At 46.8% G+C, this 117,877-nt stretch overlaps 2 protein-coding genes, 1 long non-coding RNA gene and 14 other non-coding genes across 17 annotated transcripts; 2 read left to right on the top strand and 15 right to left on the bottom strand.

Moving 5' to 3' along the window:
• Positions 1-28,030: 28,030 nt before the first annotated feature.
• Positions 28,031-28,112, bottom strand: Trnaf-aaa (transfer RNA phenylalanine (anticodon AAA)). The gene has a single exon. It is a non-coding gene; the product is annotated as a tRNA-Phe (tRNA).
• Positions 28,113-29,344: 1,232 nt separating this feature from the next.
• Positions 29,345-29,426, bottom strand: Trnal-aag (transfer RNA leucine (anticodon AAG)). Its single transcript has one exon. It is a non-coding gene; the product is annotated as a tRNA-Leu (tRNA).
• An 8,740-nt stretch (positions 29,427-38,166) lies between these two features.
• Positions 38,167-39,378, bottom strand: LOC119381855 (uncharacterized). Its single transcript, XM_037649609.2, has one exon. The coding sequence runs from the start codon at positions 39,376-39,378 to the stop codon at positions 38,167-38,169; it is 1,212 nt and encodes a 403-aa protein (XP_037505537.2).
• A 148-nt stretch (positions 39,379-39,526) lies between these two features.
• On the bottom strand, positions 39,527-39,608 carry Trnal-aag (transfer RNA leucine (anticodon AAG)). The gene has a single exon. It is a non-coding gene; the product is annotated as a tRNA-Leu (tRNA).
• An 87-nt stretch (positions 39,609-39,695) lies between these two features.
• Positions 39,696-39,777, bottom strand: Trnal-aag (transfer RNA leucine (anticodon AAG)). Its single transcript has one exon. It is a non-coding gene; the product is annotated as a tRNA-Leu (tRNA).
• An 87-nt stretch (positions 39,778-39,864) lies between these two features.
• Positions 39,865-39,946, bottom strand: Trnal-aag (transfer RNA leucine (anticodon AAG)). Its single transcript has one exon. It is a non-coding gene; the product is annotated as a tRNA-Leu (tRNA).
• Positions 39,947-40,199: 253 nt separating this feature from the next.
• On the bottom strand, positions 40,200-40,281 carry Trnal-aag (transfer RNA leucine (anticodon AAG)). Its single transcript has one exon. It is a non-coding gene; the product is annotated as a tRNA-Leu (tRNA).
• Positions 40,282-40,367: 86 nt separating this feature from the next.
• On the bottom strand, positions 40,368-40,449 carry Trnal-aag (transfer RNA leucine (anticodon AAG)). The gene has a single exon. It is a non-coding gene; the product is annotated as a tRNA-Leu (tRNA).
• An 88-nt stretch (positions 40,450-40,537) lies between these two features.
• On the bottom strand, positions 40,538-40,619 carry Trnal-aag (transfer RNA leucine (anticodon AAG)). The gene has a single exon. It is a non-coding gene; the product is annotated as a tRNA-Leu (tRNA).
• Positions 40,620-50,613: 9,994 nt separating this feature from the next.
• Positions 50,614-50,695, bottom strand: Trnal-uag (transfer RNA leucine (anticodon UAG)). The gene has a single exon. It is a non-coding gene; the product is annotated as a tRNA-Leu (tRNA).
• Positions 50,696-59,180: 8,485 nt separating this feature from the next.
• On the top strand, positions 59,181-83,980 carry LOC125757497 (uncharacterized). The gene is made up of 3 exons (XR_007415269.1): positions 59,181-59,285; positions 82,518-82,608; positions 83,821-83,980. It is a non-coding gene; the product is annotated as an uncharacterized LOC125757497 (long non-coding RNA).
• A 1,402-nt stretch (positions 83,981-85,382) lies between these two features.
• LOC125757369 (uncharacterized) lies at positions 85,383-95,061 on the top strand. The gene is made up of 4 exons (XM_049412914.1): positions 85,383-85,528; positions 87,798-88,015; positions 92,035-92,318; positions 94,644-95,061. The coding sequence occupies exons 1-4, from the start codon at positions 85,483-85,485 to the stop codon at positions 95,059-95,061; spliced, it is 966 nt and encodes a 321-aa protein (XP_049268871.1). The 5' UTR covers positions 85,383-85,482.
• A 7,660-nt stretch (positions 95,062-102,721) lies between these two features.
• Trnal-aag (transfer RNA leucine (anticodon AAG)) lies at positions 102,722-102,803 on the bottom strand. Its single transcript has one exon. It is a non-coding gene; the product is annotated as a tRNA-Leu (tRNA).
• Positions 102,804-104,833: 2,030 nt separating this feature from the next.
• Trnal-aag (transfer RNA leucine (anticodon AAG)) lies at positions 104,834-104,915 on the bottom strand. Its single transcript has one exon. It is a non-coding gene; the product is annotated as a tRNA-Leu (tRNA).
• An 807-nt stretch (positions 104,916-105,722) lies between these two features.
• Trnal-aag (transfer RNA leucine (anticodon AAG)) lies at positions 105,723-105,804 on the bottom strand. Its single transcript has one exon. It is a non-coding gene; the product is annotated as a tRNA-Leu (tRNA).
• A 6,282-nt stretch (positions 105,805-112,086) lies between these two features.
• Trnal-uag (transfer RNA leucine (anticodon UAG)) lies at positions 112,087-112,168 on the bottom strand. The gene has a single exon. It is a non-coding gene; the product is annotated as a tRNA-Leu (tRNA).
• Positions 112,169-116,447: 4,279 nt separating this feature from the next.
• Trnal-uag (transfer RNA leucine (anticodon UAG)) lies at positions 116,448-116,529 on the bottom strand. The gene has a single exon. It is a non-coding gene; the product is annotated as a tRNA-Leu (tRNA).
• Positions 116,530-117,877: the final 1,348 nt, after the last annotated feature.

Below are 117,877 nucleotides of genomic sequence, written 5' to 3'. Positions count from 1 at the left end.
CGCGTTACATTTTGACGCCACACTTAGCGATCTCCGTTGACTGACACTACTTGCAATCCTGATTCAGCGTTCAGTGAGGGAAATCGTAACACACACATTCAAATGTGCCGTTTTTAAAGGGACACTAAAGAGCAAAACGACTTTTCTGGCATTAGTAAAGTAGTCTTCCACGATACCAAAAACACCACGCTTTCTGCGCAAAGACTCTTAATAAGCGAGAAAACGTGCAAAAAGTAAATACAGGTGGCGACGCCACCTTGGAATTCCCGCACCATTTGCCGTGACGTCACATATTTTTGACGGCGCCTGCTTGGGCCTATGTAGTTCCTAATCGGTTAAATCGAAGTACATTGTCCTCTGAGGGGGCCAGAGACTTGACATAACGAGTTTATGAAAATTTCGTCGAGCGAGTGGCGCCAAAATACGTTAAATGCTCTTTGAAGTCTTTTACGTCACGAATCACAAAGTTCGGCGCGAAATTTAAAAAATGAAACTTTGAACTTGGTTTTCTCCTCTAATAATAAACCTATGGTGGTGCAATAAACTACACAAGAGTTCTCCGAGCACACTTTATCAATCTAAACCAGTTCATTGTTTCTATTTAGTGTCTCTTTAACACTCCTCTTTTTTTTTTCACTCGGTAAGCCAAAAAGCTTTCCTTTACTTAAGCAAACTTTCAGCTGCTTCAGTGAGCACGAAAAACTTGTAGGACGCTTGAGCTTCGCCTTCAAGGGTAGAACGTGATAGCGCAATCGGGCCCCGTTGGCATCGCCTTTTCAATCACTAGCGGGGCTTTGCTTCTTGGCGGACACCGAAACCATACCGCAAGGAAAGGAACGTTTGTTCGCGTAACATTGGCCGTTTCAAAGTATCCAAGAATGGCTACTGCAAGGAATGTTGCCACGTACCCATGCAACAAAATTTGTTCCTTTTGCGAATTGGCGAAGTACCCACTACGCACCCGTAAGGCGAACAAAATATCAGTTCTAAAAGGAGAGAGAGTTCGAAGAAAATGTCACCTAACGATGTCATTTGAAAGAACGCCTTTTTCATATCCCATATATGGGTCATTTGTGAAGGGAATTTAACGTCAGGTTTCGAAATATATCGATGCTCATTTCCACAGGACGAAAATCTGGACGATGATTCTGAAAAATATAGTCTTCTTTCCAGGGAGAACAACCCATAGCGACCACACGGGGTGCCTCATGAAAAAAATAATGCTTAAGATCAGTCCCATCGCCGTAGCTTACTCGACCAAAGCCATATTAATTGCAATAGGCGAGGAAATAATGCAAGTACTATTTAGCAAAGCCATAAACAGAACAGAACAGAAAAACTTTTAATTGAACACAAGTTATATGAAAGGGAGGAGCCCTAGTTGAGGTCTCCACTGGCCTTAGCCCGCCCTTTCTACCTGGTCGATCGGCGCTTCCTGGTCGGCCAGATCAGAGCTGGGCAGCCGCGCCTCCCACTGCTCCAAAGTGTGTGTTACTGTGATTTCTGTGCGCCTGTCAGGCGTGGCGGATGCTTTAAGCAGCCCCAGGTAATGTGATATAGTGTAGGACTCCCTCCGCACCAGAAGCAGGAACCTCGATAGCACGTCGGGAACATGGCGTGTGATGTTTTTAAGTGGGGATAAACTCCACAGACACCTAACAGGAGAGGAGGCCATCGATTGGAGAAGTAACAAAACTTCATTCCATTTGAAGCCGCGGGCCTTTCGCGTGTTTGAGACCCGTGACTTAAACTACACGGGCTGCGTGTTTGAGACCCATGTCTTAGACTATGATTGTAGTCGAAAGACTAAATCGCTTTTTTTCTCGGGCACGCCCGGTTATCTCGGCTCTCAACGCTTACATTCGTTGTATATAATCTAAGATGTAGCCGCAAATAGCCATTCGCGGTAAGATCCATGAAGCTGTGGTTGGACATAGCAGCGCAAACCTGGACGGACCACAAAAAAAAAAAAAATCCAGCGCCAGTGATTCTCTCATCTCTCCATTGTGGTCCGTTCTGGATTGTACGCAGCAGGCCAGAAAATTGGTTTCGGGACGACATCTTAGCTTTTCTGCCGCAGTAAACCTTTCTCACTCTCTCTGTACTGAAGTTTGCCCCTTGAAATCGGTGAGATCGATGCAGTTCTTAGCGAAGTACTCAAAGCCGCAGTGGAGACACTCACACAAGGAGTGGAACTGGACCCCAGATTGTGACATGTAGTTACTAGCATGGAAAGCGTAAGGCGCACTGCAACACTTTCTTTAGCATGGTCAGAAAACACTGCCGGGCGTAGTCGAGGCTCCTGAGAACATATGAGCCAAACATAACAGCGCAGCACGCGGCCTGGAATATTCAAATAATTCTCAAAGTCAGCCAAAGGCGCTCGCTCTTCCCTCGACAAATGATGCCATAAACACAAATTACCACGCCATAAACCCAAAAGTCCAAGACCATTAACTGATTTGAGCATCCTGAGCTGCATAGTACCGCGCCTGCCGTTAGATGCTGCCACGTGCCCGCGCGCGCGCTCGCGATCACACTGAAAGTAAGCCGCGCGTCCCAAGGAAAAAAAAAAGAAGAGAAAAGGAAGTGATCAAGGAGACGACGCACGCTGACGAATGGGCGTAGCTTATTTCCCTCTTGTTCCCCACCCTTCTACGTAACTTTCAGCGCTCTCGCTGGTAGGAAAGGAGAGAGAAAGCGGCTGACAGCGTGGGACAAATCCCTGTACCTCTGCTCGTACTTGACGGATTCTACAACTTTTTGCAGCAGCCGATTTGTGAAGAAATGAAGTCCTTTAAAGAAGCCATTCGATAATTACTTAGAAAAGTGTTGCAGGGCCCCTTTAAATGAAAAAGTTTTGCTTTGCTTTAAGTTTTTCACGCTAGTAACTATGTGTCACCGAAAGTGCATCAGAACCAACTAGCCCAACTTTCCTCGTTAATTAGACCCAAACTGTGCTCCATCCCGCCTACTTGATGGGTTCCCATAATGCACAGATCGGTCCCCTGTTAAAGAGAAGACGGTGTTTCCTTTGAGACATACATTACCAGTAAGATTTGTTGTACGAAGTCGAAGGCAAATTCTTTGTGAGTGAAGGCGTACTCTCAAGGGATTGTACTTAAATGCGTAAACGGATAGTCTGATTATACTCATTTTATTATTGGCTGACTGTTTCTTTCGACAGCGGACCAGACTGTATAACACGAGAGACAGCAACGTCCCCGTTGCCTCTAGAGCAGAATTGATGCAGCATACGGATACGTCAAGCTTTCCTAGTGGCTTGGAAAGCATCTTACGATGTGCTAGTCAACTAATAATTTGGAGCACCATAGAGTGCAATGGAACAAAGCAGAAATACGGGAGCTTTGACGTTGCACTGCAGGCTCCGCCATGGGTGCAACCTGGCTACAGGGACGGGAAACTCTACGTGGATGGCATATATGGTCACATGCTGCAAGCACTGGCCGCCTTCGTTCCCTTCAGGTGAGCCAGCACCATAGGCGACGAGTGAAACACTCATTAAGTAGAATGCGAAGTGCTACTCGTGAAAGAGACGGTGATCGAGGATGGTGATGCAGGTGTTATAAAGACTGTTATTATTATCGTTACAATGGTGACCATGAAACACACTTCTTTTGCTACCCACACTACGGGGGGTACACGTTAAAGGTAATGATTGCTCATCAGGAATATTCAATGTTCCCATTTTTTTTTAAATTTCTACTATGAGTGCGAGGCTACGCCTTGGGGAATTGGTGGCTCGATATTTGCTTTTATAACAGTGGTGATGTCCTTAAATGACAGACTCAAGCGAAAGGGGATGAGATAAGCCCTGCGTAAGCACTTCGCGATATTTCTTTATTCATTTCTCTCCTCTGTCTTACTCTAAATGCTAGTTACGACATTGTCAACGATACAAGACTATCATATGGCATTCGTCTACCGAACGGGTCATTCAGCGGCATCGTCGGACTTTTGCAGAGTGGGGTAAGTGAGCCCGTGATGATTTGGTTGTCTACTATACTTAATTTGTGAAAATTGAATGGACAGTTTTCTTTCGACGTAACGGTTGCATAAACTTAAAGATTGAGACCACGACGACGTCAGCGCACTGTGTCGCCACCCGTACATAACTTTTGCTTTCTGCGGGGTAAACGTCTTTTTTTTTTTTTTTGCCAGATTCTCCCGCTTAAGGCGTGTACACCTGTCGCGACAGGACGGCAAGTTTTGAGTGAACTTGAAGCATGAGAGCATGCGTGTGGCCATGTTTCCAGTTTACTCAACATGTCGGCATGCCAGTACTTCAAATTGGCGTTCACGATCACGCGGATAAAATTGTGAGTAATGCGGTGCATTGAATAGATTATGACGCATAAATTATAAACTACGAAGGCAGTGGGGACGGAACACTTCAGCATGAAAAGCAACAAAAAGAAAACACGTTCCTGTGCCTACAGCACAAACGCGCACAAATTGCGAACATGCGTATTAATTCTATAGGTTACAAATAAAATGGTATATAATACCATGGCCCTCACAGGTGGGTGAATGTTTCTGTTAATGCGATACGGCACTATCGCTTTCTTTCCCGTAAATGTTTTTGCAGATGATCCTGATAAAAAAAAAAACTAAGAAAACATAGTAAAGTCCATCTTTTTCTACTGCTTCACCAAATGAAGCTTTTCTTTTCGCCTGCCATAGAGAATCACTGCCTTATGGTGCTAATCTAAGAACCACGTGGTGGGTATGATTTCCGACCATAGGAACCACAACGGGGGTGGGGGGAGAGGTGAGATTCACGACAACCCTCGAAGACCCTAGTGCACGTTATAAATCCTATATGCGTAAAAAATTACAAGGACATGTATGCGCACGCATAAAGTATGCTTATATTGGTACCTATAATACATACGTTATAAATCAGGAGAGGCGCGCAGCGTTTCAGTATCCCAAAAGCTGTTTATATTAATAACATTTGCTGGCAGGCTAGTTGGTGATGCATAGTTCATGGGCAAAATACAGCACAAACCAGACGATTAACACAAGGAAGACACGGGGACAGAGTGCTGGCTTCAACTAGCAGTTTATTGTTAGGCGAGCTGGCCTATTTATGAAATACGATCAAAATCAGACAAGATATCTCCCCAAAATAACAGATCAAGAAAACATAAAAGCCCTTATCACAAACACGTGTGCCACTGCGTCATCTTCTCCAGAACATAACATTCATCTCCAACGTGATGACAAAAATTCAAGTTCTTGTTTTTTTTTGTTAATAAGACCGAAGGAGCGCTTACGCACAACGAACCTGCCTTGTCAATTTCCCGAGGCTCAATTATTTCGCGTGCTGTCTTATCCCGGCATCTGCGCACAACAGAAGTCTGCTGAAAGATAGGTTTACAGCCACAATCCCGGCAGTGTATAGCCAAATGCCCTGACAGCAGTCTCGTCACGTTATTAGTGATGCTCCTTAAGCCTCCCATTCAGGCACCTGCCCGTCTGGCCGATATATCTTTTTCCATAGATCAGCGGAACGGAGTAAACCACTTCATCCACGCATTCCACGAATCGCGAACGGTGTTTTGAGGTAAGGGCTTTTATGTTTTCTTGATCTGTTGTTTTTGGGAGATATCTTGTCTGATTTTGATCGTATTTCATAAATAGGCAAGCTCGCCCAAGAATAAACCGTTAGTTGAAGTCAGCACTCTGTCCCGTGTCTTCCTTGTGTTAATCGTCTAGTTTGTGCTGTATTTTACCCATGAACTGTTCATATTACCCCGGCGTTTTTAATGACGTGATACCGCACCAAATTCAGTGAACTTTACAACGCTTGTTATGATAATGTTAACGAACCGGTTCAACGAGTAAAAAAAGCATATACCTCACCATGGTTTAGGTAAAAGAGCTTTATCTGTGATCTATTATTTCATTAAACGACAACTTTAGTGAATCTTTCATCAAGATTGTGTAAATTTACATGATTTTGGCCTTTAGTTACCATCATATATCCTTTGGCCGAGTTTCAGGACATCGACCATAGCTTGTATGAAATTACTACGCTGACGGGGATGCGAAGGAGGCACACGACCACACCACGCGAGTGTCCATCTTCTTTTATCAACCTATGCACACTGCCTTTCTACACTTTTCTCTCTTGTGTCTTTCGCTAAACGAAGATGCATAGCTCATCACTTACGTGTAGAAAATCCTTCCCCGTTGTACACGGGCTGAACAAGTGAAGCTCGTACTTAGGGCATGCATGAAGCAGTCAAAGGATAGCTACGCAGAAAAAAAAAACGAGCGAGAAATGTAACGTCTCACGACACTTTCGCACAAAATGCAGGGAGCAGACCTGGCCGCCTCTCCGGTGATATTGTCCTACGATCGCGCCCAAGTGGTCACATACACGCCTCCAATGTACACTGGCCAGTGTGCGCTCATCGCCGTTGCTGGGGAGCCTTTCGTCAACGCATTCAGCTACCTGTTCGCTTTCGACTGGCAGGCAAGTCAACGAGCAACATGGACAAGGAACCATCTAAGCACAATGTTTAAAGGTGCACGCTCTGCGGTTTCAGTGGTTTAAGCAATCCACGGGTAACAGCCACTATTTCGTCTTCCTGAGGAAGGACGGCAGAGGCGGAGAATGCGCATTACCGAGTAGAATGAATATCATGGCATAGTGCCAAAGCCGGGAAATTATTTCACTGTAATGGCGGCAACAGATATAGATGCTTCTCTGGTGACGGTTTCATTACGTGAAAGTGGAAGAACGGAGGTACAGGCGATAGTGCTGCGGAATGGTGGGAAATATGGTGGTGTCTCGAGTCGACTTTAGGTTTACGTTAAAGGGGTCATGAAGCACCCCTTGGGCTTGTTGAAAAAACACATCCTGCGGAAAGCTGACACGGCTATGAAATGTTCTGCCAAATATTCCAGTCGTGCGCGCCGCGTAAATGCCACAAGCGGAGCGCGAAGTTGCCGTTTCCTAAGGCGTCCTCTTTTCAAACAGAGGCCGGTTCTCACACTCGTCGATGGTCGGGGCGTCTGCACGTTGACGTCGCGGATCTGCCAGTTTACGTCGCACGAGACATAGCATACTTATTGGCCGATAGCCGACGTAAATCGAGAGCGGCGTTCGGATCAGATACGCTTCTTGCCGCGGGGTGCCGCCACTTGCCGGCGCCGCACTCCTCAGTACACGGTAGCCGCACTCTCGCAAGCGAATAACAGCGGGAGAGCGATCGCGTTCCATGACGCGCGCTGACGTAACTTCTTTCCCCCGTGCCATCCCTCCCTGTCTAGCTTCCAGTGCGCTCGTCGGCACGAGAAAAGAGAGAAAGCGCTGGCAGCGTGCGCCAAACCCCCGTACTCCGCTGATTCTTGTCGGATTCGAGAAATTTTTGCGGCAATGGATTCGGGAGGCAGTAAACTCCGATACTGAGGTCGTTAGATCATTACTTGGAAAAGTGGTTCATGACCCCTTTAAGTTTACCGTCCTCGTTTTGGTGAGGCGATTGGGCGATATAAATTCAGGCGGAAACGTGCGTTCGCTGGTCTAAGCGAAAAGGCTCGTGAGCGGGTAGCCTTACGATGCAGGGTTCGATTATGGTAGTTCGCCAAAGCACCAGCAGCACAAGGGTTCAGCGATGATCTTTGGCGTTAGTCGTCGGGATAGAGATGTGCCACTAGGCGTCAACGTGGGTGCATCCACGTCAAATAGTGCTATAGCTGCCAAACACCAATACACATTGTGCAAGCTCTCATAAATCAATGTACCATGAACGATCAACGATGCTCCTGTGAAGACACGGTTTGCTTTCGTGTTATACCGATGACAGAGGGATCAACCATGCTTTTTTTTAAAACATCACGTGCTTTAAAAACCTCTACTGGACAAATTACCCTTCAGTAATGTGTTTGAAGTTCTTTGCCAGCGCCAAAGTTTGTTTCTTTTTAAATGGGTAAGTGTTCTTCATTCATTCTAACTTGACCTTAATGTAATGGCGACGCAGGTGTGGACGGTACTTGCAACTTGCATTCCATTGGTGTCCGCTGCGGTTGCCTTCGTCGAACACCGGAGGGCTCGCACCAGGGGCAGTTTCATCTGGGAGACCTACGAGAATACCTGGGACATCCTGCGTTCTTTTTCTTACGAAGGTGCATACGGCAAAATGTGCTAAGGCTGTATGGCGCAGTGGTGACATGACAGCACGTACACTTATTGAGACATTTGTTTTATCAAAAGAGTCAGTTTCGCCGCAAGGCCGAAGCAATGAATGCGATAGCAAGAAACTAATGCTATATGAAGTGAGGCTCGCCAATGGATACTCTCAGTTTGAACAGCGCTCCTGTTGCAAAGGCGGCCGAAGCAGCGAAGGAAACTAGCGTGCTTCGAGTGTCGAGCTGTGACACTTGATAGTTCGCGCTCATCTTCTATTTGTTCGTTTAGCGGCGTCCCTTGAGCTCGAGTGGCTTTCGTACGCTCCGTAACATGAGCGCGGACATCACGGTGAAAGCGTGAAACATCCCTCTTCCCCTCAGCACAAGAAAACCGCGCGAGCAGACAGCTGAAGGGCAAGGTTATCCCTGCGCAAGTATAAGAAGCGAGCGAGTTTTAAATGCGCCTGTCGCGCTCCTAACGCCATCTCGCTGGTAATGAAGAAACGCTTATAAGCGCAGCCGTCTGTGAGTCCGTCCAGCGGTAAAGGGTGTGTATATAACGCTCGCCGTTACCTACGTGGAGGATCTGCGTTTCGTGGCGTAGTGGCTAGCGCCCCTCGCTGCGGAGGAAGAGGTCCCTGGTTCGATTCCGCGCTTCGGAAGCGTTTTTCTCAATTAATTTTCTTTGGGGCTTTTATGTATATATACATACTTATACATATACGGTGCATGACGGCGGTGACGGCGACGGCAAAATCCAGCCGAGACTGTCCATATAATTGCTATCGCAATAAAAATAAAGGTCACAGTTTCGCCGCAAGGCCGAAGCAATGAATGCGATAGCAAGAAACTAATGCTATATGAAGTGAGGCTCGCCAATTGGTACTCTCAGTTTGAACAGCGCTCCTGTTGCAAAGGCGGCCGAAGCAGCGAAGGAAACTAGCGTGCTTCAAGTGTCGAGCTGTGACACTTGATAGTTCGCGCTCATCTTCTGTTTGTTCGTTTAGCGGCGTCCCTTGAGCTCGAGTGGCTTTCGTACGCTCCGTAACATGAGCGCGGACATCACGGTGAAAGCGTGAAACATCCCTCTTCTCCTGAGCACAAGAAAACCGCGCGAGCAGACAGCGGAAGGGCAAGGTTCTCCCTGCGTAAGTATAAGAAGAAGCGAGCGAGCTCGCCGACGACTTTTAAATGCGCCTGTCGCGCTCCTAACGCCATCTCGCTGGTAATGAAGAAACGCTTATAATAAGCGCAGCCGTCTCTGAGTCCGTCCAGCGGTAAAGGGTGTGTATATAACGCTCGCCGTTACCTACGTGGAGGATCTGCGTTTCGTGGCGTAGTGGCTAGCGCCACTCGCTGCGGAGGCAGAGGTCCCTGGTTCGATTCCGCGCTTCGGGAGCATTTTTCTGATTTATTTTTTTTTGGGGCTTTTATATATATATACATACTTATACATATACGGTGCATGACGGCGGCGACGGCGACGGCAAAATCCAGCCGAGACTGTCCGTATAATTCCTATCGCAATAAAAGAAATATACAGTACGTGTCAGCAATACCTCGATTTCTTTATATTCACCAGAGACTAACTGGAACAGCCGAAATGAAGAGCTTCGATGTCCGGTGACGTCACAACGTGCACGTCTTGTGTTGCGCGTGCGCAAAAGTGTCGTCTATCTTCTACCTCTGGAAAATTAATTCCCTTATAGTTGGATACAACAGAAGAAGTCCAAAGAGCTTAAGAAGTCCGAAGATCGGCTACCGCGCTTCGGCCCGGACGGCCGCAGCAGATCACCTCCGCGTCTAAAGAAATAATCCCGCTCATGCACTCAGCAATGTTCTCCGAAGGTGGGCTCACCGCCATTCTAGCTCGTGACGTCAGGCCTGAGTGCGCGCCCATCGGTGCAGGCTCGCGTGCGTCCACCTTTGAGAAGGAAATGCTGCGGACTTCTAAAGCTGTATCCGACTATAGCAACTGGTACTTCGTGTGTGTCATCCTTCTTTCGTAGATCGTACAACCTATGTTTAACACTAATTCTCTTTAGCAAGAATTTTCTAAAATGGCGCGCTCTCTTTCGAGTATACAGTTAAGTTGCGATGTTCTCATTCACGGCTGAAATGTAAACACCAGCGCTGCTTTTGGTTGGGGATGTAATGAGGGGACATTTATAGCTACAAATGTGGACCCCATGTAACCAAAAATATGCATAAAGGAAAACAGATTACGTTTCCAAAGTTTTTATGGATCTCCACACGGTAAGCGATAAGAAAATAACAATCAATCATCGATGACACCACGCCGCGATTGTTATGTCAATTTTTGTGCGAAACATGCTGCGTGATCAAGTGAACCCTTTACAGAGTCTTCAGGGAATAAAGGGTTAATTTGACTCCGCTGTTTCTTTCGGCAGGTCACACTACGGAGACTAAGAGCCACGCTGGCCGATTACTCTTCTCTGTCTGGTGGCTCACAGTGTTGGTGCTTACCAACGGCTTTGCTGGACAGCTCAAGGCCAGCATGGCCATTATGACAGAGCCTCCGAGATTTCAGTCTGCAATTGAGATCGCGTACCAGACCGCCGTACGACCACTGATGTGGAAGGACACTATGTTCGAGCTACACGTGATCGTGAGTGCAAATTTAATAAATACGGGTGGTCCAAACGACTAGCTAAGCGGAAGCATTTCATGGTCAAGAGATGGTAGTCGTCCTCCTTTGAAATACGAATGCCATCGCTAATCCGTCCCCTTGGTGTCACATGCCATTTCATAAAAGATGACGTTTTCCTTGCAAACACCGGCCGTGTATTGTTCTACATGCTTAAGATATCTAATGCGCAAAACATCCGAAAGAATAAGGTTTAGGTGACATAACATATGTGGGCAGCAAGGACCCTGATAATGTGCACATTTCTGGTTGGCCTGTGCTTATGAAAGGAGGAGTGAAATTGCATAATATATTTCCATACAGTTGAAGTTTCTTTCAGATGCGTTGGCTCTGCGTATGACTTACAGGTAATTATATAAATACTAGATTCATTGATGTCAAATATTTTTAACCGCAGGATCACCGTCAAATCTCTCTTTGCACTGTCACAATTATGAATGCGCACCGAAATTCATTGAACGCGTACTCTTATAATTATACGAGAACGAAGAAACACGTCTTACGGCTGGGGATTGGCATATTAATATTAATGAAAGTGCATACGTGAGTGAACCTTCGGTTATACTTTGCTTGAATAAAGAAATGAAATGCTTGAAGAGTTATCGCCCATGCAGCTCCGCACTTCTGTTCATTTGATAAGCGGCGCTGCCATCCCTGAGCATGAGCCTTGCTACCTTCTTTTGCGTTACAGTCGGTGCTTTCGTGTTGCCCGATTCTCTTCTTCTGCACTCCCGTTTTAGCGCCTTACTTTCTTCCACAATAACTCCCTACCAGCCGTCTCAACTTTCTGTCGTCCTACAGCGAATGTGACATATAACATATAAGATGTGCCCCACGGAATTCAAGGGAAGATATGGGGTTTTGTGTTAGGTACCCGTATATTCAAACAAAAGAGGGGCATAACAGCAAAAAAAAAAAAAAAACACCCACAGGGCCCCCTTATGCATTCGCCTGAGACGACTCGAAGGCGAAAGCCATCTTCTTCTTCTTCTCAGTCGATGTATTGTTCTCTTCGCGCCCTCCTCCGAAAGCTTTCTACACCTAACGTGGTTTCGCACTTGGGATCGAAGGCATTGCAACCTTTCTGCACCTCATCCTATTTTAGATGCGAAGTATCTCTTGCTCGGAGGTATGTCACGCGGAGTGGTAATCCGCACGAGGCGTAGTAGTCCGCACTCACACTACGCATGCGCAACTCTCCTCCTTCCCTCTCTCCAACAGCTGCGCGTTACTCTCTCCACTTCTCTACCAGTACCTGCTTGCGCTTCTCCTGCGTTCTCGCTTCTGCTCTCACGGCGTATGCGCTGCACTCCTATAGTCTCCTCTCCTTCAAGTGGTAGAGCGCTGCGCGCGTTCAGTCCAGCGCTTGCCTCGGTTGCCTCCTCTGAAATGCGGGCTCGACATCCCGAAATTCTCTCCTGCGCAGCGCCGCGATGAGGGCCAGCGCATGCGCGTCCCCTCCCCCTCTCTCTCCTCTCCTACGCCACCTCTCTCTGGCACGCCTGTCGACCGCGTTCCCCGCACGCCCTGTGAGAATTAACGGCCAGGCTACAGGGAAGACGCAACGCGCGTAGTGTTCCTCTTCGCGTTCCACGACGCGAGGTCGGTAGGATGCCCAGCGAACGTCAACTCTCTCGCCTCATGGTCCCCTTTGCGGGAGATGGTGTAATTCTTTTTTTCTTCTTAGCCGATGTGCTTAGAGTTACTGTATAGACCTTTTCACAAACGGCTCCCTGGGCCGCCATAATCCTCACTGGGAGGCGCTAAACAGGCGTGATCCCCCAAAAATGCACTACCGAGGCTGTGACGTCAGCTTTTGTACTCCCGCGCGCAGCCCAGCATGGCGACGTTTTTTTCACTCCGGTGAAAAGGTCTATACGTGCTCCTTAGGTAGCATATACAGTAACTCTAGATCTACTGATCTTCCCACGCCCGCCTACGAAAGTTTTCTGCGCCTGACCATCGTTTGCGCTGCCTCCGCGATCGGCCCATGGTTGACCAACCGATGTCATGTGATTATGTTATGATGACGCCATAGCGATGACATAGTGACGTCACAAATTGTGGCGATTTGTGACGTCATGACGACGTCACATGGTGACTTCACCACGTGATGATTTTTTGCATCACTCGCGTTGGCACTGCCGATGGTCAATTTTCGTGTTTGATGAGGAATCTAAGGCTTTCGCCTTAGTAATAGAAATGATGGTGCAGACAGCTTTACTTAATACTTTTGCTGACACCTTTTTTGACGCAGACATCCCCTCGGCCAGATCTGCGAGCCCTAACGCGCCTAGTTCATAGTCACGGTGGATTCGTGTCCATCACCAACATGTACTCCGACGATGCCATGAAGGAGCTGTATAGCGGCCGCGCTGTCATCATCAGCGACCGTGACGTGAGCATGCACATGCTCGCCAAACAGTGCCGGCTCACCGGTGGACGTCTCTACGTGGCGCCCGAGGAACTCTTCACGACCTTCATGACAGTCATACTATCGAAGCGGCTACCGAAAGTCTTAGAACGCAGGATTCAGGAAAAGTATGTACACGTCCTCGTCGTCAATAGCACAGGAAGTCTTTTTTATTTCGATGAGGGCGAATTCGAAAAAAGAAAAAGAATATTCTGGAGGCGACCCTAATCCCTGACTTAGGTGTCTGGTAGTGGAACTCGCACGTCGGTGTTCGAGTGCCCTGGTGTGTTCCTTGGGTTAACTTTGTGTTTCGCGCGCTGCCGTAGCGGATCATAGAGGCCACGTGGAGAGAAACACGTGGTTCAGACCTGCTCCACCAGGTGCCAAAACGATCCTAGTTGCTCAAAACCTTTCAGTGAACCCAACCAATTAAATTTCATTGCTTTCCCCGACAGTTCGCGTTTACCTTAAGCGAAGTTAGGCTCCGCTACCATATGTATCCAATGTATCTCTTCACTTCAACAAGAGCCATAAATTTCTATTTTAGAAGACTTTTTATGAATATCCATAAAATCGGAAGCAAGTGGTTGACCGGATATACTTGGGAGGGAGGAAACAAGGGTGTCACTCGGCGCTCCTTCCAGTAAAAAAAAACAAGAACAAAAAAAAAAACACGAAAACGAGAGTGGGACGGGACAGGGGTTAATCCCCTCTTCCCCTCGCCTCGCCCGGACTTTTATTAAGTTTATTCACTCAACAGCACCGTGTGACACTTCAGCACTGTAGAGCACTACATCCTTTTCTCACTTCATTTTTTTTCTCTCACCATTCTCGTGCCATCCCCACCTTTCTTTTTTCGACAGAATGAGAGCCATCATGGAGTCTGGGCTTCACGTCAAGTGGTACAACGATGGCGTGCAAGAGTGGCACCGTTGTCAAGGCACGCAAAAAGGCAGCGGCTCCCAAGGCGGCGAGTTCTCTTTCAAGGTGCTGCGCTACGACGATATGGCGGCCGTATTCGCCCTGTGGGCCATCACAGCGGCGCTGGCCATTGTCATGTTCCTCCTGGAACTGTGCTTTCACAGGATGGTGACGCGACCTAAACTCCGGCTGGCTCGCATGCACGCTAGGCGGAACGCCCGCTTCCTCACTGTTTCACAGGCACGAGGATAACGAGCTTACGAAATCGAGGGCAAGAAATATTGGCGGCGAAATTTCCTATGGAAAACTGACGTAGTGTGCGAAGAACGTAATGGGGTTATGTAGAGGCCCTTTAGTATACAAGTGTTATTTATTCGCATCGTTTCAAGAGTGAATGACTAACAGTAGTCAGCATTAGCCAACGTCACGCAATACTAACCAATACAGCGAATAGTTAGTAAAGATTAGACAGCTCGGGTATAATGCGAGTAAGTACGGCCGGTCTTGCGCAAACTATACAGATCTAATTTCAAATTAGTTATTGTCCTGCATTGCATATTTTGTATTGATTGTACACTTATATGAAAGTTTGCGTATTCTACTTTAGATGAACACAGTTTTGTCACCAGAGCTGGCGGTCACGTGATAACATTTTAAAAATTTGCAAAGGCGTACGTACTTACAGTGACACGTACCGATGGTTGGTTTTTTAACCCGAGTGCTTCAATACAACAGTTCAAACACAGTAGACCCGTTAGACGGAAAGACGCACCAAAACTGGCTCAAAATCCGCGGGCTAATCGCATTAAAGCAAGTTAGACGTTATAATGCGACACAGCGGCAACAATACACTCAAGTTACACTGCAAGCAATCGAAGAATAAGGCGAACCAAATGCACCAGTTCGAATCTGTATCAAATAAAAGTTTAGCGATTGATTGATTGATTGATTGATTGATTGATTGATTGATTGATTGATTGATTGATTGATTGATTGATTGATTGATTGATTGATTGATTGATTGATTGATTTATCGTAGCTTTATTAAGCCCAGAAGAGGGGAACCGATCGAGCAGATAATGAGAAGCAACTGCCATCGATGTGTGGAATGGCGTTTGATTTTTACCCTACGCAATCCGTAACATCCTGCAGTGTTTACGTTTGCCTGCTACGGATGACGCAGTCCTAATCTCATGCAAGTTTTATATTCATGCACTACATCACTCCCAAGCTATCGCGAAATATAAACACCAACTAAGGCGGGTGGCCAGCGCGACCCATGCAGCTGTGTCACAACGACGAAGACTATGCGATACCCGTTTCTTGCAGTAATCGCCACTCGTGTTATTTACTGAGATAACAACAAACATCAATAGTGTAGGTGTCAGGTAAATTTAAAAAAAGTCTGACGCGTACCAAGCGACGTTTAAACGCTTCAGGCCGCTTGAGTCAGAGTCGGACTAAAAAATTCTGGAAGAATCGCTCGGAACACAGACACGCCCAGTGGAGAAAAAAAAGGAGAGCGTAATTTTTTCGTGTTGTTATGGTATCGCATAGCTTCGACGAAGCAACACACGGCATGGCCAATGATTGTACTGGAAAATATCCAACCCTTTATTATCGGATTACTAAATACAGCAGTTATGCAGAAAATGATGATGGCTAGAAAATATCGCCGCTTTTACACCCTGTGGGGATGGTTGACCATAGGAAGCTGAAAGGGGTGGGCCTCGCGGTTATCACTGTATCAATCACGGAGCCATTCCGCTCTGTCAAGGCGGATGACCAGCGAAACTAAGTTGCGCACGGCACAGAGGCGATACTGAATTTTGATGAAAGGTACAGAAATTCCCTTTTGGAGTTTTGCGTATTCTCTTTTAAAGTTTTCCATTTGAACAGCATGCGTGTTTTTGCCACGGCATGCGTCGTAATGTCTGGCTTGCCGCATGCGCTTGGCGTTTGGCGCAAGATCTTGAGGAGCCATTTCGGCAGCATGCGAAATTTTGAAGCCTTCTCCGTTTCTCAACACATTAGCGGACCAGTGTTGATTAGTGGGATTTGCCCAATTCCTGTGGCACATACATTTTTGCCCGCGGACACTTCATTTCTAGTGGATAAGTGGTAGGTAGTGAGTGGGGCTTGTCAAATTTCTCTGGCACGTACCGGAGCTAGGAGCAATCTGCCTACAGACGGTTGTTTAGCCTCGGCATATGCAGCTTCGCTGCCGCACACGCTTCCAGAATACCAGCACCGGACGAACCAGTCACCATGGTCACTGATACACAATCCGGCTGCAGGAACATAGCAAAAGGAATGGTCACACTATACACACACCGTATCCTGACATCATATTACACCCCACATCGTTAAACAGGGTGCGCATCGTCTGGACACCTGGACACGCCTCTCTTTTATGGCCATGAACGCGCTAATGCGGTAGCCCGAGAGCCCAGCAACCGGGCGCGTGTTTGTAATATGCAGAGCGCTCAACGCATGGCAACGGCAGCGGCGCGCTATTGGCTGCGTGCACACAGGGACGCCGCTGCGGACTTCCGCCTAGCAACGGCTGCCACGACGAGACGACGCGTTCTCCTTCTCGGGGTGCCTTTCGCGGGAATTCTAAACGGTGAAACGCGGCCGCCAGGCGCCCGTGGGCTTTGTGCATTTTGTTTTGTTATAACGGGGAACACGTTCGCCCATGAACATTTGCGTTGTCGCCACTGTCTCTTGTGCCTTGGCGCTGCCGCAAGACGCGATCGGCCGTTGTGTTCTATTGTGCACGCCTTTTTTAGGGGCGAAGCTCCTTAAGGCGGCACCCGTTCGTCCCTCGTCGTGCTCGTAGTAGTGAGTAACAAGTCTTACCCTTTGACCTCCAAGGTGGTGCCGGTGGGAGATTTCTCCTGTGCGTTGTTGAACAATAAAAAATTCTCAGCGTGCGCGTTAACTAAAAGCCGAATTCTTCTGTCTCTGTAGAAGTGTAAGTGTTAGCTAAAAGCCGACTTCTTCTGTCTCTCATTCCCATTAGCAGCCATTGTTTACCTCCAAGGTAGTGCCTGGTGAGATTTCTCCTGTGCGTGATTAAACAATAAAATTTTTGTTCAAAACGCCGTTGATTGATGAAATAAACCAACGAAAGACGCCAGATGTTTTGTAAAAGCAAAACGAAAGAACGCCAGATGTTTCTAAAGCAAAACGAAAAAGACGCCAGCTGCTTAACGAAAGACGCAAGGTGTTTTCTAAAGCAATGGTTTTCTAAACAATGAAAATTCACAGCGTACATGTAAAATTAAAGTGAGCTGCAAGTCGTCATAACTCATCGAACCTTTAGTATAAACGCGCCCGATCTCACGTCGGTGATGATGTACTGGGCAGAATTCACGGAAGATTCACGGTTTACCGATGAACCTCCGCAGCTTCGCCCACTCTTCATCATTCACTCCGTGGATATGCTGTGATTTTTTTTAAAGACGATAGTCTTTCTTGGGATACTTAAACGGAGAAATTTTGGCCTGTCTTTCTGTTTGTCGGCACGTCCCTCGATTCAGCCACTCGGCCAAAGTTGAACCACTTGCCCAAGGGCCAGCCTTCTTGAACTGGTACGGCTGTTCATACTTGTGAACGTTGTCGATCAAAAAGTAAATATCATGCATATCTGAGGTGCAAGATCATTAGGTAAGTATTAGATGGCGTGTTCCTTTAATAGAAAATGCATACATACTTAATTTTAAGGACCCTTGTTTCTTAAGCTGCGCTGAAATTTGCCTTCCTCCGTGCCCTCCACACGAGCTTGTTGTGTTTCGGTTTCGGTTCTGTATTACACTGTACGAATGCCATGGGTTGGTGTTGAAAAACTTGAGATTTGAGAAGGCCAAGAAGGTGAAAAAAAATATTTAAAAAATGAAAAAGCAGCGGTGTGGGCGACCTTCAGGCTGCCGGTTGTGGGCGCCGCTCTGGCATTCCTGTTTTACCCAGGCGACGTGTAAATAAAAGAGTGTGTGGAGAGTACTCGTTGAGTGCGGACGTTTCTCTGCTTCAGCGCTTCGCGACAAACCGCGTTTTCGGGCTGGCTGGCGTCCCCGCCGGTCGCGTTGGTCACCGCCGGTCTTCGCCTGCTGCTGCGCCGGGACTACCAGCACGCAACACAGCACTCATGTTTCCCGACGTATTGCCAGATGGCGTCCATATCTCACACAGCGCCTCTTCTATCGTCTTTACACGACATTTGCAGCAAAGCACGCAGATACGCGGCCAATTTTTTTAACAGTGAACACGCTCGCCCTTGAATATCTGTGCTGTCTCCTGTGTCTTTTGACCCCTCGCGTTGTCGCAAGACATAATCGTTGTAGTGTTGGACTGATTGCTTTTCTTTTTTTTAACGCTGAACACGCTTTCACGCGAATATATGTGTTGTCGCCAGTGTTTTTTGTGATCTCGCGCTGTCGCAAGACGTGATCGCCGTGGGTTCGAGTGGGCGTTGTGTTTTTTTTTATTATTTTTCTTTCGAGCCTGTTCTTGCCAACGCATTTCGCATCCCTGCAACGCCGGTTTTGTACGGCTATCACCACGAAAAACAGCGCATCTGAGACGTCGGCACGCCGCGCGATCGAATGCGTTGAAGACAATGACAGTTCATCGCCTGACGTTGACGTGGTTCGGGCGAACATCACTGATGAACAGGACGCCTGCAGCTGGGTAGAAGATTATGGCTTGAAGACAAACGCATCGTGGGTAGTAGACTTCGTGAAGTCAATTATAATAGCAAGGTGTGAAAGGTAATACAAAAATGGTGTTTCATAACTTCAAAAATAACTTGCAGCATCTTCTGCGGTAATTTAACTTCATGCTTTGGTGATAATGTCCAATGATGAGCCATCTCAATTAGGTCGTATTATGTGTGCACTTGGCCCCCCTTACGTGGCGTAAGTGGTTGGCGAAACAAACTCGAAAAAGTGCCGTAGCCACATGAGTAATTGTGTTCTAGTTATATTCCTATCTTAGTGCGTAGGTATAGGATGGGAAAATAATCAGAGCAATCAGAGCGCAATGTGAACCAGAGCTACATTATGGTTGGATCTCACGAAAGCATTCCACAAACCTGCACATTTGGCCATACTCACTTAGGTCACCAACATAAACCTAGGAGAAAGATCATACAATTACATCCGATACTTCCTAACGAATAGGAAGGTTACCTTCAACATGGGAAAACTCGAGTCTGAGGTGAGGAGCATGGACAGTTTAGTTACACCTCAGGGCTCCATGATATCGCTCATGCTCTTAATCTCATTATGACAGGATTGTCCCAAAAACGTGAAGACATCACTCCGTATACACGGATGATGTTGCCATATGGGTCTCGCAAGGCAGTGATGGGTAAATAGAACAGAAGTTACAGGAAGTGGTAGATAAAGTGGAAGTCTACCTCACAGGCACTAGGCTTGAATTTTCACCAGAGAAATCAGAACTCCTTGACAGACCCATACTTAACAGAAGGTGGCCCAAGAGATACATCAAGGAGAGAGAGTGCGAGGAGATACAGAGTTGCACGAAAAACGTGGGGGGCATCCCCATCATTGAACAAGTTGGGATCCTTGTACTCAACATTGAGTCGAAGCGAACAGCAATACTCTTATAAAAATAGTGACTAAGGTCACTAAGGCAACTGGCTGATCAGGAGAATCACAAACACAAGTAGCACGGAATGAAGGAGGCCAGCACTGTTAGGCTTAAATGGAACAAGACAGAAAAGGACAAAATCAATATGTTCGTAAGGAAAGCTTAAGCAGGCCCTAGGCTTGCCCGAAAGCACCAGCATAGAGAGATTAACGCACCTTGGCATGCATAACACCTTAGAAGGATTGAATGAAGCTCAGTTCGAAAGAATTGCCAGCACCTGGACTGACAAAATATAGATAAATTACAGCAAGGACCTAAGGTTGTATCGGCCAGAGATTGGGAGCCAGATTGACATTGCAAATTGACTAAAAAAATACACACAAAATTCCATTAGGGCAGTAGAACGAGCACAGCTAATACGACCTAATTGAGACGGCTCATCGTTGGACATTATCCCCAAAGCATGAAGTTAAATCACCACAGAAGATGCCGCAAGTTATTTTTGAAGTTATGAAACATCGTTTTTGCATTACATTTCACACCTTGCTATTATAATTGACTTCACGAAGTCTACAACCCACGATGTGTTTGTCTTCAAGCCGTAATCTTCTACTCAGCTGCAGGCGTCTTGTTCATCAGTGATGTTCGCCCGAACCACGTCAACGTCAGGCGATGAACTGCCATTGTCTTCAACGCATTCGATCGCGCGGCACGCCGACGTTTCACATGCGCTGTTTTCCATGGTCATAGCCGTACAGCACCGGCGTTGCATGATGCGAAATGCATTGGCAAGAACAGCCGCGAAAAAAAGATATTAAACAGCATATCCACGGAGTGAATGATGATGAGTGGGCGAAGCTGCGGAGGTTCATCGGTAAACCGTGAATCTTCCGTGAATTCTGCCCAGTACATCATCACCGACGTGAGATCGGGCGCGTTCCTACTAAAGGTTCGATGAGTTATGACGACTTGCAGCTCACTTTAATTTTACATGTACGCTGTGAATTTTCATTGTTTAGAAAACCATTGCTTTAGAAAACATCTGGCGTCTTTCGTTAAGCAGCTGGCGTCTTTTCGTTTTGCTTTAGAAACATCTGGCGTTCTTTCGTTTTGCTTTTACAAAACAACTGGCGTCTTTCGTTGGTTTATTTCATCAATCAACGGCGTTTTGAACAAAATTTTTATTGTTTAATCACGCACAGGAGAAATCTCACCAAGCACTACCTTGGAGGTAAAGAATGGCTGCTAATGGGAATGAGAGACAGAAGAAGTCGGCTTTTAGCTAACGCTGCGAATTTTTTTTTGTTCATCAACGCACAGGAAAAATCTCCCACCGGCACCACCTTGGAGGTCAAAGCGTAAGACTGGTTACGCACTACGACTACGACTACGAGGGACGAACAGGTGCCGCCTTAAGGAGCTTCGCCCCTAAAAACACAACGAACACTCGAACCCACGGCAATCACGTGAAAGCGTGTTCGGCGTTAAAGAAATAAACAAAAGCAATCATTCCAACACAACAACTATTTTGTATTGCGACAACGCGAGGGCTCAAAAGACACAGCACAGATATCCAAGGAGGGCGAGCGCGTTCACTGTTAAAAAAAGAAACGCACAGGTAGAACACAACGGCCGATCGCGTCTTGCGGCAGCGCCAAGGCACAAAAGACAGTGGCGATAACGCAAATGTTCATGGGCGAACATGTTCACCGTTATAACAAAACAAAATGCACAAAGCACAGTCGAACCCTACGGCGACGACGGCGTCTTCGGTCAACGCGAGAGCAGTAGCAGTTCACAAGCACAGGCGGCGACGACCGCGTTCACCGTTTAAAATTCCCGCGAAAGAAACCCCCGAGAAGGAGAGCGCGTCGTCTCGTCGTGGCGGCCGTTGCTAGGCGGAAGTCCGCAGCGGCGTCCCTGTGCGCGCGCAGCCAATAGCGCGCCGCTGCCATTGCCATGCGTTGAGCGCTCTGCATATTACAAACACGCCAACCGGGCGCCATCGGAAGAGCTGTCCAACAAACCCAGACGACGCACCAACAGAAGCACTCAACTACGCTGAAACGCTACAACATTACAGACAAATCCTTATGTACTTCCCACCGCCACACAAATCACTCAACCGAGAGGGAACTGTTGCGTGGCGGCAGCTTCAGACTAGTTCATTCCCCTACCTTTTCATACTTCATCTCTTCCACTCCCACAACATCCCCCCATACTGCCCCTACTGTGGAGCGAAGCCCACATTGTATCACTGCACCTGGGAACGTCCACACCCGCAGGGCTACGCCCCATATTCCTTCACCGTCACATTCCTCCTGGGAGACTACGTTGACCAGTAAAGTCCCTAGATTTTTCCCTCTTCTTTCTTAAAAGGACACTAAAGAGCAAAACGATTTTTCTCGCATTGGTAAAGTAGTTTTCCACGATACCAAAAACACCACGCCTGCTGCGAGAAGACGCTTAATAAGCGAGAAAACGCGCAAAAAGAAAATACAGGTGGCGACGCTACCTTGGAATTCCCGCACCATTTGCCGTGACGTCACATATATTTGACGGCGCCTGCTTGGGCCTACGTAGTTCCTAATCGGTTAAATCGAAGTACATTGTCCTCTGAGGGGGCCAGAGACTTGACATGACGAGTCTGTGGAAATTTCGTCGAGCCAGCGGCGCCAAAATACGTTAAATTCTCTTTGAAACCTTTTACGTCACGAATTACAAAGTTCGGCGCGAAATTTAAAAATGAAACTTTGAACTTGGTTTTCTCCTCTAATAATAAACCTATGGTGGTGAAATAAACTACACAAGAGTTCTCCGAGCACACTTTATCGATCTAAGCCAATTCATTGTTTCTCTTTAGTGTCCCTTTAAGTACCGACAACCATTGAAGTGCCGCCGACGAATCTCGTTGACTAACGCTCGTTTTCGGCAGCCATGTTCTTCCTAACGCTTTTCCAGCACCTGGTGAAACGCGTCCCCCGCTCATTAATGACGAGGGGTTGGCGGGAGGAGAAAGGCGCGTCGCATTAGCATATTGTCCGCTGAAAGATGCGTGATTAATGTACCTAGACGTACGTGGCTTTGTAAATCTTCAAAGTTAGGCATGTGACGGGATGGAGTCACCTTTGAAGATCAATTTTACGCAACGGGTGTTTCCAAGGCGAAACACATTAGCGATGACCACTCCTTCGTTAGCAGGTTTTATTCAATGTGGAATACGTCCGGTTTTCCGCATACCAGCCTTCACCGCCTGGATCCGTCACTTCAACTTCAAATTCCGTCAGGACTATCCCGATCCGAAACAACAGTCCTCTGCCGCCTGTGGCTTGGAGTGTCTTTCATGAACAGCTTTGCTTGCCGAATCGAAATGGCAGACAGTGTGCCTGTGCTCACTGTGGCAGCGAGGAAACCATTGCGCAAGTCCTGTGTCATTGTCCTCACTATTGCTCCAAAAGACAACAGCTCTCAGCAACGCTAGCACGCCTCGACGACCAGCCGCTTTCTGAACAATCAATTTTGGAGTGCCGGAATGTTCTAGCTTCCAACCAGAAAGCGACGAAAGCGCTGCTGAAGTTTCTCCGCTCAACCGACCTCGCTAAACGACTACGATGCTCCCGTGCTTGAGTGTGTGTGCGTTTTTCTTTTTTGTTACTCTTTTTTTCCTTCCTTACCTTTCTATCCCCCCTTGCTCCTTCCCCAGTGCAGGGAAGCAAACCGAAAAACTTCTGGTTAACCTCCCTGCCTCTCACTTAACCTTTCTCTCTCTCTTCAAAGTTAGGAAGAAAATGGCGCCAGACGCCGGCTGCGCGTGAGAGAGGGCCGGGAGAGAAGGCAGTTGTTGGTACTTAGGTAAAAGGGAAAAAAAATCTAGGGACTTTACTGACAAGCTCAGAGTCGCGGGAGCAGCATCGGGTGATCCAGCGGGCACGTAGAGTGGCGCGAGCCAATGGGGCCCTGAACTAAGGGCTCCACCCTACGAGGAACACCTCTTATTCTTGCACAAATAACAGTTTTTCTCTCTTTCTCTCTCTGTCGCTCTAAGAAAAAGCGAGATGCACCTGTAGGCAGATTCGGCTTGATCATGTGAACCGGCCGTCAGTAAAGAGCACTCTGCCATAGATCGTCGTCGAAGACGTTCATTCAACGCGAACAGAAACTCAGGCTTGCTGACAATTTTCCATAATAAATGCCAAGAAACTACAACGACACTTGATCATGGAAACCCACAAGGTAGCTCAAAATATATTCGTATGAAAACACATCGGACAGAACAGTAACGATTTTGGCAGCAAACAAGGAATCTTGAAGCGAACGCTGTAAATAAGATATTCGAAAGTGGGTGAGAGGATAAAATATAAGCTAAAACATGTCCAATACCATGCAGCATGTTCAGTCTTTCCAGCTTTAGATTTATTACCTTCCTGAATTACCAACGCTTCGACACGAGCTTCTTTTAATTATTATAGATAAAAGTAAATTAAGCGTTAATGGAGCACACACAAGAAAAGTTAACTATGAAATAACGTCGATATTCTTCACTGTGTTGTGTTTGCTGTTGGCCCGCAAATGTCCACCTGCTTTCTATTGTCCGCTGCTCATTTCACGAGTCTTAGCACGTGGAACGTCGCACCTCTGCCGCAACAAAAATGTAGTGTCTTTGGTTCAGAAATAAGAAATCATGTATCTCACCGTACACGCTCTTCACGATCACGTGAAAGCCATGTCGCTGTAGTCTTCCCGACATTAAGCTTAGAATAACAGAGAGCTGAGCTAGTTGGCAGGTATTCATGTAAAAAAAATTACACCATCTCCTGCTAAACGGGACCATGAGGCGATGCGAAGCCAGAGCACTTGCACGATCGCGTTCTGTTGGCGTTCGTTGGGCATGCTACCGACCTCGGGCATGCTACCAACCTCGCGTCGTGGAGCGCGAAGAGGACCACTACGCGCGTCGTGTCTTCCCTCTAGCCTGGCCGTTAATTCTGATAGGGTGAGCGGGGAACGCGGTCGACAGGCGCGCGAGATGGGAGCAGCGTGGCAGAGGAGGGAGAGGGGACGCATTGCGCTGGCGCTCATCGCGGCGCTGCGCAGGAGATTATTTCGGCATGTCGAGCCCGCATTTCAGAGGAGTCAACCGAAGGAAGCGCTGGACTGAACGCACGCAGCGCTCTACCACTTGAAGGAGAGGGGACTAGAGGAGGAGAGTAGCGCATGCGCCGCGAGAGCAGGAGCGAGAACGCAGGAGAAGCCCAAGCAGGTGCTGGAAGAGAAGTGCAGAGAGTAACGCGCAGCTGTTGGAGAGAGGGAAGGAGGAAAGTTGCGCATGCGTAGTGTGAGTGCGGACTACCATGCCGCGGGACATACCCCCGAGCAAGAGATGCTTCGCATCTAAAAGACTGGGCGTGCAAACACGGACACCAGAGGCATTTGTGGTGCCTTGACTTATCTCTTGTGTCCGTGTTCGCACACCCGGTCTTTCTGACATCTTCCCGATGGCCGCTACCTGCACAGTTCCACGGTCTGCCAGTGTAAACAATACGTCATTGAACCTACGGAATAAAAAAAAAACATACCGGTATTCACGCGAAATCCAGAAGCCGTACGTGAACCTTACGTGCGGTCATAGGCATGCGCAGGGGGGGGGGGAGCAAGGGGGCGAGAAGGGGGGCGCAAAGTCAGCCCTATACATTGTAGGGGGGTCGAGAAGAGGGGCGCAAAGGCAGCCGCATACATTGACATAATAGGGAGGGGGCGCTGCGACGAACCTTCGCCCCCCCCTGAAGGGGAACCCTGCGCACGCTTATGCGTGCGGTTCCGTGATTTCGCACCAATACTGATATGCTTTTGTTAATACGTAAATTATATAACGTGTTGTTTACACTGGCGCGTGCTGTTCCGTGAACCTGCTCGATGTAACCATAACAGTATGTATTGCGGAAGCCGACTCTGCCCCGCTCGGCATTTAGGAGATATTCACATTAAAGGTAAGAATGCAGCTTCCTTCAGTGATCGAAATAACGTGAGTTCATCTCACGAATACATTAGAACTCACAGATTAGAGGTCCCAATTGTAAGCATCATCCCATTTATGTAACAACGCCCATAGCATTGTCAAGGGCTCTAAATTGACCTCATTTCAGGCACGGCTTATGGCGATTTTCACAACTCAAAGCGCAGGTTTCCTTGGCAGCCCACCCAACCAATGCGCCCAAATGAACATCCTCTACGGTTCTGCTTAAAGAATTCGTGACAAAAACATAGCTCATGTCTTCCCGCATAATTAAACCCCGCAAACGCGCATTGTAGTTAACGTAATCTTGAATATGAATAGCAACACACGGAAAAAAATTGCTCCACTTGTGACGACTATGTTGCATACGAGGTAAGAAGCGGAGCTCACTAGCGAAGTAAACTGGTAAGCATCATAACCGCTGGAACCAAGTATTTCAGGTACTATATGTAGTGTTTAAGATAAACAGGAACAGTGTGAAAGAAAAAAAGATTACTCAATTCGCAACGGCTAACTTGAATTCAAATTACGAAGCAGAGCTCACAAATGAAGCCATTTGTTAACTAAACGCGAAGAGACTGATGCCTTAAACTAGCGCCTTAGCCCACTCAGCCACGCTACTTTTTTTAACACGAAAGTGTTTTATGCTGGGGTCCACCAAGATTTCAGTGACGTATTTCCGTCACGGAAATGATGTAGAAAAAATTTACACGATCAGATGTCAAAGAAAAAAAGTTCCGCCAACGGGCATCGAACCCACGACCTCCCTGTCCGCATCAACAGATGCCGGGCACGCTATCCACTGCGCCACGGCCATCGAACTCTAGAGGCCTTACAAACGCGCCTTTTATATCTACCACTCTCCCGATCGGCGGGGTGGTGTTGCCCTCTGGGAGCCGTAAAGTAAAGTAATTCTTCATTACTGTGGCTTCCGCGATTAGCACCTGCAAGGCATTACACGTCCGTCCCATTCGGCGCGTTTTCAATAGAAGTTCAATTTTGTCAATGCCTTAACACACCGCGAGGTGGCAATCTTAGACGGAGCGTCGTAAAAGCGTCGGCATCTCTGCGACGCGCGCCTGCCTCACGTGGCTGCAAGCGTGGCTGTAACACCGCGTTCACCGCTGACGCGTTCGCCCGGAGAAAAATAGCGGCTGGGCTACTGGGGCGGCACGACGTGCTTTGCATTTCCCTCTAGTCGGGCCGTGGTGTTCAGTCACATATTAACATGCCGCGGGATGGCGACTAAGTTTAGCATCCAATATGCCATGCTCTTCTGGCTATCACGCCTCGTTCCTGATTACGCTTTCACCGTTAACTACTACAGCTACCACAAGGGTTTGTTTAATCATTTAACATGGACGTTAGTCGTCGGGATGGAGATGTACCACCAATCATCGAAGTGGGGGCATCCACGTTAAATGGTGCTATAATAATAATAATAATAATAATATAATAATAATAATAATAATATAATAATAATAATAATAATAATAATAATAATAATAATAACTGGGGTTTAACTTCCCAAATCCACGATGTGATTATGAGGGACGCCGTAGTGGAGGGCTCCGGAAATTTCGACCACCTGGAGTTCATTAACGTGTACCTAAAGCTACGTACACGGTAAACGGTGCTATAGCTGCCAGACATCAATATAAATTGTGCAAACTCTCTTATGTCAATTCAGTTACTTCTGTAAACATTCAGTTACTTCTGTAAGGGCACGCTTTACTTTCGTGTTATTCCGATTCCTACGAAGGAGGGATCAACCGCCTTCTTTCTTTATTGCCACATCTTCAAGTATAGATAACATTCACCACATTATGGAGCCAACAGAACCATTAAAACCGTTTTAAGGTTACTAAAATATCTAATATAGGTAGCCAATCTGGTGGATGGGACTGCGACTTATACACATATCTTATTTGGACAATACTTTCAATGAAGTATTCTCGGGAGGCCTTGGCGTTTACATCGAAATTTCGTACAGCCATACACGTTTTCCATAAGGTGTGTAAGGTCAGAGTCATGATCATGTCATAAGGTACTCCGTTTTCATTTTCTACTGGAAGAAAACGGGTGCCGTAGGGCGTTACAGGGAGTTCTTTTTTAGTGTTCCCTGCAAGACACTCAGCCACGCTACCGACAGCTCCCTTCGTGATGCGGGTTAACAACTTCTTTTGCCAATTTGAAAAGGAGAATGGTTAAATAAACGCGACATTTTAAAAACGTTTGGCAGCGGCGGGATTCGAACCCACGCCCCCGAAGAGACTGGTGCTTTAAACTAGCGCCTTAGACCACTCGGCCACGCTACCGACGGCTTCGTCCGTGCTCCGGGTTCCTGGCGAGCTCTCCGTCGCTTTCCCCGTCGTGTCGCTCGACCCAGCCACATTACCCGCCGCTCCATGGTGCGTCGGTTCAGGAACCTGGCGAGTGTCAGCTCCAAAGGACGCTGGCAGGACCTGTGTTATCGGCGGGGTGCCTTTTGAGCCAGACGAGTCACCTGACGCTTGTTGTTCCACCGGGCCATCCCCTTTCGGGGCTTCGCCGCCGGAAGGCGCCGACGTGTCCGGTGGACCCGCCTGCTTTTTAGCCTCGTCGGTCCCCCTCGCTGCCTCCTCAGCCTCGGCGTCGTCCATGAGCTCGTCGTGTTCGTCTGCCCTTGGCAGTCCGGTCGCCGACGCGTAGGTGCGGACGCAGTCCACGTCTGCATGTCCATAGCGCCTGCACTTTGAACAGCGAGGCACCTTGCAGTCTCGGCGAACATGACCCGTGCCGTGGCAACGCAGGCATTGCATTGCCCTCCCGGGCACCACCACGAGGGCCAATTCGCCGGCGACTCTAAACAGGTGGGGCAGATTGTCCACCTTGAGACCGGGCTTCAACTTGAGGAGCACGCTCCTGGTAGTTGAGCCCTTTTCATGCATGCCCTGGACGCGCCAACGCTCACGCGTCACCTCGGTGACGTTTCCGAATGCTGCGAAAGCTGTCCGGATGTCTTCATCCTGCACGCCGTAGAGCAGCCAATGCAGGCAAAGTTTCACCTGCTGGTCTTCAGGGTCGAATATAGCACACCGGCGCCCTTTCACCTTCAGCTCCTTCAACGCAGCCAGTTTCTTCGTTGCTTCTCCGGTGTTGAGAGTCACCGCCCAGACATGGTTAATCTGGTACGCCCCCAACGCCACCACGTCAGGGAGCACACCAGCAGCGACCAGGGCGTCTCGAAAGTCTTCGACCCTGTAGGGCCTCTCACGCACGTCACCGTGCAAGAACAACGTGTTCTGAACAATTCGACCGGTAGGCAATGTAGGCAGTACAATCTCGTAGTTCTTATCGTCTTCGACGGTGATCCTGTTTCCGCGGCCGGCATGGGCCGCTATCGCCGCTCCATCGGAGCCGTTCATTCTGCGTCCGTTCGCTGGCGCGCCCGGAAGTAGAATGCCCGCTCGGCCACGATACCGGCGGTTTCGTCTGTGCTCCGGGTTAATAACATCATTTTTCATTACAAGGAAACAAGTTCTTAAATAAGCGCAATTAAAAAAAATTGTGGCAGCGGTGGGATTCGAACCCACGCCCCCGTAGAGACTGGTGCCTTAAACCAGCGCCTTAGACCGCTCGGCCACGCTACCTTTTTTTTTTTTCTTTATTGCCTGCTTAGCAAACAAAGTACAACTCAACATATAAAAATACATTGCAGTGTCACATATAAAAGTGCTGCTCCAGCTTGCAGCACATGGGAGTTAAAAAGGCAGACGCTTCATGCCAACCAATTCAACCAAACAGGGGAACCACTCTGGCTTATCATTTTGTGCCTCGTATGCAGTCATCAAATATGGTACACTTTCAATGAAATACTCTCGAGCAGGCCGGGGATTCACGTCTACGTTTCGCACTGCCATCCGTGTTCTCCACACACTGTGAAGAACCAGTGCCATGAACATATCGTAGGGCACACCCCCTACGCTTATGACAGGCAGAAAACGGATGCCATACGGTGTAACGGGCAGTTCTTTCTTCAAGGTCCTTTGAAGGATGTCCCAGAGAAAGACTGCATCAGTACAGTCAAGAAAAATGTGGTCAACTGTCTCAGGTTTTCTGCAGATAATACAGTCTACTGACCAAGGGACAAATATTCGTTTTTCACGGAGCCAAGGTAATGTAGGGAGTGTGCCACTATGAAGTTTGAAAAAGAATGTCTTAACTGAGGGCCGAACTGGCATCTTTTTCACTCTTTTTAAGACGTCATCCCCTGGCCCATTGGGGTACAATGTTCTATACAGAGGCTCTGGCAACATAATTTCTACGAGGTCCTTGTACAGTCTCTTTCGCGACACCTTAGAGAGATACTCCATCGAAAATCGCACTCTCAAAATTTCCAAAGCCGCAATCACTTCTTGCATGTAACCCCTAGGTCGCCTTGTCGCCCCGTTGACTGTGGTTACAATAAAATCAGGCAAAAAATTGGACAACCGCACATGTATCACCGTTCTCAAAAAACAATCACCTTGATCTCGTAAAAAAATAAACCTGGCCACTATCTGCCTCAGGAACAAGTGTACAAGACCTAGCCCCCCACTTTGCACAGAACGGAACAGATTTGTGCGACTTGTCCTCTCCCACGTCGAAGCCCAGATAAACACTGCCAACACTCTGTGGAGCTTTTGTACAGCAACGCGTGACATAAATAGCACTTGTAAAACATACCACACTCGTGAAATAAGAAATATATTGCTGACTGTTGACCTCGTAAAAATGGAAAAGTCTCGCCCTCCCCACTTTTTCGTCTTGATTTTTAGCTGTTCCGTTTCTTCTCTCCAATATTCTGTTGTGTCCCTGTAGTGTTGGAGAGGTACACCTAAGTACTTGTCAGGTGTTACCTTCCACGTAATGTTTTCATATAACGATGGTGTGCTGTGCCAGTTTCCATGCCATATTCCAAGGCACTTACTCCAATTTACTTTACTATCCGTGCACTCACAGAAGGACTTCACATCGTTTAGTGCTGCTCTGACACCCTCCCGGTCTTGGCAGAACACAGCAATATCGTCCGCGTAACTAAGCATTTTGACCTCCGCGGACATCAAGCGAAACCCTCGCACCTGGTCATTCTGTAGCACTTTCTGACATAGGGGTTCTAAATAGATAGCAAAAAGCAGTGCAGACGCAGGACATCCTTGTTTTACGCTCGATAAGACTTCTATATTCTCGCTAAGCTTTTTGTTTATCACAATCCTCGTAGTGCACCCCGTGTACGCCATTCGTACCCCTTCTAACACCACAGTTCCTATGTTGACGTAGTCAAGAATGTTCAAGAGTACATCATGGTTCACGCGATCAAACGCCTTCTCGAGATCAATTTGTAACATAGCTACTCGAGACTCAAACTCATCACAGCATTCTAAAATATTTCTTGCAATGTGAATATTCGTCGTAATCGTTCTGCATTTTATGCCACAAGTTTGATGTGGTCCGACTATTTCTTTAATCACAGTTTGAATTCGCCTGGCTAACACTCCCATGAATATTTTGTAGTCAACATTCGCTAGGGTTATTGGTCTGTACGACTTGACAGACAGCTGTTTCGTAGGGTCGTCACTTTTTGGGATTAACACTATGTGCGTTCTTCTGAAGGATGTTGGTAATTCTTTCTTTTCGTATGCCTCACCTAGCATATTCCGCAGAGCTTCTGCCACAAGACTTTTAAATTTCTTATAGAATGCAACACCTAGTCCATCTGGGCCCGGCGTCTTTCCGCTGTTCATTTTTTCAATGGTCATTTCAATTTCTCTGACAGAGATGGGTGCTTCTAATCTAGCTTTCGCGTCGTCATCAATCTTCGGCATAAGTGACAAGAAATGCCGAACGTACGTGCTGCTGTCCTGTTTTACGCCCCCCAACAACTGTTGGAAATATTCCACAAACGCGCGCTCAATCTGTGTTTTATCTTTTGTAACTTCATTTTTGTATTCTATCGCCTGGATTTCGTTTCTTGTCGCGTAGCTCTTTTCATCTGCTACTGCACGTTTCGTAGGAACCTCGCCACACCAAAGCCTTTCTGCGCGTGCGCGTACTACCGCTCCTCTGTATCTTTCCACCTCTGCGGCCTCTAATTTTTGTTTCACTTCTTTGATTTCTTTGCTGCGCATGCCAGGTTGCGTGCACTCTTGACAGAGCAAAAAATCGAGTTCGCACTGTAGTTGCCTTTCTTCTTTCAATTTGGTGTGCTTTATTGAAGCTGACCTTCCAATCGCATCTATTTTTACTTTTTCCTTGAAACACTCCCATGCGTGAATTAGACTGGTTGTGTTGCCCTCAACCACTTCTTTTAATTCCTTCTCTATGTTTTCCACAAACTTTTCATCCTCGAGTAACTTATTGTTCAACTTCCAGAGGTCCCAATTAAATTTGGGCTTTTCTTTTTTATTAATGGTGAACATGACTAGACTGTGGTCACTAAATGAGACATTCTTCACAGCGTAGTCTTGGCACAGGGGAAGCAACGACGTAGACACATAGGCTCTGTCGAGCCTGGCCTGACTATTGAACTGGTAATGTGTGTAGAGGGTAGCCTGCGATAGTACATATCCCACGTCTTCCAAATCTCGCTCACGAACCATCGAATCCAAAAACAAGGCACTAGAGTCACGTATAGGCGTTTTACATGCCCTGTCTTCGGCATTACAGACACAATTGAAATCGCCTAGAATTATTGTTGTCTTATCACTCGATAGATACACTTCAAGGTTTTCAAAGAACATTTTCCTATCATGCTGTCTATTTGGCGCATATACGCAAACAACGCGCCAACTCACACCCGAAAAAAGAAAATCACATGCTATTAATCGTCCTTCATTATCAGTTTGTACGCATTCTTCAACAAGACCAATTGTGTTCTTCATAAAAAGAAGACATCCACCTGACGTACCTAAAGAATGACTTACACATATATTGTAGCTAGAGCGGAAAGTCGAAAATATAGTATCCATCTGCTCTTCAGATTCAATTTTTGTTTCCTGCACGGCGGCAATATCAACGTCATTTTCAAGCAACAGACGACGTAACTGGTACTGCCGCCTCCTAGAACGTAAGCCTCTAACGTTAAATGTAGCGACACGTAAGGCTGCTTCTATTTTGTAAGCCATGCTTTTATCTTTGTGAGCGTGCGAAAAACAGTGTCTACTTCAGGTGAACGCTTGTCAAAAAAAAAGCGGTTGCAAAATTCTTTACACCACGCCCATAACATTTTACAGGCATATTGCTGGGCAAACAATGCTCACTTACGGGTTACTTTCTGTCCGGAAAAAGCACAAGAGTCTCAAGTCCCAGGTGGCGTATGCTGCGGAAGCTGCTTGGCCTCCGCCCGTGAGTTGGCTTGGAAGTTCGGCCGTGGCCTCAAAGTCGGACGCCGAATTCCTGAGGTTTTAGTTGGTGGTTCTCCACCACCACAATCCCCGGAGGAACTCTCGCCTTCGCCCCCATTTTCTCTCGGCCGCTTTCCAGCTAGTCCACTGCCTGTGTTTTCGCTGACCTCCATGTCGTCTTTCAGTGTCTCGGCGTCACTGGGATCATTTACAGTAGGCAGGTGCTGCTCCGCGTTGACTGATGCTTCTGGCTTCAGTGGCTCTGGCTCAGACGGCTTCTCCACGACCTTTCCGTCCGCTATCCCGCAGGGCTTACTTGATTTCGCCAGTTGGGGCGTAACCTGTTCTTTTGTCCCGGTCGTACTTGCTGCTTCTTCCGCTTCATGCTCATCCATGAACAGCTCAGTTTGGTCGTTGCCAGTAGCTGGACCTAGAACGCTGGCATAAGACAGCGTGCAGTCATTATCCTCATGGCCAAACCTTCGGCAGATACCACATCGTGGTACACGGCAATCGCGCCGTATGTGCCCCTTTGCTCGGCAACGTAGGCAAACTGGCGCTCTGCCTGCTACAACCACCAAAGCCTGCTCACCGCTTACGTTCACTTGATGAGGCAGGTCATCAATTTTAACGCCCACCTTCAACCGAAGTGTCACAATGCGGGTCGTGGAGCCTTTTTCGGTGATGCCGTTTACACGCCACCGCTCCCTGCTAATGTCAGTCACTTGACCGTACGGCTCGAACGCACGTCGCACATCTTCATCAAGAACGTTGTGCAGCAGCCAGTGCACCTTCATACGCACATCTTGGTTTGCCGGATCTATGACGAGACAACGGCAGTTTTTAACCTTGATGTCTCCGTGCGCCAGGATCGTCTTGACTGCGTCCATGTTCTTGAAAGTCACCGCCCACACATGGCTCATCCTATACGCCCCCAACGCAGCCACCTCGGGGAGCAATCGCAGGCTTGCCAGAGTGTCACGGAAATCTTCCACCCGATACGGCCGGGCTCGTACGTCAGCATGCAAAAACACCGTATTTAAAACAATACGCCCTGTAGGAAGGTTTGGCAATACAACTTCATAGTCCTTATCTTCAAAAGACCTGTTTCCGCGGCTTAAATGGGCCGCTGTCACCGCTCCGCTGGAGCCAGCCATCGCACGTCCGTTCGCTTCAGCGGCCGGAAGTGGAATCGGCCACGCTACCGACGGTTTCGTCTGTGCTCCGGGTTAATAACTTCATTTTTCATTACGAGGAAACAAGTTCTTAAATAAGCGCAATTAAAAAAAATTGTGGCAGCGGTGGGATTCGAACTCACGCCCCCGTAGAGACTGGTGCCTTAAACCAGCGCCTTAGACCGCTCGGCCACGATTTTTTTTTCTTTATTGCCTGCTTTGACATACACATCAGAACACAAACACAATCAGAGGTCAAACGTAAGAATACATATTACATAAGTGCGTAAAGTGGGCATGGATAAAACGATCAGCCAAACTATGGCTGACATGTGGTGACTAAAATCGTTTCATATACATGAGTGGTTCGATCCTCTATACCCATTCAGGTACCGGCTCCGAAGATTTGTGTGCTTCCAGGAACCTGCCCACTGATTCACGGAAATACTCCTGTGCCGACCTTGCATCTACATCGACGTGACGTGCGGCCATGCAGGCCTTCCATATGCAGTGCAATCCCATGAGCATAACTGCGTCAAATGGGACGCCGTCTTCATTTTCCACAGATAGGAAACGGATTCCTCGCGGGTCTAGGGGAAAGTCTTTTTTCAGCGTTCTTTGCAGTATGTCCCAAAAGAACACGCCTTCCCGGCATTCTAAAAAGACATGCTCAATGGTCTCAGGCTTTCTACATATAAAGCAGTGCACACCCCAATGTACATGCATTCCCTTTTCCTTTATCCATGTTTTAACCTCTAGTGTCCCGGTGTGCAACCTGAAGAAAAAGGACTTGGCTCCTGGAGCAACATACATTCGTTTTACACGCTTCAGAACATCGCTTCCTGGATTGGCATTATACATGGCGCGATACAGAGGCACAGGAAGAAGTACATCGACGAGGTCCTTGTACAACTTCCTTCGTTTCACTTCCGACAAATATTCACAAGAAAATCGAGCACGCAAGAATTTATAAGCCGCCACAACTTCCTTCAGGAAACCGAAAACCCCTCCTGCTATAAATACGGTGGATACAACAAAATCAGGCACAAGTTTACTTAGTCTAAGCTGTAGTACAGTACGTAAAAAGGGGTCCTTCACATCACGTAGGAAACAGAACCGGTTGACTACTTGCCTCAGGAATAAATGCGACAGGCTGAGGCCTCCATCCCGTACACGTCGGAACAGGTTGGTACGGCTTGTCCTCTCCCAAACCGACCCCCAAACAAAAACAGCCAGAATTCTGTGCAACTTCTGTACGTTAGTGCGAGAGCAGTGCAAAACGCTTAGCACATACCACAATTTCGTAACAAAAAAGACGTTGCACACAGTGCTGCGGGCAAACATAGACAATTCTGACCCTTTTGTCTTCTCCGCCCTTGCGCGCATTTCCAAAACTTGGTTCTGCCAGTAGGGTTCACTGTCGCGATAAAACTCTAAAGGGACGCCAAGGTATCTCGTGGGTGTGGAAACCCATTGCATGTTGGCAAACGTGTTGGGTGTCACTGGCCAAGCTCCATGCCAGATTCCGAGGCTCTTGCCCCAGTTAACAGCGCTGCCGCTAGTAGCACAAAAACGCTTCACAATTTCCACGGTATTCGTGACACTGGCGTGGTCCCCGCAAAACACTGCTATGTCATCCGCGTATGCGAGTAGTTTTACCTCAACTTGCTGTACTTTAAAGCCATTTATACAGCTAGCTCTTATTACACTGAGGCACAAGGGCTCGATATATAAAGCGAAAAGTAGCGGTGAGAGGGGGCAACCCTGTCGCACCGACCGCTGCACTTCGATAAGCTCTCCCACGGACTTGTTGAATATTAGCCTCGTCGTGCAGCCCCTGTACGCCATTGCGACTCCCTCCGTGATAACGGATCCCACGTTTATATATTCCAGAATCGCAAACAGTATTTCGTGCGGTACGCGATCGAACGCTTTCTCTAAATCGAGCTGGAGCATTGCGACTTGTTTGCCTAATACGTCACAGCACTCAAGTATGCTTCTCGCCGTGTGAATGTTAGTGAAATTGGACCGATCCTTTATACCGCACGTCTGGTGCGGCCCAACTATATCCTTAATAACCGCTTGTAGTCTTTTCGCCAAAACTTTCATGTATACCTTGTAGTCGACATTCGCTAAGCTGATAGGGCGATATGCCGTTACCTGCCTTAACGTGTCACGATCGTCTGTTTTTGGGATCAGAACTGTGTGCGTGGACAGGAATGAAGGCGGTAATCGCTTACGTTCATATGCATCTTCTAAAACATTAGCTAGTATAGGGGCTACTTCGTACTTGAACGCCTTGTAAAAATCAGCTCCTAGCCCATCGGGCCCAGGAGATTTCCCCGGTTTTAAGTCATCAATAGCCACCGCTATTTCCTCGGCCGTAATCGGGCGCTCTAAAGTCTCTTTTGAACTGTTATCAATCTTTGGCATTGAAGGCATGAATTCTGTCTTGAAACTTTCCGCGTCAACCGGGCTACAGGCAAACAACTGTTCGTAGTACATCGTGAACACGTGTTCAATGTCTGTCTGTTCATTCAAGATAACACCGTCTTGTTCAACTTCGTAAATTACGTTCCTGCGGGCCCACTTCCTTTCCTTTGCGAGGGCTCTTTTAGTTGGTGCCTCACCTGTTATCATTGCATCTACTCTAGCTCGGATCAACGCCCCGCGATAGCGTTCGATATCCGTCTGCTCAAGCTTCTGCTTGAGCGCACAGATATCGTCCCTGAACGTCCCAGGAGCTAGGCTTTCTTGATATGTAAGCATTTGCAAGCTTTTCCGCAGGTCTGCCTCGTATTTATTCTTCTCGTGCTTTATAGCGCTGGATCGTTCCAGTGCCTTCATTTTCGTTTTTTGTTTGAAAGTTTCCCATTGTTCGCCTACTGTTGTGTCTGCTCGGTTCTTAATCTCTTCAAGCGAGGCTAACACTTTTTCGCAGAAAACCTCATCGTCTAAAATCTTCGCATTGAGCTTCCACAATTCGCATGCGAACTTATTTCTACTTTCCGCTTTGCTTTTAATATCAAACGAGACTAGGCAGTGGTCGCTAAATGAAACAGACTGCACTCGGTACTCTTGCGCAAGCGTTATCAATTCGCCCGGAACGTACACTCTGTCAAGCCGGGCGTGGCTGGATGCTTGAAAATGCGTGAAGCGCACATTTCGGCCGCTATCCAAGCATTCCGCCACGTCCTCGAGCCCATATTCATCAATTATTTTGCGAAGCTCAGCCGTGCTGGCGTCTCTATATGCTGTACCACTCGATTTATCGCGTGCTGCCAGTACACAATTAAAGTCTCCCATAAGCACCAGATTCCCTTCAATATTGCAATAGTTTCTAATACTCTCGAAGAACTGTCTTCTTTCATCGAGTGCGTTAGGAGCATAAAGGCACATCACTCGCCAGTCTGCTGAACCAAAAACAATGTCACAGACGACCATGCGTCCTGCCGAGTCTGACCTCACAGCCTTCACTTCAAGGCCTGGGTGTTGGCGCACAAAAGGACACACCCCGCGGATCTCCCAACGGCGTGACTAACAGCCGCGTAGTACCTTGACGTGAAAGGAAGCACCATACTCTTGGTCTCGACGTCACCTTCAATTTTCGTTTCTTGTACGGCAATGATATCTAAATCTTGTTCCATCGTCAGTCTATACAACTGCAATTGCCTTCTCCTAGCTGCAAGCCCTCTAACATTGATTGTGGCGAAGCGCAAGGGTTTGTCAGGCAGTGCCATTGCAATAATATAGTATAATAGAGACCCAGAGCATGGGGCTTACCCTTGACGACAGATTACCGTGGGGCCCGATACCTAGAACGGGGCTTACTGCTATGTAACCGGTGGCGGTGGTGGCGGCGTCGATGGTGTCGACGCCGTCAGCCTCCGGTCTATTGGGATGGTCGGCCTTGGCCGCAACGTTGCCCGACGCTGGGGGGCTGCTTTTGGTGGTGGCTCTCCGGCGCTGATCAGGTCCGTAGAAGAACCCTCTCCCTCGACGCCTTCGTGTGGTCGCTTATTAGTCGCGGCGCCTTCCTTAGAAATGTCCATTGCCTCCTCCGCTTCCTTCTTGCCACCCGCCACTGGCGCTTTGCTCTTCTCATCCCTGGCCAGTGCTGCTTCTGAGGCTTCATCTGTAACCGGTAGTGCGCCTTCGCCTTTGAAGTTCGCCGGCCCCGCTCGAACTTTCTCGCCCGAGATTTGTTCAGCCGGTGCACTGTCCGTCGTAGCGCTTTCTGTCTCAGCACTCGCTGCTGCTTCCGAATCGGCTTCATCCATTAGCAGCTCCGAGTTGTCGTCACTCCCCACGGGCCCCGCGACACTGGCGTAGGTACGCACGCATTCTGTCTCGGTGTGGCCAAAGCGACGACACAGCGTGCAGCGCGGCACGTTACAGTCCCGGCGAATGTGCCCGGTGCACTGACAGCGAAGGCATAGTGGTGCCCTTCCCGGCACTACCACAAGGGCAAGCTCACCAGCAATCCTTATCTGATGGGGTATATCCTCTGGCTTGACTCCTGCCTTCAGGTTCATTGTCACGGTACGTGTCGTTGAGGCATTGTCAGACACGCCGCTAACCTTCCAGCGTTCCTTGACTATATCCGTCACTCTTCCGTAGTTCAGCAAGGCCGCCCGTACGTCGTCGTCGGGAACGGTAGGCAGGAGCCAGTGCAACTTCAACCGCAGTTCCTTCTTCGACGGGTCAATGAGGACGCAACGCTGGCCCTTCACTTTCACGTCGGCTTTTTCGAGCAGCCTCTTCGCGCCTTCCGCACACTTGAACGTGACTGCCCATACGTGATTCATTTGATACGCCCCCAAGGACGAAACCTCGGGGAGCAATTTCAAATCACTCAGCGTATCCCTGAAGTCTTCTACACGATAGGGCCGGGCCCTCACATCCCCATGCATGAAAACCGTATTCAAAACTAAACTTCCTGATGGCAGACTAGGCAAAACAACGCGATACTCGTTATCCGAGGCAGCAGACACCCTGTTTCCGCGGCCAGAAACGGCCGCTGATACCGCTCCGACAGAGCCCATTCCAAATGCGTCCGCTCGCTGTCGCGGCCGGAAGTGGAATCCACCGCTCGGCCACGCTACCGACGGCTTCATCCGTGCTCCGGGTTAATAATTTCATTTGCCATTACGACGAAACAAGTTCTTAAATAAGTGCAATTAAAAAAACCTGTGGCAGCGGTGGGATTCGAACCCACGCCCCCGAAGAGACTGGTGCCTTAAACCAGCGCCTTAGACCGCCCGGCCACGCTACCGACGGCTTCGTCCGTGCTCCGGGTTAATAACTTCATTTGCCATTACGACGAAACAAGTCCTTAAATAAGTGCAATTAAAAAAAACTGTGGCAGCGGTGGGATTCGAACCCACGCCCCCGAAGAGACTGGTGCCTTAAACCAGCGCCTTAGACCGCTCGGCCACGCTACCGACGGCTTCGTCCGTGCTCCGGGTTAATAACTTCATTTGCCATTACGACGAAACAAGTCCTTAAATAAGTGCAATTAAAAAAAACTGTGGCAGCGGTGGGATTCGAACCCACGCCCCCGAAGAGACTGGTGCCTTAAACCAGCGCCATAGACCGCTCGGCCACGCTACCGACGGCTTCGTCCGTGCTCCGGGTTAATAACTTCATTTGCCATTACGACGAAACAAGTTCTTAAATAAGTGCAATTAAAAAAAAACTGGCAGCGGTGGGATTCGAACCCACGCCCCCGAAGAGACTGGTGCCTTAAACCAGCGCCTTAGACCGCTCGCACGCTACCGACGGCTTCGTCCGTGCTCCGGGTTAATAACTTCATTTGTCATTACGACGAAACAAGTCCTTAAATAAGTGCAATAAAAAAAAACTGTGGCAGCGGTGGGATTCGAACCCACGCCCCCGAAGAGACTGGTGCCTTAAACCAGCGCCTTAGACCGCTCGGCCACGCTACCGACGGCTTCGTCCGTGCTCCGGGTTAATAACTTCATTTGCCATTACGACGAAACAAGTCCTTAAATAAGTGCAATTAAAAAAACTGTGGCAGCGGTGGGATTCGAACCCACGCCCCCGAAGAGACTGGTGCCTTAAACCAGCGCCTTAGACCGCTCGGCCACGCTACCGACGGCTTCGTCCGTGCTCCGGGTTAATAACTTCATTTGCCATTACGACGAAACAAGTCCTTAAATAAGTGCAATTAAAAAAAAACTGTGGCAGCGGTGGGATTCGAACCCACGCCCCCGAAGAGACTGGTGCCTTAAACCAGCGCCTTGGACCGCTCGGCCACGCTACCGACGGTTCTGTTCGTGCTCCGGGTTAATAACTTCCTTTATCTCTGCGCGCTCGCTACGTTCTCCATTTCCTGCACCGCTTGAAATCACGCCGTTTGCGGCGAGCAGCTGCAAACGCCGAGAAAAAAACAAACTAACTAAAGAAACAACCCGGTATAATCGCAGCTCGTGTAGCTGAACAGAACCGCGTTGCTGATGTGTTCCATTTCAAGCATTGGATGTTAACGCATTGTGTTGAGCGAAGAAATGTATATGCCTGTTTGAAATAGACAAACATTCTTTTAGCTAAGCATAGGAACGACTGCCGAAGAACCGCAGTGTCTACGGCAATTTCCAATCGCAACTGCTAATGCGAAGATATCGTCAAACTTGGACATATTGTTGAATTCTGAAATGATTTAATTTTGAACCGATTAAAGTGGCGTTTTTGACGAATAAAAGATGACAAGATAGCGAATTCGACGATACGGTGGAATTACCCAAAGAATAGAATTGAAGAGCGTTTTGCAGACGATCGAGCATCTTTTTTAAGCATTTGATTGATTTATTATAATCTGTAGGGCGGAGTTGGCCTCATGATGTTAAAGAGGTGGGGCAACAGCGAGTCCGTAAAAGAGACCAATAAAAATGCTAAACCAAACGCATACTTATGCAAAACCGCTGCGGTCAAACGTTTTCAATGCACATAATACTTATCGCGTCACCAAATCCTTTCATTGTTGCTTTCGTTATCATTATTTCTGTGCTCTCTTCCAAGTGAAGAAGTGGACGACCAACCACATCATGGATCCTCATGTTTCGCGGATGATCGATTTAGTTTTAAGCAGGTTATATATGGGCATAATGTGCATAAGTATGTCGTCGTATCGATCACGTTACATTCATGACGTTTTATTGGTGAGGCTATCGAAGGCCTGCTTTTAAAGTGTCATTTTATAACTAATTTTATTATTTATTATCGTTACATCGACAACATTCGGTGCGATCTATAACCACTAACAAACTCCTAGTAGAATATATATTTACGGCAGCCATTCGGGCTTCTCGCCGTCAAGCTTCGTCTTTCGAACCTGCTATTAGGAATCTTAACATAAAGATCGCCAAAGACTCCGCACTTTCCAACCTTGTTACGCAAATTTTTGTTTATAATTTATAACACAACCGCGCTATAAATTTAATGCCATCTGCTTCCTGGCTCATTCTATTCTCGTTTTCCCCCCTCTGTTATTCAACATAGGCGCAAGTTTGCGATTACTGACATATTTGAAACCATGACAATTTTAGGCCTGGATGCACTGTTGCGTGACAGCAGCTTCGCGGACTCTCTGTTCAAGATATATCGGTGTTGAAGCCCGAGATGCCTTCACGCCGTTTCCGCGCACCCCGCGAGCCTGAGACCGCCGCGTCGGTCGTAAAACTGATAGTGAACAGACCACGGCTCTTCCCTGGAACGGTTACGGGGGGACGAGAGGTGTTTGCCTGTCATCGCGCCCCTTGCTTTGGAACCAAGCGTCGATGTGTTCGACCTTCGACCCCAGGAGCTGGCGCCTGGAAGCCGCGGCCGGGTCACGTGATCGTCGTGGAAGGGAGAGAGCAAGGTCTATCCAAATAGGTCGCGAAGCTTCGGGCGAAAAGCGGTTCAGATCCTATTGTCAGCGACATCAGCATGGGGAGTTATGGGAGTAGCGATTGAAGCGCGACTAGGTGTGGTGGGAACAAACACTAATAACAAAAAACCTAATTTCATTCAACAACAAAATAATATTTATATTTTATGACCGAGATTTATTCAGAATAACATTTATTTAGATCCAGTGTACAAAGAATTCATGAAAATGTATATGCATTATCAAAAATCTTCTTATTAGCGCCCTCTAAAGAATGACACATGCCATTGCTCTGCGACGCAGTCCTTGTAGTGTTCGGAAAGGCGCGCGTAAAGTTCGTCCTGCGGCGACACACCCCCTCAGGTGTGCTGGTGTTTCGCACTTGCATGCGTGCTGTGAATTATTGTGGTGAGAATTTGATTTTTGTGTGCGCGAAGTTGCGATGTGCGTTTCATCATTGGTGAACGTGTTGGCTACGGTGTTCAACGGACAACGGCACGAGGCGGCTAACATTTCACGCCGAACGCTTTCCTCGGTACTAGCGGAAACGATGTGGTGTTCCAAGGATGCAATAGCAACACGCGTACGCCTGGCGAGCCCTCTCTTCTAGATAAGACACCGGGGCAACGGTTTCGGAGTAGTGTGCTTGCTGGATTTTCATGGATCAGTATTCCTGCTGCCCGGTTTCCTTCGTGAACATGCGGGTGCCTACTATATTTCCGGTTATCGGTGAGCAGATCGCTAAGTTATCTGTCGCGCTACGATCGCTACAATTCGCATGTCTTGATACGTTACACGTAAGGTTAATTTATCGGAACAAAAGGCAAAACATAGTGCACGTAGTGTACGCACCTTTTGTACTTATGACATTTGTTGCTCATTGTGTAGGGTGTGTTAAATTGCTTTATTGTGACCATTGAATAAAACTGAAATATCATTATTTTGGCGTGACCAGGCGTCATTTCTTCTCGTTAGAACTGAAGCACGCATGCAATGCGCTCTTTAAGTCCCCTGCGCATGTGCGAAGCAAAAAGCAACGCTGCAAATATGAGATGTACGCTGCTGCCTACGTTATTCACGCTGTGGAAGATCACACGAACGCAGAATAAAAGCTCAGAGAATAAAGTTTCCTGGTAAAACCAAGGCGAATTCCACGACGGTACACTTAAACACGGCTGTTTATTCACGGGTCGATACTAGTTTAGCTAGCGTTGGCTTCAAGCGCATTCGCCAAGGGCTTGCCGGCTCGCTGTAGCGCGAGTCCTTAGTGATCAGGGGCCTAGGAAAAATATTTTGAGGTCAAATTTCGCGCTAGTGCCAACAAAATGACGTCACTTTTTTACCGGATATTGCGTCACATCCGCTTTATTTTTTGTTCCGCCGGAAGTGTTCCCTCCTCACACAGGTGGCGCCAAGCCCCATGAGCAGCTGATGAGCAGCCATTTTCTGAACGTATGGGCTTCTATGGAAGCTTCGCTACCATTTACATTTACCTTGGAGAGAGCGTCGACGAGGCGACGGGGAGTCCACCTCCGGCAGCCAAGGAGACAAGCTGCTCGGAAAACCGCTTGTATACCCAATCGGGCCTGGGGCCCTTTGTTTTCGGGTCGCGTAATTTAATAAAGACCCTTCAATAACCATCGCCGAGTCCGGAGTCTCCTGCATCCCCAACAGCACATACAAACAATCGTTATTGTGTTCTTAACCTGAACTTATTTGTTAATTCACAAGTGCGTGGAAAATCAAGGGGCGTATATTGATCAACGTAGGTACTTTACTTGAGGTCGGGAGGCACCAGAGTAGGGATGTAGGCTAGTGCTGAAACTGAAGCTGAAAAACGATGCACATCACATCGTCCTCCCCAGCTTGAGGTGCTTTTATCTTTCTTTTGCGGAATTTCTTTGTTTGTTTCGAAACTTTGCGGACAAGCGAAGCTGTATGAGCGTGAAAAACTTGACATGGAAGCTTCTTAACTTTTGTGTTTCTTTTGTCTTTTGTCCACTTCAATTTCTTCACATCTATGTCACGATTATTACAATACACTTTAAAGAGTACAGTTAACGTCCCCTACAGCTTCCTTGGCTTAATTTTCTGGTGTTTTTCATTAAGGTTTTGTCAAAGAAAGAAGCGAGCCCTCAAAATTCCCGAAATTCCCTTTTTTCATTCACTTTTGTGTGTACGATTCCCAAACCACGATGGTACATTCCGCAGACAGTTCGAAATGTTCTACCAAACAAACGAAAACGAAAATAACTCTGGGTACATAAGCAGGTAGGGGAGAAATATGAGAGATTACCACTCGGCGAATAAGCAGGCATATACGAAATATATATATATATATATATATATATATATATATATATATATATATATATATATATATATATATATATATATATATATATATATATATATATATATGACTAGTATAGGCCCTATTATCATGCATATATATTTTATTAATGAAGCCAACTCGATGAGAAAGCGTATAAACTTCAAGCGTACAAACTTCAATAAACTTATTTATTTCGATCTACCACATTAACGTAATTGGTATTCGTTGCGAAAGTTAACAGCGTCGTCGAATATAGTTATTTGTTGTTGCTAAAGCAAAAAACGTCTTACACGCGTGCGTGTAAGGTAATATGTAAAAGAGTGGGAAAGCATTGTTACATCAAGATGTATAGATATTACACTTTACAGTGCATGCGTGCGCTATTGTAATAAGTTAAACACTAAAAAAAGAGCGATCTTCCCAGTGTTTACACCCCGCACTGTCTTTATAGAGACGTAACGGAAGCCTATTACACATCGCAGCTGTGGAGACAGCTGCACGCTGGGGTCATGGATCGCGTGGGGTGCGGATGGGAGCGCGGATCTCCTGCGTGTGCTCGGTGCATCAACAAATGGAGTGTATTACAGGCTTGTTAAAAGCATTTAGATATCTTGCTGCATTTCGAATCGTTATCCCATTGCTATCTGCGAGCAGGCAAAACATACTGTATAAAGACACTTAAAGGGGTCATGAAGCACCCCCTTGGGCTGACTGAAAAAAACATCCTGCGGAAAGCTGACACGGCTATGAACTGCTCTGCCAAATATTACAGTCGTGCGCGCCGCGTAATGGCCACAAGCGGAGCGCGAAGTTGCCGTTTCCCCAGGCACCTTCTTTTCAAACAGAGGCCATTTCTCACTCTCGTCGGTGGGCGGGGCGTCTGTCCGCTGTACGTCGCAAGAGACATAGCATGCTTATTGGCCGATAGCCGACGTAAATCGAGAGCGGCGTTCGGATCAGATGCGCTTCTTGCCGCGGTGTGCCGGCACTTGCCGGCGCCGCACTCCTCAGTACACGGTAGCCGCACTCGCGCAAGCGAATCACAGCGGGAGAGCGATCGCGTTTCATGACGCGCGCTGGCGTAACTTCTTTCCCCCATGCCATCCCTCCCTGTCTAGCTTCCAGTGCGCTCGTCGGCACGAGAAAAGAGAGAAAGCGCTGGGAGCGTGCGCCAAACCCCCGTAACTCCGCTGATTCTTGACGGATTCGAGAAATTTTTGCGGCAATCGATTCGGGAGGCAGTACACTCTGATACTGAGGCCATTAGATCATTACTTGGAAAAGTGGTTCATGACCCCTTTAAGTGAAAGAGTGAATCGGTTTGTATTGATAAACTGTACTCTGGGAACCATAATGTCGCTAATTTCACCATTGCATGTTTATTGCTATAGGAGAAAAATATGGTCAAAGTTTAATTGAAATGGCTGCAGGTGACGTCACGGATTTCAAAGTGCATTTTTTCGTATTTTGGCGGCATTGGCTCTACGAAATTTCCTGCAAGTTGGTGTGTTAAGTCTATGGCGCTCTTAGAGCACAATTTACTTCATTTTTACTGATTATGAACAACGTGGGTCCTAGTAGACGCCGTCAAAGTGTATGACGTCACGACATTTGGTGCAGGAATTTCACCTGCATTTTGCGTTTTGCGTGTTTTTTCGCTCACCAAGCGTCTTCTCGCGGCATGCGTGGTGATTTCGGAATTGTGAAAGACTAATTTGCTAATATGAGAAAAATTGTTTTTCTTTTTAGAGTCCCTTTAAGTAGGCCGTGCTCAGCACAAACGAGTTATGCTTTTCCTGCGCTTTCACAAAACATAGAATGAAAAGGAAACTCTAAACCTCTTCATTTTACTAATTACTTAGGTCCTACATACTGTTCGGTAGTTCATATGTTACTACATTCTACATAAGAAGATGTCTATGTCATGCAAGTGTCAGCAGACTCACGTGTGTTTTAGCTACCGTTAGTAAAGCTATTGTGTCGTTTACTTCTAGCATAATTTTTTTTTTTAATTGTTCAAGTCACCGATAGACAAGTATAGTACTGTTGGTCAACTCGGAACAGTAGCGCAAAAAATCACACAGGCGACGACAGAGCAAGACGGGACACAGCGCTAAACTAACATCTCAGTGTTTATTCCAGTTGAGGTATTGGTCAACGTTGAAGAATGTTCCGGTGAGCGTATGTCCAGTAACTATACACCTTTTCAACGTAGGCTCCCTGGGTGCCGCCATAATCTCCTCTGGGCTGCTGAAAATATGTTACCCCCCCCCCCCTCCCATACATACACACACAAAAATGCAAAGCCGAGGCAGTGACGCTAGCGTGCGTCAGCCTTTGTACTCCCGTGTCACAGTCCATAAAGGAGGTGCTCTCCATCTCTGTCGAAAAAAAAAATGTGTATATTGTACGGCTTATGATCTGTCTATTCCCATAGCCTTGCTGCACTTACACCTCGCCTCTACCAAAATGTGCAAAGATAATTCAATAAGAAGCACAGTCTTCGATTCCAGCAATGAGCAACCACTGCAGAGCGTCTGACTTACCGCAAGTCGCAACCTTTAAAGACGGCACGTAAGAGGGGTGGGCACTAAGGGAACAACGGCAGAATCCGGAGCTCTCGACACCTCTTCCGCAAATAGCGTAGGGGTGCCGCCCCCTGAGCCGTGCGTATAAATACCTTTTCACCGCTTCACAGTTGCATCGCCATTAACAGAAGCCGATATAAGCCCGTCGCTACAAGACAAAAGGCCACGCCCAAAGATTTCAAATTATCCCTGTACTGTTTCAGCCGAAGCAATGCCACAACTCTGCAAGTTTACTAATGTCATTCCTGGCGTAATACTATTTCGTGAAGGAGTGGTTATGCGTGTGGCAATATATATGCGTCATACGTGCGCCGGGGTAATGCCGGAAGAAAGAGGTCCGTGCTGTAGAGACCTTACGACAATCCCACTCGTTTGTCATGGCTCATTAAGGCCACACCAATGTCCCCAAGCCCGGTAAGATTGCCACCCTCCGGATTCTCGACGAAGTGTATAGTTTTAGCATCATGAATGTGTTCTATGCTAGAAACATGTACCGCGAGCTGTGCTTACGTCCGTATCGCTTCATAAATGACAAAGTATACTTGTGCGCACCACGTACATAATTTATATTCTGTGACATAGCGCGCGATTCTTGGGTGCTATTTCCTCGCGTTCCCACGCTCCCGTGCCTACTTGTATTTCGTTAGAATCGTGCATTCCGTGGCTAATCACATGAGCGAGGGAAAGCGAGCACTAGCTTTGCTTTTGCAACCGTTAATAAATGGCTCTTTCCGCATGGACGAGGCTGGGGGGGGGGGGGGGGGGGTGGACAGAAGCGGGAGCGAGCAAGCCCTACACAACAGTTATCAGATCAGAGTTGATCTTACGCGAATATGGCACATCTCATGGTGTCTATGTCTCGCCAGTTTTGCTATGCCATACTGATACCTCGGTTAATAATACGACCGCAACGGCAGCCTGCCATTTATGCCACTCGTATCATGTCATCACATGCACGACATGCACGTCATGCGATATATCATGACACGCCATTCTGGAATATACCAAGCTAATGAAGCAAACAAATACTTCGGAGAACTATACAAACGTCACATACCTATGCACCCGAGACTAATTCTTGGAGATTGTCCACTTATTCCCCTGTCTAATGTTATCAGTTTCTTAAAGAAAAGCGATTTTTACATAAGCTTTGGAGTTACACATTTACTGGTCATTACAAAACGCCCTGTCTGTGGCGCAGCTTAGCCTCAGTTGCTTTTGCACCGTAAAACTCAATTTAAGTAATGCAATATGCCAATTGTGCCATTCTTGTCATGATACAGATGACACGAGTACCGCGTAAGTCATTTCGTGATATGTCATGCGTGTTTGTCATGCACACACTGCATTATGGCCCATTAACGAATAAGGTAATGAAATACAGCATCACGAAGTATTATAGATAGATAGATAGATAGATAGATAGATAGATAGATAGATAGATAGATAGATAGATAGATAGATAGATAGATAGATAGATAGATAGATAGATAGATAGATAGATAGATAGATAGATAGATAGATAGATAGATAGATAGATAGATAGATAGATAGATAGATAGATAGATAGATAGATAGATAGATAGATAGATAGATAGATAGATAGATAGATAGATAGATAGATAGATAGATAGATAGATAGATAGATAGATAGATAGATAGATAGATAGAAACTTGGATCGGCAGCGAGGTCCGTGGCTTCGAGTTAAAAAGAATTGCGAGTCAAATTTGCCGCCTCTCCGCTCTTATTGGCCAAGGGTATTGTCACGATCTCATTGATTGAGTCATTACGGTAAAATATGTCAGTGTGAAAAAGAAAACACAAATATTCCACCAAGAACATGTTAGACGACATCTGCACCAACACTATTCATCGTTGAAGGAGAAAGATCACGCTAAGAACAAAAGTGACAAATTTACCAATCAATCAATCAATCAATCAATCAATCAATCAATCAATCAATCAATCAATCAAGCAATTTTATTGTGACATAATAAGTATCATAACAAAGCCAAAAGTAATACAGACCAGGATGTCCAAAGTACAAAACTGCAACTGGACCCTCGGCGAAGGTTACAAATAAATAATACAAGAATTAGCAGCAGTTTTCAACAGTAAAATATAAAGGAAGCAATGCGCATGCCATAATAAAAAAATGCATGAAATCCAATAACACATAATCTGATAAATATATACAGTATATAGAAACAGAAATCTAGTACAACATTATAGGACTCTTGTACAACGAAGGAAAAAGGCAGATAAAAAATTTAACAACTACTACTTTCATGAATTTTTCAATTATATTAAGGAAACTTTAGCATTTTATTGATGTAGGTAAATTATTCCATAATTACATTGCAGAGAAGTTTGGAGATGATTTACATCTCCAACAAGGTAACGTAAAAAGGTTTGTTACATTTCAGCAGATGCGTGAGTTATTAGCTTAATATATAAGAACTAAAACAATCGCGAGGCAGGAAAAAGTGGGTTCAGTATATTTATCTGCAGTTTTCATTATTACACCGCCTCAACTAGTAAGTATACGTTCGTGAAAGCGGTCAGTGCACATAACTGCTCACGTGCCTACCTCGAGAAAGGATGGAACATTATTGAGAAGAGACGCTCTAACTGAGAAGGCACGTCTTCCAGCGTTTTAAAGAACAAAAAAAGACGACCGCGATAAAAAATTGAACAACGCTGCCGCATGTTCCTTGTCAAGCATTGCCAATTCTAAGTAAACGTTTTGTTCCGGTGTAATAAAAGTGCTAAACCTAATTGCTGCCCTTCCCGTAGCCTTTTAAGTCAGCGTGAGATAAAGGTGTGTAAAGCCAGTGTTAAGTTCGAACACGCGGACACTACTCTAGCTTTGAGCTTAGTAAAAAAGAAATGGAAAGGCAAAGAAAAAAAAACCATTTCATATTGCGCGATTGTAATATAAAAACAAGAGAGGCCTTACTCGTGGCTTCAAAACATTTTACGCAATCGGAAATCGCGTCAAAATCTGCGGTTACCTAACGCAATTGTCTCGGCAAATTTCTAAAATTAAAATAAGAAAACTTATAAATATAACAGTAATAAAACACAGAAAGAAGAACATAGGTTCAGCACTCAAAATATTTACTGAATCAATTTGTTAAATATCTTCGCGTAATTGATGCTAATATAAAACAAGTGTGGCAACGTACGTTTATTCTCGGGTCAGATACAAGGCTTAACGTAGCTGGCATAAAAAGGTATGCGGCAGGCAAAGTATGTAGCGAGTATTGGCAGCGAGTTCAAGAAACGCATGAGCAAATGACGTAGAAGACCTGTTTTTCGCCCGCGCTCGCCCGAAAGATAAATGGAGCCGGGGAGGAACAGGAAAGAACAAATAAAAAAGGCATCCGCCGCGCGACTCGGGCACAGCGAGATGACCTTGAAGCCTCCGAGCAAAAGAAAAAATGTTATTAAAAAAATAAATTTTGGCAGCGGTGGGATTCGAACCCACGCCCCCGGAGAGACTGGTGCCTAAAACCAGCGCCTTAGACCACTCGGCCACGCTACCGACGAGAAGCGAGAGCTTTCCGCGCCCGGCAGTTCGCTGCAATGCAGCTGCGTATGTGACGACGCTTGCACACGTGTCGGAAACCGGTGTGCGACAACATATGTTGTATTCCGAGGACGACGCCTTGCGAACGGTAACGCCACGTCGTATATGCCGGGAAACTTTGTATATGCTGTGAAACTGCCGCCAGTGGTCGCGTTAGAAAAAAATTAACGCTATTATCTCGTTATGAAAGTGATTGGGGAACATAAAGATAAATATACCCCCTTCATTTCGTTTATGTCTTTAAATAAACTGAAATCCTCAAAGAAAGAAAGTAGCTAAAAAGAAACAGCTTGACAAGATCTTTATATTCTGAGCACAGTCCGCCAGGGAACATTTGCCATTTTGCGGTAAAAAAGCCAGTCCACAATACAAATTATCTTTTCAGCAGTAAAGAGAGGGTGGAGAAAGAGTGTTGGCTATTAATTGCACTATAAAGGTAACGTATGCGCAGAGAAAGATATAGGCCGGAAAAAAATGAACTAGGATTGAAATTATATTCGGGTTTACAGCTGTCACCAAGCGCTAAATTTAGTATGCAGATTTACGTAGACCACATTTTCTTTTTTTATTCCCAAGGTTCAATTTTCATTACCATATGAGAGAGAATGTCAGTATTATAAGTTGATTATATTGGTAAACATCTCCGCGCATTCTCTTTTCTCAAAATTCTTTCTCTTGTCCTCTATACTGCACCAAATTTGACCAGGTTTCTTGCACTCAAAAAGATAATTGAAGATACGTAGACTGCGGAGAGCGTATTTCTGAATGAGCCCGTCGAAATGGCACACGAAAGTACTTCGAAATTGCAGATTTAATAGCATCTCAGTTTGTCAAACAACACTTATCGAGCATAAATAAAGTATCATATGCTTGTTTAAAAGCAATAATAACTTTTGAAGGAGTATATGGCAGCTTTTTAATAAAGTAGGCTCTTGCAGAGTCTTTGTAAGGCTAATGATAAGTTTCTCTGAGATTTCGCACTTCACACCAGCCCGTTTCAGACAGTTTATTCTATATTTTTACGGAACTGTGACATCTGATCTTGCTGCAGAAATATGTGTTTGGAAACTTCCTGCCTCGGTTCACTTTGCGGTAAGCTTCGTCTTAAGGGAGGGGGGGGGGTCGAATTCATTACGTTTATTTCTTCAATAAATTCGCTTTTTTACTGGCCGGCCACCTTCCAATCAGAGTGGCTGAACTTTTTTTATGTAAACAATCTAGCGAAAGATCATCTTGCGAACGTAGACCATATTCTTTGCTGCTTCCAGTGTCACTTATTGTAATCATGTAACTGATTTGTCAAAGCTTAAAGTTAATATGCACATATATGGCATTGCGTGCGTGCACGTGGGTTGGGTCAGTGACCTATCTCGTCTGAATATCTTATACGTGGTCGTCATCTCATAACACGAACGCTGAAAATTTTAAAGAACCTGTCACTTTCTTTTACCCGTTACTTGCTGGTTTCCATTAGCGCCGCATTTTAACAGACCTTATTCTTATTATTATTATTACTAAATCCTTGTTAGAGACGTTGACATCTCCTAAAGGTGCCGGCCACCTTGCTTCATAGAAGTGCGGTACAAAAAAATATATATGCACAGTCACTTCAGCACGATTAAAAAGAAGACCACAGCCATGAGTTGTTTACTGCAGCTCTTCTATTTGTGAAAGACATTCGTTGTAATTAACTCGACGACGAGGCTAAGGTTAGCCCGTGGCGTGCGGATGCGCCGGAACTTTCAGCGACGCCCTCCTTGGCATCACTCCAGGTACGAACGACCGCGTTCTCGATTAGCGGCTTCTGGCGAGTTGCCGTGACACCACCGCCTTCTTTCTTTCTTGACCTTATATTCGCGGGGCGCTTATCATACTACGCAGCTTCTTTTCCTTATTTTTATTACACAAGCGCTCCTCTTCGAAACGTATACCCTTTGTAATGAAAAAAAAAATGAATAAATCGGAACTTATCGTTTCAATTGCGCGTTAGACTCACGTTGGTATGGTGAAATCGAGCGTGCATCGTTCCCTCCTTACTTGTTCTGGCACTGATAAAACAAGCAAACGCTCGCAGCTGTCTTCGGCAATACCACTTATGATAGGAATGAGCAAACGAAATACAGGATTTTTGCTATCACTTTAACCTATTTTGAAAGACATTGCAGCGTTAGGAATGTTTAACGAAAGACTTGTGACGCAAATAGAACAAGGGAAGAAAATGAGAGAAGACGGGATACATGGCAACGGACTGGCGCCTTATCCTGTCTTCACCCGCTTTTTTTTTTTTGTCCTTGTTATTTTGCGTCACAAGTCTTTGGTTAAGCTATGTACCCTGTCGCCCAACGTTACACTCTGCTAAAGCCTTAGGAATGATTTTTTGCGTGCTTGTCGGTCACCTTCTGGAATACGCTCCTGTTGTTCATTACGTGTAGTTCAGGCGTTCGTTCAGCAGAGCTCCCTATGGGCCACGAGAGGTGTAGTCTAGGAACTCTGGCATGCCGTTATATATATACTGCATCGATCGCCGGCAATCCGCCTACGTGCTGCCTTCTTCCGGACCATGCAACCACTCTCGACAGAGTAGGTTATATGTAATTGCATTGCGCTGGGAGCTAAGTTTATCGCTAGCACCAAACCACTTGATATCTGCGCTATCACTCAATTGCACCGTAGTGCTTCAGTAAAGCCTGCAATCTCTTTGCCAAGCAACTAAAATAAGCGCTGCGAAGACGACCTGGAAAAGTCGCAACGGGCAGCATTTGACGCGTATGTATGAGGTATAGTTTTAATGACCGCCAAATGTGCGGCCTGCAAAGTAGAAGGAGGTTCAGGAAAGAGGAAGGGAAATTCTTATACGCCTGTTTGTAGGACAAAGCTACAAATTATCGAATTTCCTGCAGATTTTCTTTGTAAAATAAAAGCTTCCCAGTTGACGAAAAATTCGTCTTGATCCGGATTCTAACAATACATACAAACGGGTGGATAACAGCTTTTTTTTCCTCTTTCGTACACTGCACTCTACTTAAGGGACATAGCGCACTATCTGAAGCTATTTGGTCAAGCTATCAAACCGTGATGTCATTAATGTGACGAGCGGGCCATATACACTACGTTTCTCTGTAGACATGATAATTGACCACGCATTTTACAGTAATAAGTTCACTGCGACACCCCAGACTCTTTCTCGTGAACTGCCTGCGCAATATAGTCAGCAGGGACTCAACGTCCCTAATAAGTTGAGCCACATAGGCAGACCTGACTAAACTGAACCTTTCCGTTTCGTGTAATTTTGAAGATAACCAACCACAATAGATGTTGGGTACAATTGAGTTCGTGCTAGTGCTTTTCTTCGAAGCCAATTTTATGAACGTAATACACAGCACTATTCACAACACTGCAGTGAAACAGCGGTGAATTCCGCAAAGGAACACAGCAAGGCTTCTAGAATAGCGAACAAGGGCGAAAAACCTGAAAAATTGCTCAGCGAGTTATGAAACGGAAAGCTCTAATATGTTAAGAAATGAAATGTTGACAACATGCATAAGAGCCAAATATTTTCCATGATATACGCAGCCCAGGAAGGAGGAAGGAAGGAAGAAACAAGCGGAAAGACAGAGAGGTTAGCCAGTTCTTAGACCGGCTGGCTACCCTGTGCTGGGGGAAGGGGTAAGGGGGATAAAAGATGATAGCAGGACTCCACAGGACTATAGGTGACAATAAGAGATCAAGAATTACGTATGCACTGCAGGATGTAATTGGTTGATGCCATATAGACAGGATCAATTTGACATCGCCGTAAGAGACCTTCATCTTTTAGTATATATAAGATGGCTCTATTATGATTACGATACACTCTAGTAGCACTTGCTGTTAGGCTAGTTGGTGCGTCTTCAGTAAAAAATAGTAAACTGATGCGCCAAAAACACGACCACGCAACACAGAGACAGGATATAGTCAGGGGAGCGCCCGTCCCGTCTACGTGTTCTTGTGCGGTCGTGTTTTTGGCGCCCAAGTTTACTATTTAAACTACTGGCAATCATGATGTTGAGGTTGGTGCCGTTTTCAAAATTCTTCACGAAAGCAGGCGTCTTGAATACGCTGTTGAGCTTATTTTCGCCTCTGTGTCACGCGTACTAATCTTGCTCCTTATGTGAAATCTATGGTGTTGCTATGTTTAAAGTAAGCAATGCTATTCGCGATTATGTCGAAGCTACGCTGCCACCACCTGCGATGAGACGCCAAAAAATCACACTGTTACCTCCACTAAACTTTGCGCGAGATCTTATTTAAGCGTTCACCGAAACCCCAGCAATAAGTGCATGAATGCTGTACTGGTTCAGAAATAGTATATAACCCCCCCCCCCTCAACTCAAAGTAAAAAAAGTTGAAATAAATGACCACGTCTTGACAAATGTGTTTAAGATTTTTGTTTTGTTCTCAAAACACTCATATCTCTCGTAGAGAAATGAATGAATGAGGTTGTATGTCGTTCTTGATAGCTTGAGGCCTGCAATCGTACACTTTCTACATGTAGGTTTTCGAAATAAGATGTCGAGTAAGCGATATTCAATTTTCCGTATTTCCATATCTCTCTACTGGGGCATTACGCTTGCTCTAAGGAGATTAAGAATAACATATTTTCGGGAATACGGAGCACTTTCACGTCGCTTTTGCCCGCTTTACGCTCCCTTCTTTTGTTGAACGTACAATTTCATCGTGATGAATAATGAAGGACAGATAGCCATGCAGTGATATAGTGAACAGCACGCAGTATATGTTGCGTGTGCCGATTATTTATGAACACCGAAATATCTGCCATTATGAACTTGCAATCTGAATACGTAGTTTCTTACAGCTAAACACAATTTATTTTTTACTTTTTTGTATGAGGGTCGTCTGCAATACTTCATATCACTGATATATGGTGCGGCGCGTGGAGCTATATAAGCGCGACCGTGTGTATCACTGGCTTCATAACTCAGCTGAAGTACAGTCTACAATATGACCTCAAACACATCGCATCTGAAGGTCACCTTTTCGCAGGTAAGTTTGGCCTGGCCTTTCATTAGTGAGCTTATAGCGGGCTAATATAGCGGGCGCTTATATCTGCTACAATAGTAGAACTACATAACCACATAGGAAATGAAGTCATTCTATTTTTGCGTGGCAAGCGATGTTTTCTTATTTGTAATATTACAACTTATTTGTACCGGATAGAATGATAGTAAGTCTTCCACGAGGAGGCACACAATAGTTGCAACAGAAGTTAGAATAAACATTGGAGAATCCATTGGAGAATGCTTTACGATTGACTTTTTTAGCATGTGGCTTCTCTTCTTTTCTCACTGACTCTCATTTGTGGGAATTTGAGTCAGCAAAGACAAGACGCTTCGAAAACAAGTCGCATCACTCAGCTTTTTCTTACCCCTAAATTACCTTTCTATTGTTTTACCTTTTTCACGAAACATTTCTCTTCGCAATTTTTTTTTATTTCATCCACTTCGGGAGTGAATTGCGACGGACTGCCTGTAAATATGTCAAAATTACGCAACTTTATTCTAAGGCACTCAATATTCTACTGCAAGAAAGACAAAGTGGTAATGCGTTGATATGTACATATTTTCATTAATTAACCGCAATTAGTGTGTAATTGAAGATATATTTGTAGTTAGCTCCGTCATGTTCGATTCTTGTGTACGAATAACCAGATCTCATGCTCGAAATACATTGGCAATTTGTCATCGGTACTATTCATTCCGCGAAAAGAGAAGTTATATGTTTGGCGTCACTCCCGGAGCGCGGCACGTCGAACAACTCGTCGAGCACAGCATACCGTCTTAAACAGTGTGACTGTAACAAGGAAAAAAACGGGGCAAGATTCTGACAGCACACAAGACGAAGAAGGAACGACGACACTGCACCAGCTAACATGGTATAAGGAAGCAAGCCAACTTACCTGTTCTCTTTGTACATAAGCTTTATATTTTAGCTAAGATTGTATGATAACGAAAGTCATGTTTCTACCCCCCCCCCTTCATAATGCCTTTGGCCTGGAGGGTCATACGATGTAAATAAACAAATAAATAAATTAATAAGAAGATAAATTAAACAGCGCTGTTGTCGTCCCTTCTTCGCCTTGTGTTCCGTCAAAATCCTGCGCTGCTTTTTTACCCCTTCTTTCAAGCATGAGCCATCTAGCCCAAGCTTCAACCCTAGCACCGAAGTGATCCCTGCAGCAATATGCCGAACAATGAAATTAAATGAGCGCTCGTTAAATTAGCTCTTGTAGCGTGTACAAATGCACACATTGAGTTGCAATACACGGGAAGTAACATGTGACGTGCACCTTTAAGTTTCATGTGCACACAAGGAAGTTTATTGCATACTAGTAACAACAGTTCAGGTGAGTACAACTGCGCCGGGTAACAAAAAAAAATTGGTTTAATGGCACGTACAAACAGGAAGGCACAGGTACGATGTAACTAATGCACTCAGACACTACCACAGACAACGGGTCTCTGATAGAAAAAAAAACACAGGCTAAATTTGCACAGATACTCACATGTCAGTTTGGAAGGAGTGCTGGATTTATACTCCAAACATGCGGCGATCACGCGTGTCGCCGACTTAGGCCGGCCCATATGATGTTTGACTCATTTTTTCCCCTTCCCATGCGCTTTTAATGTGCAATTGCGTCGACACTTAAGTGGGTGAATTGGAATATGTGGTTGACCTATCGTGCAGGATAGGTATGCACTACATCTAGGAATCTACATCTGCATCCGCAGTTTATCGCTCTAGTGCACATGAATATCGCAGTTGATAACGTTATCACGATGGGCTCATAAGGTCACTCATAAATCATTTTAGCATCAGAGCCAGTCTTTTATGCAAACGTGCGGCAAATGCACTGCTTTTCAGCTTGCCATCGGTTCTAAACATCCCCATTTCGTAAGCAATGAAGAACGAAGTTTACGGTAATATCAATGCATTTTGCGTGGTCGCGCAGTGACGGGTTTATCCAGAACGCGGGGAGGGGGGACGGGGGCTGCTTGTCTGCAACAGGTCATGGGGTTTTGTTTCATGTGGAATAATTTCTAGGGGGTGCCGAGATCCTCCAAGGGGAGGAGATTCTAGGGGTGTTCGAAAGGGGGGGGGGGTATAGATCCCTGGGATCAGTTTTCGTCGCTTCGTTAGTGGTCTTACAGGCGTCGTATACCTCGACAGTGCGCAATACGATCCCGACAAAGAATCATATGCGTTTATCATTACTAAATGAAAAGGGTTATCAAGATGTGGAATGACGCGACATTGTCATTTCTATTCAGAACAGTGCATGCCCCACGGTGTAGCATATGCAAAGCTTCTCAGCAGAAACTCTAATGTGTTTGCAGTGCACAATGTTTACGCCAACAACGAAAGGCAGAACGCTGTATTATCTGCTCCTTGAGAGGAGCGTGTGACGCTGCGTGCACTTGGCTTCGTCGTATTCGCAGCGAAATGCACTGCGTCGTCTCTGGACGTCTTCCTAACCTAAAATCTGAGGCTTGCGCATACGCCATCGTTACCGCGAGAGCACAACGGCTCAAACACATCTCGTACGTCTGTATATCTGCTACCAAAGTATAAAAATGCCTACTAGAAGAAATGTCGTACCAGAATAATCACCACGCAGAACTTATAGCTGAAAGGCTCAAATAGCCTTTAATTATAGAAATAAGCGCGACGGGCCATACTACGCGGCTATCCTTTGTTACTGGTGTCAAGCTTGCGAAGATCACTGTCCGAAATGCCCAGCTCCTGCGGAGCGAATGCACGCCACCAACTTTGGGCGTGTTCTCGGCAAAAGCTGTCCACGAAAGTGTGCATTTGAATGTGAACTTGAAAGGTAATGACTATGAACGCTGGCTAATGGACAACTCGTTGCACTGGCAAGAGGGCGCTATCTATATTTCACTTATCAGCCCTTTTTTGCCAACATCGGCTGATAGGGCTGCAAGGAAAGGTGTCACGAGATTAAGAGAGGCATGAAAACACGCTTTGTGGTCCGTCGCTCATCGAATAAAGCGCATGTGCACTTGGAAACTTCCAGATAACGGACACTCTTGCATATCGATAAGAAATACAACGCCACCGATAATGTGATCGTTTCCGCCCAGTTTTGCTGCTTTCTTTCACTACGTTTAGCGTTCTGGCGCTGCTGTCGCAGAAGGAAGTTGGAATGCGCGGTGCAAGTCACCTTTGCTGTATTTGCAAAGCAAGACTGCGCATGCAGTCTTGTTTTGACTGTGTTTCACTGCATGCGCAGTCAAACACAGTCAAGCGTCCTTCAAGTTTAATAATCTCGGAAATATATGCTTCGTGGCAACAATACAGCAATATGAACCAATAAGCTGTGACTTTCGTTGAACATACCATGCCTTCATTTGTATCTGTTTCTGCAGGCTCCACCGTATTCTCAAGCAGGTTACAGGGACGGCAAGCTTTACGTCGATGGCGTCTTCGGCCTCGTCCTAGAGGCCCTGGCCGACTTCGTCCCTTTCAGGTAAATCAGCCCGGTTTGTTCAGTCTTTCTCTTATGAAGAACTTTAGTTCGGCGTTGTCCACCGCGGCGGTACAATGGTTACGGTGCCCGGCAGCTGACTCGAATGTCGCGGGTTCGATCCCGGCCGCGGCGGTCGCATTTAGATGGAGGCAATATTCTAGAGGACCGCGTACTAGGTCATGCAAGTCCACGTTAAAGGACACCTGACCCCAAAACTGAAACCTCAAGATATTTGTGTTGTTTGATTGTCCTGTATACGGGGTCACTTCTGGCCGATTATTAGTGCCGGACGTTAGCTTTAAGATATTTTAATTTGGTTTTAAAGTAAGCGTGAGTGCTCATCTGAGTTAGCAGCACCTCGCGACATCGCAACTCGTATGACGTAGACCGAGGCCCCGCGTAACATTCCACGAGTAAAGCTAGTATTGTCGACGTCAGAGAATATTTACGGGGCGCGCACAATACCACGAATGGCACCCAGCGAGGACTATTGTTCGTCACTCCTCTCGCTCTGTTGTCGGGCTGCTCTTAGTGTGGCTGCTTCGGCAGGGAATGCTTTTGTTTCCTGAGAGGAGGGGGGGGGGGGGGTTGAAGAATGCGCTTTCAAAGACACCAAAGCTTGAGTGCATGTGATCTTGGGCGCTCTCCCGCTGTGGGGCGCTACTTTCTTATGGCATTTAGGCGGACGTTTCGAACTGACACAAAATCGTTCTCAATTAACAACGCTAGCATTAATTATGCGATGCGTCAAAGCATTTACGAGTCAATTTCGGGATTACGAGAGACAAAGCTACAAAGGACAGTAAAAATGTCGCAAACAAAACGTTCGCTGTCAGGGGTCATTTAAAGAAGGCCACTTGCTCAAAATCTCCCGAGCCCTCCACTAAGGCACGCCTCATATTCATATGGTGGTTTTGACACGTGAAACACCAGAGATTTTTACTAAATGCGAAGCATTTCCTAGCAAACCGAAGGAACGTCAACCGTTTCTATCTATCTATCTATCTATCTATCTATCTATCTATCTATCTATCTATCTATCTATCTATCTATCTATCTATCTATCTATCTATCTATCTATCTATCTATCTATCTATCTATCTATCTATCTATCTATCTATCTATCTATCTATCTATCTATCTATCTATCTATCTATCTATCTAGCCACCGACGTCTTGGCGATTTCGAAGTCGTCTCCTTAGCTTGGTACATACAATGTATACCAAAATTGGCATAGGAGGACGTCAATGTACGAAGAACACGATTAGCAGGTCATGACATGAATAACGTAACATCTGTCGCGTACGTCATGCAATACTTTCCAGCAGTCACGTGTGGCACATACGTACCCGCATAACGCGGCCCATAGCGTACAGGTATGCGCCACAGGTGATTCTCACTCTATGTCAGCAGTCTCAAACACGCGTCCCGCAAACCCTTCGCTAGCGGCCCGGCCCGCACATGACTGTCCTCGTCTCGTATTTTTATTAACGCGGAAGTCTCAGATGACTAATGAAACGCGAGAATTGACCGGACCGGCGTCCCACGTCGACGGCATCAACACGAGTGATGCAAGAAAATCATCACACGATGACGTCAGCTTGACGTCACAGATCGACAAAATTTCTGACGCTGTTATATGACGTCATCATTACGTCACTGTGACTTCACACAGCGGGGCATCGCATGGTTACGTAATCACATGACATGACTGCTTGGTCAGTGGTGGGCCGATCCCGGAGGCAATGCAAAAAAGGTGAGGTGCAGGAAATGTCTCCGATCCTGGAGGCACTGCAAAAGCTTTCGGGGGGGGGGGGGGGGAAGGCTCAATACACCGACTTAGACGAAAAAGAGGAAGGTGGCTTTCCCCGTCGAGTTGACTGAGGTGGATGCTTAAGGGATCCTGTGAGTTTTCTTCGCAATAAGTATATCTATGAGATATACGCAGACATGACTGCTCTCAAGCACTCTTTTCGTGAGGCAATCCATGTGGTCACCGCGTGTTGAAGCATAACCATGAAACAAACACTCTATATTTCAGAAGCGGCGGTCAGATTACAGTCATTCTGCACATAGGCGTCGATGTTTGTCGAATCCTTACCACAGTGTCCTTCAGAAATGACCTTTATATGAGATGCGGGAAAGGCTTCCTTTCAAATGTCAACGTTAACTGACATCTGGTACCCCCCCCCCCCCCGCGCTTCAACCTTTTTCACTGCCCCGGCACTTGCGGGACTACATTCGGTGACTGGGGCCCGCTGGCCGAGGTGGGCTTCAGACCTCTGCCTTACGGCATAAAAAATTAATAGACAACCTAATCCGAGTGCCAAACCTCAAGCGCTGGAACGAGGCAGGCCCACAGAAAAGCCGCGTTGCGTCCGTACTCGAAGCCATTTATTAAAGCGTAAATGATGAACTTTTGTTAATTGCGAATTAGCTTCATTACTCTTCAGTGGTACCATTAGTGCAATATCATTAGGTTTTGCCAGCTGCAATTTTTAACGCAACTTAACTATATCCAAACGAATTCCAGAAAAGTAATTAGTAATATAATTACTTTTTTGGCGTAAATTTTCCTTCTATTTACCATGTGAATTGCGTAACGAGTGGGTGATTGAAAAGTTGCCAACCCATTAGAAAGCGCTGAGCTATACATAGTTTTCACGTGACGTCATATCCGGCGTGCGGGACTTTTGTTGGGCAGTCGCCGCCATCACCGGGCGCCTACGAGCACACGCCGTAGCCGCAAAGCCAGCGTGCGGTTGCATCAGCGCACGTTCCGGCGGCATTTTCGCAGGCGACACTTGTGCACGAAATGGAATTTTTGTCCCGGTTACTTCGACGAGCTTGTAGGGCCCACCAGAGTGCGTTATGAAGCGAAAATTGCCATGTGCAGCGGTGTGGACCCGTATACGCATGCGCATAGAAAGAGACGCGACGACGGATGCCGAGGTACTGCGGTACTGCCACCAACGACGCACGTGGATATTATAAACTACCTGGTACTGACAACCAGCTACATTTCTTTGCAGCAAATGAAGTCTTACAAGTCCTTAGATGCGCACAATTATTTTACGAGTGGGAAGTTGCCGTCACAACGTGTCGTCGTGTTGGCCGAGGAGAGTGTGTAAACAGCTTCTTGCCCAGGCCGCTTCTTGCGAGTGTGCGCGCTTCAGGCCCGTCGCAGTCTGTTGAAGGCTCTCCGTCCCCAGATACTTGACAGGATGTGACACTCGCTGCAGTGGCTGCCGCTTTTTTTCGCGGCACGTACCTTGCGTCGGGCGTACCGCGCAGACAATGTTGAAGCCGCACCTCATTCACTTAGGTATCCTAGGTGAAGTGTGGGCGCCCAGTCCGGATTCGTTTCATCATCAGTTGAGATGGTTTGCCTGCAAATTCGCGAACAGGCTAGTAGCTTATCAAGTGGCATTGCGCGTACGGAAAGATGTAAACTGCCCCATAATCAGCCGTAAGTAGCGATAGCGTTATCAAAGTAATTGAAAAGAAAAGAAGTCCGTTTAAACTACTGCAGTTAATGTTTTACCTGTAATAAAGTGGCGACCACAGATGCGAATGTTGTCCAAATTCTTCAAGTCTTTATGCGGGTTAGACAAACGTTGCGGCGCCTATCTGAGAGAGCCCGCGTTCTCTCGCACTGCTTGGTGATAACCTTCGGCAAACAAAACATGCCGGTGCCTGACTCTCTGTGGGTCGGTTTCGCAGAAGTCTTGCTTCTGCTACGACAGCGGAACATCGCACAAATCGTCATGGCTGTGGCGCTAAGTACAACACTGGAAAATGCGCGCGCCAGCTGCCGCAACACGGTAGCCGGGTTAGCCGCGTCTCGAAAGGTTCCCGAACATGGCGGCTGAGCAAAGCGGAAGTGGCTGTGGTGACGTCGCGTGACGTCCGTGAAAACTATGTATATGTGATCGCCAACGGAGACGCTGGCCTTTAACCCCTTAAGGGCTTATGACGACCTAAGCTCGTCATGAGCAGTTGCCACTTTTTTGCTTATGACGACCTGTGGTCGTCATGGGTCTTCCGCAATGTTCCTAGAGGCTTTTGACGAGCCCAGCTCGTCAAATGGTGCGTTTCTATTTATAGCACAGATGGCAGCACGGGTTCCATCATTGGTGCTTTTGTTGAAGGAGCGTTTGAGCACTTGTTGGCGGTATGCGCGCCTTGTGTCTCGCTCGCGTCTTAGAGGTTTTGGACGAGCCCAGCTCGAGAAATGGTGCTTTTCTATTTACACCATAGATGGCAGCATGGGTTCCGTCATTGGCGCTTTTGTTGAACTAGCGTTTGCGCAACAGTTGGCGGAATGCGCGCGTTGTGTTTCCCGCGCGTTTTATCAACAAACACATGTTGACGGAAATGGCAAAAACATCCGCAAGGAAACCAGGATCTGGTGCAGGTGGTGCGAGAAGGCCCTCTGCGCAGTGCCGTGCTTCGAACGCTATCACACAAGTGAACTATCAAGGAATAGTGCATTTTGTGCGCGGCAATTCAAGTCCAACCTTTACTTTCTAGAGTAGCAGAAATTTTTTGCAGAATACACCTGAAATGCCCCATGTATTATAGAGTATTACATGATGGAGCGAAGAATGGCCAATAAAACATTATTATCTGCCGAAAAATGTTTTCGCAAATATTTTTTTTGTTTTAAACACATTACTGAAGCATTTCGCATCATAAAAAATTTGGCAATTTTGGAACATATTTTTTTTTGTTAAATGAGCCCTTAAGGGGTTAAGACGCGGCGTGCGGTAGACTCCCTCACCTGACCACTCATGCTCCGATGCTCATTATGGTGATGATGGCGGCTTTTGCCTTCGACTCGTCTTCGGCGAATGCGCAAGGGACCCCGCGTGTCTAATACAACAATGTGATTATGAGGGACGCCGTAATGTGATTCTCACATTTAATTTAGGCCAGTTCAGGTGCACTTAAGCTCATCTGCACGGGTGTCCTTGCGTTTCGCCCCCTGCCGATGTGTGGCCGTGGCGACCATGTATCGAAGCCGCTTTTTCAGCAGGGGGTCTCCTCAGCTGGTGAACTACAGCGGCTGGTGAATAATTATTCTTCGCTCTAACATTTGACGGGTTCAACAAGCAAGCGAGCGCAAGGCGGATAGGTCGCGATATTTATACTTTACAACCTCGACAGATGCTTTAGGTAACAGTCGTTGCCACTCGTGCTGCACAAACGTGATACAAGCCCATATCTCTCGCTGTCGCCTTGTTCGTGAGCGCCACTCGTGTGGGATACTTGACGTCTATATGTACTCCGAACGTTTTGGCAAATATAGTCGGATGCAACTTAAAGGGACACTAAAGGCAAATATTAAGTCGACGTTGATTGTTGCAAAATAGCGTTGCAGAAACCTCGTAGTGCTTGTTTCGTTCCAAGGAAATGCCTATTTTGAAATAAAATCACGTTTTAGTGGTCCGCACGGCGTTAGCGCACTTCAAATCACCCGCCTGAACGGACCTTCTGACGTAGCAGTTGCCGTGCCCAACGTCGCCCACCTTTACTGCCCGGCCGCCGAAGCTACGGTTTCTTGCGCAACAGCGGTCATTAACCTTGCCAAGACGCAGCCACGGGCCACTCCGAAACTGTATAGTTCGTTGTAACGGAGCTTAGCTTGGCCAGCAGCAGCAGAAGTAGAGTATCGACTGTGCGAAAACAGCGAGAGCCAAGCACATGCAGCAGTACGCTATACCGAAACTACCATCGACGCGCAGCTCGGCGAAAACGGAACTTTTGAACCACTCGCGCCGTTCCACATTGTAGAGTCAAGAGGTTCTTTTTTCCATTAATCAAACAGAAACTGACAAGCAGCATTTTATTACGTCTTGTGATGCACGGAAGGTTCTTTTTTTTGTCGCAACTAGTTTGATTAGTAGTTGTTAATTGTACTCGGGACTCTTTGACGTCATCGGTATCATTTCCAAAATGTGCCACTCGTGGCGCACATCGTGTCCTATATTTCCCTTAATTTCTCACTTACTAGAGCACTGCTGTTCATACTATTGACGCTTTAGAGGTTCTCACACATTGACCTTTCACTCTAACATAAGTTGTTATTTGCCTTTAGTGTCCCTTTAAGTCCGTAGAGGCTTCTCCCAGACGACCGAAGTGTTGTAGCCGATCGCCTCCGCGACCTGAGAAAGAGTCCCGCCCATGCACTCGGCAATGTTCTCCGAAGTCGGGTTCACCGGCCGTCCGGCTCATTACGTCATTCTGGGGTACCCCATTGAGGCAGGTTTGTGTGCCGCATGCAGTTTTCTAAAGTTGTATCACATTGTAAGAGCGCGAACGCCGGACGGCCGTTGGATATGGCGTTCATCGCGACTGCATTTGAGTATCGGGGAAGATACTGCTTCACCTACAGAGTTGAATTCAGTCTGTTCATCCATAAAAGCACTATGCGACTACAAAATTGGAACAAAATAAATGAAAACCAGCACATCTGCTGGTTTCCATTACCGTTGTGTCGTACGGGGAGACGAGCCTTCAGGGTTCTCTTCCTACAAAATTGAAAGAATGTCGCAGTGCTTGTGCAATGTCTCTAACAAATCAGGGAATAAAGATGGGAATGAAGGAGTAAACTACTGGACTACATCTCTAAGTAATGCCAACCTGTTCCCAATCTATGCTTTGTTCAGAGATCCCGCTGTGAATGAAGGAAATGAGCGTGAACGAAGGAATGAAGCTAGGAATGCATAATGGCAACAGCGTCCAAAGGCACGCGATCTGGCAGGCGTCGCGAGCATGTGCTGGCAACAAAGAAGAAGAAGCATTTCCTACAAAAACATTAAGAACAAGTTGGGCTTTTCTTGCTATGATCATAATTTCTATTCAAAATAACGATTAAAGTGTCTCATCTGAATGTCTGAAAAAACTATTATTGCACCCTCTTCTTTTTACATACGTTTTTCTTCTTTTTACATCAATATTCAATACTCAAAATGCCTACAAAAATTGATCTAATCAATTCTTGGCCAATCCCCCAGAGCGGGTATGAGCCACGGCAGATGTTGCAACAACTACAACAACAACCCTGCTACCGATCTGCATAAGCTAGCTCTCGTTCGAAATCGTTTAACCTGTCGAAGACGATGAGCAGTACAAGACCCAGGCGATGGCGCTCCTCTTTCTCACTCGGCCTGCCGGCGTCGACCTACGAACGAGCGGGTCGTTCGACTGCGAGGAATGCTTTGGCCATGGCCCTTTCTAGAAGCGGATGCTCTTCCTCATTGTCCTGGGATTATTCACCACTCACTGCCAAACCCTCGTGGCGTCCCTCGTCACCGGCGACGTCGACCATTGGTGCAAGCCGCTCCGTGGGGTCAACATCTCTGCAGCCGATTATAAGCATATCGCCATACCGATGGAGGCCGATGGACGTTTCAGCCGCTGCCGCGTCAACGAACGCTGCAAGCCGCTCACTGAACAAGCCACATTCGTAGACCACCAGGACGTTGACGCTGTGGCGCCCGCGGCCAGATCGTCGTGCAACCGAAGCTTCATCGACGATCTGTACATCAAGGGCACACGCGACGCGCCTTGCGATGAGTGGGACTACGACGTTCGCATGGCGGAGAACAGCGCGGGGAGCGCCTGGAAAATGGCGTGCGACCGACGTTTTATGCGGGCCGCCCTGTTCCCCCCGCAGAATACCGGCGGCCTTGTTAGTCTTGTCCTGGTCGGAGCATTAGCCGACTAGATAGGCCAGAGAACCTTGCTCCCGTGTGCTGTTGCCAAGGTGTTTATTTTATCGCGTATGTTATTTAGGACGAAATAAATTAAGAAGACACCAGTCCCTGTCACGATTTATGCATCGTCTTCTTCCTTGAGGCGTTCGCCGAGCACGTGAATGGCGCTGCAGTCGGCAGCGACGCCTTGTATACTAGGGGCTGTTTGTACAATGTGCGCCTTCGGGGGCGGCTGGTAACGCGCATTTCGCGGTAACTCGTTTCCTGGCTGGGCGATGCTGCAGCATGACCGTATACACGCGGTTTTCAGTCTTCAAATCGCTCGAGTCAACGCCGCACACGCACAGGCCGTTGCAGATCGTCTTCCTGACGCGGGCTTTATGCGATGTTTGAACCGTCGTTATCAACGCTGTGGTCATCAGCTGGCTTGTAAAGCAGGTGATGCCACGACATCTCAATTTCTAGCCGCTATTTCTATCCTTGAACAGGGGGTAACGTTTCGACAAGTGGACTTGTCTTGGTCTGTTGCTGCCTTTACGAAGTCAAGTTCACTTGTCAAATCGTTGGCTGTAGCGCCACGCTCTGTTCCAAGGATTTTTCATCTCTTCAAGCCTTCAATCGAATGAACGATGCTTCCACACATTAAACATAATAAAAACCTCAGCTCAGCAAATTGTTCGCAATATAGTCCTAGTAACAAACAATCGAACAGGAATGAAAGAACAAGACACGCTCCGTTTAATAAATAGGCTAGTCATTAATTAAATAACATACTCCCTACTCTACCACAACATGAATAGGGAGCAGAAAGAAAAAAACGGACAAAAAATTGCGGGCAGCTCCACTCGAAGTGAATGCTTAGGCAGTGCAATGCATGGCCTATTCCTGTTTTTCTCTTTTCGCAGCATCTTTTTTTGGGGCCCACGCCCTCGGGATCGCCTCGATACCGGCCGCGTTTCTCTTGTGCTTCTCTGGCTGTCACTTTTCCTTACGTTGTTGCCGTTTGGCTGCTGTGTCCTGTTTTCCTAAAGTAGGGTCGAGCAATCGACGTAGTCTTTCTTCCTCTGCTCGCTTATCCCTGACTGCGAGGTCGGCTCTTCGTCGCCACTGCCGTTCTCAGGCGAGCGCGCACTGTCGTCCTCGGTGAGCCTCCGGTGCTCGACGTTTGGTCGCGTGATACGTGGTAACGATGGGTTGCGTCCACATTTCCATACCATACGGTAGAGAGTCTTTCTTGCAGAGCAGAAGATAAAGTATTTTTGGTAGCTTGCGAGATACATGTAGTGCTAGAGGGTACCTTGGTGGAATGTGGCGGTCCTAAGTATCCGTAACAGCGCCGTCTCTTATCATGTGAGCTTGGGGTACATGGGTGGGTAGGCACTTCTACCCAGTTTGTAGTGGCAAGTTCGAAAAAAAAGAAACATTGGTGTAAGAACCAACTGTGACTTGTCGCGTTTATGCTCATCATGCGCTGATAACTATACTGCACCATCGCTATACTTACGCACGGTGGTTGTTTCAGTACACAACTGCCGCCTGGGGATAACTATATTCTCTTTGACGACCGGCCATACGTTGAATATGAGGTTAGTAGATCTTGATTGTGATTCAACGCCACGCGAACACTAGTTGTTGTAACCACCTACCATGCCCATGCTGTACCACCATGAGGTCTCTGGTCACTCCTACCACACAAGGGGGACAAGTGAAGTCTACATATGTTGCATAACGTCAGCAGTTCAACGGCCGCATGCGCAGATGTATTTCACGAATCGTTTCGGGCAGTGAGTCTGGTCATGAGAGGCCGCAGCCCAATTCCACTCCATACCTGACGCACATTTCTCTTTCTCTCTCTACCTCATAATACATTTCAATAATCTACTATGCAAAATCACAAACTTTAATCCGTAGTAACCATCGAGCTGCTGTCCGGAAAAAGATGGAAGAGAATGACAACCACGTTCAAGGGCTCGCGACGAAGCTAAAAAAAATTAACCGCCTGTTTCATGGCCGATCCCCCCTAGTGGGTAAGAGCCAACACAAGGAACAAGCAAGCGAACAAGCAAGCAAGCAGGCGGCGGTTGTGTGCGCGCGCTGACTACAAAGAAGAAGAAGCGTTCACTGCTGCCAGTCCGCATAGGTTGGCTCTCATCTGAAATATTTTGACGTATCGAACCCGACGAGCAGCACCTGAGACGCAGATCATGGACCTCTTGTTCCTCACTCGGCTTGCCGGCGTCGACCTACGAACGAGCGAGTCGTTCGACTGCGAGGAATGCTTTGGCCATGGTGCTTTCCAGACGCGGATGCTATTCCTCATTCTTCTGGGATCGTTCACCACTCACTGCCAAACCCTCGTGGTGTCCCTCGTCACCGGCGACGTCGACCACTGGTGCAAGTCTCCCGCCGGCATGAACATCTCTGCAGCCGATTGGAAGCATATCGCCATACCGATGGAGGCAGACGGACGGTTCAGCCGCTGCCGCGTCTACGGACGCTGCAAGCCACTCGCTGAACACGGCACATTCGTAGACCGCCAGGACGTCGATGCTGTAGCGCCCGCGTCGGGATCGTGGTACAAACGATGCTTGCTTGACCAAGTCCAGGACATCAACAGCACGAGCGACGCGCCTTGCGAAGCGTGGGACTACGACGTTCGCACAGCTGAGAGTAGTGCAGTGAGCACTTGGAACATGGTGTGCGACCGACGGCTGATGCGGGTCGTTCTCGTAACCATGCAAAGCTCCGGCAGCGTTTTCGCTCTCGTCCTAGTCGGAGCCTTTGCGGACTACATCGGTCGGAGAACGTTGCTCCTGGGCTCAGCCATCGCGCTGCTTATGTGCACGATATGCACTTTCGCGGCTACGGGATACGTGTATTACGCGACGGCTCGTTTCCTAAACGGGGGCAGCGTGGCCGTGGCCGCGGTTTTCGCATTCATCATTCCTTTCGAGTCGATGACGCACGCGAACAGGCCGCAGCAGGTCCTCCTTCTGGCCGTCCTCGGTTTGGCCCTGTGCGAGGTTTGGACTGTCGTCACCAATGCAGTCGTCATCGACTGGCGCCTGAAGCAGGTCATCTACCTCGCCCCCACGGCTCTGCTCCTTCCCGCGCTGTGCTTCGTGCGAGAGTCTCCTCGCTGGCTTGTCGCGAAAGGAAGGCTGGACGCGGCCGAGGCGGTTATGATGCGGGCGGCCACGATCAACAACTTTCCGCTTCCGGCAACGGCGTGTCTCGTGCAGAAGCTCAAAGAACACGTCAAGAACCATGCGGGTTGTGAAAGCCCCGACAAAGGAGACCTGCTTGACGCTCGCTCCCTCCGGCGTCGAGCGCTGGCCCTATTCGTCGTCTGTTTTTCAATATCGTTTGTATTTTACATTGACGCCGTGTCCGTGCTTCAGTACAAAGAATTTTGGATCCCGTGCTTCACGGTCGTCGTAACACTGTTGGCTTACGTAGTGATGCATTACCTCATCACCGGCGTCACACTCGTCACAGTACTTAGCGTCTGCTTCGTGCTTCTCGGCTGCATACAGTGTGCGCTCAGCATCGCGGCCGGTGTCGCATTGGGCAAGCTCACCGAGACCTTACTCGTGGTGTCTAAGGGTGTCTCAAATGTATTGGTCATCCACTGTTTCACCTACGTCATGGAGCTTTTCCCATCAGCAGTTCGAGCCGGCGTCTTATGCTGGTCGTTCGCTTGCGGTCGCGTCGCATCCATGTGTGCAGTTCTGATCCTCGTTCTGGAGCCTGCCGGATACGAAGACGTGGTATTCGGCATGACGGCACTGTTCCTTTTCGCCTCTCTGCTTATGATCAGGGTTCTGCCGAGAACAACGGTGGTTGAAGAAGCGAAAATCGTGGCCCGGGACCCTACGGACTCCAGCAGGATGTTCATGGATCACATGAAGCGGACGCTGGAGAGCAAGATGCTGCGCAGAAGGTCCCGTGCCCCGAGCACGGAAAGCGCCCGGTCATCCAACAGGAGATCTAAGAGTACTGGCAGTAGCAGCTCTGGTAGTTCTAAGGCGAGTTCTCGGCCTCGTACCGGGCAAGGGCCAGAGTGAATCCACCGGATGCTCAGTGGAATCACTTGCGCTGCTCTGTGTCGCGTATGCGACTCAGAATTGATAGCTTTGATGTTTCGTATAAGTTTTAACATCCTTGAACGTTTTTTTGTTTTTGCACTAAGCCGATAATAAAATTGTCCGTTGCGTAATGTTTCGCATATGTCGGAGCTTCGTTCTTTATAGGTAGTTTGCGCAAAGCCGATAATACAAAAAAAGCTTTATTAGGTTCACAGAGCCCACTGGCATTGGTGTAGCCAGGGTAGTGGGGGGGGGGGGGGCATTCAAATTCCCCCGAAATTTTTCAGTTTTCATGTGTATATATACACGCCCACATACAAGCGCATGCACGAACATAAATTCTGGTTGAACAGCCCGCAAAAATTTTCTGACTACGGCCCTGCCCACCGCAGACGGATGAAAATGGGGCTAAATGTGTTTCTATAAAAGTGACGAAAGGCCAACTTCCCTTCGCTAGTTCAGGGACATGTATTTGCAGCGTGACATTCACACAGGTGTCATGCAGTGTTATACAATATTATACAATCTTATACAACGTGTTATACAATGTGTTATACAATGTGTCAGCTATATACAGATAACTGGTCCGTAGTGTTTTCAACTCCAGCGAACAGCAGACTTTGTAGCAGACGACACGAAGCCTGAACTCCAGGTTTCGCTGTTATTTCTTTAACTGTTGTCACGGGAGTGTCCATGGCTACCCTAGGCACAAACTGCAGAAAGACCATCAGGGGTTTATCCACAATTTCGAATTTGGGGGGCTGTTACCAGAGGGGTGGTGGGTTGATGGGGAATAGCTACAGCGAAGCAGCATCAGCATCATCATCATCATTATCATCATCAGCCTGTCTACGCCCACTGCAGGGCAAAGGCCTCTCCCATGATCCGCCAATCAACCCGGTTCTGTGCTTTCTGCTGCCACGTTACACCTACAATACGAAGCAGTATATGGCTGGGCAAAACCGAAGATCGTCCGTCCTATGTGCGCAAGAGCTCCCATCGCGTATGTGCCAGAGAAGTTGGGCAAGCCCCACCGCTCACGACTGATCCACTAAAAATGAAGAAAACACACCGGCGGCAAACACCAACTGAGATTTATGGGCAGACGTAACCAATAACTGGGAAAGACTTAAAGGAACCGTCGGGAATAACCCAGTGATAAACACCTGAGCCGTACGTTTCAGCTTCGCTGGCTAGCCAGCGAAGCTGAAACGTACGGAGCGCTTGGGCGGTGTTCTCCTTCGGCCGGTTGTCGGGATCCCGTTCGGTGGTTTGTGTAAATCCTTGAATGTGATTGGCTGTAAAGAACATCGTGGGGCAGAGATCTGGGACGCGAAATAGAAGAAGCGCAGTACATGTGTGCACTTTTGGTTTTATGCGACTCCGCGGCAGCCATCGCAGCAGCACGCGACTAGTTGTCTAAGGTCTGTGGACCTTATACACGTAGTCACGTGCTCAGGAACTTTTTGTGGTGAGTTTGACTATTTAACTATATGTTCTCTATGGAAGTGCTAGGATGAAATAACTCCTTAAATGATAGAGCAGCGCAGCGAGAAGCAACGCTGCTCAAGCAATGTGGCAAGCTTTCAACTTCCAGATTGCTACAAGCAATCCAGCTTCCTGTGCGCCCAGTCACTGTGGTTCACACCCACAGTGAAGGTTTGCCCAAGATTGGGTGGTTTTATAAATTGATGTAAAGTTAATGGGTAATTTATAAAATAGAGATTAATTTAAGGTTTTTCGACGTAGGCGTAACCTCCTTCGAAGAAACGTCCTCTGCTCCTCCGCTTGCATGAAACTACCTCCCCGAGGAAAAAAGAACCATCTCTGCGAATTACAGGTATAGAATAGGACAGGTGAATTATAGTAAGGCGCTGCGCATGCACGATTTCGAGCCCTCGGTGGAACTCGCCTGAAGGTGGCTCAAAAGGCTGCACCCCAATAGTTTGCAAGAGATGCTTGGTTAACCGCTGGGTAGAGGCTGTTGTACACAGCGACTGGCTTAACTGAAAGTCTAGAGCCTGTGGCGGGTACAGAAAGACACACCAGCGAGCCAGCATAACATTATGCCGAATCAGTAAGTATCTCGCTGGTGCTGCTGTCGCTTCTGGTATTGCGAAGTAGACATACGGCAGAGATTTAGACAAGACTTTGCGTGTACTGCTGCTTCTGACGGGGTAGTGAAATCCGTGGTGTCATGGCTATACAGAAGTATAGTATCAATTGGTCAGCAAGGTTCAATTCCATAGTGCAAGAAGGAACAGGTATAGCCTACTTTATTTATCCCAGTAATTGAACTTATCGAACTAGACATGGCGCTGAGTGTCACCGTCGGCATTGGGCCGGGTATGGCCACGAAGATTTTGATCGTAATCTCCAAGGGTGTCTCGAGCGTGATCATCGTTCATTGTTTCACCTACGTCCTGGAGCTATTTCCGTCGGCTGTGCGTGCTGGTGTCGCCTGCTGGGCCTTCGCCTGCGAACGCGTCGCGGCCATGTGCGCTGCGGTGCCTCTCCGTATTGAGACCGGTGGGACACGAAGAAGTTGTCTTCGCCGTGACGGGACTGGTGCTTTTCGTCACTGTGCTCTTCATTCAGGCCCTGCCGCGAACGACAGTTGTGGAGGAAGCCAGGATCATGGCGAGACGCACTTCGGCCTGCAGTAGGATGTCCATGCGGCACATAAAGCGAGCACTGCAGTGGCGTACACCGCGTGAGCTATCTACGGCTCAGAGCGGAGAGAATTCTGTTTCATTGAGCAGGAATAGCCGTAAGAGTGCTGGCAGCATCACTACCAGCGGTTCTAGGATATCCCGACGGTATTACATGCGAAGCATCTTATGGCGGAGTTCAATCCGGTGGTGGTAGTGAGCGGCGTGACCACCCTTACTGCGCATGCGCAAACCCTCTCCCCACACATCCTCCCCTTTCCCCTCTCCACCGCCCTTTCCCCCTTTCCCATCTCCACTTTCCCTCTACACTCCGCCTCTGAATCGCGTGCTCGAAATGCCGAAACTCTCCTTGCATCGCCTCATGGTCCCCTTTAGCGGGAGATGGTGTGATTTTTTATACTGCGCGTATGCTGCAGTGAAACTAACGGGCGCTCAATGTACCTTCGTTGAGGGTTTTTAGGAGTTGTCTTATATGTGTGTAACTCAGTTCTACAAATGTTTACTTGCACTAGGCCGACACAAAATATTTGGTTCGGGAGGCGAAACATTCAATGTGTTTAGCAGATGAATATACCTTGGTGTCACCCGTCGCACGCGATATTGTGTCATCTTTGGCTCTGCTTTTTTTCCGTCAGTACACAGAAATATTGCAGTAGAATGTAGAAATGCCTTCTTGGTAGGACATAATACATTTTTTAGCGCAAAGCAACACAATGACAAGTAAGGAGCGATACAACGTATACGTGCGCTAACAACAATGGTTTATTTCAACAAAATAAGCCATAAATTCTGTTGAAAGTTAACGCACGAGTTATATCCCACCCAATTAGTCACTGTGTTGCTCCGCGCTAAAAAATCGCATTAAGACTGCTCAAAGTTACACGTTCAAGTATCACTGCATTTCAATTATTTGATTCGCGGTCGCTCGTAACGCTTTGCGGACAGTTTTCACGCTCTCATCCACTGGCGGCAGCATTTTAACGCTATAGCGTTAAGGAGCTCGTCTCGCAGGAATTCCGGTGTCGGCGCTGGTGTCGGCGTTTTTGGTTGTGAGTGAAAAATCGTCTTGTCGGTGACCAATAAATCGAGAAAGGTGCAGATAAAATAAACAATAAAAATATTAGGTTTGAGTGACAATCGAATCCAGCCTGTCTGCGTGGCAAGCAGGTGTTCAACCACAAAACCACGGTATTTCTTGAAACTGCTGCGGAGAGAAAAACACTATATCAATGTCATATAGTGGAAGAAGTCTCCCTAAAGCATGTAGTATTGCGTGGCAGAAGCGTAGAATCGGCTGCAGGCGTCAAAACATGTGAATTGCGCAACGAGTGGGTGTTTTAAAGGCCCACCCATTACAAAGCGCTCAGACATATTTAATCATCATCAGCTGCAAAAGCATCAACAAAGTGAGCAGCTGCGTAGGTTTGCGTGTTGCCTTACAGAAGAGTATGGGCCATTCGTTGATTCGCAAAAGGAACAATTATGGCGTATCGCAAAGAAGAGAAGAAATATTAGAGAAGGAAAGGCAGAGAGGTTAATCAGTTTAGGAAAACCGGTTTGCTACCCTACACATGGGAAAGGAACAATTATAGCGTAGTGGTCACTTAACAACTGTACTTACAGTATAGGCATTCTAGGATAGTTTGAAACGGCCAATATTATGCGCACAGTCGTTCGTTTCCTTACGGCACGGTTGAGGCATACACCGAGAACCGATGTAAGGCTAGCAGTTGAGAAGGCGATGCGCACAGTGCCCGTTCTACTCTTGAAGGCGAAGCTCAAGCGTCCTCCAAGGTTTCGTCGTCGTTTTTACTAGTATTCACGCCGCTTGTCTACATTGAAACATAGAGAGCTAGGGTAACCATTCCTTGACATAAATCGCACAAGATAGCGGCAAACTTGTTTACACCTATGTATTAATATTAAGTTCGCTGGTCCCTTCCGTACTCGCACCTTGCACAAACTAAAGTTTCTAACATTTCAAACTAGAACAGGCATGCGTCATTGCGACCTATGTCGCTTGAGTGTACATACATCTGTACACAGCTGCACACGTGCTGTGGCTGATGACGATGAAGAATTATGGCTGAGCCCTTTGTAATGGGTTGGAAGCAAGGAGGTTTAAATAAAACTTGCTGGAGTGGAGGCCGCCTATACTTACCAATGGGACGCAGTGAAGCCGCGCCGCGCGTGCGGCGGCCATCTTGCCATAGGCAAGAAACGGGAGCCATAGCGCGCCCGCCGCGCTGATCGTGTCTCTCCGCCGTGGTTTTTAACGGTTATGGCGAGCATTAAGGGAGAAGTTGTCAAGAATAAGAAGCCAAATGGCCGATAAGAATGCAGTCAGTTTTATTCCGATTATTTTGGCGTTTTACTTGCAAGCATGCACACCGATGAAAGGTGTGAATGATTGGTTTTAAAAAATAATCATCCTCGTAAGAGCACACCTTACTTCTCAGCACTCATTTTCCTGTTTATTTCATTCGTCATGTGACGGAGTCTTACGCATATGTGGAGTTCGGCCACTTTCTTTGAACTGAATATAAATTAGTGTGTCCAAAGCTCCACACTGAAGGATATGCTCATCGAGAAGGATATGCTCATCAAGGCTTGAAAGCCATTTATTTTCTCCAGACAAGCTCATAACCTCCCAAACCAATAGTTTTGAGTTTGCATGGACGTGCTTCAAATATGGGCATTCTTGCAGTCGACACTATTTCAATAGATATATAGCTTTTCGATACTATTTCGTTGGATCGGCTCTCTCTTATCCTGTCAATGAATCAATTAAAAACGCCCAAGTGGCATCCTAAGTCGTAAGTTTAAGCCAACGAGCATATATACATGCAGTCTGTCATCATGCATTCCAGTCCCAAAGTCCAGATATCTAACCACTTAGTCGCCCACAATCCCAACATGTTTCCTCATTTGTCATCAACAATCAAAGTAGAGTTTTTTTGCTTCATTGGGCTAGCTTTTTCGTGACAGTGGCTCATCTGTGAAGGCAGCATTTCCTTTGATGGAATTCTGTATGCCGTTCTCGTATAGTGCGCTCTGCTACAGTGCTCGATTAAACTTCGAATGTACAGGCGCGTGCAAAAGTATACGGACCGCGCGATCGCGTGGCAGAATGCATCGACGCGCCATCTACTAACGCTCGCCTGCTGTCGAGATCAGCACTGAAGCAGCGGTGCGCATGTGTGTCCCTACATATCAGATGGCCTCTCATGTCGCTCTGTCTGACGTGGTTATGGCGCTCGTAGACAAAATGTCAACTGGGTGTCGCTTTCGTTGCTCCATCTAATCTGCGCCTTTGTTTTACGAAGCGGCTGCGGCGAGGCCGGCTCAAGCGCCGTGCGCGCGTCGCTTTTTACACCGGTCAATCAGCCTAACTAAGCATCGTAGAACCTAGTGAAGCCAAGCATACATGATTAAGTTTCTCAACCCAGCTCGTCTTTGTCGCATTAAGCCATGTTAAGCTTAGATGTGCCTAGTTAAGCCAAAGTAAGTGTAGCCGAAACTGATTAAACCTAGTTGAGCATGATATCTCGTAATAAAGCCAAGCATAAGTAAGTTCACTTAAGCAAATCGTAATTAAGCTTTGCCCAGCTTGCCGTTCATGTTAGGCCAACTTGGCCTTACATGAGCGCAGTTGAGTCGAGGAAAGTATAGCCACATCTAATTAAGCATTGTTTATCATGGTTTCACCCGATATAGCCAAGCATATTAAGCATAAACAAGGCAAGCCTACTTGTGACCAGTTAAGCCGAGTCGAATTCCCCATCAGCCCAGTGAAGCCAAGCTCAGAAGGATTACCCTTGACCAAGCTGAGACTAATTAGGATCATTAAGCCTAATTAGCGTTAAATATGGCATTAGTTAGGCTTATATCAAACCAAGCACGCCCTAGATACTCGAGTTTCACGTGGCCTATTTCCTCAACGTTAATTAAACTAATTAACCTAATTAAGTTGTGTCAAGTCGTGCCGAGGTGAATCTGATTAGGCATAATGACACTTCCAAATTAAATCAGAGGGTCTTTGCGCGACGGAGTTTCAAGCACCGGCGTGGCACTGTGGTAGAATACTCGCCTGCCACGCAGAGGACTAGGGTTCGGATCCCATGCAATCCTGGATATATTTTTTTTTACAGCGAAAGCTGTTATGAGATCATTTCAACGGCCGTTTTTGGTGGCGTAGTTGTCCGCCGCCGCCGCTGCCGCCGCTGCCGCCGCCGCCGGTGTCCGTAACCACTATCGCTCGAAATAAGAAAGAAAAATCACAGCATATCCACGGAGTGAATGATGATGAGTGGGCGAAGCTGCGGAGGTTCATCGGTAAACCGTGAATCTTCCGTGAATTCTGCCCAGCACATCATCACCGACGTGAGATCGGGCGCGTTTATACTAAAGGTTCGATGAGTTATGACGACTTGCAGCTCACTTTAATTTTACATGTACGCTGTGAATTTTCATTGTTTAGAAAACCATTGCTTTAGAAAACACCTTGCGTCTTTCGTTAAGCAGCTGGCGTCTTTTTCGTTTTGCTTTAGAAACATCTGGCGTTCTTTCGTTTTGTTTTTACAAAACATCTGGCGTCTTTCGTTGGTTTATTTCATCAATCAACGGCGTTTTGAACAAAATTTTTATTGTTTAATCACGCACAGGAGAAATCTCACCAGGCACTACCTTGGAGGTAAACAATGGCTGCTAATGGGAATGAGAGACAGAAGAAGTCGGCTTTTAGCTAACACTTACACTTCTACAGAGACAGAAGAATTCGGCTTTTAGTTAACGCGCACGCTGCGAATTTTTTATTGTTCAACAACGCACAGGAGAAATCTCCCACCGGCACCACCTTGGAGGTCAAAGGGTAAGACTTGTTACTCACTACTACGAGCACGACGAGGGACGAACGGGTGCCGCCTTAAGGAGCTTCGCCCCTAAAACGAAATAAGAAAAAATTTCCAGGAAGGAACGGGGTTCGAACCTGGGCCCTCTGCGTGGGAGCCCAGTGTTTTACCTCAGAGCCATGCCGGTGCTTGGAACTGCCTTGCAAAACGACGCTATACAGGCTTCATGTCCAGAAGGAACCACATTAACATATGTAATTTAGTGTGGTAGAAGAGTGAAATAGCAACCACGCACCACACAAAGCGAATTCTGTAACCAGGCGTCACACAATGCGAATTGCGCAACGACTGGGCTGTTGGATGCTTCCAGCCCACTACAAAGGGCTCTGCAATAATTCTTCATCGTCATCAGGCACAACACCAACAAAGTGCGCATAATGCCTTAAATGTTTTTAGCGGGTACCACGGCTCTCTGTTGAATGACGAAAAATGGCATAGTGGCTGCTCACGGCTCACCAATTACGTAATTCGCAACAATGCGAATTACGTAATTGGTGAGCCGTTTAAAGCTTCCAACCCATTACAAAGGGCTGAGTCACAGTTCTTCATCGTCATCAGTCGTCACGTAAACAAAGTGCACATAATGCCTTACATATGTGTAGCTGGAACCTCGCTTCTGCGCACAATGACGAATAATGGCGTTGTACGTGCTTCCCAATTTCACAAATATTGTGATTTATGGCGTAGTGGGTACCTTGCTAGTGTACATGTATTAGTAGCCCCAAGAGAGTTTACAACGGGTTCTAGAAATGCCGCTCTTCCAGCTTTCGCTGTGACTGTGCTGCCCTCTCCGCGCAGGCCTGGCATTTTTTTTTTTTCATCTCGCGATAGCTGTTCCGGACACCGGCGGAGGCGGACAACTACGCCACCAAATCGGCTGTTGTTGTGAACTCAAGACAGCTTTCGCTGTAAGCATATCAGAATCGGTGACCAGATTTCAGTCGTCCTCCAGATCAGTGTCGATGTTATCGAATCCTGAATTCAAATATCTTTCCGAAATGACCTATATATGAGATATGGAAAGGCTTCCTTTCAAATGGCAACGTTGATATCTGGTCCCCGACCCCTGCTTTAACCTTTTTCACTGCCCCGTACCTTGCGGGACTGTATTTAGTGACTGCGGTCCGCTGGCTAAGGTGAGTTTGAGACCCCTGCCCTAAATCAACTCAGAAAATCAAACAGAAATCGATCAGAAAATGCGGTGCCGGGATCGGCGGTGTTTCGATGGTTAAAATATCCCGATGGAAGCGAAGGATAAAAATCACGCCTCAAGCCGGAATCGAACCCCGGCATTCTGCATGGCAGTCAAGTATTCTACGGCGGAGCCATGACAGTGTTCTGAACGGTTTCGGAAGAAGAGCCTACACGAGCGTCATGTCAGAACAGCGCCAAGTGGAATGGCAGTGTCGACTATCCGCTTTTATAACAATGTAACAAACGTCACACATATACGACTCATCAAGCTATACTTAAGCGTACCGCAAGTACGCCTACTTCTCCCTAGATATGACTGATACGCACATCTCCCCGTCGATAGCGTGCACCTCGTGGCGATGAAGCTGACGTCTCTGCTCCAACGCGAGCGCCAACGTTACGTCGGACCATGAGCTACCACCCTTTACACGCCAGTGTAATCAGCGTGCCTGGTAAGCACACGCATAGGCATAGGCATGCGCAGGATTAGGTTAGGTTATTTTAGGTTAGGCTGCAATGGGACTGCGCTTCGCCCCCCCCCCCTCCCTGGAGGGCGGAGGGGGGGTAGAATTCCCATCGGCTGCTACCTCACTGCTTCTCATCAAATTGATTCCCACAATGCGTGGGATTTGCCGGATTTTTTAGTTCAGCGTGATAAATATACCACTCCCATCTTGTTACTGTCAAGCACGAACGTAGCGCAGTCAGGCCGTCATAACTGCATGCTGGTTGCATACAAAGAAATAGCATAAACGTGCAACTGAGCATGCGATGAGAATTATGTGTGTTGTGGTTAACCCCGTTAAACAATTACATGTTGTCACCGCTGTAAGGCTGTAGTGACGGCCTGACAAGCTATCTCCCGTAACGATGCCAATACATCTACTTCATGCTGAATTTTGCTTTCTAGATACATATAAACTCTATTCGTTCTAAAAAGACAGGGCGTGCAAACACGGACACCACAAACGCCGACTAACAACTGAAGTGACGCACAACGGCTGAAAAGAAAGAAGGCACGAAAACTTATCCGCGCATGCCCATGCAACAGGCGAACCTATCAATCCGGCACGCGTGGCGGTCTACGTGGAAGATAACTGTTAAGGCATTTGATTTCATCTTTATGCAAGTTAATCGACGGTTGGCTCACGAATGCGCTACCACTGTTCTCGATATGCCATGCTTCAATCATCAGGCGCGTTTCTTCATTTCTATACCGGTACAACACTGCGCATTCATCGAATTTTGGCGTGCACTTACAATCTCGACAATGTAAAGATAGATTAGAAGGTGAGCCTCCTGTTAAATAAACTCTAACTGGTCATGAATCAGCAACTATAGCCAAATGAACCGATCTTCTTAATTGGGCGCATGTGGCAGTAATGCGTCACTCGCAGGCGGGCTATAAACATGACACCGGATTGTTGTAATGTTTAATTACTATCATGTGAACGTTTGTCTTACAAGGAGGAATAAAGGAATTTCTAATGGAGGGTAGCAAACAACAAGTACAACCAGACATGAAGTTTACGTTTCGGACCCATATTGAGGGGGTAGTTGTCCCCTGTGACCAATATACCATTATTGAGTATGTTCCAAAACGTCAAGTCCTGTTCTGTTCATATTGCCTTCTGGGCGGCGACTCGTTTCGACTAGCCAAATTTCAAAGCGTTCTTTATTGCGCAGCTTGCCGCGTAAAATGTTTAAACTTAATTATCCGGCATGCTACTGAAAACGACTGTGCCGTGTGTACCGTTAATTTCTGCCTTTTTTTTCGCGCTGTTTACAGTAGTATGTCTTCTACCAATAAGCCCGGCTACCCATACTTTCAAGTTTAATAATCAGGGCCCGTATTCAGAAAAATGCATATTAGGACAAAATGTCCGCAAGGCAATATTTCCGTCAATCCCGATGGGGAACACACCATTAGCGAAACCGTCAGGTCAGTTAAAAAAATACTCGCTAAGGAGACATTTTGTGGATTCGGCACCAGCTTCTCTTGCTTGCGCCTCCATAATCTGAATCATGATTATCTCGATACTTTTTTTTTCGAAATGCAAACGAAGGGTAAAATACTGCGTTGACAGAAATGTGGCACACGTTTATCCTGAAACTAATAATAGTAACTGTTGGGGTTTTGCGTCCCAAAACAACGATATGATTATGAGAGACGCCTTTGAGTGGGGCCCAGTAAATTTCGACCACCTGAGGGTTTCTTTTACGCGCACATAAACCTAAAACACGGGCCTTTAGCATTTTGCCTCCATCGAAATGTCGCTGTTGGGATTCAATCCCCCTACCTTCGGATCACCAGCCAAGCACCTTAACCTCTAGACCACCGCGGTGTTAAACATGAAACTGGTGCTAAACGTGTAATAACAGTTTATTGGGACAATTAGAGCATAAGCCTCTGCTCGCAAAAGTCTCTTACGTCGCAATTGTTCCTAAGAGAAAACTTCAGCCAATCGCGATGCAGGACATATGGTTAGCGAAGCCGGCCTACCAACGTCAAGGACCATTTGCGAACTGAAAATTTCGTGAATTTATTCCTTTTGGTTCTGCGCCGTGTTCCTGCACGGTGTTCCACGTTTGTGTTTTATAAAATGTGGTATCTCCGCTTTCTTTTGCCATTCTTTCGAACTGCAGCTACGACATCGTGTACGACCATCGACTGTCGTTCGGAGTGCGTCTTCCCAATGGCTCTTACACGGGCATCATAGGGCTCATTCAAAGTGGGGTAAGTAAACGTGGATTACGTACGGATAGTGTAGTACAGCTTTTGGCGAGCTGCCGACCAAGCAGGCTCTAGGCTAAGCATGTGCCTGCTGTGCCACCACCACCATAACCGCCACCTGTTGGCGAGCTGTCAAGGCTAAAGCAAAGCATTACACATGACGAAACTAATACTAAGTGAAGCAATCAGCGCAAAGAATTCAGTTTATCGGGGGAGCACTGGGAGGTGATAGGGACCCTTGTACTTAATGCGTTGTGTAACTGCAACGTCCATTCCTCTCTCCTTTAGATGTTATTGTATACCATAAAAATATATTTCTTCTGGTTTAATTACAACCTATTTACCTTCGCTATTTTTAAAGGAAAAGATAACTGAGCAAGAAAATTTCATGCGTGAGTGTTCAGAATGAAAGTGGCAAGCAATCTTAATTTTTGTTTAAGGTATCGTTCATGGGCCTAAGTCGCCTAGGTATGTTAATTGTGCATTGCGCCGTTCTATTTCTGAAAATTCACAGCCAACCGTCTTGCACTTGAGCATCTGCTACATTCCAAAGCTGGAACTCGTTGTCGCTTTCCTTTTCGTTGTACAATTTCTTCGGCTCCTAAGCTCTTAGGCGTCGCTCTCAAGAATTTGTTATGAAGCAAGTTACATCAGCTTCCCGTCCGTTAGGTCATTCTTGCAGGTCGTTGAATTTAAGAACAACGACGGTGAACCACCGATGCAGCATCGGTTGCCGGCAGCGTCTTCATTAAGTCACGCATGTCGCCACTGAAATCGGTCACTTCGCATAACAGGTTGTTCAACTAAGGATTCAGCGCGAAAAGTTGACTTCAAACCGATTTCAAAAAAAAAAAGAAAATAAAAGAAAGATCTTACTACACCTAAATGCGAGGTTGTTAGGAAGGCAAAGAGTGGTTTGCAAAAACGAATAGTAAGCCTAACTTCATCACATTTAGAGTCAGAGTATTTTGAACCCGCGTATTCAATGTATTAGTCCGCGTATTCCGCGAATTTTCCAATAGAACATACACAGACAAACGCCTTAGCACCGCAACAATCGTTTCTTTTTTTATACAAAATGTCATCGAAATATGTTTAACGGGCCCAGTTTGCAGCCTTCATTATGTCTATTTCCTTTTCTAAAACGACCGGTTGTATGTACATTTGCTTTCGTGCTGCGTTGTGCATCACGGTAATCATCGGCTCATGTTTCAGGCTGCAGACCTGGCCGCTGCCCCCGTGCTTGTTCGTTACGACCGCACCGAGGTGGCGACGTACGCGCCCGTCCTGTTCACCAGCCACTGCGTGCTCATCGCCGTCGCAGGGGAGCCAGCCGTGAACGCATTCAGCTACTTGTTTGTGTTCGACTGGGAGGCAGGTCACGTGGGCTTATCTGCCTTGCTCTGTTATGCATAGGCTCCTGTGGAGAGGCCAAGGCGACGAGTATCTATGTTGCGATCCATTTTAAAGGCGATAGTCTTCCTTGAGATACTTGAACGTAGAAATTTTGGTGTGTGTGCATGTCTGTCTTTCTGTCGTCACACGATTCAGCCACCCGGCCAAAGTTTAAGCATTTGCTGAACGCCCAGCCATCTTGAACTGGTAGCTGCGTTCATTCTTGTGAACATTGTCGATCAAAAATGAAATATTACGCATAATTGAGGCGTAACATCAATACGTAAGTATTAGGTGGTGTGTTCCTTTACTAGAAAATACATAGATAGGTAATTCTAAAGACCCTAGTGTTTCTTAGGCTGCACTGAAATTGCGACGCTATGCACGAAAAGAAGGCCCTTTGCCGACGATATGGTGCTGCCACTTGGCAGTGGCCCTGGGTTCTACACAAGCTCATGTTTCCCGACGCCACTGTCAGATGGCGTCCATATCTCACGCAGCGCCTCCTCTATTTTATCAATGCCAGCTAGATGCGGCTCATTCAACATAAAGGAGAGCAGCATCACGGGTGGCCGCGGATGAGACCAGGACTCATGTAGTACGGCCGGCAGAAGACTGTCGTCTTTCGACGACATTTGCAGCGAAGCACGCAGATACGCGGCCAATTTTTTTCAGTATATATAGTGCTGCCGCGGCTTGCGTTATCTTCATACACGCTTACTGTAAGCCCACTGCGGTCATGGGCGTATCTTAGGGATGGAAAAGAAGGTGATTTCAGTTTTCCTCTGAAATTTTCACACCGAAGCTGGAAAAAAGGTGGGGAAATGTGGCGTACCGTGAATGCGTAGCAACTCTAATGAAAAAGCAATGCTAGCATACGCTAACTCGAAGGGTCTGCGCACTTGCAATAGTTTCTCTTCAGGTTTTGATACCCGCTGCAGCATGAATCGCTACCCATAAAATCCTGTAGGCTTTCTTAATGTCCTTTCAGCTAACGTCACCAAACGCAAAGTTTAAAGCACGCATTTCTTGGATGGTGTGATAGAGAAATCAAAAGCTACAACAGAAGACACTTCGATAGATCGCAGCTTGTGACAAATACCGGACACGCACGTTTCAGCTTCGACAGTTAACCACATGTACGGAGTACATGGCCGTGATTTTTGGTTTTGTATACTGTATCCGTAACGTGCGCACGTGCGATCACATGCGTGCTTATGCATTTAGCGGGGCCGGACGCTAACCCGAAATTAAATCCTGGCTGCGCCCGTGCCACATGGTTGATCCAATGCGGTTTATTTTACTTGTTTCTTACAGTGACACGTTGGGCGCTCGCTTGTTTATTCTCACGGGCCGAGGTGTTCTGTGACGCCTCTCTCGCAGGTGTGGGCAGTGCTTCTCGCCTCGATTCCGGTGGTGTCCGCTGCTCTCGCGTTCGTCGAAAAGCGGAGGCCTCGGACGGGCGGCAGCTTCGCGTGGGAAATGTACGAGAATGCGTGGGACATCCTCCGTTCTTTCACCTACGAAGGTTTGTACGCATGCGCCATATAAGTAACGAAAAAAAAAAGCTTTCTTGAGCCTTGTGCCCTGTATTCAATCAATACAATATAGCTAGGAGGTCCCCCTGACAGTGTTCACTTCGACCCCCTTCTGTAACACTTATGAACCATGTCACTTGTATTTTCATGATGTTTCAATAAACTTCAAACTTCAATGTTTTATACGCGAGGGCATATCTTCTCGTACAATCTCCCGCTCTCCACGCGTTTTTTAAACGGTAAGCTCTGGTGCTCAGGCCTATACCGTAGTTACTCGCTTGCTGCCTGCGCTGCTTTGCACTGGATAACGTTGGCTACTGTTACCTAATTATTAGCGAATGTTAATATAAAAATAACATTGCAACCTTTTCCACCCGCACTGACATGTATAGATACAGCTTTTCTTCCTTCAACAATCGAAGCCTGGAATTCGTTGCCCGGAAGTGTCCGTTCCTTACCACTTAAAGAATTTCTGGAAGCCTGCATGACTGTTCATCTTCTTTCTTCTTCTTTTTTTTTTCCACTCCTGAAATAGCATCTTTGAGGCTACACTATGTAAAATAAAACAAGGTAATAAATAAATATCTGGGGTTCTACGTGCCAAGACCACTGTATGATTATGAGGGACGCCGTAGTAGAGGGCTCCGGAAATTTTGACCATCTGGTGTCCTTGAACGTGCACTGACATCGCACAGTACGCGGGCCTCTAACATTTCGCTTCCATCGAAATGCGACCGCCACGGCCGGGATAGAGCCCGGGACTTACAATAACTTCTAACGCTGTTTCAATGATGACAGGGGTGGGCTAATATTGGTTTACCTGGGTTCATCCTGCCTGACTTCTCTTTTTTTATAGGCGAAGTTTTATTTCACGCAACATTTCACGGGCGTAGTTGCTGTATCATGATGTGGAAACTGCTGAACCCCAATATTTTTCTTTAAGCCGTAAGTCTAGATACTGCAGGCTGTGACTAGAAACTAAGAAGGGGCACGGAAGCGCATAACCTCACCTTTGCGTAAATTTCGAGGGCATACGAAAGTCGTGTGTGATAACGTGAAACTGAAATTGTTTTTGTGAGAATCAATACAGCCTATTTGCTAATATACCTCCATCAACACATCTCTGCAGAAGTACTAAGAACAAGTGAAAGTTGAATTTTGACTATTTCAACGAAGACGGCGGATTTACTGAAGACACAAAACTTTCATTCGTTCTCTTTGTTTATACGTGGATACCTCGCGCTTAAAAACAGTAAATTATGTAGTTGTAAAGATACAATGCCATAGTGTCGGCAGATATTGCAGACCCGCATGTGCCACTGGCTTGGCTACAATAATAGCGTCTGTATTTAGCAGAAGCGAAGCCTCTACCACAACCACACTAAGGTACCCTGATGAACTACAGCAACAATGGGACCATTAATACGTAGAGTTTTGTTCGGGCTCCCACATGAGATATTATGTTCTCAGGGAGAGACGATGATCGCAGTATTGATGGCTTGTGAATGAACGCATGTCGTGAGCTGCGCAATGACATACACAAGCCTCTTTACCGCAGACCTGCAGCGTGAACGGCGCCATTTGCGGAGTCTGCATTGTTGGTAAGCCCGGCACAAGGCACCGTTTCCCCGAAGCTTCGAAGCTTCGTTCTTCGTCTGTCAGCACCACGTATGGTGGTTGCTGTTCCATCAAGTTCGACTGTCTGCTTTTCTCAGGCAGCGGGTGTCCTCATGCACCTTCGGAGGTATCCTAAGCAAACCCGCCACGGTTGCCTAGTGGTTACGGTGATCGACTGCTGACCCGAAGGTCCCGGGATCAAATTTCGGCCGTGGCCGCCGCATTTCGATGGAGGCGAAATGCTAGAGGCCCGTGTACTTAAATTTAGGTGCACGTTCAAGAACCCCACGTGGTCGAACTTGACTTCAGCAGCCCTCCACTAGGGCTTCTCTCATAATAGTATTGTGCTTTTGGGACGTAAAATCCCAGCAATTAATATTATTAGTAGCTTAAGCAAGAATTGCCGTATATTTTGTCAGATTGGAGGCAAAAGAAACAGAATTGACAGGAACATCACGGCGCCGACGACGGCGACGGCAAGAACACGTCCAGAGTATCCATGTGATTGCTAGCGTAATAAAAAGATGAACGCTTGTGAGACCTACGTTTTATTTGCGCGGCGCCGTTGGTAATAAGACCAACCTTAAAAAATAAGTTAACCTGAAACCAAATTGGTTACAACTTTTTGCGCGTCGAACGCAGGTCACACGGCAAAGACGATGAGCCATGGTGGTCGGCTCCTCTGCTCGATCTGGTGGCTCACCGTTCTCGTGCTCACCAACGGCTTTGCTGGGCAACTCAAAGCCAGCATGGCCATCAAGACAGAGCCACCGCGTTTCCGTTCTGCAGACGAAGTCGCGTACCAACCAGACATAAGACCTATGGTGTGGAAACACACCGTATACGAGACTTACATACGGGTAAGATCATCCAACATCGCGCATGGTCCTATCGCTTCAGTTCATAATACAACGCTCCCCTACACAAAACGACGTACTCTGAGTCTGAATACTATTTTATTCTAAGACAATGTATTCCCCCTACCTTCAGTAGTTATGTGCGATTGTGATGAGCTGGATGACGAAGATAATCTCTTACCGAGTTCAACTTATGTCGAGTATAAGACTTCATGAGTTAGGTACCGTGGTACGCTACCGTACAGTAGCAATTGGCTAACCATTGGCTAATGTTGGCTAGGATTGTGTTAAATGATATCTGTCAGCTGTTTCTTTGCTATCCGTTGTAGAAGCAGCAACATTACCTGGGCTCAACATCAATTAAATGAGTGAGTTTTCCCTCTTTCCTTTTAGTTAATTGAGAAGCCTTACATTGTCCAGGCCCAGGCTTTCAGGCAAAATAGGTACACCCTCTTGTAGCAGAGAAATGAAACTGCTAACAACAAATTGGTACACTATAGCTGACGAAATTTGGATGTCCGTGCCGAGGACGGAAGGAAGGAAGGAAGGAAAGAAGGAAGGAAGGAAGGATGTAAGAAAGGAAGGAAGGAAGGAAGGAAGGAAGGAAGGAAGGAAGGAAGGAAGGAAGGAAGGAAGGAAGTAAGGAAGGAAGTAAGAAGAAGAAGGAAGGAAGGAAGGAAGGAAGGAAGGAACAAGCGGAGAGACAGGGAGGTCAGCCGGTTCTTAGACCGGCTGGCTACCCTGTGCTGGGGGAAGGGGGATAAAAGATTATAGAATAGAGGTGTTACAAAAATAAAGAAGAGCAAGAAAAGGAAAAAAAGGAATGGAGAATACGACTCTACCTAAAGTCTGCCTCCCTAAGACCAGTTGTCAGTAAGAAACGCAATAATGTTTTCAAAATCTTCTGTGCTGAGGGCGGACTATGCCAGTGTGCCAGAATCCTTTTTTCCGACAAAGGGCGATTATGAATGCTATCCAATACATCGGAACGCAGTTGCCTCGGCACACTGAAACGGGGACACTCGCACAGATGGGCGATCGTTTCTTCGCTGCTGTTGTTAATGCATGTAGAGTTGTTAGCCATTCCAATCAATCAGAAAGGTGTATGCAGTCGTGAAGGCCATGCCAAGCCACAGGCAGCATAGAAGCGTCTCTTCAGCTCGAGATATTTGTGACGGATTACGGAGCTGGAGATTGGGATCCAAGCTGTGGAAGGGCACATGCACTCACAATTGCACAGTGGACACGTTCCACACGGGCAGCCTGGGCGGATCAGTGTAGAACGTTGCACAGCGTGATTGCAACATGGAACTTTTTTTTGTGTGAATATCAAACAAATTTTTGCACACCCGGATGTTTGTTTGCGTGAGCACGCCGTTTAGAGTGCGCAATACAAAAAAACAAACGGCAGCCGGATGAATGGCATGCACTACATTAAGCCACACACAGTGGCTTTAAAAATAAAGAAAACCACTTGTCTGCATATCACCATTTCGTCGTCAAGAGCATTGAGCTTCCAGAGTATAGACAATATTTTGATTTATCGATAACAAAGATTGTACGCGGAAGTATTAGTTAGGCAGGCTATAAACGAGAAAGAAGCACATCGCTGGAAACGGGAAGAGGGGAAGTCTTCCGCGGCAGTCGTGAAAGAAAAAAGTGCATTTAGGACCAGAACAAAAGGTATTCTTGGGGAAAAACACTCCTGCTGCCCAAGAAGGTGTAATAGTGAACTTTGGCACAAATGGCGCAACTCGGCAGAATTCACCAACGCTCGTCCTCGTCAAGCTGCAGAAACAACGGAAGGGGCATCTAGTCGTTCTTTTGTTCAAAGTTTCTGATACTGTAGTCATTGAGGAAGAGAATATCTCTCTCGAAGGTGCCAGAAGATAAGCGTCACCTTTTGTTGTCACCTGTGCCAACATTGTTTGTGTCATGTGCATCTTATTCAGGCGATGAGTTATTTGCTATGTGTATACTGTTTGCGAAAGGGAAGTGTAGTGGGCATTAAACGCGATGACTACCAACATGAAAAGCGTGAGAAGGCAAGCTATAACGAATACTTAAAGGTAATCGTAATGACTATCACTTTCTACATTGACGCATTAGCGCCCAGCTGGCGTAGTGGCGTGATGTGCCCACTTCGCTGAGCACACGTGCGCACCTTTAGATGAGAACTTTTTTAAAGACGATAGTCTTTCTTGGGGAACTTAAACGCAGAAATTTTGGTCTGTCTTTCTGTCTGTCTTTCTGTTTGTCGGCATGTCCCTCGATTCAATCAATCGGCCAAAGTTGAACCACTTGCCCAAGGGCCAGCCATCGTGAACGGCTGACTAGGTTCATACTTGTGTACATTGTTGGTCAAAAAGCAAATATTATGCATATCTGAGGCGCAACATCACTAGGTAAGCATTAGGCGGTGTGTTCCTTTAACAGAAAATACATAGATACGCAATTTTAAAGACCTTGATGGTATGCGTTTAACGTTGAGACAGTAACGTGTTTATTAAAAGATTGCCACAGCTGAAGCGATCAGCGCTCCAAGCCGAGCAAGCGCGAGCGCCAACAGCCACCGTCTTCGTCTTCTTCTTTCGCAGGCGTTCTTGTCTGCGCCGTACCATGTTACAAATCACTCCCCCGCGGAAAAGGAGCCATCCTGGCGACCTAAGGAACAGGTACAGCTGGTGGGTCATAATGCGGCTTCAGTCGATCGACGTGAACAGTCTCGCGGCCGCGACGACGGCGGCCCGTAGATGATTGAACAGGCTCAATCATATCGTTAACTGGGGATGCTTGACGTAGGACGCGGTAGGGGCCTTCGTACTTAGGCAGTAGCTTTGTGGAAAGGCCAGGAGTGGAGGAGGGAACGCGAAGCCACACCAACGTTCCAGGCGAATACGACTGAGGAGGCAGGTTTTCGTCGTGACGGTCCTTCTGGCCCTACTCGCCCTACAATGTTACAACCCTAGTTTCTTAAGCTGCGCTGAAACTTGTCTTCCTCCGTGCCCTCTGCACAAGCTCATGTTGTGTTTCGGTTTCGGTTCAGTATTGCATTGTACGAATGACATGGGGCGCCGCTCTGGCATTGCTGTTTTACCCAGGCGACGTGTAAATAAAAGAGTGTGTGGAGAGTACTCGTTGAGTGCGGACGTTTCTTCTCCTTCGGCGCATCGCGCCAAACAGCGTGTTCGGGCTGGCCGGCGTCCCCACCGGTCGCGTTGGTCACCGCCGGTCTTCGCCTGCCGCTGCGCCGGGAGTACCAGCCCGCAACACAGCACTCGTGTTTCCCGACGTATTGCCAGATGGCGTCCATATCTCACGCAGCGCCTCTTCTATCGTCTTTAGACGACATTTGCAGCGAAGCACGCAGATACGCGGCCAATTTTTTGAACAACGGAGCTGTTTAAGCTTGGCAAAATTCCGTGGGCGGCTGCCGAAAACTCGGCGGGTATGTGCCACAGACAGCGGGTATGTGCCAAGCAGCTCTTAGCATAACATGGCCATGCATGTTACAGTATAGCAAGTGGGTGAGAACGGGAAGTTAGGGTGAGGCGGAGAGAATTGAAGGGGATGAGGGAAGAAAAAGCAGGGGAGAGAGTAAAGCATGGCATAGCCTTTTGTAATATAGTATAGCGAGGGGATGTGAAAGGGAAGCGAGGTTGGGGAGGACTGATGTAAGGATGGCGAGGAGGGAAATGACGTGGAAAAGGAGCCGAGAGGGCAAAGCATAGCTCAGTCATGTACAGTATAGTATAGAAAGGAGTGGGAAAGAGACGTATTGGTGAGGAGGAATGGCGCGTGGGTTAGGATGAGGGAAAGGAGGAGATAGGGCGGTATAGAAAGAGATAAAGAAACAAAGACGAAAGAAATAAGAAAGAAGAGGAAGATGAAGCAACATGAAACAATAACTCAATCTGCGTTTGCCAGGAGGTGGCGCTTGGTTTCAGACTCCGCTGTTTACTAAGGTTTCGCAGGCGTAAAATTGGTTTTCTTTCTTTTTTTGCGGGGTTGTTGGGTCGCAGACATCCGAGAGACCGTCAATGCAAGCCCTCACCCGCCAGGTGCACCGACACGACGGCTTCGTGCCCATAGCCGACATGTACTCCCCAACAGCCATGGAACAACTATACAGCGGCCGCGCGGTCATCGTGAGCGACCATTACGTGACCATGCACATGTTGGCCAAGCAGTGCCGACTCACCGGAGGCAAGCTGTACGTGGCGCCGGAGCTGCTGTTCACTCGCTTCTTCACCGTGGCGCATACGAAGCGCTTTCCTCCCCAACTGGAGCGCAGGATTCACGCTAAGTACGTCTTCGTTCTAGCTCTAGGTATTCACAAACGTACATGTTTCCCTTTCTCTCTCTCTCTCTCTCTTAATGTTGCTTGGTTTCACCGGCTAACATATTTACACGCGATACCGCTCGGCGCAAGCCGCGCCTGGATGAATCAGAAGATTGATTCAAATCATACCGCATGCACACGCGACGCGAATTGCCGCGTAATATTGTTTTAGAGCTAACAGGAGCACCAGCGATTTCGTTAGAACGTACGGAGCTCGACACAGTTGTCTTGAACGTTCACGTGGCGCGTTCCGGACTGCACAGGCGACGTCTACCGACTACGCCTTGTCGCAAACAGGCAGCACCTAATCATGCGTCACTGATGGCAGCACATGCGTAAATTTGGGATACCGCGAACCACGCGTTCTTGGTAGGCGCCGTTTATGCAGTCCGGAATGTGCCGCTCCCGCGTTCTGGACTAGTGTGTTGAGCTCTGTACTATTACTGGCCTGTCCGCTGGCCTGTCCGCTGTGCGTGCTATCCTCCATCTTGATCGATGCTGCACTCATCAGTGTAAATACACTTGTGAATAATCAGGCCTCGTGTCATTTCATCTAACAATATTATGGGCTTTCTACAGCGAGGCTGCCTTAGTCCACCCTGTGCCGTCGTCGTGGTCCTACCCACGGCTACACAGAGGGACCTCCTGTTCCCTGCCCAGCACCACACCCAGGTCTTCAGGGCGGTTCTTCGCTTCCTTGGGGACACTAGACTGGGCTACCGACTATAGAAGCCGCCCTCCGCGTCCTTGACCATGGACGTCATTCTCCTCTCCTCATCTTTATAACCCTCTCCCCATTCCCCTACAGGTGCTGAGCCGTGCTCCCAACTAGGGCTGCAGGAATAGCGCCTTTTCTCCTCCTCAACATCTCCTCGGCCTCGTCATGGTCGTAGTATATAATAGCGGTCGGCGTCACGCAGCTCACGTGACCACAGGAGGGAGTATTGCGAAATCATAATGATTGTGGTGGTGCACGAAATGATGATGTTGACGCTGCTAAATAATGATTATGATTATTATGATGATTACGATCATGATCGGGATGATGATGCGCGCGATCTCGATAGCCAATCACATGCACTAGCGCGCTTACGTCTTCGCTGTCCGATGGTTCTGACGGCGTGGAACTTGCTCAGTCTTTTTTTTTTTTTTCATGCCAGAAACGACGATATGATATTGAGGCACGCTGTATTGGTGGACTCTCCATTAATTTTGACCACCTGGGCTCCTTTCACGTGCACCGGCATTGAAGTGTACGTGTGTGCCGGAACGTCTATGATGATGAACACGTAAACGCCGACGCGTTTCGCCCGTAGATCAGATTTCGACGGCTGGGTTCGGCGCTATCGTTGTATTGCGAGTGTTGCTTTTGCAGGGCACAAGTTCGCGCACTAAAGTTTTTTTTTGCCATTTTAGCCGCTGCATCGTTCAGCGTTGCAACCACGGGACATATCGAGGTGCGGAAGACTGGTGACAACGGTGCCTATGATGTTCCCGCATCAGCCTTCCATGGCATCATCTATTTTGACGGTGCTTGCTCGAGACTATATATTTATTCTTTATCGGTAAAAATGGTAAATATAGGGTTAGAAGGGCACCAGAGACTTAAAAAGTTGCAAGTTTTGGGGCCAACGTTTTGCCTTTATTGAGCCAACATGGACAAACTGTGAAAATCTCACGTTGCGAAATTTTAATAAGTAATGGAATTTTCACGCTGACTTCCTACTTCATAATTATTCTATTCTATATGCGCAATCAATGATAGCTTACTTCTCAAAGAATAATTTATCACTCTGAAAATTTTTCAGTGTTTCAAATTGTTTCCCCGTAACATTCCTTCCTTGTGGTTCCTTCTGTTTTTTTTTTCTGTTTTTAACTCAGGCACGATTTAACTCGTGCCCACCAGGCACGTCTCTTCTGTTCGGGACGCACTCGGAAAAATTATTGGTGCTTTTCAGCACTATATGTACTCTACTACGAGAGAACAGTGAGCCGTCCCCAAAATTAAAAAAAATTCTACAACCACATTTCACCTGGAAAATTGTTTTCAGAAGTCTGTATGGTGATTTAACTGGTCATTCCTGATCGCTTTTTGTCTTCAATTTGTTATCGAATTCCCTCCTTGGTGCACTCCCTCCAAAAGAGTATGGGCAGCTGTAGTGCTCCTCTCGGTGGAAGTTGTCAGCCTGCTCTATCACATATGTCTTTCTCCTTCGTGCGTGTCTTTTCTTATCAAACAATAGTAATAATAGTAATGACCCTCCTCACCCCTACTCTCTGTTTCAGCAGAATAACCGCCATCATGGAGTCTGGTCTGAACCTCAAGTGGGAAGAGGACGGCATGCAAGAGTGGCACCGCTGCCAAGCCATGCAGCAGGCGGGCAGCTCGCAGACTGGCGAGCTATCTTTCAAGGTGCTCCGCTACGACGATATGGCGGCCATCTTCTCCCTCTGGGCAATCATGGCGGCTTTCTCCCTCACCGTCTTTCTGCTCGAGCTGTGCTTGCACAGGACGTCGGCACGACGTCACCACAGGTTGCCGCGCATGAACGCCAGGCGGAACGCGCGCCTCGAGTCCCAAGATGCGGCAGGGGTAGCTGCAGCGCCTGGCAACAAGACAGATCAAGGAAATTTAGGCGAACGCAGGCGAGCGCGTCGTGTTTCTGAGCGTATGACGTATGAGGACGCCTCCTTCGCGAGCTCCTAATGTCGAGACTCGAGAGAAATATGGATTTTCCCAGTATCGGTAAATTACACTTAGCGAATTTTAGAAACACCCGCGTTACGTTGCAGAGAGCAATCTCACTCTAGGTACATGCTTCTCCCAATGTAGCTTACTAAAGCTACCCGTTTAGTGCGGAATAAGAAAAGTAATATTCCAAATGAATCACGCAGAAGCAGCGGCCAGCACAGAGTAGAACTAAAATCTCTTCATACGGAGTACGTTAAACGCAAAACAACGGAGCATTACACTCCCGCGTGGGAGTTATTTCCGTGTGTAGAACAACAAATGAACAATAAAGCACCGAAGAGAAGTAGTAGTTGCAAACATTCGGAAAGCCGTCAGTTTTCTAACAGGAGGTGGCTGTCAGGCCGTGCCTGCTCGCCACATCTACAGCGAGTTTGATGGGCGGGAGCTGAGTCTCCAGGCTTGTGGTCGTAAGGGTTATCTCACGGGCCTCACTTGACGGTGACTGTCCCAGGAGGTCTGGTGGAGGAGGGCCCTTGCTGCATACCCAGATGATGTGGTCAGTGGCGTACCAACTCGTTCGCGAGTGGGAGGGCTGGCGTCTCTCACTCTGTCCGCCACATATATATATATATATATATATATATATATATATATAGAGAGAGAGAGAGAGAGAGAGAGAGAGAGCGTATGAGCGTATGGCGAGCCAGAGAGAGAGAGAAAGGGAACTACAACTACATTTTCTCTGAATTTGACGTGATTTTTTATATTGATAGAGATGATTAGATCATCTGCTTTTCAAAACTGTTTGTTTTCAAGCAAGGAACAATCTGCACAAAAATTGTGCAGGATGGGCCGTCCTATACTGCGAACACACAGCAGTGTTTATAACGTTTTAGAAATATTACCGTGAAGTTTAAATAGTACAGCCAGGTTTAACCTGTACTGCATCTGAGCATTCCATCTGCAAACTTCAGTCTCAGTTTGACGTTGTAAATACAATCAGGCTGAAGAATCTGGTATGAGTGTGGTACCTTAAATTCTCACTTATTAAACAAAACATGTGGCTGACAAAGCAAGGTACTTCGAAGAAGTCTTCAGGATAATCCGAGTGCAAATTTATTTACTCTTAAAGCCCTCTAATATAAAGTCTTTCCAAAGAAGGAGACCAAGTTCAGTCGATTAATATTAATGGAAGCCACATTGAGCTGGTTGTGTATAGTTATAAGATTATAAATGACTACGAATTTACATGCTAGGTGTCCTTCCTTGACCTCCTACTTTTCCCAGCTTGGGTGGGAGGTGGACGGGAAAGCGGTGAAGTGGCCCCTTTACTGCTCCCCTCCGGCCCTACCAAGCAGATAGCCTACGCAAACTGTGTAAGCTCAAACTTTTTTGTAAAAAATGTGGGCGATTATACAGTTAAACTACCCCGCATTGTCTCCTTCCTTATAGGTCGTTAGCTGTTAATGACTGGTGGAAATTTTCTGGGTCACGCTCACAGCACTTGCTCATAACACGACACAGCAAAGGACGCGCAAGTTATCCACCGCGTAATTATCACTTACGCATGACTTCCGAAAGAAAAAATAATAATAAACTATTTTCAGTACGGCGTAATATTGGTCATTGGTTCTTTGCTACTCGTCAAAAATTTTCGGTGTGCCATAAAATCGCCTTCTTGTTAGGCGACGTCACGATATGCGAAAACTCGCGGCGTTAAAACGAAGCCTGCACAATAGAGAGCGCATTACAGTGCTGAACAATATTTTTTTAAACACGAAAGTGCTCTATGCCGGGGTCGACCAAGACTTCAGTGACGTATTTCCGTGACGGAAATGAGGTCGAAAAAATTTACACGATCAGATGGCAAAGAAAGAAAGTTCCGTCAACGAGCATCGAACACACGACCGCTCGGTCCATAACAACAGATGCCGGGCACGCTATCCACTGCGCCACGGTCACAGACTCTGGAGGCATTACAAACGCGCCTTTTATATCTACCACTCTCCCGGTCGGCGGGGTGGTGTTGCCCTCTGGGAGCGGTGAAGTAAAGTAATTCTAATTCGTCATTACTGTGGCCTCCGCGATTAGCACCTGCAACGCGTTACACGTCCGTCCCATTCAGCGCGTTTTCAATAGAAGTTCAATTTTGTCAATGCCTTAACACACCGCGAGGTGGTGATCTTTGCCGAAGCGTCGTGCGTCGTAAAAGCGTCGGCCTCGCTCATAGCATCACGCTAATCCAAACCAAGAATAGCTCTGCGACGCGCGCTTGCCTCACCTGGCTGTAAAACCGCGTTCCCGGCTCACGCGCTCGCCCGGAGAAAAATCGGGGCCGGGCTACCGGGGCGGCACGACGCGCTTTGCGTTTCCCTCTATACTGGGCGACAACTTATCTTGGCATTGGAGCGAAGGCTACGGAGGCGGGGCATCCGCACATTTGTGTTACTACGCAAGTAGTTCGGCATCTTGCAGCCGATTTCAGTTCCAGTTTCGGTTTCGCTTGCTCGCATCGCTGGAGCGTTTAGCACCACGTCTACATGCAGAATGGGAACACCAGTGTGCGTAGATGCATCTACCTACTGTACTGTATATTGTCACAGGGTTGTTATGTTGACGAAGGCAGCAGTGGGCGTGTCGAAGATGAAATTCTTTATTTGGCCGAACTTGTGGCCGGGAAACGAGTCAGTCAGAGCGTCGTCTGTCAATAATTTTGACAGGGGTGAAGCGTGTCGGCTTTTATACATGTTCTAGCGAATGTTCCAGCGTTATCGCTGGTGGCCACGTAATCTCTCGACTATTCGCATACCGCGCGCAATCTTAACGGAAAGATCTAGAACAATCGTGACGCTTCTGGAACATCGCATCGCGGTCTGCGCGGAAGATTCCAAACAGTCTTTGCGGATGAAGCCCGAAGACAACAAAATAAGACACATGGGAATATGATGAACGCCACCAAGCGCACACCGCAGCCTGAATATGGTGTTTGCTCGATTGTAACGCGATCACGATTGTAACGTGAGGGGCGACTTTGGTAGCAAAAATTTGGAGAAAAAGCTCGCATTGTATTCGAATAAATACGAAATGCAAGTACCATGATGCCGCTGAATTGGGTTTAGATTTAAGGAGAGCTCACGCTAAATTGAAAAGAGACTGACGCAGAATATTTTATCAAGCTTCGCTGGTCACACACCTTCACAGAGCGTAGTTTTCCGTCTGTAGGTATTTCATTGCGCATGAAGTAGCAGTGCACTTTGCGCCGCAATATTGCCAACGCAAACGTGTAATAGCGCAGCAGCCGCGTCTTGCCGGTGATGCGCTTCTCAGTTTGGCCCGAGAAGTTCAATTTCTTGCGCTTCGGGGAGGCAAGAGGGGCCCGCAGAGCTTCAGCCTTGATACGCTTAACTGTTCGCTCACTCATTCCGGTGAGCTCGGCGGCAGTCCGGCACACTGCATTTGCAGACAAGTCACGCTGACGGCGCCTCACTCCAGCGATGACATTGCAGATAACTTGCGTGGTCTGGTGTGATAAGCCACTTTCTGTCACATTTAGAGTACAGCTTCTTCGGAGAACGAAACGGCGAGTTTGCGGCCGCACACGGTTCAGTCCAACGGTTCAGGCGGCATCGCGGACGCCATGTTTACTGAGACTCTGAGAGAGCAGGCGTGAGGAAAACGTGGTGCTGTCCAAAAAATAAAGACAGAAACAAACTTGAAGTTTACAATAACATTTTTTCACGAATGGCTTCCCATACTCGCTCTCTTTTTATAATGAAGAAATCTTTATTTATTCGAGCTAGGTAACTTTTCGAATTAGAAAATAAATATAGGTACTATTTCTTGGCGCGCGCGCATGCAGGCACTTTGGCTCTGTAGCTTCCACAGTGGTGCCAAGAAAAGTTGTCGCCGAGTATAGTTCGGCCGTGGTGTTTAATCACATTTTAACATGCCGAGGGATGGCGACCAAGTTCTGCGTCCAATATGCCACGCTCTTCTGGCTATCACACCTCGTTCTGTGATTACGCTTTCACCGTTAACTACTTGTTTCACCGTTAACTACTGCGCTTGTCCTGTTGCTTTCTTCTACTAGTCCCACGTTTTATCGCGCTATTTGTTTCCAGAGTTAACTACTACAGCTACCACAACCATTTGTTTAATCATTTAACATGGACGTTAGTCGTCGGGGTGGAGATGTTCCTCCAATCATCAAAGTGGGTGCATCCTCGTTAAACGGTGCTATAGCTGCCAGACATCAGTATACATTGTACAAACTCTCTTATATCAATGTACAGTAAACATTCAGTTACGTCTGTAAGGGCACGCTTTACTTTCGTGTTATCCCGGTTCCTATGACGTAGGGATCAACCATCTTTTTTCGATGACGTAGGGATCAACCATCTTTTTTCGAAATAGCCACGCAGTGTCTCTTTCTGCATGTAATTCAAGAAGGCTGCCCGCCAATCACATTGGCAGCCGCTGCTTATAGCAGCGGGCGAGATGGATTCATATGTGTATAATAGATACTTTCAGTAGTAGTAGTAGTATAATGATGTTGAGCTGTTATTGTGCGTATACAACTTTCTGTGAATTCATCGTTGCTGACAGAGAGGTAGAGCGAGAAATAAACATTATTAGGCATAGACACAATTCTTTGCAGGTGGGCAGCCTTCTTAGTCCAGAAAACCGTGGACGCTGAAGGTAGATCAAGTCACAGGAGAAACTTGAAAACTGGGCTTCTCAATGTGCTTGACTCCACAGACTTGTTAAAAGCCACCGCGACCGCTGTACGCTACTGTAAGATAAGCAAGGTGAAGTAGGTTAATCGGAGACTAAAGTGGGAATCTTTTTTAGCTCTCCTGTCTAGACACAACTAAAATACTCGGCACTTGTGCACAATCATCGACTCACCGCAGCTTGGATATGGAGCAAGGGCGATGCTAATCGTTTTCAAAGAAAGAAACTAAATTTCCCGAAAAAAGAAGAGAGCGTTTGATCTGGCTACAAAACGTTCACTGGTTCCCGCCCGTATTTGCGTCACCGATGACGTAAATTTCAGGTCAGGCAGGACAAAATAAAATCACGACAGCTTGCTGAATTTTATAGAGCCTCAGCTGAGCGATAGCCTCCTCTGCAATGCTCGAACGCAAAACGCAAATGCGTGGAATAGGCAGCCCGCACAGCACAGAGCCTACAATAATAATAATATATATGGTTTAACGTCCCAAAACCACGATCTGATTATGGGTTACGCCGTAGTGAAGGGCTCCGGAAATTCCGACCACCAGGGGTTCTTTAGCGTGCACCTAAATCTAGGTACACGGGCCTCAAACATTCTCGCCTCCATCGAAAATGCAGCCGCCGCGGCCGGGATTCTATCCCGCGACCTTCGGCTCAGCAGTCGAGTGCCGTAACCATTAGATCACCGTGGCGGGTACAGAGAGCCTACAGTGCGTGGTCATGGCACACGGATGACAGTCGTCACAGCTGAATCGGAGGACAAATTTTATAACATATTCACGTTATTGCTGCGTTTAAGCAAAATTTTGCCTGACTTGTTAGTTTCCCAGTCTGCAGCCGACAATGAGCACTGTCGAAAGTGGGGGGGCTCCGCCCCCCTAACATTTCTCAGTGGGGGTGCTGGCGCCCCCTTGCCCCCCCCCCCCCCCGGTAGAAACGCCTATGGATGTGGTCCAGGATTACGGTCTGTGTCTCGCAAAGGGCGCAAGTAGATGTCAAGAGGGCTGGGCAGACGTGTCAGCACACAAAAAAAATTTGGTAGTTTGAAAACGATTTCCAACGTGCATATCACAATGCGGAGTAATGTGTTGAGCCAACGACGATGTACTACAACAAAAAAAAAACTGTCTTTTTCGGTATGCTTTTGAGCATATTTTGATTGACAGAGACACTTCGTATCAGTCATTACGACATTTTTGTTGTTGTTGTTGGGAGAAGGAGGTCACTGACGAAGGCGTGATTACACCACTCGGTCGTAGTTTTCGGAAGGGGTGACAATGAGCCCCTGATGACGCTGTGACGAATTATCTTATAGACAAGAGCCGGGCGCTGCCTGTACTACTGGGACGGTGACGTTTCCGTACCGAAAAGACGCGGGTTTGATTCCGAGCTGTGACGACTACACTACGGATACATTGCAATGCGAATTCGCTGATGTACTTCAGGTGGTCATAATTCGGCACTTCCATTATACGGCATCCCTGAGAGTCCCAACCTTGGCTGTAGCATCGCATTTTCTTTATTTTTGTCTCGATCTACTGGTTTTTGTTATTGTGACGTTATTTTTATACTCGTTTTTAAATTTGTTATTCTATAATGCCCTACTCTATTTTTTTTATTCGTCTACATATTTCGTTTTATTATTGCTTATTTCGGTCGCAAATGATCGTTGCGCCCATCCACAGAACGTGTGCTTAAGGCGCCCAAGCAAGTATCGCCTTCAAATAAAATAGAAAAAAAAGAAGACAAAACGCGAGGTGTGAGCTTGAAATAGACGATATTGTTGTTATAAAACTGGATGTCCAACATCAGATGACATAATCCAACAGGCGCTCGACATTAGTCATCACTTACCAAATTACCCAGTGCCTGTCGTGTGCGGCTATACTCACTTGGTCGTGTGCGATCATACATGATCGCACACGACCAAGTGAGTACAAAATCGTCATACTCCTTTCCGAATGCCCTTGGAAGAGTTCCTGGAAAATATAGATAATTTTTCTAACCGCGAACATGTACTCTCTCCCTCTCTCTCCTGAAAGCTAGTAAAGTGCGTTGGTGGGGGGGGGGGGGGGGGGGGGCTTGACGGTACGACATTGATATTGAAATAAAAACTGTGCACGCGACGGAACACAAAGAGAAGTACACAGGACGAACACAGTCCTGTCTACTTTTACTTGTATTCCGTTCCTTGCGCCGTTTTATTTATGTTTCAATCTCCTGAAAGCAGCCAGAGAAGAGCGATTCTGTTACACAAAAAGGGCCGCGATACTCCTCATGCAATATTGACATCCCGAACGATATTCCACAAGGTTCTTTTACTTATGTTCGTGCGTGTTTCCTGTCATTTATTTATTTGTTTATTTATTTGTTTGTTTGTTTGTTTGTTTGTTTGTTTGTTTGTTTGTTTGTTTGTTTTTACCGTATGACTAAAATACGCTATTCCATTTCTAGAGAAAGTGCTATTTTCCCCTTACCTTGCCTTTATGTTGTAATGTTTACATTTACATTAACCGCCGCCTTATTTATTGGTAAATCCCCTGTAATGGGTAGGCGTCACTAATAAGGAGCAAGCAAGCAAGTTGCATCCACACATGTGGACAGTGCGCTTCAAGGTCGAAATGCAGCAAGATGCAGCAGTAATGAAAGCGAGCACTATGGTGCAGCGATAACTGTAATATGGTAATATATTGCGTGAAAGAAGCGATGGTACCAGCTTTAACGTTCGCGAATGCGGTTATGCGCATGAAATCGGTGGTATCGTTGGAGCTGGGGGAGGAGTTGAAGGAAGGTTTGGAAGTTAGCCAAAGGTCTGTCGGCCGATTGGCAGCGAATCCAAGGCGGGCTGTCGTTAACAATATCTAACTTTCCTTCACCAGAACGTCATGTCAAAGCGGTTTATTGTTACAAATAAAAAGTTAAACACGAAAAAAAATCTTGGCAGCGGTGGGATTTGAACCCACGCCCCCGAAGAGACTGGTGCCTTAAACCAGCGCCTTAGACCGCTCGGCCACGCTACCGACGGATTTACGTGCGCATGCCGCGCTTCGTAAATAGTGCGTTGGTGTTCTTCCTTTCGATATGTGCCCTACATTTTTCTTTTTTTTTTTCCTTTTCCTCGCCATGCGCCACGCGCTCAGAAGCAAAGCATACATACGATAGCTCCCCGCAGCCAATAAACAACGAGGGAGGCATTTGAAAAGTCTGTTAAAGCGAAGTAGAGCGCCAAGCCGGGTTAGTCGGTCACTTTAAAGCCCATTTACTGCGCTAGTAAACACGGACGAAGGCTGTCTTCCCTCGTCTTTGTCCGTGTTTACTAGCTCAAGTAATAGGCTTTAAAATGACTGTTAAAGCGCCTGGACGTGTTTTTATTTTGACGCACGGATGTCATATAACATTATATGTGGTAATCTCTATTGTTACATATGATAACGCTCCTTATGTACACTTTGGCTTCATGTGATCTATCTATCTATCTATCTATCTATCTATCTATCTATCTATCTATCTATCTATCTATCTATCTATCTATCTATCTATCTATCTATCTATCTATCTATCTATCTATCTATCTATCTATCTATCTATCTATCTATCTATCTATCTATCTATCTATCTATCTATCTATCTATCTATCTATCTATCTATCTATCTATCTATCTATCTATCTATCTATACAGCTGTGCCGCAGATGTTATACTCCCCAAAGGCCAGTATTAGGTATACAGACAACGGCGCAATAGCGCAGGAAAACAGCTTGCTCTGCAACAATTACCCGACAAATACCCTCTTCCTCTCTCCCTTCGCTTTCTCGCCGCCTTCAGCTCCTTCATCTTCATTTCTCTCTGTTTTGTTCACTCTTAACTATTATTTTTTATCAGTTAGCAATGTAGCCCGGCTATATATAGACGTGGAGCCCTGCGGATGCGTGGTGATTCGATATGTACGCAATGTCTTTGTTTTATTTATCTCTTTTTTTTCTGTCCAGGACGTGTGACAGCGTTAGGGGAAAGAGTTGTGCCGCAAAGGCGATGGTAGTGTTTAATACGCTATTAACTGGGAAACAACAAAAATAGGCAGCCCTAATACACAAAAAATACGTCAAATTTTACTATTCACAACTTGTTGTTGAGAAATTTTGCCATAAGGTGAATGTACCGTCCTATAACATTGTTGCAGGCTCACCAATGCCTCTGCCACATGTAAAAACCTGCTTGCTTAATTAAATAATGTGCATATATGTGATGCCACTAGCTCGAAATTACTTGACACGAACTAGCGCTGTAACCTCGCTTCTTTGTTTGGCGATATTTTTGTATTGGCGCCATGTCTCGCCTTTTGTTAAACTTTATTTTGCATTCACTTCCCTGATGTTTACGTGTTTATGTACATCGTGTCTTTATCAACTTTCTACTACCTTCGTATTCCTGTTTTCAATGCCGCGCTTATTCATGGTGTTTTTCATTATATCTGTTTGCCTCCTTAAGGCACTGTACGCAACTTGACTGTATTTTAAGCAAAATAAATAGATAAACGGGCTTCGCTTTTATGCTGACCATATCGACGCGATAGAATATACCATGCGTGCAGGAAAATAATTACTACGTAAAATTGTCTGTCACTATGCCAAATTGTCTGCCACTAGCCCTTGGCCGAAGCCTAGGCGGGGTCCAAGCTGATCCCACCAATTCACAGGGCACTCAATAAAGTTATTTGATCTGATCTGAACTCGGTCGTTCCAGGAGTGGGAACGGCTCGCTGTCTCACCGTTTCCAACGGATATAAACGAGCGGAGTTACTCCATGCCATACCCGATAACAGAGTTGGGGCGAAGTTCTGATTCACACCGCTGTCATAATCAATGTAAATCAATGGAGCTAACCAATAGGCTAATGCCACCAGAGTGCATCTATAGCCCGGAAGCCGCTAAGGAAAACTTTTAAAAAATTATAATAATCCGAATTGGGGAGAGATCTGAACGTATTCGTCCCTGTTTGTATGGTGACTTATGTACGTTCATTGCAATGGAGGGGGTGAAGAAAAAAAAATGTGGCAGCGGTGGGATTCGAACCCACGCCCCCGAAGAGACTGGTGCCTTAAACCAGCGCCTTAGACCGCTCGGCCACGCTACCGACAGGGACACCAGGCAAATAACGCCTTTGTTAGGAGGAAAACTATGCACAAACTGCTTTTCATTTTAAGTTCACTTTTAATTTTCTCATTCGACTTTTTAATTTCGCGCATCATAAAAATTCCCGCAACCAACAGTTTTACTTATGTAAATAGCCCTTCGATTCGTAGTTATCATACAATTTATAACAATTTATAAACGCCATCAGGCCCTAATTATGTAAAATAAGAGATAGATTATTTCACTCGACTCTCTAAGGCATTAACATATAAATCCCGGTCATTTTTGACACTCTAATGATACTGGAAGATTGCGGGTATGTGATATGTCAGATGACACATGACGACAGGTATAGTTGGAGTTCGCTGGCAGGAGACTTCATCCTGCAAGTTGCCATGAAAGGAATGGAGGAGAAAATTATTATTATTATTATTATTATTATTATTATTATTATTATTATTATTATTATTATTATTATTATTATTATTATTATTATTATTATTATTATTATTATTATTTACCATGTAGCTCGTTCCTCGTCGATATTTTTGTTTGTTGAAAATATGCTCTTCACGAGCGGCGAAGTGTACCTTTTCTTTTTATTTATTTAGTTGTTTCTCTGCTTAGAGAAGAGCAGACTGCTGCCAAAGAACGTTAGAGTGGGGTAATTGCAGCAAAGGTATAAACAAAGACGTGAATTTAGGTAACAACAACTGTGTTCTGTGGACCACTTAAAGCAGGTGAAAGGGATAAAAAATATATTTATCACTAGAACGTTCAAAAGAGACTCGCAAAAAAAAAGAAAGTGTGGCAGCGGTGGGATTCGAACCCACGCCCCCGAAGAGACTGGTGCCTTAAACCAGCGCCTTAGACCGCTCGGCCACGCTACCGACGGCTTTCCAGTGCGAGTCACATAAGCTCGCTCCTCCACATGTGCTCGATAGGCGACCTACTTTTTTTTTCCAGCTGCGTACCATGCCGGCCTCTTCGGCTGCCGTCTATATTCAATGAGGACAACAACCATCGCTACTTAGGGTAGCGTTAAACGATGCACACAACACGTATTACCTTGTTAAGGAGCATTCACACTTTACACGCTGAAGTGTGAAGCGGTCGCCAACTCGCAAAGGAAAAGCGGCATTGTCTGTGCGAACAATGGAGCGGTTTTTAGAGAGCCACGTTATACAACTACAGGCCGTTCGTAATTCCGCGAACAGTTGCTTACCTGCTGAGCAGAACAACTCCTAGCAAGTATTCGCCTTAGAAGTTGGGCGAGCCCCACTACTCGCCCCTGCTCCACTAGAAATAAACAAAATAATAAATAAATACGCTCGTCGCTATACAAATATGCACCACCTCGTGTTTCACTTTTCTCTTTGTTCCTTAGTCGGCTTTCCTGTTTCATAATATTCTTTCTTTTTTTCTTTCTCCGTCTTCCTTTTCAAACGGTTTTTAGTCGTTCAGCCTTTCCCTCAACCTGTTTTGGCCTGCTCTGATCAGATTTCACTACCGAAAGCAACACTGACCGCCAAAAGGTTCCGGCAGTTTATTCGATGTCCGAATCAGGCAAACTGGTGACACGAGATACTTGCGCTGTTTAAAATACATTGGTAATGCCGTAACGATCGAAGCCAAATGAATCTTCTGAAGTTCCGCTTCCGCCTTGGTGCAACGTCTTTCGTGGTCGTTTGACGCCTACGTTGTTTTCAGTTCTTACATGATCATGCTGCTTGCGCATGCGTAGCTCAACACTTTCCTTTCCACTGGGAATAACTTATGAGATAGGCTCGCGGCCCCAGCCTATCATGGGAATTCGTGATGTTATAACATCAGGAATTTCCTGGAATTGATGATAGCTCGATCATAATTCCTGATGTTATAACTCAGGAATTATCATCAAGCTAATCTGGTGGACAGTAAAACAACTCAAAAAAAGGACAGGAAGAGTGGAGAGAGAGATTGCACCGACGGGCTATGTTGTTTAACATTCAACGGAAGTAAGTATAACAATGACGATTACGATGATGAAGATTATATTTATTAACATACCCTTTGAAACGGAGTGGCAATCTATACGCTTCGTGACTACCTATCTTTCCTTCGTACAGGCTTCTGCTTTAATAGTGCACTGTTATCTACGGCTGTAGCGACCTTTTTTCTATCACTCTCATCCCGGCTGATGAGCGTAGGCGGTCATGTAGGCTCCCTAGATGAGCGTTGTAGCGCGCGCCATCCCGTGGCAACTAGTCCAAGCGTCGACTGTGCCACACTTTCACGAACGAGTCAAGGCCACGTCAGCGCGCACAATGCGTGCCTCTTATCTTGCCGGCTGCGGCAGACAACTCGCGTTCGGCAGCTGCTTATCTGGCGTCGTTGACCTCTGAGAGATACGAAACGCATGCTTAGAGCCGAGACTATTTTACTTGTGCGAAGTGTAGTACATATCTCGAATGCTTCCTCGCGTCAGCCAAATGCTTCAGCCTTATAATGTTGCTGAACTTACAGAACAGTAATGACTATAATGAAGCGAGAACTTGGGCAGGGTTGCCGTTGGGTGGATTTGAAAAGGAGCCAGAATCCAGGATAAAGTAGCCGTGCGTTTAATTTTACCGCCAAACTTGCAGCTAAATAGAACGAAAGCGATATTTCGAGTGCAGTTTTTATTATCGAAGAATAAGCGATCAAATTTTGCTTAAGCAAGGAGATAGAAATAGGAGCACCGTTTTTTGTTTCCTTGCTTGGTCTTCAAGCCACGGGTAATAATATTTATAATAAATTAAGTGCGCCTGTATAAAGTTTATGTAAAATAGATAAAGTTCGTGGCAGATACAGAGTGATTTTGGAATATTCCAGCCAGCAAGTGAGCAGGAACATTCAACGCTGACGCAGATTTTCTTTGAAGCTGCAGACCGAACACGATTGGTAAAGTGTTTACATAACACCAGTCCAGCTTGAGGTAGTGAAATCTGGCTGAAGATGAACACGCCAGCTTCATTTTGTTGCGCATCGTTGCGCAACAAAATGTTGCGATGTTGCGCTGCCTATCAGAATGACAAACTTACGCGTAGCGTCAGGCATACATGGCGGGCAGCGTGAGTGACGTGCTAACCACACGTTTGCAAGCATGCACGCAACCTCGCGCGTTCAGTATTTGCAGGCGCGCCCTCGCTGCTTTGGCGCACCTCGACGCGCACCAGTCTGCTGGTGGGGGGAGGACGCCGCGCGCTTCGGCTGACACGACAGAAAAGAAAAATGGCTAATTAATGCGCCATAAGAGAAGTTCAAGAGTAGCTAGAAAGTAGCCATGGAGCCAATCTGAAGCTTTTGTAGCCAGACGAAAATTTCAGGTTGGTTCCATGGCTACTGATAAAGGCCACGTGGGGAAGGTGCCAATTTGGCGCAAAGTATACCCACCTGTCACAGTCCACTGAACTTGGGTTTAGTGGACTGTGACAGGTAGCGCTCGTCGTTGGGCTGCTTTATTTTTCTGTTTTTGCCCATGCCTGTTTTCAGGGTATTTGGTGATTAAGTTGTTGGTTGCCGCAAGACTCGCCTGCAGTATCAAACTTTTCTTGAAGGTTGAACGTTGGTGAAGGATGCGAATCCGTGGAGCTCGCGCGCGCCTCACTAACAACGTTGTTTATTCTGTAATTTACGATAACGCAAGCTATTATTCTGAAATGTGAGGTAAGGCATGTATAAATAGCCGACGGACTTCATAGTCGTGCAGTCGTTTGTATGACGGAACGGTGGGAAAACTTTAAAACGGATTATCGAGACGGGATGACATGTAACAGCGTTTTGAAAGAAGTGATAGTTTAAGTAAAGTATTTTGACAAAACAATCTTGTGAAGAAAGCAGAGACGAGATGTTTTTTTTTCTTCTAAGCTGCTCAGTATTGAGGCAGAAATCTGATTTCAATAAGAAAACGCTACCTTTACGGCGATAATTTGAAAGAATAAAACGAGTCCACCAGTTCTGGACCGATTCAATGTCATCGGATAATATATAGTGAGCAAGCAAATCTGACAGAGTTACTGACAAATAAGCTTATAGATGAATTCAGGCTTTTCTGTGTCATAGAGAAGAGCGCTTTCTTAAGAAAACCAACGACCAATACGTATCGAAGCAACTAATCTAGCAACTGTCGCTGTCTCCAACCACGGGGCATGGGAGTTAAGATGCGATGCCGCGTAGCCTCAGGTGACGCATGCTGACGTGGTATCTAGAGCGTCGTATTGTCTTTCTATTCACGGTAGTCACTCGAGATATTTGCCCGCTGCCAAGCTTTCCTTTCCGCGATCAGGCTTACGGCCACACATAATGCTGTGTCAGAAGTCCTACCACACGCAGAAGTCCTACCACGCATGCGTACATGAAAGTACGTATGCGTGGTAGGACTTCTGCGGACTCACCCCCTTCAGTGTGATGGCTCTCTTATATGTACAGGACTGTCAAGTCAGCACTGGTGTCCCATATAGTGACAGCTATCTCTGTGCTTGAGATGAATCGCAATCGTTAAGCAGGGAATACCGCTATAGAGCCAAGGATTCGATATGCGGTGTTGGCTGCCCTGAGGAAGATAAGTCCTCCTAAAATGGGCAAAGCACGCTAATACACGGGCAACGAAATAAAATAGGACATACATAGCGCTGCTTACAACTTGTCTGTGTCTTAGTGCGCTTTACCCTTTTTTAATATAGCAAATCGCTAACAGGCTCGCACCTGATCCTACTGAATTACCTGTCCCCCTTTGTCACAACGTTGGCTCCAGTGACATTCACTGTGCAATCACTTCAGCAGGACTCCATCTTCCACGAAACTTTTGTCTGTTTCGTATTTGTGTGCTTGCAGCTCGCGTTTGTGGGTCTAGCGTGAGTTGATATTTCCATCCCTCTTCTTGTCTGCGCACGGTGGATTTGGAATGTTGGGATCGTCGGGCTCCGAGGAGGCAAGAAAACGATTTGCAATACTGATCAATGCACGCGTTTTTAAAGCACAAGCTCTGCGTCGATAAGGTGCGGTGGCAACGTCAAGGAATCCTTGCTATGCCGAGAACCAGGAAGCAAAATGTGCGAATACAGGCGGCAGCGCAAAAAGGAGGATGTGTAGCGGGTCTCAGTACTTCCGGTTCGGGGTGCGTTTCTACGCTTCCTGGCGCAATGAGAGCAACCCAGGCGCGTTATTTCTCGTCTCTTAGTCACGGACAAACACGAATTCAAAACGTAATTTCCGTTTCGCATAACGGAAAGGATAACGAAGTACCTAAGTATATATAGTACGCTGAGAATAGTTCGATACATCAACTTATCTTATTCGGTACATCGCAAAGCGACTGTAATTAACATATGTTATGTCCTTATTATACATGCACTCGTAACATGTTTTGTGCGCCGACGCCATCGGGTGGAATGTGAAACTATGTGCTGCGCACCATACTGTGTGACTTCACTTAAACACCCCAGCGTCTCTCACCAGCTCGTGTAAGCGATGTCCGGCAAGCCAACTGGTGAGAACCAACCTAACAACGTAAAGCGTGCCCGAAAAGAATATCTACTGCGAGCACCTATACAGGCTATGTGACGCAAGTTGTATCAATGCGAAATTCTATTTATACAACGTCGAATTCGCTGTTAAAAAGTCATTTCATACAAATATACATTGGTAAAGCGGTTTCTCATTTTATATGTTGATGAAACATTAGAAGATGTACTTCTAATTGCATTAGTGTATTGAGTTTTAAGCTAGCCCGGGCTACCAGTGATCTTTGTTTGCTTGCTTGTGTGTGTGTGTGTGTGCGTGCGTGTGTGTGTGTGTGTGTGTGTGTGTGTGTGTGTGTGTGTGTGTGTGTGTGTGTGTGTGTGTGTGTGTGTGTGTGTGTGTGTGTGTGTGTGTGTGTGTGTGTGTGTGTGTGTGTGTGTGTGTGTGTGTGTGTGTGTGTGTGTGTGTGTGTTTTCATACCTACAGCATAGTTGGTCAATAAACTACTGAACCTTCATGCATTAATGAGGTGATATACAGTGCAGACCTCTCCCTGTACATTTTTTTTGCCGGATGTATATAAACGTCCACTTTTCGGTGTTGTTTTCAGCTGTGCAGACACAATGTGTTATTGTGAAGAAGGATCAATGTGGCGACGCGTCGCCGAATAGCAAGGAGTGCAGTGGAGGAGTGATTACGATGAATAGCTCTGGATTGGCATATCCTTTGCAACGAAGCTGCGACAAGTAGTAATGATGTTTAACATGTTGCGGTACGTGCAGACTATCTCACTTTCATTTGCCTCCCCCCCCCCTTCCGGAGAGAGAAGAACCATACCACGTGCTTTATGAAAGAAAATTTATGTTTGCATTTTTTTTTCAGTAAAACTAACGTTGCAAGCTAGCATCAGCGTTGTCCTTTCTCTCCTTCGTCTGTATTTGTTTTAGCGCCTTTTTCGACCAAGATGACTACATACCAGCTAGCCCAAATGTCTTTTTTGTTTTTGATAAAACAGAGTGGCGAGATTATAGACACTATAGAAATACCTAAGCTGGTTCTTGGCCAAAACGATGAAAACGCTCTGCTACGGTCTGCGTTCACTCTGCACGTCGTGCCACCGCAACTATTTACCACTCGCAGCTGCAGCTACAGCTGCGGAGCTATTCGCTTCAAGCCACACGGGCCTGTGTATGCTACGAATGTCATGCACTTGCGACACATTTGTTGTCTGCGGAAAGTTCCTGGCAAACTGGATAACGGCTAGATGCATGTGAGTGTTCCTGTAGTCCCCGAAAGCGCACCCTTCATCCAGTAGTCATTCCTGGAGAATCAGTGACGCGCTAATTGCCAAAATTCATAACGTCAAGCGAAGGGAAAAGTCAGAAATGTGTCATTACATCGCGATTCCCCATTCAGGCTAGAGGCGAGGCGAAGAAGCCTGTCCAGGGTGGCGACGATTACCTGTGAATAACGTAATAACTTAACTTCAACAAATATAATTAGCCTTACTATTTCATAACCGCTTTGCTGGTAAGCTTAACAGACGTCATTCTTTTTAGTAACAGATAAATCCTCTTTTTCAATGAGCTTAGTAGTGAACTGCTCTATTTTGTAACACTGGCTCCTGTCATCTGTGGCTTGTATAGCGCTACATTGAATGATAAAAGGCGCGTATCGAAAAAAAATTATTGTGGCAGCGGTGGGATTCGAACCCACGCCCCCGAAGAGACTGGTGCCTAAAACCAGCGCCTTAGACCGCTCGGCCACGCTACCAACAGAAAGAAACGCGTCGCTGTTTCCGTTGTGCCTCGAACGGCGCTTCGCGGAAAATGTATACTCTGCCAACGAAAACAGGCGCACTGTTTGTTTTCTCATTAGATGTTCGCTGCACACATTGCCTTACAATGCTGTATATACATTTAACCGAACAGTAGTTCACAGCTTCCTATTATCGTAAACATATATACGTGGACTCAAAAGGCACCACACTTGAAAGGTTCCCGTTGACGTTACGTCATGTCTCGTGGCATGAAACAGTAACGAGGAGAACGAAAGAGAAGGGAAAAAATGGTGGGCTATGCGTCTTTTATGATGAGAACAAATTGTCTTTCTCAAAAACGGTGTCATTGACAGGGAGAGGGAACCAGCTTCACCAAAATAAGGCTTCTTGGTTTATGTGGGCGATGCCCCCCGTAATGGGCTATGTTGTTCGCAGTACATTGGAGTTGGAGCCAGCGATCTCTTGGTTATTCAGACTGTATTATTTATTTATATTAAATTGCGCAATTCCAAAAATACGTACCGATTTATTAAATGTCTTTTAGAGGCATGTGACATAAGTGCAGTCAGCAAAGCACTAATTGCGTGCTGTGTGTGCGTGTGTGCGTGTGTGTGTGTGTGTGTGTGTGTGTGTGTGTGTGTGTGTGTGTGTGTGTGTGTGTGTGTGTGTGTGTGTGTGTGTGTGTGTGTGTGTGTGTGTGTGTGTGTGTGTGTGTGTGTGTGTGTCAATTACCAAATGAAGGTCACTTTTCAAGCATTCACATAGCCACAAAATTATACAGGCCGTCAGATCTGCGAAAAAGATTACTTCCCGTTCAGCCTGGGACCACAACCTCTAACCATTTCCGCTTGTATAGTTACGCGCCACCTGCACGCGTAATTCGTTGTTAACGCGGAAGGGCCATGCATTTGCGAAGTGAACATTGACATTTGCTCATGCATGATTTGCTGTGGAGTCCTTTTCCCGTAAGTCTTCATTGGGGGATATTCAACGCTCATATACATTTTTCGGTGTTGTCTTGAAGTGTATGGATCCGTTGTGTTACCGTAAAGAAGGTTCAATGCGGCCACGAGCACCCGAATTGCAAGTACTAGAGAGGTGATGATGATGATGGTCTTTATTGGCAGCTCGTTAGAAACGGCGGTGCGAAAAGTAGCACCCTAGCAGCAGCCCCCCCCCCCCCGCTTCCCTATACCTTTATTTCCCTATTCTTCTATTTCCCTAAAATATTTCTAGCTGCGCTACTGGCCCAGTGCGTGACAAGTATTTAATTCTGGAAAATTAGGACAGCTGCGAAGCAGCGCCTACTCCGTATCATTGATAAAGCTGATAAGGCGGAATGGCAAGATTGTAGACACTACGTCAGTTGTTTGCCAAAACGCCGAGTCGACACTCGCGCGGTGTGCATTCACACTCTTCGCGTCGTCACACTATAACTATTTCCCACACGCCGCTGCAGCTACAGCTGCACAGCTGCTCGCGTCACGCCACATGCTAACGTACAGTCGAGCGCGATATGAAGGTTATCGCGCGAGCGTCGACCGGCCTAGCGTACCAGGGGCATAGCGGGAAGTTTCGCAACAGTGAAAATCAAGATTACGCATTCTTCTCGCCCTCGTTGGCTGTTCCATGCTACAACAATCACCCTTACGACCAACTCTACATCCTTTCTCTCTATTAAGCTTTCCATTCGTTGCTATTAAGCGTATTCTTCGTTGGCTCTTAACTCCGCGTACGATAACAAAATTCCTGGGAAAGATCTGGTAAAAGCTGGTGCTTGGCACTGCTTCGTTTCGGCTTGCTACGTTGAACAAAATATACCGCGTTGTCATTAAAAAAAAATGAAAATGTGCCTTCCTCAGACGGGAGTGATCGCAGGTTAGAGGGGTACTGACACCTTTTTTCGAAGGCGAATTTACTCTGTCATACAAATCTCCTGTATGCAGAGACGGCTCTGAGCAAGTGTGAAGCTCCGCAAATGCTGATAAGATATTTTAATTTGATATTAAAGTCAATTTTTCCCTGGCGCACCTACTGACATTGACACTAGCTTGACGTCAGGCTACAGTACAAATTCTGGTGACTTCGCGCAGCAGTCTGGCTAGCTGTGGTGACGTCGGGTACCAAAACTTCCAAGATGGCCGCTTGTGCGTCACCAATGGAGCCACGGTGCGAAGCGGCCGTGGAATCGTCACTATCGGCGATGCACAAAGCGCCGACGACGCCATCTGCCGCCACGACTAGGAAGCGCTGACGGGTCCCGGCAAGCAGCGTTCCCGCGAGCGTCTACGCGAGTGCACGGATGGATGTGTTTTCGTCGTGATTTAATGACTCTGTCGGGCCTCAGCGATGTCGAAAAATAACTGCTGCGTTGTCGGCTGCTCAAACACACAAAAAATTGCAGGAACGCACTTCTACAGGTTTCCGGTACTATTTCATGAGCGAGAGCGACGGCGGCGGTGGATTGCGGCTGTACGACGTAGAAAGTAAGCAATCACGCTTTGTTTACGGCAGTGTTAGAACGATTACCGTGTTTTTATTTCTCCATTTATGTCGCTACGTATTCAGCGAACGCTACTACGTTTACACTTGGTCGCCTCGCCTGCATTGTAGACGCTACAATGCACAGGTGGTTGTTATTAGTGGTAAGACGCGATGCCTAGGCTCTCTTGAAAAACGAATGGCGCGAAGCGCAATGCCAGAGAATGTGGGGAAGGTGACGGCTCCTTTACAAAAGCGCCGTAAAATCACACGTGTGCTGGACGAAATCGGCTGCATTCTACCTATTGATGGCACTGGAATGCGATCATCGGTGCAGAATGTTCGCTGTGCGCTTCTGCACCGATGATGACAAGTGTATCGTTTATTTTTTCGCAAGTTTATCGTGCTGGCTTCAAAGTTTTACCAACGCTGACCCTTCGCTTGGCCGCACCTGTGAAATCTATACGCCGGTGCGACAGCACTCCCTCAAAATCTACTATATAAACACATGGCACGTAAACGAAGCTACTGTGTCGAGAAAAAACATTGGTTCACGCGTCAACGTATGCAGGCGTTAGTGATCGGGACGTTATAAAGAAAGCGGTGTACTTACGATGAGCTCCACTTCGTAGGAGAAGCTTGTCGTCGATCGTCTGTGACAAACACTTGTCGCGTATGGGGACATTGTCGTCCCACACAGCTGTGACGTCGGACACATGTCCACTATTATAAAGTGCGGCTCCTTTGCGCACACTGTTGCCGCAAAAGTAATTATCTGGGACGCGCACAACCGCCGAATCGCACGCGCGCAAATGAGGCGTCTGCTACGCGACCCGCGAGCGGTTCCAACGGCCGCCGCTACGCGGCTTTCAGTGGCGCCCCTATAGGCGCTGCGCATCGCGGATATGTTGCACGAGCACGTGACGAGAAGCTCATACCGTGTCGTGATGTCAGGGTACAGTAGGAACCGAAACTAACTTCTAAAAACATACTGTAATGACTTTTTTCAGGGTGTACTCGTGCTTAGCACTACCTTTTCTAGGTTCTTGAGGGCCTGGCCTTTCATTTGACGCAAAAAGACGACATGCGAGAATTTTCGTGTCAGTATTCCTTTAAGGAACAGCAAAAAGAGTGAGTGAAGCTTGCCTGATACCTCCCTCTCCTCGAAAGGGTATTCTGGGCCGTGGCGCTGTTGTAGTTCTTGGTCGACGCTCGCGCGATGACCTTCATATTGCGCTCGAGTGTACATACCTGCCAATCGGATTGTGCGTGCAACTGTTTTCACGCGCGGGCGACAATGTTCTTATCCGTGGAGAGTTATTCGCAACCCAGGCAACAGCTGCATGCCTGTAGGTGTTCGTGCAGCCCCCTGAAACCATGTGGAGTTCATGTTTGAGCCAGTAGTCAGTTCTGTAGAAGAAGCGACCCAGTAATGGCTAATGCCGACAACGCCGAGCAATTAAAGAAAAAGAGTCAGAGGGAAACAAAGAGTCATCGCGACTGCCCATTCAAGTTATTGGTGCAGCGATGCGTGTTTATTGTGACACCGGGACACTGTGAATAACCTAACTAGTCAACACCATATTTATGACATATAGTGAGTCTCTAGTACCTTATAACCCTTTGCTGGTAAGCTGATCAGACGTCATTCTTTTTTGTAACAAATAAATCCTCTTTTTCATCTATCTTCACAACGAAATGCTCTCTTTTATCCACTAACTGCTGCTATTGTGGCTTGTATAGCGATACAATTGGTTATAAAACGCAGTTTTTACATTAAAAAATTTACTTTGGCAGCGGTGGGATTCGAACCCACGCCCCCGAAGAGACTGGTGCCTAAAACCAGCGCCTTAGACCGCTCGGCCACGCTACCGACTCAAAGAAACGCGTCGCTGTTTCCGTTGTGCCTCGAACGCCGCTTCGCGGAAAATGTATACTCCGCCAACGAAAACAGGCGCAATGTTTGTTTTCTGATTAGATGTTCGCTGCACACATTGCCTTACAATGCTGTATATACATTCAATCGAACAGTAGTTCATAGCTTCCTATTCTCGTAAACATATATACGTGGAGTCAAAAGGCACCACACTTGAAAGGTTCCCATTGACATTACGTCATGTCTCGTGGCATGAAACAGTAACGAGGAGAAAGAAAGAGAAGGAAAAAATGGTGAGCGCTGGGTCTTTTCTGATGAGAAGAAACTGTCTTTCTCAAAAACGGTATCATTGACAGGGAGAGGGAACTAGCTTCATCAAAATAAGGCTTCTTGGTTTATGTGCGCGAAGCCCCTCGCAATGGGCTATGTTGTTCGCAGTGCATTGCAGTGGGTGCCAGTAATCTCTTGGTTATTCAGATTGTATTATTTATTTATATTAAATTGCGTAATTCGAGAAAAGCCCACCGATCTACCAAATATCTTTTAGAGACACGTGACATATGTGTATTTAGCAAAGCACTAATGGTGTGTTGAGTGTGTGTGTGTGTGTGTGTTTGTGTGTGTGTGTGTGTGTGTGTGTGTGTGTGCGTGCGTGCGTGTGTGTGTGTGTGTGTGTGTGTGTGTGTGTGTGTGTGTGTGTGTGTGTGTGTGTGTGTGTGTGTGTGTGTGTGTGTGTGTGTGTGTGTGTGTGTGTGTGTGTGTGTGTGTGTGTGTGTGTCAATTACCAAAATGAAGCTCACCTTAGAAATATACACCTAGCCCCAAAATCATACAGGCCGCCAGATCTGCGAAAAAGATTACTTCCCGTTCAGCCTGGGACCACAACCTCTAAGTGTTTCAGTTGCATAGTTACGCGTCACCTGCACGCGCAATTCGTTATTAACGTGGAAGGGTCATGCGAAGTGAACATTGACATTTGCTGTGGAGCCTTTCTCCCGTAAGCCTTCGTTGCGGGATATTGAACGTACATACATTTTTCGGTGTTATCTTGAAGTGTATGGATCCGGTGTGTTACCGTAAATAAGGTTCAATGCGGCCACGAGCACCCGAATAGCAAGTATTAGAGAGGTCATGATGATGATGGTCTTTATTGGCAGCTCGTTAGAAACGGCGGTGCGAAAAGTAGCACCCTAGCAGCAGCCCCCCCCCCCTCTCCCCTACCTTTATTTCCCTATTGTTCTGCTTCCCTAAAATATTTCTAGCTGCGCTACTGGCCCAGTGCGTGACAAGATTTTAATTCTGGAAAATTCGGACAGCTGCGAAGCGGCCTCTACTCCGTGTCATC

This window comes from Rhipicephalus sanguineus, chromosome 2 (assembly GCF_013339695.2).
Source record: "Rhipicephalus sanguineus isolate Rsan-2018 chromosome 2, BIME_Rsan_1.4, whole genome shotgun sequence".
NCBI classification, from domain to species: Eukaryota; Metazoa; Arthropoda; class Arachnida; order Ixodida; family Ixodidae; genus Rhipicephalus; species Rhipicephalus sanguineus.
Note: the sequence above shows the minus strand (reverse complement) of the source record. Positions and strands in the feature narration are given on the sequence as shown.

Bases quoted from the DNA above. Each gene is read 5' to 3' on its own strand.
- LOC119381855 (XM_037649609.2), bottom strand. From the start codon at position 39,378: ATGGGCTCTGTCGGAGCGGTATCAGCGGCCGTTTCTGGCCGCGGAAAC.
- LOC125757369 (XM_049412914.1), top strand. From the start codon at position 85,483: ATGTACGAGAATGCGTGGGACATCCTCCGTTCTTTCACCTACGAAG. The intron at 85,529-87,797 runs GTTTGTACGCAT...CGTCGAACGCAG, and splicing joins CCGTTCTTTCACCTACGAAG to GTCACACGGCAAAGACGATG. The intron at 88,016-92,034 runs GTAAGATCATCC...GTTGGGTCGCAG, and splicing joins TATACGAGACTTACATACGG to ACATCCGAGAGACCGTCAAT.